Source organism: Sus scrofa, chromosome 7 (assembly GCF_000003025.6).
Source record: "Sus scrofa isolate TJ Tabasco breed Duroc chromosome 7, Sscrofa11.1, whole genome shotgun sequence".
NCBI lineage: Eukaryota > Metazoa > Chordata > Mammalia > Artiodactyla > Suidae > Sus > Sus scrofa.
The window spans coordinates 105159021-105303199 of record NC_010449.5 but is presented as its reverse complement, the minus strand read 5'-3'; positions in this window follow the sequence as shown (position 1 = coordinate 105303199).

Sequence of the window (144179 nt, the reverse complement as noted above, 5' to 3'; positions counted from 1 at the left end):
ACTCTATTGAGAAAATTCTAGGAAAATGAGGCATTTGTATAGTAATAAATTTGTGGTAAAACAGAATCTAAGCAAAATAAAAATTTGAGAAAAATAAAGTAATTAAAGCATTATGTATGGCTTAGTTATACATGCTATTTACTTATCCAAAATCTTATAAATGCTGAATATTGATATAAACCAAAATGTATACTCTCATATGTACCCATGTGTATGAAATACTGCACACAAGAATGTTTGTGTTATGGAGGAAGTATGAAAATTAAAGAGCTACACCTCATCTGATGTAGTAGCCACTTAATTGATAATTTTAAAAGTTGAAAAAAATTTAATAAGCATCCTTATAAGAAATGTATTTAGATATATAATGTTGAAGATAGAAGGGTGGGGGAAGTAAAAGAAGCAAGAGAGACTGCTTTTTCTCAATAAATCTCGGAGGACTGGTAGACCTTGGAAACGGTGCCCCTAAGACTAATTGCTCTTTCATCAGAAATACTGCCAAGGCTTAAAATTTGTTTGTTATCTCATTTTATATTACACTTTTCATCATTCTACTATTATATTTCATTAGAGGAGCAATTTCTACAGTGTTCTTTTTAACAGGAACTTGTGAAACTTCTCACCTACTTTGAGTTATTTAAAGAAGTTTGACATGTGATCCTGGATTGAATCATGGATCCTCCCTCCTTGTTTCTGTGTTTTTGACATATTCACTAATTTAATCATGAAAAAAAGGACAGAATCAGTGAAGAGAAGCAAATAGATTACATTTTTTGATAGTTTCAGCTAATTCATTTGTTCTGGAAGAGTATCATATCATCCAAAATCTCCAAATGGATGCTAAGGGGTTGGTAGTTTTGTTGTTTGCTGGTTGGTTGGTTGTTTAATGACCCATAAATGTAAAAGGAACACAAACTGAAGTACAGAGGTCATAAAATAGATATATGATGGTTTATTTATGGACAATCCAGACCTTCCAGAAAAAAGTCCATGCTTTTCCCACAAAGAGTAGAGATTTGAAATTAAATATGAACTAAGAAATTCTGGCTATGATTGGTAAGAGCTATAAGACTTGAATCAGTGTATCCTGTTTAATAAACTCCACAAACTACTTCAATTTTTTATAAGGTAGTAACAATAATAGCTACTTTAGGGGGTTATTGGGAGGATTAAAGTAAATAGAGAGATCCAAAAATATCTAAAAAATACCTGGAATATTATAAGTGCTAAAATATTTTAGTTTCAAAAGGCCCCAATGAATAGTCTTATACATAGGATTTTGTAGAAAAATGAAGTTCTGAAATATTGGTGACCTACCTTCTCCCTTGTGGCTTTCTCAGTATTAAAAGGAGTAATTAAGATTATCTTCAATTATTAGACAGTTCCAAACCTCAAAAGAAGAAATGGATCATATTAGTGGCCAGCTCACTGTAGAGATTTAGGAAGATAGACCAGAACTGGCTGATTTGAAGGATAATGAATTTTTAGGTAATCTACCCAGAATGACACAAAACCCTATTTAAACTTATCAAAGGTACTTACTGCTTACTTGCCACTATTGAGCTTCATGTTGATTCTTCCAGAGCTATGAGTTGTACTTAGGAACTATGAAGTCTAAACTGGGAAACTGAAGTAAAGCATTTCTTTATTGGATTATTAGTATTTGTGAAGATATATCAAGAGATGGATGCATAGATATCTCAAAACAAAGGAGAATTTATTCTGGAATATGGCCAAGACAAGATTTTCATTTAAGTGCTTCAGACTATCTATGCTGAGAATAGTGTCAGCATATCAAAATATCAAAAAAGCCATAACACAACCAAACAAACAAAATCAGTGAAAGGTAATCTAATTCTTTATTGAATGACTAAAAGAATTAGAGCAATTGGATTAAAAAATATCTTTTTTTAAAAAAAGAAGACTTTAAAACTCCTCTTTTGATTCCTTTTTCTCTTCCTCAAATTCTGCCCCTTCAAGGACGTTGATCTACCTGATGCTCATTGTTTTAAATCAACTCACTCCCCAGCATTCCTCAATCAGACCCTACTAATATTCACAAACCTTCCAAAAAGCGTGTTTAGTCACTTTTGACTTCTAATTTCTTACTCAAGATGGTAAATTTCTTAAGAACAGGTGTGGCATCCTGTGTTATAAAATCATCAGTTTATACCTACTTCATATATTAGGTAATGAAAAAACTACCTACTAAGAATAAATGGTAATCTAAATTTCTGATTGGCATGGCACTTATATTCTAGGAATTGAGAAAACTTGGAAATAAGAATAAGTCATATCAGGTTCATTTCACTTATTTTTTTCTGATAACTTGGTATAGATTTTAAATGTTTATAAATTAGATAATACAACAATTTAAGTGTTCTACATAGAAAACATCATTGAGGGTCCACTTTATATGGGAAATTTATTTTATTCAGCAAATAAAACACTAGGAAGAAGACAGCACCTGTGAAGAGGGAGGAAGCCTTCTTCTTAGTAACCAGTTCCATTAAGGGTACACCAGTCATCAGTGACGTGTTGTATTTCTGAGACTTCCTCAGAGCTGCCTAACATTTTAAGAAATTCTGTTACCAATGCAGATAAGATAGAGAGCTAGTGCTATCTGGGTGGATTTATAACTGAATAAAGGGTTTTGTTGAAAGAATATAGTGGATCAAATTGTACATAATTCTATTTAAAACTGTGCTCTCTTGAAAACATTTTTAATTGAAAATGAAGATAAGGGTACTCTTAAGATACTGAACAAAATTTTGAATGCTATAAAACTGGAAGGACTTATCAGAGTTCAAGTATGTTCTTAACAAAGTAAAGAAATTGTTGAAATTAAAAGATAAACAATATTGGAATTCCCTTGTGGCTCAGTGGGTTAATGATCTAACACTGCCACTGCTCCTGGCCCAGGAGCTTCCACATGCCATGGGTATGGCCAAAACCAGATAAATAGTATTAAATATAATATTTATTTTAGCCCATTTCTATCCATCCTCTACTGCCATCGATGAGTGTTGCCCTTGACATCCCACAATCAAATTTCACAAATGGTAGAAATATGGCTCAATGACAATATATAAGACAGTCTTAGAGTTTTTAATAATAAGCTTCATATGAATGAACAATATTTTATCCATATATATACATATATACACACTTGCTAAAATTATAAAGGCAAACATAGATTGATGCTTCAAAGAATGTCTAGTGTCAGGAATGAAAGCATCCTGTTCTTCTGCACAGTTCAAAAGTACACTGGCAATACTTTATATCTGCCACAAACTAGAATGTGTAGGAAAACTGTGAGGGCAATTGGGAAGAAAATCAAAACCCAATGTATGAGAAAAATGTGAAGGAACAGGGAGTTTAAACCAGGAAGTCTAGCTGCAGGAAAGGCTGGAGAGTGGCCCTAACTTTTTGCAGTTGTTACTGAAAGAAAGTTTAGATCTGTGCTGTTTGAGCCTAAAGGCACACCTACGACCAGGACAATCACTTACTGAAGTATTTTACTTCAACATAGAGAGCTTTTGCCAAGCACTCTGCAAGAGTTCAATTCTTAACTGAAATTAGGACATTCAAGCAATGAAATGGTTGTTTACTTTAGGTGACATCTACATGTTTATTCTATCTTGAGAATCTATTGTTCTATATATTTATTTTCTACTTCCAAAGCTCTGAAATAGAGAGATCTTTGTGATCATAGATCAATAAATTATTGTTTGGGATGGCTCCAGGTTTATATGCTTATAATTTAGAACTTCTTACTTTTGGCAGAGGGCTAGGAGAGAGAACATCTTGAATTAATATCCTAGACTGAAAATGACTGCAAGTAAAAATAATCTCAAACCCATGTAAAGAGTTTAGGTTAAATTATTTTTAGAATTATATAGTGGAAGAAGGAATATGTGCGCTTATAACTCTTCCATATTTCTACACATATATGTGATGATTTGTAACCATCCATAAACTGAGCTACAAAATATATATCAAGGGAAATATGCAGGTCTACATTTTATGATAGGTTTCAGAGAGCTGTAAAAACCTCAAGTGGCTCCAGAGATCTACATTTGACTATATTTTGTTTACAATACCGTATTAAAAAGTCAGCCACTAGCAAGACAGCCTAGGCTGATATCAAGCAAATATTACCTTTTTGTACTTAACAACTGACATCTTTCTCTGTTCAAATATACTTGATCTTACAAATGTTTCTGCTTGCCATTGTATGGGAAGTTAAACAGGTTCAGCGTGCAGCATAGAATATTTCTTCTTCCAATAACATACCCCGATGCCTTATCTGTCTCTGAAAAGAGCAACTCACTTTAACGGGATCTGAAATGAATTAAAAACATAAGACATGTTACCTTTACTCTTAGCATTGAATGAAAAAAGAACAGGGAAATTTTCTGGTCATTTGACAGAAATACAGAACAGAAAATGTGTTAGAGGAAACAAGTTTGCCAGGGTAAAAAGCTTGCTGGAAATCTGAATTACATATTACTCTAAGAAACATGAATGTTTTACAAGAGTTAAGTAGAGTGAGTAGTGTGTGGCTCTATCCATTGTGGATATGGGCAGTGCTTGGGTTATAGAATTATAGCCTCATGAAAGGGAATTGAAAACATCACTTCATCATGGGAAGAATCTAGCCTGCAGTTCTTTTTGAATCCTGACTAGGCAAGCTGACATTGTTCCCATGTACCGGTCCTTGGCCTGAGTCAAAAATAAACTAGGTAGTTCCATGTGGCTCAGCGGGTTAAGAACCTGACTAGTATCCAAGAGGATGTGCGTTCTATCCCTGGCCTCACTCAGTGGGTTAAGGATCTGGTGTTGCCGCAAGCTATGATATATGTCCCAGGCATGGCTCTGATTTGGCATTGCTGTGGCTGTGATGTAGGCCTGCAGTTGCAGCTCTGATTTGACTCCTAACCTGGGAACTTCCATGTCATGGGTGCAGCCATTAAAAACAAACAAACATTTCACTCAGTGAAATGAGCCAGAAAGACAAAGGCAAATACCATATGATATCACTTATAACTGGAATCTAATATCCAGCACAAATGAACATCTCCTCAGAAAAGAAAATCATGGACTTGGAGAAGAGACTTGTGGCTGCCTGATGGGAGGGGGAGGGAGTGGGAGGGATGGGAGCTTGGGCTTATCAGACACAATTTAGAATAGATTTACAAGGAGATCCTGCTGAATAGCATTGAGAACTTTGTCTAGATACTCATGTTGCAACAGAAGAAAGGCTGGGGGAAAACTGTAATTGTAATGTATACATGTAAGGATAACCTGACCCCCTTGCTGTACAGTGGGAAAAAAAAAAAAAAAGAAAACAAATAAACAAACAAACTAGATATAGACTGTTTCCTGTGTCCTTAAGACTGAGGAGTACAAACAGGCATGGAAATAAGTAGGCAGGAAACTTTCAGATAGTTTTGCTGAGTCATGTGATCTGTTTAAGAGAACACTTCCTCTTTCACTTCCTCTTGGATTACTGCCACTCAGGAAATTGGAAATTAAAGGGCTGAGTCCTAATATGTGGACAACTAATAATGAAAAATCCATTAAAGAGGCTCAATGGAAGAAATTATATAAAATACACAGTATTAACTAGAACTTTAGGAAAAGAGAGAAATTAAAATTGAATTACAAGTAATAAGAATATTTAGCAGTTAAATTGTCTTTTTTTTTTTTTTTTTTCTGGTGGAAATTCCTGGGCCAGAGATTGAACCCACACACAGCAATGACCCAAGTCACTCTAGTGACAACACTGGATCCCCAACCTTCTGTGCCACAAGAGAACTCCCTTAAATTGTCACTTTTGTACACTGCTGGTAAAAATGAAATTGGTAAATAACTTTAGAAAACTGTTTGGCAGTATCTTCTGAAGTTGAACATGTCCATTCTCAATGATCCAGAAATTTCACTCCAGAACTGATAGTAATGAGTGCATATGTATTCCATGAAACATGTACAAAATGTTCATGTTAGCTTTACTCCTAATAGCGAAAAGCTTGAGGCCACATAGATGTCCATTGACCTTAAAATAAATAGATGTTTTACTGGTGTATGATTTATTTACACATGGCATGATATATAGCTGTGGTAAATTACTGTACAGAACAACATGAATGAATCTTGCAAACATAATGCTGTAAGCCAGACACAAAAAAAGTACTTTCTATATGATTCCATTTATAAGAAATTCAAAACAAAGCAAAACCATTCAATAATGGCTGAAGTCAGAATGGTAGGTTCGGAGGGTGGGTGTTGACTGTGTGAGGGTGTAAAGGAAGCTTCTGGAATGATGGTTTTATACATTAATCCGTGTATTACTTAGAATTTGTGTATGTGTATATATATAATTAATTTTGTGCTTCACATAAGATTATACAATTTATATATGCTATACTCCAATAGTAAGTTAAGAAGAAAAACTGATGACTACAGATTTTGTATTATAGGTGCAAATAGAGCCCTCTCTTTCCCCCCAAAAATGCCTCTTCTAGAGTTTAAAACATTGCCATTAAAGCCCTCAGTGTGCAGACAAAGGAAAATGTGATCAACTTAAAAGTAAAGAGATAAAAATCTTGAAGAAAGCAATTTATCTTAGCTCTACCTAGGAAACTTGATATCTTGAATAGGCACTCCACAAGGTAAAAGGAAGCATAAGGAAGAGATAATACACAAATAATAGAAAAATATATTCTGTGAACTAACTGAAGAAAGTACTGTGTCTGAAGATGAAAAGGACTGTTGAGTTCCAGAGTCCTGGCAATATTTTACCTCTAAGGATAAAAAGAAACACCTCCAAACAGAAATAGCAATTTGCCTACAATGATAAAGTGAACTAGATCACAGTTTTAAAAACAAGAAGATAAGATTTGTACCTACAAATTATTTACGGCAAAAAAATCTACCTCTAGGATATTTCCAACCAATTTATTATTCATTTTGGGGGTAAAAAGAAACATTTGAAGTCATTCTGGCTATTTAATTGAATAGCAGTCAGGTGCTTGTAACAGCCTCCCAGGAAAGATGCATTGGGAACTTGACACTCAATTTACTGAGCACCAACCATCTTCCAGGACATACCTAGGCATTTTTCCTTGCATTGCATATTCATTACAGCAAGGCACACTGAGGCACTGAGTTAAAATAACTTCCTACATTACTTGAATATCAAGTTCTGAGGCAGGAATCCAGTCCAGATCTGTATAACTCAACTTTCCCCCAAAATCTTACCCTGAGGGGATCTCAGTTCATGCCCTTTCCCACCAAATGCCATACCCCACTGCTGATATTTTATTTCCCTGATAATTTTAATATAGGTTGCATCTCGTGGTAAAATAGTAATATGCAACTATTTCTGGAAATGACAATCATGTAAAGCTATCTGCCATTTTACATGAGAAAGAGAGAGAAAGCTAAGATAGCAATAGATTTTGATAGAAAAATATCAAATCCTACCTTATGCTTTCAGCTGAGTAAGATTCCCAAAGATGGAGAAACACAATATATCCTGTATCTTACTTTTTTTTTTTTTTTTTTGGCCTTGCCTGTGTCACGTGGAAGTTCTGGGGCCAGGGATTGAACTCATGTCATAGAAATAACCGGAACCAAAGCAGTGACAACTCCAGATCTCTAATTTGCTGAGCCATTAAGGAATTCCCATTCTATATCTCCTTAATGCCTTATTTACTATGCGTTTCCTTTCGCATTCCATCCAAATTCTTGATGTGACTCTCTGATAATGTTGTTTCTCCAAGTGCAAAGGTAGCTGCAACACAGACCCTAATGCTGAACAATGCTTACAAATGCATTGCTGACCTGGAAATAAAAGAACTAATGTGGGGTGGAGAAGGGTTGGCATCCTCTTCCTAAAGAATGAGATATTAAAAAAATTGTTCTGCTTATATAAAAAATATATTTAAGGTAAGACACAGGAAGATTTCAATTATGAGTCTGCAGATGAAGCACTTTCAAAAAAACAGTATGAAATTAGTCAACAAGGACATAATTTTTTGGTGGAGAAAAGTTGTGAAATTTTAAAAAAATGATGAGGTGAAAAGATTTACTATGGGCTGATACACATAAGAACAGGACTATATTCCTTTTTTTTTTTTTGTCTTTTTGCTATTTCTTGGGCCGCTCCCGTGGCATATAGAGGTTCCCAGGCTAGGGGTCCAATCGGAGCTGTAGTCACTGGCCTACGCCAGAGCCACAGCAATGCTGGATCCGAGCCATGTCTGCGACCTACACCACAGCCCACGGCAACGCCGGATTGTTAACCCACTGAGCAAGGGCAGGGACCAAACCCGCGACCTCATGGTTCCTAGTCGGATTCGTTAACCACTGCGCCACGACGGGAACTCCCAGGACTATATTCTTATCATCATCACTACGCTTCTCCTCTTCCTCCTCCTCCTCCTCCTCCTCATTATTGTTAGGAAACTCATGGGGAAAAAAAGTCTCCAAAGAAAAGGTAACATGAGAAATGATTTTAATAAGGAATTTTCACAAGATTTCTCCAGTTGCCAGTATTTAATTTGAGTAGTGCTCTGTAATCTTGGACTATTTTTATAGACATTTTCCTATAAAAATTTCATCTCTAAGTTGGTAGGTTTCAAGTTTATTTGGCAAGGAATTATCTGTTGCTGTTGTTGTTTTTACTTCCTAAAATGAAATAATCCACGAACGCGCAACACTTAATGACCGAAATATGAGATGCTGTCTTGTTGCGTGGGTTTGGGGGTCTCCTCTCATTTTTTCCACTCTCCCAGCTCTCCCACTCCCTATCACCTCAGAGAACAACAGTCTTTCTAGAACTCTGTTTAAAAATTTCGTGTTTTCAAATTTAACCCAGGTTTCCTATAACCCTGGAATCTTTCCTTCCACAGGCTAATTTTAGAGATTTATTTTTTGCTTTTTAGGGCCACATCTGTGGCATATGAAGTTTCCCAGGCTAGGGGCTGAATCAGAGCTACAGCTTCTGGCCTACACCACAGCCAGAGCAATGTCAGATCCTTAACCCACTGAACGAGGCCAGGGTTGTAACCAGCCACCTTATGGTTCCTAGTCAGGTTCATTTCCGCTGTGCTAGGACGGGAACTCCACACGGGATAATTTTAATCATTAAATTCCAGGAATGAATTATAAAGAACATTAGTAGGAGACAAATCTCAATAGTATTGGAGTATGCTTCTGGAAAATGTCTTATTTTTTGTTAGATTTGGCATAAGACACTTGTTGAAAACACTTTGAATTTTATAGTTGCTGTCTCCAAAGTAATTTGTTCTAAGCACATTATCTTATTAATTTAAAAACTGAATATGTATTTCAAAGGAATTTTTACCTCCATGTCTGTGATTAATTCATACTGAAGTCATCAAAATAGAGTTAAGTGAGAGCTATTTGATGTCCAAGTGTCCTTTTATGAGGCATGTTAATATTTTCCCCTTTAATCAAGGAATTTTAAAAAATCTAGCCATAATTAGAACTCAGCCTCTAAAAAGGCCTTAGCTTTGCATTGAAATGTAAAGGCTAATGGAATCAGGAAGATTTCAAGTGTTTTCTTTTTTTGTCAAGATTTCTGATTATTCTCTGAAATATAACTCAGTGTTCTTGGTTTATTTATCTTGATGGTAAGAGAATTAATAAGATGATACCTGGCTAAGCAATTTCGATTCAGAGGCAGACTCTAAAATGTGATTCATATTTGTCGTTATTGCTGGTTGTTGTATTTACTTCTACAGGTGTGATGAATCTGGTTTTAATTTATTATAGTTGCATAGTTGGGAACTATATTGCCATTCTGAATCATTGGGACAGATATTGCCATATGATCTGCAAATCTCTGAAACTCTGCCTTTTTATTAACCACAGCATGGTAAATGCCTGGATTTATTTTTTAAACATGCATGAGAGATTACTCTGTAATTAATTTTTATTAGTTACAATTATCGAGAGCTAGGTATCAGCCACTTTGTTAACTGCATTAAAAACACACTTTCTTTTACTGTTAAAGCAGCCCCATGAGCTAGGTATTATACCCAGTAGACTATTAGTGGCAGCACTGAAATCTAAACCTGGAACTACTTTGATTTCCTTTCTACTATTTGTCATGAGCTATGCCAGGTAAGGTCTAAAGAAATTAAAAGGATAACCCCTCCATTCTTGAAAGCTACATAGTAAATTTCTTTTAAACTTATTTAATTTCTACATTAATTATTTTATCTTAGTGACCTACTTTGCCCTCTCTCCACACTTAATAAGGTATTTCTACTGATAACAGTATTTGAAAATTGAAAAGTTTTACATAGACATAAAATATTTTTCATCTATCTTTTTATTTGAAACTCTAAATAATTAGTTATGGAAGACCACAAAGGGTATTATGTATGCTATCTTTCTCAGAAAAGAAACTCATACTTACCAAAAGCAAAGCACACACCTACATTAAAAAAATCAACAAGTAGCAAAGCTAAAGTAGAAATCAAAACTTCAGATGAATGGCTAATGATCCTGTCATCATATTCCATATCCTAGAGAAACTGCCTTTTCTTTAACTATATTTAAAAGTAAAAGAGATCTCTTTAATAAATATGTAATAGTATACTATACACTATATCTATCTATCCATTTGTCAGTTTCTATCTCTACATTTTTTGTTGTCTTTTTGTCTTTTTAGGGCTGCTCCTGTGGCATATGGAAGTTCCCAGGCTAGGGGTCTAATTGGAGCTACAGCTTCTGGCCTACACCACAGCCATAGCAACACCAGATCCAAGCTGTGTCTGCAACCTATACCACAGCTCACGGCAACACCAGATCCTTATCCCAATGAGTGAGGCCAAGGATAAAACCCATAACCTCATGTTTCCTAGTCGGATTCGTGTCTGCTGTGCCACAACGGGAACTCCTCTCTACATATTTGTATATAATATCCTATAGTAATTCACTATTATTCTATATTTGAATTAACTGTTATCAAAAATCATTACAATAATACAAATTACAAAAATAAATACTCTTCTACTATATTATCTCCCCACTTCTCTCCTATATGACTTGTACAACATGTCTAATAAATATAATAAAGTATATTAAATAAATAAGGATACTAAGGACCAAATAATTTAAATCATTTGCCCAAAGTCACCCAGGAGAGTCAAAAAGTAACACAAGTATTTATTAATTCTAGAAATATTTAATATTTCATAAAAGCATGATTTATGTAATTTCTATATCTTTGTAGTAATTGTACTAAATGTTCCATTTTGGTTTGAAGCTTTACTAGAGATTGTAAAGGTGAATTATTTTAGTTAACAGTGGTTATCTGTCTGCCTAGAAACAACGGAAAAGTCAACATTCATTTTTTTCTCCCGTTTTCCAAGGGACATGTGATTTCATTACCTTTTATTTGTTAATCTTTTACTGTCCTCCACAACAATTAGAAGCAAAGAAGCTAAGCACAATGTCTTCTGTCCTGTATTTGAAATCCTTGGATGTCTAACAGATGGCAGCCTAGCAGTGATATCTGACTTCATTCTGGTCTGGACCCATCCCAGCTCACCACTGTCCTCAACACCACATACATACACTCATTCACTGCACCTCATGCCTCTCTCCACTTGATCTTAGCCAAAAGGTCGAGAAGCAATCCCTTCATGCCTCTCTCAGTTGAGGAAAGAGTGATCATTATCATATTGATTCTGGCCAGGTCAGCGCTATTGAGTGAATTGGCTATTGGATAACCTCAATTTTCAGCCTTTGTAAACTAATTATATCTATTAATCATGCAAGTTCCATAATTTGTCTTTTCCAGTAAAAAATGTTCCCAAAGAACAACTTAGAACTCCTTTTAAACTCAATTTACCTCCTCCTGTTTATGTTTATCCATCCCAAAACTTCATTTGTCTAGTCTTCCCAGGTTAAATATTTCAAAAACAGTTAGTCACGAAAGAACCAGAATGAACATTTAGTTTAATTAGGCACCTTAAAGAATTTTAGTTACCTTAATAACATCAGAAAAATATAAAGTTAACAGAAAAATAATAGAAGTTACCCAAATTAGAAGTATAGATTTGTGTGAAAATCAAATGATTAGAGCTAATGCATCTAAATGATATATTATCTTTAACCCAAGATATTAAAATTTGCATTAAAATGATCTCATAGGTGTCTCATCAAGGTGTCTCTGAAGTAGTACTGACAATAATACTTGTAACAGTAACAGATGACAGCCTCTACTGAGAGCTTGCCAAGCAATAGATATGTTTAATCCCTGCCCTGTGACATTGCAAAGCTTGTGATGTAGAGTCACACTAAGAGCCTCCAGAACCTTTGATCTTAATCTCTGAAGCAAATACAATCATGAAAATTTCTAGATTTGCCATCAAGAGTCATCAAGGATGTGATTATGCCTCTTACTCATGACCTAATGTCTAAAATGTTATTTGAGAGGTTTTCCCAAAGTCGTCTTCATCATGTAAAAATGTAAGTGCCCCTTAATGTTAAATGATGTAAAGATACAGGTTAGAAATGGTATCCACCAGACATATGTCTGTTAAGCACATAAACCGTGGCTTATATAATCAAGGAACTAAATTTTTAATGTTTTAACTTCATTTAATTCAAATTTTATTTAAAAAAGTAAAACATTGTAAAATATGTTTTATGTTGGACACAGCTTTATTATTTTGATGAGTTTACATTTCACTTTAACCATTGCATCACAAATGGTATCATTGTGGTAGTGTGTGTGAGTTACAGTGTTATGTATGTATACAGTCTTGAACATAAATACTTCACTGATCTAGTCAGTGTTAATGGATTGATTTCATTTAATAAGTTTTCTTGCACAATGATATAATATTATGAATTGTTTTACTTGAATCATTATACAGAAGGCCTGAGTTATAATTTTACTTATGTAAATTTAATTGGAAATTAAATTAAAACAATGGATTTTAATCATAATTACATTATTTTCTAATTTATAAAATAATTAAGGGATACTTTTAATAGTAGAACATCAGAGTATATGAAGCAAAAATTGACAGAATTGAAAGGAGAAATAGACAACTTTACAAATACAGATGAAGACTTCAATACTCCACCCTTAATAAAGAATAGAAAAATCAGACTGAAGATAAATAAGGAAATATAGGACTTGAACAACATGATAAACCAACTAGATTTAACAGACATAGAACACTCTACACAAAAAGAATTCATGGAACATTTCCCAGGATAGACCATATGTTAGGCCCCAAACTAAGTTTTGATATATTTTTTTAAAATAGATATTATACATGTTATCTTATTTGACCACAATGAATGAGATCAAGTAAATCAATGACAGGAGGAAACCCATAAATATTATGAAATTGTGGAAATTAAACAATGCATTTTTAGCCAATGAATCAAAGAACTGATCACAAGAAAAATTAAAAAATACTTAGAGGTGAATGAAAACAAAAACACAACATACAGAAACTCATGGGACACGGCAACATCAACACTAAAGAGTGAATTTTTAACTATAAATACTTAACAATAAAAAACAAAAAAGATCTCCAATCGGCAATATAAAATTTACAATTTAAAGCACTAGAGAAAGAAGAATAAATATAGCCTAAACATGACAGTAAGGAGGAGATAATATATATTATAGCAGTGGTAACAAAATAGAGAATAGAAAAAACAATGAAATAGAAAAGCAATGAAATTAAAAGTTGGTTCTTGAAACCAACAAATTGACAAACTTTTAGCTAGATGGACTAATAGAACAGATAAGACTCCAGTTACTAAAATCAGAAATGAAAGTGGGAATATTATCATTAATTCTGCAAAATAAAAAGTATTATGAGTACCATGAATAATTATTTGCTAATAAATTGGTTAACTCAGATGAAATGGAAAAATTATTAAAAACATGAAAACTTTCGAGACTAAATAAAAAAGAAAAAGAAAATCTAAGTGGACCTATAATTAGTTAAGGACATTAAATCCATAATACAAATCTACCAACAAAGAAAAGCTATGGACCTGACTGCTTTACTGATAAATTCTATCAAACTGTTAAAAAAGAATTAATGCCAATATTTCTCAAGGTTTTCCAAAATGTTCAAGAGAGCACTGAACTTTCTTTGAAGTTGGTATTACCCTGATAGGAAACCCAGACAAAGACGTCATAAGAAAATTACAGACCAATATCCTTTAAAAAATTGAAGGAAAAAACTAAATAAATCATTAGCAAACCAAACTCAACAGCATATACACCAAGACCAAGTGGGATTTATTCCTGGAATGCAGGGGTGTTTCAACATTTAATAATATACTAATGAAGTACACTGCATTAACAGAATAAATTAACACACACACGGTCACCTCAACTGATTCAGAAAAAGCATTTGACAAAATTCAACAAGTTTTCACGATTAAAAACCCTCAACAAACTAGGAATAAAAAGAAACTCTTTCAATAAAAGCTATATATGAAAAATCCACTGCAAACATACTCAAAAAAAGTATTCAAGTGATGGTGAATTTGTTAAAATATAAACTTGTGAAAAACTTTGGGTCCCAGTTGTATGATTCTAACATAATCTGTTAAATTATGCAAACCTTTCATTTACCCTCTGCCCAGACCATGGATTGATCCACATTTTGACTAAATAATCCCTATGCTCTATAGACTGGTTGTGAACACCAAACAGAATCACATAAATAAAAATTACACCATGAGCAGAAAGCAAAACAAGATTCCATTTTACTGTGTCAATGGGTTCCTAAAAATGTTATGGATAATATTAATGGTTTCTTTCTAGTGGACGTCATACCATTAAAATAATTATAGAAAAGAGTCATCACGGTTTTTCCCAAGGTGAATACATTCTAACCATAAGATATTTCTTTGTTTTTCTACATAGTGTTAAAGAAAAAGAAAAGAAGGAAGTTTAAAAAGAAAGCACTTAGTGAAACTAATGATGTTTAAGGCAAGTTGAATAAATTAAAAAACAATACGCAATGAAGTTTCTCCTAAGAGAGAACCTGGCATATAAAGTCCAGTTGGTACCTTTTTGTGGAATGAATCAATGTTTTAGACAAATACTTGAAGCAGAAATTCTCCTGATAATGTCTTGGATATTCTTGGTCCTTAGGATTTAATAGGCATTTCTAGCTGATTTGTCCAGAGTTTAATGTAGTCTGAAATCCAATCTTAATTGCAGTCATGACCAATTAAAAATAAATTATAAATACCAAAGATTAACCCTGAGCTGTTTACTGTTGTTAGGTAATTTGTCAAGAGTGGAGTAAAGTGTAATTATATCTGGTTTCCTCAAATGTAAAATGGGAAAAATAGTAGTACCCGTTTTATAGGGTTGTTCTCACAGGGATTAAGTTAAAATGGATAAAAATGAATGAATGAGTTCTCGCTGTGCTGCAGTGGATTAAGAATCTGACTGCCGAGGCTTGGGTGACTGTAGAAGCAAAGGTTTCACCAGCCCAGTGCAGTTGGTTAAAATATCCAGTGTTGGTCAGTTGCAGCATAGGTCAAACCTGAGGCTGGGATTCAATCCCTGGCCAGGTAATTTTCATATGCATGGTGTGGCCATTAAAAAAAAAAAAAAAAAAAAAAGTAAAGAATGAGTGAATGAGTGGGTAGATGTTATCTAGATCTTTAAGAAAATTTAACCAATCCTTCACGACCTGGCACTAGTTTTGCCTACTCCATGAGATTATCCCACATTCACTCACTGTCTTCTTATACAAATATTGATGTTTTTATTTTTTATATTTTCATTCCTAGATGTGTTCATGTACAAATAAGGTACATGAAGTTTTTCTTGAAAGCAGCCACATGCCTACTACTCTATAACATGTACAATAATAACCTTCTAAAATGCTCTTTTTCACAAGTCTTCAATTCATACTTGACTGTTTGCATTTTTGCTGTCCTTGTTCCATAGAATTTTTTTCTTCTTCCAGCGTTTCAAGTGGGATAGCATTCTTTTACCCAATGCGATATGTAAAAGAATATTTGCACAGAAATTCTGGTTGCAAACCTATGGAATTTCTGAGCTAATTAAAGTTTAGCATTTATGGCAGAGGAATAGAAAGGCAATAAACTACTTTTTGGATGACTAAATAGTAAGACAACTTAGACATCTGATTAGAATAGAAGCCATTTACTTTGAATAAATTTCAAGGCCACATGTATTTCTCTGATTATACTAGAAGAAACTAAAGAGAAAAGGAAGCTTTTTTATTTTTTTTTATTTTGTTAGCTTTTTTTTTTTAATAATTTTTTATATTTTCCCACTGTACAGCAAGGGGGTCAGGTTATCCTTACATGTATACATTACAATTACATTTTTTCCCCCACCCTTTCTTCTGTTGCAACATGAGTATCTAGACAAAGTTCTCAATGCTATTCAGCAGGATCTCCTTGTAAATCTATTCTAAGTTGTGTCCGATAACCCCAAGCTCCCCATCCCTCCCACTCCCTCCCGCTCCCATCAGGCAGCCACAAGTCTTTTCTCCAAGTCCATGATTTTCTTTTCTGAGGAGATGTTCATTTGTGCTGGATATTAGAGTCCAGTTATAAGTGATATCATATGGTCTTTGTCTTTGTCTTTCTGGCTCATTTCACTCAGGATGAGATTCTCTAGTTCCATCCATGTTGCTGCAAATGGCATGATGTCATCCTTTTTTATGGCTGAGTAGTATTCCATTGTGTATATATACCACCTCTTCCGAATCCAATCATCTGTCGATGGACATTTGGGTTGTTTCCATGTCCTGGCTATTGTAAATAGTGCTGCAATGAACATGCGGGTGCACGTGTCTCTTTTAAGTAGAGTTTTGTCCGGATAGATGCCCAAGAGTGGGATTGCGGGGTCATATGGAAGTTCTATGTATAGATTTCTAAGGTATCTCCAAACTGTTCTCCATAGTGGCTGTACCAGTTTACATTCCCACGAACAGTGCAGGAGGGTTCCCTTTTCTCCACAGCCCCTCCAGCACTTGTTATTTGTGGATTTATGAATGATGGCCATTCTGACTGGTGTGAGGTGGTATCTCATGGTAGTTTTGATTTGCATTTCTCTTATAATCAGCGATGTGGAGCATTTTTTCATGTGTTTGTTGGCCATCTGTATATCTTCTTTGGAGAAATGTCTATTCAGGTCTTTTGCCCATTTTTCCATTGATTGATTGGTTTTTTTGCTGTTGGGTTGTATAAGTTGTTTATATATTCTAGAGATTAAGCCCTTGTCAGTTGCATCATTTGAAACTGTTTTCTCCCATTTTGTAAGTTGTCTTTTTGTTTTCCTTTGCTGTGCAAAAGCTTGTCAGTTTGATGAGGTCCCATGGGTTTATTTTTGCTCTAATTTCTATTGCTTTGGGAGACTGACCTGAGAAAATACTCATGATGTTGATGTCAGAGAGTGTTTTGCCTATGTTTTCTTCTAGGAGTTTGATGGTGTCCTGTCTTCTATTTAAGTCTTTCAGCCATTTTGGGTTTATTTTTGTGCATGGTGTGAGGGTGTGTTCTAGTTTCATTGATTTGCATGCAGCTGTCCAGGTTTCCCAGCAATGCTTGCTGAATAGACTTTCTTTTTCCCATTTGATGTTCTTGCCTCCCTTGTCAAAGATTAATTGACCATAGGTGTCAGGGTTTATTTCCGGATTCTCTATTCTGTTCCATTGGTCTGTCTGTCTGTTTTGATACCAGTACCACACTGTTTTGATGACTGTGGCTTTGTAGTATTTCTTGAAATCTGGGAGAGTTATGCCTCCTGCTTGGTTTTTGTTTCTCAGGATTCCTTTGGCGATTCTGGGTCTTTTGTTGGTCCATATAAATGTTTGGATTGTTTATTCTAGTTCTGTGAAAAATGTCATGGGTAATTTGATAGGGATTGCATTGAATCTGTAGATTGCTTTGGGTAGTATGGCCATTTTTACAATATTGATTTTCCCAATCCAGGAACATGGAATATCTTTCCATTTCTTTCCATCTTCTTTGATTTCTTTGATTAAAGTTTTATAGTTCTCGGCATATAGGTCCTTTACCTCCTTGATCAGGTGTATTCCGAGGTATTTGATTTTGTGAGGTGCAATTTTAAAAGGTATCGTATTTTTGTATTCCAGAAAAGGAAGCTTTTTTAAATGAAGAAGTTATTTTTCTAACTCATGGAAAATAAAGAGTACTATGGAAATTCACAGGTACCATCAGAAGGCAACAATATTATCCATATTAGGAGAACTTAGTATTTAAGTAAAATGCATTTGTTGTCAAATTTATTTATCAGGACAGTTATTTCTTCCTACTCCACCATTAACACCAGTACATATACAGAAGAAATATAATTTGAATCTTTATAACTCTGATGTGGGCATTATAGAAACCTTTCTTATAAGTAGGTATCCTAAATGCTATTTTTTGAACATAGTGTTTCTTTTTATGCCTGTTTTGGAGACAAAGTATTGGTAAAATGGGCAGAATAGAATGCTACATATACTTAAATATTAAGTATGATTTAATTAATTGATGTATTCCTTCATTCTACATGGATATATTAGCTGAATATTACATCAAGCACTGTTCTACAGCTAGCTATTCAGAGGAATAAAATAATAAGCACCAGTTTATGTCTAAGAGAGAGTATACTTGTGTAAATAAATGGATACATGTTTTAACATCAAACTTTAATACATATCTCAAAACACATAAGACATGGTAAAATATTATAGTTTTCTCAAGTGAGGTGATACTTAAGAAAGGTGGAGTAGGGAGTTCCCGTTGTGGCTCAGCAGTAATAAACCTGATCAATATCCATGAGGACGTGGGTTCTATCCTTGGCCTCACTCAGTGGGTTAAGGATCCAGCATTGCCATGAGCTGCGGTGTAGGTCACAGACATGGCTCAGATCTGACGTTGCTGTGGCTGTTTTGTAGGCCAGCAGCTGCAGTTCCAATTTGACCCCTAGCCTGGGAAATTCCATATGCCATGTGTGCAGCTCTAAAAAGCCAAAAACAAAAGTAAAGTGGAGTAGATATTTGGGAGAAGCATGCATGAAATGATAAAATGAGCCTGGAAAATAACTCAGAGGAAAATATTTCAGCAAAGGAAGAGCAACTACAGAAGTCCTAAGTTGGAAATGAGCTTGGCTTGTTTGAAGACCAGGATGACAGTTGAAGTAAAGTAAAAATGGGAGATACAGGGAGATGAGGACTAGGAGGTAATCAGGACCAGTTCAGAGAGAGGGTTTTAATGTCATTCTAAGTGTGATGAAAATCTCATAATCTAGAGTGTATATATATATTACACCCTGGATTTATTTAAAATCATAGAATAGATTGTTAAGCTATTACCATTATACCTGAAACATGTTTGTGCATTACATCTCTTTTGGTCTTTGGAACCATGTTATCAGCAGTTCCAAGTGGTTCCTCTTATTATTTCTATTTTGTAGTTGAAGAAACTAAAGTTCAAAGAGGTTGGTCAAATTTCAGGTAGTCGTGGTGCCTCCATCACAAGCTGAGATCTTACGCCTACAATCCCTATGCCCCTTTTTTGTCTATTGCATATTGTCCTCCAAAATTTACATTATGTTCTCTGCATCGACTAGAATTTTTGAACATATCAAATCAAGTTAAAATGGAAAAGTACCTTTGTAAGGGAGCTAGTATTATGATTCATATTATGATGCAAGGGTTTCTATATCCATCTTTAATGTAATTCTTACTACGGTTCTGAGAGATGAGAGCATAATTATTTCTGTGTCATGGATAAGGGAAACCAAGGATTATAGATTGAGCATAACCTAACCAAGGGTCATATGCCCAGTAGAACTGACTCAGAAGATTCCTTAGTCTGACTAACTTTCATGGTAACATTGTCTTTACAGGAGCAAGAAATGTGCAAAATATTCAGTAATGATGGCGCTCTACCTCTTAGTTATGCTTCTAATGGTATTTAATGATATTTGTGCTAAGACAAATTGCTGTAATACAGAAAAAGTAAGTACTAACCTCACTAAAGTAGAATGTTGTCAGAGTTATATTAAACTCTTAAGCTACATTGAAGTGAAAAAGCATTCCGTGGTCTCTGAGTTCCCCCATCTCAGAATTTCCTCAAAGGTCTTGAAAATACTTTGTCACTTCTTAGAAATGAAGTTATGATGACTTGGAGACAAAAAATGAATAAAAAGGAAGGAAATGTAGAAGCTCTGTGGGAATATTAGCATCATAAATATTTGCCCCAAGTACTGGTTTGATCCTTGTAGAATTCAGACTGGACAAACCTCTTGCTAGGTAGATAACCAAGCAAGAATGATCTTACTTTGTCCCAGGTAAATCAGAGGTAATGCATTATTTTTATGAGATAATCTCTAGTTCTATGTGAAAAGTTTTGTTACATCTGAATAAAGCTTAAATTCTGAGTGATTTCTAATATTCCATATATTTTAGTAAGGAGTTCACATTTTACATGTAAGTGTGGGTGGAATTTTATTGCCACTATCAGCAGAATCAAAGATTACTTTCCTGCTTCAGATTTTGTTCTTGTTTATCATATGCTTCATTCTGTCTCTGATATTTATCACTTGCATTTCCCAGAAAGAACAAAGAAACACTATTGTCTGGCATTTTAACACTAAAAGCCCTTTCTTTTTTTTCTTTTATTTCAAAGTGTGATGAAGCATTCCTCAACTCTCATGTTTTCCTTCTAAAAATATTACAGCTAAAGTGATACATGAGACTTCATTGCAGAAGTCATTAAAATAGTCTCACAGAAAATTGGGGAATCACAAAGAGATAAATCCTGTTATTCTGAAACCATGAAGGAAGTGAAGGTCACTAAGAAGTCTGAATATTTTCCCTAGCCGCTTGGAATTAGACTCAAAGAACTGAGGTTAGAAATCTGAGATATGTTTTAGGATGAAACTGTAAATGTTCTTTTTGATGGCTCCTACTCCCTACGACAAGCACTGAAAAACAAATGAATTCTTAGAGAGGTAGTCATGTAAACAATGTATATAAGGATCATTTGCCTATGAATGAGCCAAGCTAATCAGTTTACAAAACTCAAATTCATTATAGTCATAGCCAAATATTTTAGCAAAAGGGTCAAAAATCAAAAGGGCAGGCAAACTAAGACATTTCCAGACAAATATTGATTTTTTTGGTAATGTGTCAATGATTTGTAATTCTTCAAAATATTCTTTTTTTGATAATGATTTTTATGTTTTTCATTATAGATGGTTTACAGTGTTCTGTCAATTTTCTTCTGTACAGCAAGGTAACCCAGTCACATAAAATATTCTTATAAACTAAAATGAAAAAAAGGCCTCCAAGTGTTGAAGGAAATGTGCATTTATCTTTGTATTATTGGATTTCCTAACTGTTCAAAATTAGGTGCCTAGTTAAAGATACACTGAGATTGTGTAAAAGGAGAACAATTATAAAAAATAATAAAATGTGGACGCAAAAGTCAAGAAGGGCTGTTCAGTGGGTAAAAGAAGTAGGAAACAAAGAAGAAATATGCAAAAATCAAAATATCAAAAGCCATAGGGTTCTATGGTCCAATAATTTCACTCCTAGATGTATACATATAAAAGAAACAGGAGTCCACCGAAGGACACATACTAGAAGGTTTATTCTTGGAGTTCCCATTGTGGCTCAGCAGGTTTAGGACCAGACTAGTATCCATGAAGATGTGGGTTTGATCCCTGGCCTCCCTCAGTGGGTTAAGAATCCAGAATTGCCCCAAGCTGTGGTGTAGGTCACAGAGGACACAGTTCAGATCCCTCACTGCTTGGCTTTGGCATAGGCCGGCAGCTGCAGCTCAGATTCCCTAGCCTGGAAATTTCCATATGCCATGGGTGCAGCCCTAAAAGGGAAAAAAAAAAAAAAAGAATGTTTTTTCTCTGTAGCCTCAGACGTGGAATATCTCAAATGTTCAGGAACACCTCAAAGGTTCAGTAAAAGGAGACTGGAAAACAGAAATTGTGACTTATACAATGGGATCTTATGGGGACAATAAAAACAAACAAAAAAACTGCTGACATAAAAAAACATCTGTGGAGTTCCTGTTGTGGTACAGCAGAAACGAATGCGACTAGGAACCATGAGGTTGTGTGTTCGATCTCTGGCCTCACTCAGTGAGTTAAGGATCCGGTGTTGCCATGAGCTGTGGTGTATGTAGGTTGCAAATGTGGCTTGGATCTGGCATTGCTGTGGCTTTGGCATAGACTGGCAGCTACAACTCTGATTAGATCCCCAGCCTTGGAACTTCCATATGCTGCGGGTGTGGCCCTAAAAAGCAAAAAACAAAACAAAACAAACAAACGAAAAAAACATCTTGGATATATCTCAGAGGTATTTTGTGGCACAAAGAAGCCAGATACATATAGTACATCTTCGAAACAATCAAAACTGACTAATGTTGGTAGAAGTCAGGACAGTAAGGTTACCTCTGGAGTGTGACTGGGTATTGACTGAGGAGTAGGAGTACAAGGAAATACTTTTGAATGCCAACCATATTTGTCTTAATCTGCATGTAATTATATGGGTGTAGCTAAAAGCCTACAAACTATTGACTTGAGTTCATTTTTTATACATTTTGTGTGTAATTATAGTTCAATTTTTTAATGTAGGAAAAATATCACGGAGGGTCTATTAGGAAGGAATTCCAAAGAGGTCTATAACTTCCCAAGGCATTGTATCTACAAGCAAATTAAAAAAAAAGAATTCCTGTGAGGAGAAGGGGCGCAGCTTTTAGATTCCTTAGTTTTCTCTTTCAATGATTTTTGGGATCCTTAGTCCTTAAAAGATGATAAAAATATTTCATTATTCTGCATCCAACACCTTTCAGTAAGGTGTCTTCCTCCTGTGATCCCGCCTAGGACAGAGGTTGGATCTTTGTCCTGGATACTAGTTCAGAAAGACCATCATTGTATAGTGGGGATCCTTGAACTGTGACTCCACGTGCAATCAAACTTTTGTTCCTCCATTCATTCACTGTTGTTTAGCACTTTCTGTAAGATAGAAGATGTGGGTACACTGACTCAAATGGTATTAGGGGGAAAAGCAGAGATTTAAGCATGTAGAGTGTTAAGTAAGCTGAAGGCAATAGGGCGTTATTGAAGAGTTTTGAGCAACCAAGTTAACTGATCAGACTTGCAGGTTAGAAAGACTAAACTGGCAAGATTGTGGAGAATATCTTAGATGAAGAGAAGCCACAGGGCAAGAAGAACATGTCACAGAAAGTTAAAGAATTATAACCAGTAAGTGATGAGGGCCTGGGTTATAGTACTGGCAGAGGAAATTTAGGAGAAGAAATAGTTATGAAATTCACAGTGTGGAAAAATATATCAGGATCTAGTAGTTTATGGTATGAGATGTGTGAAGTATAAAACTAGGTTCCTGTTTGGACTCTGGTTAATCAACAGCTGTCTTAGTGTTTTCCATAAATTAAATCATTTAACCTGAAAGCAGTTCTATGAAGACAGAATTATTCAAAACCTCATATCATGAATTAGGACACTGAGGTACAAGAGGCTTAAGAAACCTACCCAAAAGTTAGCTGAGAGTAGCAGAATGAGATTTTATTTTTTTTTACTTACACCAGCCACCCCAGGCCCCATGATCACTGTCTGAAAGAAACTGGAAATTGTCCAGGAAGAAAGGGGAGTGGTGTTAGATCAGAGAAGGGACAAGAAGGAGTTCCCCAGTGGAGTAGTGGGTTAGGGATCTGGCATTGTCACTGCTGTGGCTCTGGTTACAACTGTGGCATAGGTTTGATCCCTAGTCCAAGAACTCTTCCCCACGCCTTGGGTGAAGCCAAAAAAAAAAAAAAAAAAAAAAAGAAAAAGAAAAAAAGAAAAAAAACAAACAAAACAGGCATAACAAATGGCCTGCCAAATAGGACATATTATTTAAGAACTAAATGATGATTTGTTGTGTTTGGAAAAGATGGTGGAAAGATGAGGCCTGATGGAAAATAGAGCCAGTGAAAGAGATGTGCATTGGTGGTGGAAATGCCTTGCATGTCACACGAAAACTGCTGAACTTTTCTACCAGGACTGAAAGAAGCTGAGCTATTGAAATTATGCAAGTCCGTCAAAAAGACTTTAATTTCTTTTTCTTTCTTTCTTTCTTTCTCTTTTTTTCTTTTTCTTTTCTTTCTTTTTTTTTTTTTTTTTTTTTTTTTTGGTCTTTTTGCCTTTTCTAGGACTGTACCTGCGGCATATGGAGGTTCTCAGGCTAGGGGTCTAATCGGAGCTGTAGCCGCCAGCCTACGCCAGAGCCACAGCAACGTGGGATCCAAGCTGTGTCTGCGACCTACACCACAGCCACGGCAATGCCAGATTCTTAATCCACTGAGCAAGGCCAGGGATCGAACCCGTGACCTCATGGTTCCTAGTCGGATTCGTTAACCACTGAGCCACAATGGGAACTCCAAAAAGACTTTAATTTCTAGAAAATTTTAGTTCAATTTCTAAATTGCCAAAGATGATTGGGGATAAACTAGGTGGTCTCTGAATTTCATGAACTTTGCTTATAAGTAGCTATCATTGGAAAAATTAAATATAAAATTCTTTATAAACTCCAAACCTGTGAAGCTTTATTTATGTATTTATACTCTGTCTTATTCTAGAAAGGACCAGTTAAGACTGTTTATAGAGCACTTTTAGTGTGAGAAAAAAAAAGTGGTAAAAAAGCAAAAACTTGTTATATTTGCCTCTGATGTCAAGAAAAAAACACAAGCATTCCTTGAAACCAGGTACAAATTGTAGCTCTTCCTGTCTCTCTCCAACTTCAGACAGGCTTTATTCGGTGTTCCCTTCTGATTCTGGTGTTAGGGTGATCACAGAGGCAACACTTTTCTTTGAACAAGAAGCTGGAATTCACCCAGGTGGAGATGTAATAAGAGCAGATGCAGAAAGTATAAAGAAAAGAGGCTTGCAGAACAAAAGGCGGGAGGCAAGCAAGCTATACCAAAAAAAATGTACTTTTGATGAATTTCCTCTAGGAGGTTGAAAACTGAAATAACTGTTGAAATCTTGCAAATCCCATCTGATCCCACAGGGAGGATATGTTGATCTTAATCTCTCTCTACCTCCCTGTTCAGAATGCACTGACGCTATGATTTTAAGCTGCCTGGTGGTGATGCTCTCCTAGTGGAGCAGGTTTGAATAGTGAGGTTAAGAGGAAGCCAAGAGATACCATACATCACTTTTTAAATGTTGGTGAGTAACTTGCATCACTCCATTGGGTATCCACCATGTGAGGATTATAACATAAATTCAGTACAGCCTATATTGTGAAGTTGCAGTAAGTAGCAACTTATTTGTCACAAAAAGGTTTGCTGTTTCTGTGTTTGTTTTGATAGATTGAACCCTCTCCGTTTTAAATAGGCCCTGTTTATACACAGTAGGAGAGCATATAAATGGGGCCCTGCACAGCCAATCTGTTTTCTGATCAATACCAACTATGAAGACCGAATTGATTGCACAGCAATTCTTTAAAGAACCGAAATAAACAGACTACGTTTTTTTCAAATATATGCATAATGGCCACTTCTTGTGTTAAATCAATGCACAGACAATGCCTTTATCTTTGATGAGTAGACCACTTGACACACTTGTGTCCCTCCTTCCTTTCCTCTGCCCTCCCTCCTTGCTCAGTTTCCTCAGTTTTTTCTTCTTTTCTTATTCCTTACATTCCCTTGTGCATGTGTGATGGTCACACTTGGTGCATCTAAGCATTGCATTCGTTAGTCCACTGCTATGCTCTGCAATGGGCAGTTGGCAAATAATACATCAACAAAACAAATTATTTGCTTAAAGTGCATGGAAACAAAGGAGAGTGTTCCTTGAGCCAGTCTTGAGGTAGATCAGTGTTTGTACAAGGGAGTGTTGGGGGTGGGGGGTTAAGATGTAGCCTGTGTGGTTTCTTTGGTGAAATCCAAGTCCGTGCTGGATTTTTTTTTTTATGATATTTTGCCCAGTACAGACCTAAGCAATTTTTCAGTATTTCTTCTATGATCAATAATGCTATATCTTTAAATATAACCCTGATAGTAAAGACACTTGGCAAGACTAAATTTTTTTTACTAATGTATAACTATAAATTATATATTTCAAAGACGAAAAAGAACTCCCTTTGTGAAAGTGAAACACACACACAAAATCAAGTTTACGTATCTCTAGCCTCCTTATCTTTTTTTTTTTTTTTTTTTTGTCTTTTTGCCATTTCTTGGGCTGCTCCCACAGCATATGGAGGTTCCCAGGCTAGGGGTCGAATTGGAGCTGTAGCCGCCAGGCTACACCAGCGCCACAGCAACTAGGGATCCGAGCCGGGTCTGCAACCTATACCACAGCTCACGGCAACGCCAGATCCTTAACCCACTGAGCCAAGACCAGGGATCGAACTCGCAACCTCATGGTCCCTAGTCGGATTCGTTAACCACTGCGCCACAACAGGAAGTCCTCATTATTATTTTGACCCAAAATTCAGCTGCTGCTTTGACAGTGTGGGGCTATAGAGGAGGAACACTGCCTCGGCTGTCTGAATATTGGGTACTGGATGAATTCTACATCTCATCTCTCCAGCTGGAGTCCTGGATATTGGCAGGAGGGGGCATGGGAGAAATTTTCTTTGCTGCAGCTAATCTTACAGTTCATTAGCGCCTTAGTGACTAGTAATCTCACTTCATTAAATGTGTTTATTTGGTAGTGTCAGCTTTCCTTTTGAAATGCTCTTAAATAATAACATTGGCTCCTTTAAGGCGAGTGCTTGACAAAAGTGAAGAATGGAATTGTGCTACAACAGGCGATGGTACCATTAGAGCTTTCATCTAAAATGAGCAGCTCAGGGTCATTTGGATATTTTGAATTGAGAGAGTAAACTCTTATCTCATGCTGGGAAATGTAATACAAAACATGCCGTCCAGTTTTGAGAGATCATTTCTGATGAATTTTTACAACTTGCTAAACCTACAAAAAGGTCCCTTACTTTTCTTTTTCCTCTTAAGTTAGTAATAAGCTGATGATGTCAATGGTGAGTATAAAGTGAGAATAAAATACTTTAAAGGAAAAATAAAAGCAGTGACTAGGGATCTCTCCCTGGTATTATGTAAAGATTTATGTAAAAAAACATAGACATTACTCACAGGCATGCAAGTATGTACCTCACAGCAGCTCAGAATATGTGAAATGATCAAATCTTAACACTAAAGTATAAGTTTAAGGCTCATTGTGACATGATTTTGTGCCCACTAAGGTATTTTCTGTCTTGTAGTGGAAATTCACTGTTTCATGATAATTATTAATTCTTTAGCTATAATCTCAGTCAAATAAAAGGTAATATAACCAATTCAAAAGTGCTTGCTTACCCTGGGGACTCAAAATGAAGTTCAAATTCTTTGGATTTGCGTCAGGGCCTAGTAATAAACATTGCATAAGAATACCTTTTTATTCTTTTAGTGAATAATAATCCTAGTCAGCCTCTACCCTTGATTTCAGTCACCTCCAGGGGAATCAATTTAACTGATATTCTTCAAATAAAAGCATTTCAGGAGGCAATTATCTCTTGTTTCCTGCTGCTGTAGTTATTGAGAGAAACTCTATCAATATGTTCTAATAGCAATCAGAAACAACCAAACTCTTTATATTTATTATCATATATCATAATCTATTATCATATTATTATCTGAAAGAGCAAACTCACTGGTGTTCTGATTTTACCTTCTTATCTGTATTTACTGAAATATTTTTTAGAGATATCACCAGTCTAGAAAATTCCAGAAAATCTCCAGTAAGCACATCTATGTTTATAGCAGGCTTTATTCTTCATTTGTATTCTCTTTTTAAATCTTCATTAATGATAAAGTGAGATAGGATAGTGACAGAATATATTTCTATCACTATAACAAAAAAATCAAAATTATAAAGAAACTAAAACCATAATTACCAAAAAATATTCAGACACAATAGTGACATAAAATATCATTATCCAGAGTTAAATTGACATATTCAAAATAAAATGACTTATATTCTGATGGACTTGTCTGCTTTGCTCAAAATATGTTGGTTTATTTATTCACTTATCAGATATTCAGTGAGAGTCCACTGTGTTTGAGACACTGTTTTTGATCTGGGAATCAGAAAAAGCATGAAAGAAGCAAATAAAACATCTGATCACATGGTGAAAAACTGTATTGAAATCGAACGGAGGAGTTCCTTTGTGATGCAGCAGGTTAGGGATCCAGTGCTGTCACTGTAGCAGCTTGATTTGCTGATGGTGTGCAGGTTTGATCCCTGGCCTGGGAACTTCTACATGCCATGGGTGTGCCCCCCCACCCCCAAAAAGAAAGAAATTGAGGGGAAATGTCTTGTCAATGATATGTAGTGCTTAGTGTCACACCAATGCTCCAGTTGAAAGCAACACAATAAAATAGCACAAAATACTACATAGAATACAAAAATATATGCTTGAAGACGGCAGAAAATTACAGATATAATGAAAATGAAGAACTGGATAGGCCAAGATTCCAGAAAGGAAATAACTTCAAAAAGATTATATGCAGCCATTTCTGTCCTTAAAAAAACATTTTATGATTATGAATGGGGCAGAAAGCTGACAATTTTATCCACTGAGAATTTCTGCTGGTGTTCAGAATAAAATCGCAAAACTGTGGATAGAGATCTGGAAGATGGACACAACAACATAGCTAATTGCCCTATGGGTACATTTGTCATGGTGAACGAGCCCATGAAAATTTTTTCAACATCCTTAGCCTTTAGGGAAATGTGAATAAACCCACAATGTGACACCAATCCATACCTGTTAAAATGGCTGAAAACCAATAACAAAAGCAATATATACTGGCCATATGAATTGTGGACGAAGTTGCAAAACAAATGGAACTCACATATATTTCTGGAATTAATGCAAAATGGGTAAAACTACTTTGGAAAAACTTTTAATAATATCTTAATACAATTAAATGTATTCTTATCACATGAATAAGCAATCCCACTACTAGGTGTTTACTTCAGAAATGGGAATGTACATTTACACAAAAACGTAATATTCATGTTTATAGAGACTCTATTCATTATTAACAGAAATGGGTAGCAACCCACATATTCCTCAATGTTGGAAAGAACAACCTGTGATACATCAATATAATGAATTACTACTGGACTGTAATTGCTGGCACATGAACATCATTGATGTGTCTCACAGTCATCACACTAAGTGAGAGAAGTCAGACTCAAAAAACCGCATATTGTATGATATCCTTTACATCACATCGTAAAGACAAAAGGATCCAGACAGTGGATGGAGAGAGACATTGATTCTGATGATACATGAATAGGTTTTTTGATTTTAGATAAGTGTGCTATATCTTGATTGTGGTGCTGTGTACCTAATGATTCAATTTGAAAAAAAAAATGTGCAAAAGAAACGAATAGAGATGGAATCTAATGTATGTAAATTATATCTTAGTTTATAAAACCAAACGAACCAGTGCGCTTTGTTTACTATGTTTGTAGAAAAAAATGACAGTCTTAATAAATACAATAAAAGCATTTGACAAATTTCAAAATCTATGAAAGAATTTTTTAAAATCCTCTTAATATACTGTAATTAGAAAAAAATCCCTAATTTAATAAAGAATATCACACATGCTTTTTTTTTTAACTTTTAAAATTCTTTTTTTTTTTTAATTTTCCCACTGTACAGCAAGGGGGTCAAGTTATCTTTACATGTATACATTACAATTACATTTTTTTCCCCACCCTTTGTTCTGTTGCAACATGAGTATCTAGACAAAGTTCTCAATGCTATTCAGCAGGATCTCCTTGTAAATCTATTCTAAGTTGTGTCTGATAAGCCCAAGCTTCCGATCCCTCCCACTCCCATCAGGCAGCCACAAGTCTTTTCTCCAAGTCTATGATTTTCTTTTCTGAGGAGATGTTCATTTGTGCTGGATATTAGATTCCAGTTATAAGTGGTATCATATGGTATTTGTCTTTGCAAGATGAAGAAGCTGAGAAACCACCCCCAGTCAAACCAACAGGAGAACTCACCTAAAACACAGTCAACAATGAAACAGATCTCTGCAGTCTGACAGACCTGGAGTTCAAAAGAGAAATAGTGAAGATACTGAAGGAATTAAGAGAAGATATGAACAGTAATGCAGATACCCTCAGAAAGGAACTAGAAAATATAAGGAGGAGCCAAGAAAAACTAGAAAATTCACTTGCAGAGATGCAAACTGAACTTTGGGCACTTAAAACCAGAATGGATAATGCAGGAGAACGAATCAGTGATATGGAAGATAGAATAATGGAAGTCACCCAATCAGGTCAGCAGACAGAAAACCAAATCAAAAAACAGGAAAGCAATATAAGAGACCTATGGGATAATATAAAGCGGGCCAATCTACGCATAATAGGAATTCCAGAAGGAGTAGAAAAAGATAAGGGAATGGAAAATATATTTGAAAAAAGTATCGCTGGAAACTTCCCAAATCTAAAGGATACTGAGTTCAAGATACAGGAAGCACAGAGGGCCCCAAACAAACTGAACCCAAAGAGACCCACACCAAGACACATCATAATAAAAATGGCAAAAGTTAGTGATAAAGAGAGGATCCTAAAGGCAGCAAGAGAAAAGCAGAATGTTACCTACAAGGGAAGCCCCATAAGATTATCAGCTGATTTCTCTACAGAAACACTACAGGCCAGGAGGGAATGGCAAGAGATATTTAAAGTGCTAAAAGGAAAAAAATATGCAACCTAAAATGAGCCAGAAAGACAAAGACACACACGCTTTTAAGCATCTGACTTAATGGTGAGCTACTGTAGTCTGTAAGATGAAGATAAAGTTTAATTACTGGAAAAGTAGAAATAAATAGGTCACAATTTTCATTTAATGTGGTGTATAAATAGAAAACCTAAAGAAACTATAGGGTTTAATAAGTTTTCTAGGAAGATTTAAAGTTACAGTGTAAATATAGAGAATTCAATTTTATTTTTATATACCACTCACAGGTAGAAATGAAAAGTTTAAGAACTATATAGTTTACAACATCATCAAAAAACTTCAAATATCTTCCAGCAAATCTAATAAAAGACTATAAATCCTCTACTCTGAATAATCCAAAACACTATCCAAACATTAAAATATCTAACTAGGAGTTCCTGCTGTGGTACAGTGGGATGAAGGATCAATTCCCAGCCCATCACATCAGGTTAGAGGATCCAGTGATGATGCAGCTGCAGCGAAGTTTGCAACCACAGGTTGGATCTGATCCTTGGCCCGGGAACACCATATGTCTTGGGGCAGCCAAAAAAGAAAAAAATCAGAATAATTGGAGAAATATAGCATGTTCAGTTAATGGGACACTCAATATTGTGAAGAAGTCAAATCGCCATTCATTGATCTAGAATTAATACAGTCCCATAAAAAATAACAGCCTTTTTTTTAAAGTGTGAAAACCATACAGTCGTAAAATGTATATAGAAATCCAGATATCTAAAGTCCAGATATCCAAAATAATCTCAAAGAAGAATAAACCTTGAAGACTTACATACAAGACGTAATCTTTATTTTAAATGCCATCAATTAAAGCAGCAGAGATATAGTTAAGTAAACAATTTAATAGAATAGACTACAGAAACTGTTCCACACACACAGGATGGACTGATGTACAGCAAAGAATGAATGGTCTTTTTATAAAATGATGCTGGGAAAATTGAATTTCTACCCCAATCATACATCGTACATAAAAGTCTATTTCAGGTGGATTATAAACATAAATGTGCAAGGTAAAACAATAAAGCTTTTAGACTAAAACCTAAGAAAATGTTTTTATGAACTCAGGTTGTCAAACACTTCTTGCAAGGAACATGAAATGCTAACAGAAAAAAAAGTAAAGATCAATGGAAGCTTATTAAAACTGAGAATAACTTTTCATCAAAAGGAAACATTAAAATGTTAGAAAGTAAGTCATAGATTGGGAGACTCTATTTGTAAAACATATAGTTGACAAGAGAACTTGCATTTAGAATATAAAAATAAATTTTAAGCAAAAATATTTAAAAGAAGATGAATCAATAAGTAAATGGGGAGAAATTTAATTTAATAGGGAATTCATAAAATAGGATATATAAATGGTCAAGGGACACATTTAAAAAGAGATTTTCAACATAATTAATCATTTGGAAAATGGAAATTCAAACCAAAATAAAGTACTTCAAATTCTAGACAGGATGGAATAATTGAGATGGTTTTGTGGTCCTAGTATAACTAGCTAGAGATCTGGAAAAATTTATGAAATGACTAATTTCAGCCATTGACAGCACATAGCACAAGAATAGGATATTAAAAGAAACACTAAGATTTCCTTAGCTTTCTGTTGCAGGCCACATCACAGGTTAGGGAATACTCAAACAAGATACAACATAAAGAAATCAAAAAGAAGATGTAGTATCTGGTATTTATGGGCAGAGAATCAGAAACATACATAATTTTTTCAACATAATACCAATACAAATAATAGCAGGTGTTTTCATTTTGATTTGTTTTGTTTTGTTTTGTTGTTAAGCCTATTCTTAAATTTATATGGGATTGCAAAGGACTTATATTACCCACAATTTAAAACAAAATTGAAGTACATATACTATTTGATTGATGCAGTAACCAATGCAATTAACTAAGAATATAAAGATGTTTTTATCAGTACAAAAGAAAAGGAGCCCAGAAATAGATTCCCACATCTATATGTTCATTTAATATTTGATCAAGATGTCCAAACAGCTAATTAGGGAAGGATGACATTTCCACAAATGCTTCTGAAAGAGTAGAATATCTACATGAGAAAAAAAAAAAAAAAACTCAAAAAACCTCAACCTCTACCTAGCATCATATCCAAAAGAAAACAAATTAAAATACATCACAGATCTAAAAGTAAGTGCTAAAACTATAAAATTTCTAGGAGAAAATATGGAAGAAACATCTTCACAATTTGGAAGGAGGAGACAATTCCTTAAATAAATACAAGATGGATATTACATCAGATAAAAAATGAACAAAGTTTATTGAAATTTAAAAGTTCTTCTCTTTGAAAAGTACTATTAAGATAGTGAAAAGCCAAGGCAAAGACTGGAAGAAAGTATGTTTGGTTGGTTTATCTGACCAGGAACATGTGTCATAAAGAAAAATACAAGAATGTCAATAAGTATGTAATAAGATGCTCAATATTTTTTAGTTATCAGATAGTTTGATGAGGATATTTAATCATTACCCTAATCAAATAAAAATTAGACACCAAATGTATTTGATAGGTAGTTTTAAATACTGTAGCAAGTGTTGGCAAGTGTATGAAACAACTATAACTCTTACATATTGTTGTTGGTAATATAAAGTAGGAAAAGAGTTTGGGGTTGTGTTACAACACTGCATTAATATTTAACATATAACCCAAATATTCCACTCCTATTTACTCAGGAAAAGTAAAAATATGTAACAGAACAATTTGTACAGGAATGTTCATAGAAATTTTATTAACAACAGTTCCAAACTGTAAGCATCCCAAATGTTTATCAACAGTGGAGGAAATAAGCACATGGTAGCATATCCTCACAATGAAGTCCTTACTACTCAGGAATAAAAATACATTAACTGTTGATTCACACAACAAGAAGGATGGGTATCAGAAAGTTGCTGAATGAAAAAAATAGAAAAAGAATTATGCATTTTATTATATATAAAATATAGTAAAGACACAGCTCATCTACAGTCATAAAGAATGGAGTGTTGACCTTGGACTAAGGAGGAGGAGGTGGATGCAAAGGGCATCATAGAACTTGTTTAGAAATAGTCTAAACAAATGATCCTGATTTAAAAGTGGTTTGACTTTTTTTTTTTTTTTTTAACTAATGTGATACACCTTAGGAGAAGACATACTCCAGACTGAATTTTGATTTTTCCCAGACTAGAGGTATGTGACAGGGTACTATCTCCTGAGGCAACAGGCCACAGTTTCCAGGCAGCCACACGATCATGAGGGTCAGTCACCAAAACACTGACAAGCATTCTATCCACACAACCATTCTGTTTTTCATATTCAATACAGTAGTCAACTAATTACATGAGATATCCAACTCTTTATTAATGTAAAGTAATGTCAACAAATGAAGTGCTCTGACATGTTAAAATTAGGTTAGGCTAAGCTGATATTCAGTAGATTAAGTGTATTAAATGCATTTCTTTGGCCACACCCATAGCATGCAGAAGTTAGGCCAGAGATTTAACCCATGCCACAGCAGTGATCTGAGCCACAGCTGTGACGATGCTGGATTCTTAAATGCTAGGACACCAGGGAACTCCCTTAAATGCCTTTCTGACTTAGGATATTTTCAACACACAATGGATTTTAACTGGACGTGACCCCATCATAAGTTGAGGAAAATATGTGGTAATTACATGGATAAATGTCATTATCTAATCTAATCAAACCCTATGTGTAAAATGGATACAATTTGTTCCATGTTATTGATACTTTTAAGTTAATTAAAAATAGGTTATTATTAGTAACCCATCAGAAAGGCTAAATTTGTGGAAACCAGAATGCTCAAGCACTGCTAGTAGGAATATAAATTGATACTTTGCAAATATTTCATAGTACTTGCTCAAACTGAATGTACATATATTCCATCCTCCCATGTCTCTACATCTAGGTAGATACTCAAAAAAAAATCTTTTATGTTTGGGTCAGGTCATTTATAAAGAAAACTGATAGCAGCAACACTTTAAAGAATTCAAATATCCATCAAGAGTAGAATGAATATAAATTGTAACATATTCATAAAGTAATTTTGCACAACAGTTTTCTAGGGCTGCCATAACAAAGTGCCACAGACGGGATGGCTTAAACAACAAATTCATTTTCTCATAGTATGGAAGATAGCAGGGTTGATTTCTTCTGAGAAATCTTGGTTTATAAATGGTAGTCTTCTCCCTGTACCTTCATATGGTCTTCCTTCTGTGCATATTTATGCCTTAATCACTTCTTAAAAAGGTACCAATCATACTGAGTTGGGGCCCCTTTAATTACCTCATTTTAACTCAATTATCTCCTTAAAGACCCTATCTCCAAATACAGTCATATCCTGAGGTACTAGGGGTGAGGAGTTCAACATATGAAATGCGGGAGGGTGCAATCAAACCATAACAAGGATGTATATATCTTTTAGGAAGTGGAACATGTTTTAACCTACTACAGTATATGTCGTGTATAATAAATTAACCATTCTTCTACACTGTAGAATGGCAGGTGTTTTGTACCACCTTTGGTGGCATCAAGGACATAGGCATTCAAATTATAAGTGAATGTGGTCAAAAGGTATAAACTTCCAATTGTAAGATAAGTCCTCAGGATATAATGTACCTCATAATGACTATGGTTAATAATATTCTATTGCATATTTAAAAATTGCTAAGAGAGTAGATCTTAAAAGTTCTTATCACAAGTAAAACATCACAGAAGCTCCTGTTGTGGCTCAGCGTAACGAACCTGACTAGTATCCATGAGGATGTGGGTTTGGTTCCCTGGCCTCATTCAGTGGGTCAAGGATCCTGCATTGCTGTGGCTGGGGCATAGGTAGGCAGCTGCTGCTCTGACCCCTAGCCTGGGAACTTCCCTAGCCACAGGTGTGGCCCTAAAAAAAGCAAAAAGCAAAAGAAAAACATTGTAACTCTGTGCAGTGATGAATTAAAAAATCATTTTCTGTGTTCTGTGGTTCAGATAGGAACTCTGGTTTGATCTCAAGACTTTGGGGTGAATAAGAGAAAAGTGTTACAGATGTTTTGGCCAAAAGTCACACTTGTAAGAATGAACAGTTGGGGAATGCAAACTCTATGAGAGGCACACTTCTAAGTGCTTTATGAATGCTAACATAGTTGAACACCACAAGGACCCTAATATCATTACAACTTTTCACTTACGGAAACTGAGGCACAAAAAGATGAAACTACTTATTTGAGGAAATAGAACTAGTAAATGGCAGAGCCAGGCTTAAAACCAAGTAAGTGTGGCTCTTAACCACCATACTATTGACATCTTGAATATATCCGAAGTCCCAAGAGATTGACTTGCCTAATATAATTGAGGTCGCATTTAACCAAGACTATATTTCCCAAGCAATTTCTGTTTAAATTAACAGCTCTATCTGTGTTGGTTATATTTTCAAAACAAGATAAGGCTGCTACTTCTTCTGGGGTATCCTGAGAATACAACGCCATTTCAACAGTTTCCAAGCATCTGTCTAAATTATTTGAATGGGCTCATCCTTTATTAAATATGGCTTAAAGTAAGCCGACATTTGGTTGGGGTTTTGAATTACTTTTTTCTTTTTCAAAGAGAAAAAATCTTTTTTCAAATATTTAAATCTCAGTGTATAGAAAAGGGATTTTACTGTAATGATAGTTTATTATTTTTTTAATTTAAATTTCAGTTGAATTAAGTCATAAGAAATTTAATCTTTGCTCTAGATAGTATAATTGGTGAATAGTATTACTTCATACTGAAATTAGTATAATGGCATGGACATTAGCGGCATGGACATTAGCAGCATGGACAATGCCTATGGTTTGGATAAGAGAAACTAATAAGTATATTTATATAAAGGAATCTGATGTTTAAAGCAAAGGGTCATTTCTAAGAAATTAAAAATAAGCTCCATAGAAATTGATTCAGGACAATTCTGCTTCACCAAAACCAGAAACAAATAAAATTGCTATTGCTATTCAATGAAAAGTCTAGAATAGATCACAAACCAGATACAAATTTTGGTACTATGAATAATATTGTAATACATTTGAGAGGTATTATTTAAATAGCTAACTCTTAAATCCTTTGATTCACCCTTTACTTCTATATTAGCAATTTCAACTGTATGATAACCAAAAAGCTTCAAGATTTCTGTTGTCACTTTAATTCGGTTTTAGATATAGTTATTTGTTCCGATGTAATCCATAGTTTTTTGCAATTAGAATTTGAGTAGAGTTAATTTTTATTCTCTGCAGCTCTTCATTGCATTGTTATGTCTAGACATACCACATCTTCTGCCATAAACATCTGAATTGGCTTAATGCTATTGAGATGTTTACATCATTTACAATGCCTTAGTAATCCATCCATCATAATAACGTCAAGTAAAATTTATGATCCTGGTACTACTTCTAGTGACAACATCATGAAAAGAAGATTAACCATAAGAAATCCATTGGTGGCAAAGCAAATAAATGTGTTTTCTGTCCAGAAACGAGTCTGGCACATTTGCGACTGTATTGAGGTTTTTGGTGCAATTGCTGTCCTATAGAAATTTCTTGCCTTAAAGATAAACTAATACCAGAAAAGAATGAATTATTGATCTCTACTTTTCCAATAGGTTTGTTTACTTTAAAGGATAGAAGAAGAACATGAAAGACAGTTTATATTGAGTAATGAAAGTAACTCCTGGAGCTTTAAGGAAATTTTTAAATAAGTATTGGCATTTGTTATTTAAAAGTTGTAATAAACTTATGGTATTTTTATTATTCATAACAAAGATCTCAAATTACATGGCAAATTTTAAAGATTTTTTGAAGCCTTTGTTTTCAATCTAATGATAAATCTGTAACAATATATTCTGTTTAGGACATGGTCTGTATTTGTCCACTCTAGGACTAAATTTCATATAGAGAGATAAGTGAAAACCTACCTATGGTGCTTATGTAACAATAAGACTATCTCCTTTTATTCCTGCAACTTTGCTTAAAAAAAAAAGTCATAGAGAGTTATTGAAGCAATTTCCAAAGACTAGGTTTTTGATTTCCCTATAAATCTTACAATTCTATTTACAAAAGATATTCCATTATTTTAAATATCAATATTTGCATTTTAGAAGGATTGTTTATTGGTTTGACAATAGGAGAGGGTGACAGCATGAAATGGATTGGAAAGTCGACGGGAGAGGGGATACAATACAAAGTAGAAAGCCTCTGGGATGCTTGAATATGAAATATAGTTTCTGGTTTCATAAGTTCCTCATTAAAAGAAAAACATAACAGCAAGAATAAAATGGCCTGGATTGATTTTTTTTTCTGGAAATAGTGCTTACTCATAAATGATGGAAAGTTTTTGAAATAAAATGATACTAAGAAACTCTTTTCATGTGAGCTAGTTTTCTACCTGATCAATTTAGCCCACATCCAGGCATTGAAGATCATAGATTGAGCAGAAAAATATGTGGCTAGGGATGTTCCCTTATGGTGCAAAGGGTTAAGGATATGACATTGCCACAGTCGTGGCTCAGGCTGCAACTTTGGCATGGGTTTGATCACTGGACCAGGAACTTCCACCAAAAAAAAAAAAAAAAAAAAAAAGGTGGCTATGAACTGTATGATACAGTAGAATTTGTGACTTGAGCAGAAACAGATGTTGAAGTGATGATACAGGAGAACCTTAAAAATTACATTCATGTCCAGTACTTCACACAAATGACAGGTTTATTTTTGATATTTGTACATTGGTTTTTCATGAGAAACTTCTGAAAGTATTTTTTTTTTTTAAAGATTGAAAAGGTGGAACACATAAACTGCTAAATAAGTAGCTTGATTATTGAAAGACTTTGGCACTAGGTACTGCACGGAGTTACCAATAAATATGCCTCCACTTTTCTATGTGCAAACTTGTGCCAGGTCCTGTGGCACAAGAAATGACATTTGGCCTCTCTTCTTGCTGAACCTGCACTCTGTTTTGGGCCATGAGTCATATAAGAAGGACCATATCTCCAATGGAATGTCAGAAAAATGATTGATTGTGGTGACCTAAGCTGGTGAGGAAAGGTTTTATGGAGGAAATCAGATTGACCCAGATCATAAAAAATAGACAATAAACAACAACAATAATAATAACTCATAAGCTATACAATGTACTATCGGTTTGAAAGCACATTACTTAGGCATGACCTCATTTATCACTCACAGTTGAGGAAAGGTGAGCAAAATAATTTGTCATGGGTGGGATGCAATTGCTTTAGGAGAACGAGGAAGTGCTCTCATTAGAAGGGATACCTGGGGTCACATGGAAAAAGCCTTGAATCCCAGAAGCTATAAGTTTGGACTGTGTTTTTTAAGCCACAGAAGTTTTGTGTGTGCATGTGTGTATAGATGTTGATATATGTATAGTATAAATATTATATGGGTATATCTATATAGACATCACTATGTACACAAGGTTTGAAAATGGAGTTGAGTTCTTTACATTTGGGTTGATTGATTTATTCAGATTTCTCTTTAAAGCTCAAGGAATTACAGACTATTCAGTGTATCCTCATCCAATTGCCTGATACAGAAAGTCATGTAGGACTCTTTTCGTAACTGGCCACTTCAAGCTGGAAGCAGAACTTCATATAATTTACAGCTATTACAAATTCTCCCTCATATAGTAATCACATATGTATGAAGTGTTCTAACTATAGAAAATAAATTATCAAATATCTTCTTGGGTAAATCAGTCTGCACAATAAATACTCAAGTAAAAAAAAAAAGTCTAGAAATTTGAGGTTGCTCCATCATATGAGAAAATTGCACACATTAATTCACTTTCCTTCAGAACTTATTTCATTCCGAATACACAGTGAAAAAAATATGCAGGTGGAGCTAGCAGGGCCAACGAAAAATTAATGGCATGACCTTCACCTAGAATAAAATGAAGAAAAATAAGTGGCACCTGTTAAGAGCTACAGATAATTACCTGAACTTTTGAACACTTGACAAATGTATATGACCTATAATAACAAAGTCTAGTGAAGTGAGGGAAAGCTTTTGCCTTTCATGAAACACAAGGAGTCTGTGCCTTTCTTACACTAAAAATTTTAATTTTTTCCCTGTTTTGTATCACTTTACATCGAAGATATGATAAATATTATTTTGGATTTACATGATCTAATACTCCTTAGAGTCCATAAGATGTCAACTCTAATTTTCAACCATGTTGTAAATGCTAATTATATCTTCCAAATAATATCCATGTGATGTCAGTATAATTTATCATACATACATTTCTGAAAAATTAAAGTAAGTGAAATTTAGTTATAGGAAACATTGGCTATGAAGATTCATGTCAAAAAAGGTGACTTTCACATAATTGGAAACTTTTGGATGAGTTCCAAGTAAAATCATGCATAGAAAGTTACCCTTACACAAATGTATCCATAATTTTTATTGGAGAAAAGGTGATCAAAATGTATGATATACTGTATCCCAGCTTATAGAAAACATTTTAGTTTTAGTAAGCACTTTAGAAACTTCATTTCATTTAATGGTCAATTTTAGGGGGAAATATATGTTCATATCCCTATTTTAAATGTGGGTAATTTAAAACTTAGAGATTCAATGGCTTGCTCAAGTTGATGCATCCAGTCAGCAATACCAAAACCGATGTTCTCTTCAGGCATCACATTGCTCTCTTGACCTTACTCCGTAATCCTCCTGTGTCCTACCACCACCAGACACCCCGATCCTCATGCTATTCCCAGCAGTACCGACTTCCAAAACTTACCTGCAACAAAGTCTCTTAGGCTTCATTTCAGTCAGTTGTAAACACTCCTATCAGCTGCCCACTCCTCGCATATTTGCCTTTATAGGGAAACCCTTTGAACAGCTGATCCAAGGAAATAAATTGTTACTGGAGAGATAGACATCTTCTGGTTGAATTTGAGAGATAGTTAAAATGACTTTAAAGAAGTTATTCTGATTGTGGAGAAGATATTGCTGATGATTCCTCAAATTATTTGAGTAAACAGTTTTAATTATTGAGGAATACTCCTGTGAGTTTGCCTCTCCATGTGACCATGAAATTGAAGGGCTAGCTTTTGGAAGGAAAAAAAAAAAAAGAAAAGAAAATACATAGTGTTTTATAATTTACTGAAATATTTTGCTTATATTTTTAAAATTTATTTATTTCTTTCTTCATTCATTCATTCATTCATTCATTTATTGTCTTTTTTAGGGCTGCACCCACAGCATATGGAAATTCCCAGGCTAGGGGTCAAATCAGAGCTGTCACTACTGGCCTACACTACAACCACAACAATGCCAGATGCAAGCCATGTCTGTGACCTTACACCGCAGCTCATGGCAATGCCAGATCCTTAACCCAGGGACTAAACCCACGTCCTCATGCATACTAGTTGGGTTTGTTACCACTGGGACACAATGGGAACTCCTGCTTATACTTTTAGATTTGAAACTCAGTAGAAACATACACTTTTTTTTTTTTTTCTCTCTATTTAAGAGAAAACAAGAGCACAAACAACTGAAGCCCAGATGGCAACGGAACTGGCCCAGGCAACCAGGTAGTGAGCAATAAGCCAGGACTTACAAACCTACTTTCAGCTCCTTCTGATAGGGTCCTTTTTAACCCTTCTAGTCTTTTCCACACAAGTGAAATGAAAAATGCAGGAAATATCAACCTTGTTCCGGCCTTTGAAGTCATCAGTGAAATTCATGCTTTTTCATGGTTGTAAGGAATTGTTCTGTTTTAATTTCTAAGATGGCAAGGATCTCACTGTAAAATGCATTCGAGAGTGATTAGTGTGTCATTTCCTCTATTGAATGACCAATGAGTGAGAGGAGGATTGAATCTGAGTGAAATAATTTAGTTTAGGTATATATGAAAAATGCCAAACTGAAAATCTTAGAAGAGTTAAAAGTTAGGTTCTAAATAAAACTGTAATCATCTTTTCCAGATTTCAGATAGGGTTGTATATAAAATAAATGACCTTCCACGGTCATTTCACTACCTTTGATAATGGGATCAATGATAATTTATGATGTAGAATTTATAATTTTTTAAAAAAATTCTTACTTTTTGTGCCCACCACTTGGATCAATATCTTATTATCAATAGTTACGTGTTTCATTTTTAGAGAGAATTATTGGAAGACCTAGATATTCTTATTTCTTATTTAAGTAGGTAGAATAGAACCACTTATTTTATGAGGTATAATGAAATGCATATGAAATGATGACAGGCCAATGGCTTTTCTCTCAAACTATTTTAAATAATTTTAATTACTGCCATGACTGCAGAGTCATTAAAAGCAGTTAACTACATTGCCCATGGTAAGGTTTCTCCAACTCAGTAGCAGGGTATGTAGGCTTGATTTGTAAAAAACGTAAAGGTATTGAGATTAAAACGAAAAAAGGTTAATTTTGTATTAAAAAAAAAAAAACTTACTGACTCTAGGTAAGGAAAGAAACAAAAAGAAACTATGTACACCCATGTATAATTTGTTCTGAGTCTTTTTCACAATCTTTTCAACAGAAACTTTGTGGAGAAGTGACTGCACAATTTATTCCTTTGGAAGAGTAATGTGTGTTGAATGTTAAGTTCAATAAAGCAAAATAGCATTGTCAGTCATGCATAGCCGTAATTCTAGTAGATTCTTAGTTATTTGAGATTCAATTAGGTCTGCAGCATGCCATTAATAATTTTGCTTTTCTCTGATTATAAAAACAATACATAATAATTTTTTAAATTACAAAACAAAATAAAGGAAAACAAAACCAATCCACTATTCCATGATTAACATAGAATCATTTTAAACATTTAGGAGTTATACAACCATTCCTGGATTATACAGTCTATAAAGATTTTGTTATTTTATTATCTAACATTTTGTCATTAAGTATTTTAATAGAACATTTTTCAGAGTTTGAATCTTGTTTTCCTTTACTTCATCATAAATTAATTACCCATTACTATGTTTTTTTAAAATCGATTTTTACTTTATACCAAACTTAAAATAATAAAGCAATCTATAATCACTGTGAAAGTCATTTAAACATAGAAAATGAAACTCAAGATATATATATTTCAAACCAGTAAGTAAAACTGTGATCAATGTATATGCCTGCATATTTGTGTGTTATAGGATGTTAAGAGGAAAGTTTTATCTGAGGTTGTAAGACAGGCCAACATTTCAAAGGCGAGAGATCATGATTCTGGATTTACAAAGATGTTCTAAACCCAGTTATGTGTCCCTTAACCTCTCACTCAAAAAGTAAATTAACATCAGAGGCTGAACATTAGAGTAGGATTATTATATTTTGGGATCATTGGATTTTTAAATTATTAGAATTATTGAAGAAAATTGCTGTATGCTGTGAGTTCTGAGATGTCTGTTTTTCTTTCCCTTCCTTACTTCCTGACCTCAAGCCAAAAAGCAACAGTCTTTAAGAGTGCCCTTTAGAGAGGTTAATGTGTCCTTATAGTTTGTGTGGTATCTGATTCCTGTCCAGGAAACCTAATGCAAGAAGAAGCTGGTTGTGTTGCTTGTGAAGCAAAGAGGTATTTGTTTCAAGTCTATGCTGAAGTTTGTTAAAGATTGTATGACTGTATATCTTGGACTGAGGGTTGTCAGTCTTAGCAAATAAATTTATAGGTACCAGTAAAATTCAAATTTCAGATACACAAAGAATACCTGTTTAATATGTTGCATGTGATATTTGGGATTTCCTTTAAAATGATTTATTGGTAATAAGGAATTCAAATTTAACATATTGTCCTGTATTTTATTATTTTATCTGTCAATCCTACGTGGACTAGATGAGAGCCATGTGTGACAGAAATCCAACCAGAGGTGGTCTTGGAGGTTACTCAGGAGGGCTCTGAGAGGGGACTTCAGAAGGATGCTGAAAGCACTGCTGGGTACTGGGGACTGACCCAGAAGTAAGCAACTCATGAGAACTGACCTGCATTGGTTTTCAACCAAGTAGCAATCAGCTGGGGACATTGAATATAATGGATAGAAATGATTGGTTCTCTTAAAAACTCATGAAGATGCGCAGTGAAAAGTCAACTGTAAGCATCTGAAACACCTGCCACCATCAGAAAGCGCCAAAATTGGCTCTCCATGTGCAAGTAAGACAAATAAGGGTTTTCCTCTCCTTTAAACCCAGCATGAAAATCCTGAAAATATGGTTAATAAGATGGAGCTAGAGGAGTAGATGTGCTCAGGGCAGAGAGAAGAGTCTAGTTAATTATTGGCTTCAAGTCTGCAGGCTCCAACTTATGTCAAGTCTGAGCTTTGTAAGCGCATTTTAAACTAAATCAAAGTTCATGTTTGTATAGCTGCATGAAACAGGTAATGCTAAATTATTAAACCAAAACTACTTTAAAGTAACCTGATAAATATTTGTATTACATTGTAAGCTGGAACTATATACAAATGAAAAGTTAGAAAACAGTGAAAGAAAGAAAGAAAAAAAGGAAGAAAGAAAAAAAAAAGAAGAAAGAAAAGGGAGAGAGGGATGAAGGAAGGAAGGAAGGAAAAGATAAAGAGAGAGGAGTTCTCACTTTGGCGCATTGGGTTAAGAATCAGACTGCAGCAGCTCTGGTGCTAAGGAGCAGAAGGTGCAATACCCAACCAGGTGCAGTGGGTTAAAGGATCCAGCATTGCTGCAGCCATGGCTCAGCTGGTCAGATTCAATCGCTGGCCCAGAGTTCTGGGCATTTAAAAAAAAAGGGGAGAGGGAAGTGAGGAAGAAAGTTTGGGGACCATTGGTAACTTTACCCATGGGGCAGAGGAAAAAGTAGCTTACTCCAAGTAGATTTAAAAGGACCACTAGAGAAAAAAATATTACATCTCTTGAATTACATTTGTTCAACAAGATAGTTCATATAAACAGATACATATATAATTACACACAGAGATGACAGAATATATGAGTACATGTATTATGTTATAGTTTTCTTCTCTCTTTCTTTCTGCCCTGTCATTCATCCCTATGCCTCCACATTCTCTCACAGAATAGGGTAGAGGGAAGGAGGGAGGGGAGAACTACAAGGAAGAATGAAACAAAATATTGCATCACATATCCATTGATAAATAAATTTAGCTTCAAACCTCTATTGTTACCTAATCCATTTCAATACATTTGCTGATCAGTACATGGATTTTTTTCCCAAGTTGGTGTGTCTTAATATAATCAAGGTTCCAAGTTTTTCAGAAATAATTGATTTTCTAGTATATGCTATATGCTGTGATTTAGATTAGAGCAATGGCTATATTTGTACAGCAGGATTCTTCCAAACCATATTCAAAAGTCAGGAATTTATTCATACTCTATGAGGGAAAATTGTAGTGGAATTTTGTTCAACAAACTGATAAAAAAATAGAGGACAAAAGAAGAATCATGCTGTTTTTCACATTTTTGTCATTCTCAACACAAGCTGCACACAAAATTTTTAAAAATACACATAGTGGTCCTCAAGCCACCAAAGCAATAATATAGAGGTGTATGAATGAAGATTCTCATTGTTCTTGTGATGGATTAATCTACTGCCCTCTGGAAATTCCAGGGAAACAAAATGTTCGTTTTCAAAATAGATAAACTGAGGCACAAGACACAGGGTTGATTGGAAAACAATGATTTATTCTTCAAACACTTATTTGGGTAAAACTCCTTAGATAAGGCTGCTTCAAACTATTCTCCCTTTCAAGAACAGACTCAGAGTATTTATATTTGCCTAGCAATATTGTCTACAATTCTAGAATAATGCTCATCATGCTGATTTAGCATTAACTGCATACAATGTTCATAATATGACTTGGAAATGGATATAAAATTTGTGTGGTATGTGATTTGCATCCTAAAGGACGAATAGGCATTATCTGGGTGGGAATAAAGACATAGTATTTTAGGTAGAGGGAACAGAAATTGAAGAGTATTAAAGGAAAGAGTTAATGGGGAAAGTCAAATGCTCATTGTAGTTGGACCATAGGCTGTCTGGCTAGGAGTTAATTTAAGATCACATAGTGAAGGGTTTTGTATGGTGCAATTGCCCAGACATTTAATCTCAAATACAGTGGAGAGCCCAGTGAGGGTTTCAGAAGGAGTTTATGGCTAAATTTGTTTTAATACTACACCAATTGTTGCATAGAGAAAATGTCAGAAACTGATAACTAGGGAAGAGTTTGGTCAATAGTATATTTAAAAGACGATGTAACCAGGCAGTAACTAAGCTGGAGCACAACACAGTTTAGAATCCGCTTTCATCATGCACTTCTGTTTCCTGCTTGCTTCTGAGTTTGTAATCCTTAGTGAAGAACTGGAGTGAGGATAGTACATATCTCAGCTCCACTACTATTGTCAATGGGACTTTCATATTTTGTCATTTGTAAGTGGGTAAAATATTACCTACCTCATGGGGCTTCTCTGAGGGTTCAATGATGTAATGCATGTAAAATGACTTGACACAGAGCCTGGAAATAATAAGTACTTAGTAAATTCTATCTATTGTTATTAACATGAACAGATCAGTTAGGAAGTGGCTAAAAATAAGCCATTCCAGAGATGTTAAGTACTTAGGGAAAGGGAGCAGATTAATTGTGGGGATATTTCTAAAATCATACACATTAGAGTTCTATTTAGATGTGAAACTAAGAAAAAGTGAAAAAAAATCACATCGAAGTTTAGATTGTGTTTATGACCTGATGACTGCAATGGGTCTAGATAATCAGTCAAGTTCATATCTTCTAGAAGAGGATCTTCCTATGCTCTGTCAAACCATAGTATATAAATAGCCATTCTTATTTATTCACGAGGCTGTATGTTGTCTTTGTAATATGACCTCTCTGCCTGTGAGGACCATTGGATGTATTTGGGCTGAAATCTTATAGTAGAAACCCACATTGTAGATCCAAACCACTGATAGCTTGGCTAATTCTCATATTGGTGCTCAGGTACGATCAGCTGCATTCTAATTTTTCCCTCTTAAGATGTCATTAAGACCAAAAGAAGATGACATGAGGTTCTACAGTTTAGGAACTAGCAAAAGTTAGCATTTTCCACTCTGTAGAACTTCAATTAAGTTTGTTGTCCTTGGTCAGAGTTATCTTGGATAAGAACAAATCCCTAGTACAAACCATATCTCCCAATGCTACTGTGATGCCAATGATGCTGAGAATGGGGACTAAAAGGTGCTAAGAGATGGGGCTCTCTTGCCTACAGGTTCTATCAACTGCCTACAGGTTTCATCAATGGCCGTGTATGGATTGTAGCATAATTAATTTCCATTTTTAAAATTTTCTCTAGGAAATATAAGTATGTTAGAAAAATTCACAGCCCAGATACCTGTTAAATTAGCACCAAACCCCACTTTCAATTTCATGAATAGAAGGATAATAAAAAACATAAAGCTGGAGTTCCCATTGTGGAACAGCAGAAACGAATCTGACTAGGAACCATGAGGTTGCGGGTTTGATCCCTGGCCTTGCTCAGAGGGTTGAAGGTCCGGCATTGCCATGAGCTGTGGTGTAGTTCACAGATGTGGCTGGAATCTGGTGTTGCTGTGGCTGTGGCATAGGCTGGCAGCTATAGCTCTGATTAGAACCCTAGCCTGGGAACCTCCATATGCTGCAGGTGCGGCCCTAAAAAGACAAAAGACAAAAAACAAACAAACAAACAAAAACAAACCAAAAAAATCCCACAAAGCTGAACACGAGAATTTCTCCCTTAGTTACATGTTTTTATCTATCAAAATCCTTAATGTTAATGTCCATATTTTCGATTCTTTTTATGGATGGATAGTTATAGTTATTTCAAGGTAATCATCTACATAATTCTTATGGGTGTGAACATTTTCCTGTGTCATGACCACTGCAGACATTATTAATTAATCACTATATTCCTTCACACAGAGGCAGATTTTGACCTCAGAATCCTTCCTGCCAGAAAGTGACTAGCTACCAATGAAGCAGAACTGGCTCAACAGGTGAAACCAAGCTGCTATTCCATTGATTTAGCAAGTGTTATCAAGTCTAGAGGAAAATAGCAAAAGTGCTCTTCTTACAGAAGAGTTTCACAGAAGGCTTGCAATACTCCCTGTTCTAATACTTTGTGGCCCAAGGTAACATTTCTCATTGCTTAAGCATTGTGTAAAACCTCAGTAGCGAAGTTAACAGCCTTTTTTCTTTGAGAAAGTAGTGATCCCATGAGTCCTTTCTCAGAGGCACTACAGGCAGATACAATTTACATTCCCATTTGTCTGCACCTTATGGAAACACTGAATGGTTATTTCACATACAAGAAAGAGCGAAAGCAACTTGTAGGCATGGACCAGGAAGATCATTCAATCTAATGTACTGTGAAAGTAAAGCTATCCAATTACCAGTATTTACTGAAGAGCAAAGAATAACAGGAATACCTAGAGACAAGACTTAAGAGGAGGAAAACACTGTGGGAATGTGTAACAGGAAGATGATGCCCCATATCAATGGTGAAGTGATTGTTAGTCCAAGATACTTAGACATTCTTTAAAAAATTTCAGAAAATGTGTCCTTCAAAAGGTGACTTGTAAGAGTAAAACTGGGGGGGGGGAGAAAAAAACCTCAAAATCTCTATTTAGCCTAGTATTTGCTTAATTCTGTTTTTAAGCTCACTATTGAACTTTATAGTTATTTGGAAATGAAGTTACATTTGGCATGTATATTAATAACATAAGGAAAGAGGACTGCATTGTTTTTTATAACTGCCTAACAACCACAGACTTTAGCAGCTTAAAGAACACAAACTGATCAGCTCAAGTTTTCTTGAGCTGCATCAGGAGTCTGGGTATGAGTGAGCTGGATTGTCTGCTTAGGGGCTTGCTAGGCCATAAAAAAAGATACGAACTAGCACAAATGTGAGGCTTGGCGTCCTCTTCCAAGGCCCCTGCATTGCTGGAATTCATCTCCAGGCACGTGAATAACTGAGATCTCTTTTTTCCCTGTTAGCTGTCAGCGAGAGGCCACTTATAGCTCCTAAAGGCTGCCCACAGTTCCTTATCACATGTGCCCAGAGAAAATTCACAGCATAGATGTTTACTTCCTTCCAGGCATTAGGAATGTGTTTCTCTGACTTTGTCCTCTTCAATCAGCCGGAGAATGCTGTCTGCTTTGAGGGGTTTCACCTGATTAGGTCAGGCCACACCATACCTAATTAGGTGTGGCTAATTTTCCTTCTTTCATATAACACAACATCTTCATAACAGAGATAGCTCATCATATTCCCAGGTTCTGCCTTCACTCAAGAAGTTTACAGACTGTACAGATCAGGGGTCAGAAATCATGGGGGATATGTATGTAAGCGTTCTGCCTACCATAGTGAATAGGACAACTTAATGGATAATTAAAAGTATAATATTCTTAAAAGGGGCATCAATTTCTAGATATTAACTTGTATTTAAGGAAAGGGTTAATAAATGAAAGAGTAATTTTGAGTCTCTGGAAACACTGGGTTTTTCTATTTAGTAGATCAGGCTATCAGTCTCCTCCCTATGAACTTAGATGCCTTCATCTACATTAGTCTCAGTTTCCTCACTTAACAACTTGGGATTTAATAATGCCTATTTCATGGAGTTGTTCCCAGCATCAGACATGAGATTTTCTTTAAAGAATTTTGCAAACCATAAAGAACAAAACAAAGGTGAGCCATTTTTTTATTCATTTATTGCTTGAGCACCCACCTGCACTCATTGACAAGAAGTCCCCTTATTTCCTAAGCTCCCCACTCCAATCACTCCACTAGGGCAGAAACACTACAGACTTAATTCAAAAAAGCTTGGTCTTGCTACAAAAGGCCAGGAAGCAAAGAGAAAACAAGGAAGTGTGACCAGTCCGCTAACGCTGTGGTTTGGGTCTCTGCCACATGAGGTTACAGGTGGTCCTGTACATTCTAATGGCAGGAAACTTGCTCATGGTTGCTATGATACTCCTGTTGATGCATTTATTTTTTTTTTTCCCATAATCCCAGAAGCATCCCCCTGAGTGCTGAGGATACATCTCTTTTAGATCACACTCACATGCTCAGCCATTTCCCCCTAATGCTTAGCACAGTGCCAGGTAGGCCACGCTGGTGAAAAATCCAGCCCCAGCCCCCAGCTGAGATGCTGAAATAAGGCTTCTTCATGGAGCCTGGTTCACCCCCCTTCATGGGACCACCTGGGCACATTGTTGCCCATAAAGGGGAAAGGCAAATGCTACTAAGCAACAGGCACGCACTCATTTTAACTACCTACACCCAAGCACAAACTTTCAATAAGAAGGATTGCCTGTTTGCCTTAAATTTTCATAACTTAGAGAGTCTTTTAAATCCTTCTCTACAAGAAAGCCATATTCTCTAAGGGACTGTTCTTGGCTAGACAGTAGACGTGACATCTCATTCCAATACAAATTTTTCATAGAGAAAAGTCTGCTCCAAGATTATGGCTATTGAGTGAGGCCAGGTAATTATTATTCAGCCCTTGAATGCTAGTGGGGGTGGGAGGAGAGTTAGTCAGCTTCTTGCATCTCCCCCAGCATCTGGTGGTTTTACCCAGCATTAGCATTTTTAAAAATTTGTAACACATGTAACTGCAAAGGATTCATATCTAAAATATATAAAGGATGCCAATGGTAAGAAAGAAACAGTGTAGTAGAAAAATGGGCATTTCAAACAAGGAAAATCTAAATGACTAATAAGTCTTATTAGTAATCTCTGCAATTCACGTGAAAACTATGAGATCCATTTCACACCCGCTAAATGGATTACAAACAGAAATTCGACAAAGCCAAGTGCTGATGGGACATAGAGGAATGGAGAAGCTGGTAGGAGTACTAGCCATTTCTATTCCTTGGGAAGAAAGTTGCACTCATGGACCACAAACAGCCCGTGCATTGGAGGGTCTGTGAGTCCTGGTGTGTTCATCCAACTCCTGTCTGCAGCAGGGGAGCAGAGAGGCCGTTCCAGGAGTGGCCGGCGTGAGCAGCCCATTGCCTCGAAGGAGGTTCCCTATACCACCAACACCAAAGAATACTGAAAACCTTCCCAGCCCCCATGAAGGAGGGGGTATGAGCTTGGGGAGAAGTTAGTGCTTCTCCAACTGTAATGGGTATATTACAGCCTCACCTCAGCTCCAGTGAGCCTGCGCATGGGCAGTCCTTGCCCATTGTCCTTCTCAGTCTGAGGGGAGCCAATCTGTGTAATGACTCAAGTGACTTTGGAGGCACCAAGACTTTCTGCTGGCTCTCCTGGACCACTTGCTGTGGGTTCACAGCTGCCATGCTGTATGGATACTCAAGTTGTCCCATAAAGTGGAGAGGCTCCATGATGAGGAGCTGTCCTTTCTGGCCACACCAGCATTAACTGGCTAGGTAAGCTTTGGCCAAATCTTACTGCAGCCTTATAAATGACTGAGTGGGAGCCATGCAGTGAAGCTACTCCTGACCCTTAGAAAGGTGTGAGATAAATGTTTACTGTTTTTAGCATCTATGTTTGGGAGTGATTTGTTACACAGCTATAGAAAGTTGAGGAACTTTGTCAAACACAGGTTCTCTATTTGCTCCCAAAGGCCTGGGAGTCAATACTTTTAACAAGATGCAGGTGATGCCAATGTACCACACGTAGTCCTCAGTGAGGAGGAGGATTTGACTCCACCCAGCTTACAAAGAGAGGAAGTACCTTAAAGCATTGCTGACATCAGCGGCGTCAGCGTCAGCGCAGCAGGAGGGGCTCTGAGGACTAGGAGGACAACCCAGCACACTGCTGCAGTGAACAACTGCCAGTGCCAAGTCTGCTTGGGGGACTCCAGAAGGTTCTGCGAGCCCTAGTCTCCAGGTGAGTTCTGGTTCTGCTTAATTCAGAGTTTGCTACGTTACCTCTGGAAGGTTCTGTGAGTTCAGGTTCTGTTTAATTCAGTTTGCTCCCACTTGGGAGGGTTCTGTGCGTCCGGGTTCAGTTTAATTCACTTTATTCAGTGGACTCCAGAAGGTTCTGTTTGTTCTGGCTGTTTTATTCAGAGTTTGTATAGAAGACTCTAGAAGGTTCTGTGAGTTCTGGTTACGTTTATTCAGAGTTTGTTCCATAGACTCCCAAATGTTCTGTGAATTCCAGTTTTGTTTTAATTCAGAGTTTGCTTAGTGGAGTCTGGAAAGTTCCGTGAACTCAGCTTCCATTTAATGCATTTTACTCAGTGGGCTCCAGGAGGTTCTGTGTGTTCTGGTTCTGTTTAATTCAGAGTTTGCTCAGAAGACTCAGGAAGAGTGTGTGTCCTTGTTCCATTTAATTAATCTTGCTTAGTGGACTTCAGAAGGTTCTGTGTGTCTGGTTCCATTTAATTCTCAAGTCATTGTTATTATAGCTCTTATTTCTTGTTGAAGCCTAAAACAGCTGTATATTTTGGCTTGTTTTAGTCATTCTATTTAAGGAAATGCATAGCTTTAATTTTTAGCTTAAGGAATGTTATGACGTTTGATTTTGTGTAGGCTTTTTTTTGTTTTCTTCTTCCCTTTATTCAAAATTTAATCACAAATATGTTTCTGTGCTTCTGCCACCAGATTTGGCACACAAATTTCCAGGAGCAGCATTTGTAAATCAAAGGATGTTCCTCTTAAATAATTCATATAATTAAATTAAAACTGCTTCAGAGCACCTCTCAGAGTCTGGAACTTTTTTGATTTCATGTTAGTTTGTTATAATCGGGTCTCCAAAGGACTTCTCAAAAATTCATGGTGAATGGGTAAAATATGGGGTTAGAGTTTGTGTATTTTTTATGACATTAGGAAAATAAACAAGATGAGACTAGGCATAGGAATAAAGACTTTTTATAAACTCTACAGGAAAGTTCATTCTTTATTGCCAAAAAATGGATTATAAACTTGAAAAGTTAAAGCAAAACAAATGCCTAGAACCTTTTTTAGCTGCTCTCTATGTGTTGGAGGTAGGGCTGATATGCATGCATTGTCTCTTCATTGTCTCTCCAAAGATCTGATGAAAGAAGTAGGTCCAGAACATTACAGATCAAATAATAATCAGTGAGATGGAGTCTCCTGAACCATGTTCTCTGAGGATAGAACATAACCTTAGGAAAGTCCATAAATCCAATTCAGGGAAGAATTATTCATTAGAATTGCAAAAGTACGTAATTATTAGATTTTACTAAGTGACGATAGTCCTAAGTGGATTTTCTGAAACTTTGCTTTTAAAAAAAATGACTTCCATTAAATTACAATAGCAATATCTGAATTTAGATGTAATGCCCCACAAGGTTAGCAAATACTTGTCCTATTAGTTACCTAAGTTCTTTCTAAAAACCTAATCTGAAAAACTCTGGAATTAAATCGTTCCATGGGCTTTCAAAATCTACAATTGCAATTTCTTCTCACAAAAAATAATTAAAAAATATAATTATTTATTGTCTTGTAAACCACATCAATTTGATTGCATTGGTGCTCTATCAGAGCAGGTCAGGCAAAAAAACAAACAAAAAAACAAAAAACAACTAGCTTTCCTTTTTGACTAATTTATTTTAATTTTGTACATCTTTTTCTACAAAGAACAATACATTTCGTACATGATGGAGCAGGTGTAAATCTTGAAGCTTTTATTGTCTTTTAGTCTCCACTGAGTAATAACTTTCCTATTAAAATAATTTAAAACTTGCCAAAATAAAACAAAGAGCTGAATAATAAAAAAGTGGAGTTTTATATTTTTTTGTCAATTCGCCTTGAGTCTTGATAAACAAAGAGCCTAATTGGGCATGAGAGAAGAGTCTGGATAAATTAACATTGAAATTATGTTGTCTTAATTTTTAAAAGTCAAGCACTTACATAGTATTTATAAGTAAAAATGATATATGATAGGAGATGGTGTCCAGAAGTTGAGGAAATACAGAGAAAAGGATTAGCAAGACTGACAAAAGCCTCCATAAAAATTAGTGTAATTACTGTAAAAGGAATAACATTTTAAATATGGTACTGCTTACCAGGTTCTCTTACTTTTTTCAAGATTGTGATCAACGCAATATTTTCATAATGGTGTTTATAATTAAGGTCAGAATGACCTATCATTAATGTCATCAAACATACCTCTATAAGTCTTTGTATACTGGTTGATGTGCTCAATAAATGAGTTAGAAGTTGTAGATATTACTAGTAGTTATTGAGATTTCATACCCTAAAAACTTCACGAGCTAGTCAAAAACTGTTTACAGAAGTATCTGCATTTGAGGAATTTTCCGTAGTAGCTCACAAAATGCTCCTTTAATAGGAATTTGTTTATTTTGTTCAATGCAGTACGTATGATTCAGTATGATAGCCCATGATGAACATGCACAATCTGCTCATCTATTAAAGCGCTCAGCCTGTGTCAATAAATGTGTATAGGATAGAAAGCCACTAGTATTTCCATATTTGACTTTCCATTTATCACACAAGCCATACAACCATGTTGTTTGTTCATGCCCCTGATTTTTCTCTAGAGAAAAATGGAATTAGTCCATTAAGCCAGAGGAAGTAAAGGTGTTCTGACGATAATAACTAACCTCCATCTATAAAGTCTTCTATACAGACCAAAATAGGAAACCTTAAATTATGTCCTCCTATTTCATTCCTGTCCGTGAAATCTACGCACAGGTCTAGAGAAAGCATTTAACAATGCCAAGCAGTGGTAGAGACTTTATATTTGAGGAGATTTTTTAAATTAAATGGTTTCTAGGCTTTCTTCCAGCTCAGACATTCTCTTGATGCCCAGGAGGGGTAAGCTGAAACTAGTGAGAAACTAGAAAGGAAGTTTCCTTTGAAAGGTAGCTTCAGGCACCTTCTTTCAGAAATTTTCGTTCAAAATTTGCTGGGATGATTTGACGAGGTAAGGGGCTGGGGAAACAGCTAAATAAGCAATACTTTTTAAGACATGGAGGCAGCCAGCCTGCAAAGTGTTGGAGGACATGGATACTTTTTTAAACTGGATAAATAAACGACATTGTTCAGGCAGGTTTTACGACTGAACTGGAAGATAGGAGATTCTTGGATCATGTCCCTCGCCTGATCCCTGTAAAAATGGGGACAAAAAAATGTACCATCGGCAATCAATTGAGAGAAAGGGGACAACCTCTTGCAATAGACTTGAAGGTGATGGCCAGGAATATCAGAGTGCATACAGACATAGTAAAGAGTGATTCTACAGAAAACTTACTTGAGATTTGACAAAACTTTGACAGTTCTCATAATGCTCCTTGCTAACAAGACTAAGTGAAAACCAAACAGTAAAATAATGAATTGGAGAAATGGCCCATAACCTTAGCAGTCCTCCTGGAAAAATGATATATATCACTTCCAGATGGGATAGAAATAAAAAATATCTTTCAGAAGATACAGTATTATTTCAACTGAATTTTCCTGCTCACACCTGCATTTCTCTGATCATATAAAAATGAGTATAATACAAAAAATAGCAGACTCATTTTGCAGTTTTTGTTCAAGCCTCCTTTTCTGACAAATTTTGACTGATTAACTGGTTGATCATGACTCTATTTCCACTGGTCAGAGGCCAGTTTGTGTTTTCCTTGCAAACTATTCCTTGAGAGCCTGATAAACTGGAAGGACAGACAGAGGGAGAAGAGGAATGTAAGAAAGAAAGGAAACAAAAAGACACAAAGAACCACTGTAGAAAAAAATGTAACACAAAGAACAGAATGTAGACCCTTTTTATCATTTCATGCTTTATAACTAGCCAATAAAAATTAAAATATCATAAAACAAGAGCTCAAATTGATCATTAAATTAGATGAAAAGGAAGATTTGAGAACAAGGAAGTAATTGAAGGCAAATATTAGCATAATATACGTTAAAAATATTAAGAAATGTGATAAGTGGGTCTAAAAATCTATGTACTAGTAAATCTTAAAAGTAGTAATAAAGATGGAAATTAAAAGTAGATTAAAGTAAAAATAATTGGTTCCATGAAATGGAGAGCAAAACAAAACTGGAATAGAAGATAGATTAGCTATATTACATAATTTTAATAAAGGAAAATTTTAATCATAATACCAAAGAGAATATCATGCGTTATAAATTTGATGCAAATTTTTTGAACACCAATACCAAGGTTATACTAAGTAAGCTATTGATCTCAACAATGAAATATTTATGCATCCTAGCCAAAAGATAGAAGGAAAAAAATAAACAATTATTAAAGGAGGCAATCTGGGCTATCTTTGGATTCCACTATTGCAATATATTTTTTTTTCTTTTTAGGGCCGCACCTGTGGCATGTGGAGGTTCCCAGGCTAGGGGTCAAATCAGAGCTGTAGCTGCTGGCCTACACCCCAGCCACAGCAATGCAAGATCCGAGACGCATCTACGACTTACACCACAGCACACAGCAACATTGGATCCTTAACCTACTGAGCAAGGCCAGGGATTGAGCCTACATCCTCATGTATACTAGTCAGATTCATTAACTGCTGAGCCACAATGGGAACTTCTATTGCAATATTTATAGTTAGAAGAAACCAAAGCAAGATGTACAGAAATTAGAGGAAAGGAATTTGTTTTCCAAGAATAATATATCCTACTAATACCCTTTTAAAGTACAAGCAATAGGAAGTTATTTTCAATCATGAAAGAACTTGAGATACAATGCTTACCTCAAAGGTAACCTTAAAAGAAACCACAAAGTCATGACATACCGTGCAAGCACAAAGTAAGATTTATGGCAGGGGAGGGGGGCAATTGCTCAAGAGAACTGTATCCTATATATGCTCTCTCCAAATCTCATTATTTCAAGGTTTAGGATGGACAACATTCTAATAGAGCAGGCCAATGTCTGCAATTCTTTTTGTATTTATAAAGTCAAAGGGAAAGAGCATATATATGCAACTAGAAAGATGGAAGCTAGAGTTCCCTGGCAGCTCAGTGGGTTAAGGATCCAGTGTTGTCACTACTGTGGCTTGGGTGGCTTGGGTCACTGCTGTAGCTCAGGTTCAGTCCCTGGCCTTGGAACTTCCCTATGCCACAGGCATGGCCAAAAAACACATAAAAACGTAGAAGCACCTTTGTTCAAGAAATGACTGCATTAGAAGAGTGTCTTCCTTCTCCTCAGAATACAGACTTGCTGATCCTGCCCCAAGGAAGATCACGAGGAGGCAGAAGAGACACCTCAAGAGCCATGAAATTTGCCTGTTATCAAATTGAAGGAAATATCGACATTCAATAAGTGTTTTGATTTTTTCTCATAAATTTTTAGCCTAATTTTAATATATTAAAGGATTATTTGTAATATGGTCTCATTATATGCCCACCTAATATTTTTTGTTTGTCCTTCTAACTGTATATACATAATAAAATTATGTCTAGAAAAAGATAACATAACAATGACAATTTCCAGAATTAATGTTTTTATATTAACCTTTCTTTGGCATTCTATGTTTTCAAAATTGGCATGAGTTTGCATTTTACTAATGAATAAAGCATTTTTCAAGAAATATTGAGGCAAACATACATAGATAACATAAGTTAATCTTGTTAGTAGAACTATAGATAGCTATTGTTATTCATTTATGAAGGCATTCAAAAAAGAAGCAAGAAAGGAGGAAAGGAAGAAAGATAGGAAAAGCTGTCAAATAGAAACGAAAAAGAATACCAATGTGTCTGGAGAGTAGGAAATAGCAGAGCTTGGTCATTGAAAAGCCCTTTGTCTAAGTTGAGGTTGGTTCTAAATTAAACTTTTAATCTAGGTATCATGGAAAATCATTGGAAACATGAAAGTTACATTATCAAATTTATCCTATAGAAAGATCATTATGGCTGACATATGGATAATGACCTCTGGTGTTGGGGAGGACAAGGAGCAAATCAGAAGAGTTAGAGATTGCTGTGTGGGTAACATGCGCCTATCACCTGAAAGATGATTAAGATTTAAGATATTTTTAGAGCTAAAGCCAGGTGGCTATGGTGTGAGAAGTAAAAATAAAGAGTGAATAAGGAATGAATTATACAGTTTGAGGCAATAGATGGTGTCATTTATTTTGCTAGGAAAACTTTGTGGGGAGTATATTATATGTTAACATGTGTGAAATACGTTTTGGGTGTATTCAAAAGTTTTTAAGATTTTAAATGTGGGAAAATCTCACTTTAATTACACAAACCATGTCATATACCACAAAAATATCTGCATTGGATGCCCAGATTGTAAGGAAGAGGTAAAGTTTACAGAGAGACATTTAGAGATTCACCAACCCAGAGGTTGGTCTTTGAAATGATAGAACTAGATAAAAATTTGCTAGACAGAGGATGTAAAATTAGAAGTGTATTCAGGACAGGGTTAAGGATCACCACAAAAATTAGAGATTGACTATAGGAATAAGTGCCAGAAAAATCTCAAGATATTTCAGCAAGGTAGGTGGAAGACATGAGTGTGTAGAGGCAGGGAAACATGTTTCATGAATTAGAGATGTGGAGCGTTTACCAGTGTAAACATTTTTCTGTGAGTTCAATAAGATGAGGGAAAACTTGGTATTCACAAGCTTTTATTTCACAAGTGACACTGATCACTCTTCATGGTGCAGTGGGATAAAAGCCCAATTGGAGATGATTGACAGAGAATGGGAGGTGACAGAAACAGAGATAGCCAGCATAGACAATTCACTGAGAGAGTGTTTCTATGAATGTGAAGTAAACATTCACTCTGGATACTTGAAGGAAAATGTGGTCAGGATAATCTGACAAGGATAAACCCGACAGAGTTTTAAAGTCAATGTGAAGAACCCAGTAGAAAGGGAGACAATGTTGTTGCAAGAAGTATAGGAGCTAATTTCAGGAATAAGATTCTTGAAAATTTTCAAGAGATGACAAAACAGCAGCAGAAATGGAGGAATCCATTGAGAGAGCAAAAAGGACATATTCATGGTAACAAGAAAGAAGTCAAAATATAGTGGTACAGGTTCATGGATTTTCTTAATAAAAGATGTTGCAGTGCCATCAGCTCAAAGTTAGGACAGAGGGTTGAAAAAGAATGAGAGAGATTTGAGGAGAAAAGTTGTGAAAGGGTCATCTTTGAATGAATTTATCAGGCTGAAGTATTAAAGGATTGTCTGGCTATGTTGAATATCCATTTGAGATCTTTAGTTATAAATTTGAAATGAATCCCATCATCAGAGTATTTTCTCTTTTTTTTTTTGCCAGCAATGTTCTGATGCTGTATGTGATTGCAACATAGCTTTGTCAAGCAAGACCTACTTGAGAGAGGAGAGAGAATGATTAAATAAAATTTCAGTTTACTTTATTCAATTTAGATACATTTAAGTCCAATGTATCCAATATTAAAATATGGAATCTAATCTGAGTAATGATATGAAGACCCAGAGAGAAAAGGCATTATATAAAACAAGTCTTACAGTTAATGGATTGAGAGTGTCAAAGAGATTAAAATGCGAGTAGAAGTGAACCAAGAGGAAAACATATTTAAAGAATGGAATGGTTGAAACAGATTTTGTAGTTGAAGTTCTTGTGATGACTTAAGATAGAATCACTGTGAGTGGGTGATTGTAGTAGGTTGTAAAAATATTACGATGCAAGATAAAAATCAAAGAATGGAGAAGTATGCTGTAAGAAGCCACATAATAAGTGATAAAGTTATGTTTTAAAAAAAGTGCTTTTTTAAAATTTGGGGGTTTTATGGTTTTTTAATTATTTTTTTTAAATTTAATTGGAGTATAGCTGATACACAATGTTGTATTAGTTTTAGGTGTACAGCAAAATTAATCAGTTACATATGTAAAATATATCTTTCTTTTTTCCTATATAGATATATTACAAACAATTGAGTAGATTTTTTTTTTGTGCTATAGAGTAGGTTCTCATTTTGGTTCTCATTAATTATCAACTCTTATAGTAATGTGTATATTGTTATTCCTACCCCCCCAGTTCTTCCCTCCCTCCAGTGGTTTCACCCGTTGTAACCATTAGATTGTTCTGAAATCTGTGAATCTGTTTCTGATTTTTAAATAATTTCTTTTGTATATATTTTATTAGATTACAAATAGAAGTGATATCATATGATTTTTGCCTTTCTCTGACTTAACTTCACTCAGTATGATCGTCTCTAGGTCCATCCATGTTGCTGCAAATGGCATTATTTCATTCTTTTTTTACAGCTGAGTAATAGTCCATTGTACATATATGCACCACATTTTTATCCATTCCTCTGTTGACGGACATTTAGATTGCTTCAGTGTCTTGGCTATTGTAAGTAGTGCTGCATTGAACATTGGGGTGCATGTATCTTTTCAAATTAGAGTTTTCTTTGGATATATGCCCAGGAGTTGGATTGCGGGATCACAGCGTAGTTCTATATTTAGTTTTCTAAGACACCTCTATGCTGTCCTCCATTGTGGTTGTACCAAAATACATTCCCACCAGCAGTCTAGAAGGTTTCCCATTTCAGCACAACTTCTCGAGCATTTGTTGGTAGACTTCTTGATGGTGACTATTCTGCCTAGTGTACAGTGATACTTTATTGTATTTTGACATGAAATGCTGTAATAATTAGTGGTGTTGTACACCTATTGATGTTTTTTGGCCAAAAAAAGATGTTTTATAAATCAATGGATACTTAACTGTTTTCTACTCCAGCACAACTAAGGGATATAACACACCATCATAAATCGTAAAATATTATTCTAAGGGAAGCCATGCAGTGTGCCATGCCCCTTCAGAAAGTTAATTTTATATGTGAGAGGCATGTAAGACATTTCACATTTGGAGAAGTATTTTCCCCCACCAGTCCTTCCTCTAAACAATACCCAGGTAACAATTCCTAAACACTGCTTTTATTAGACTAAATTCCCTAACAGTAATCTAAATCAGATGATATAATAATTTTCTATTATGGAAAATTAAAATTATAAGTTCTCTGTACAGTTTAGCACAATACAGGATTTTCTATCTTCAAAATAGACAGTGATCAAGGTAAATATCACTTCAGTCATGGGCAATGATAGAGGTAAAGTTCCTGTTAAGATATACAATGTTTCCATGGCTGCTTTCCTAGTGAAAGTACCATACAGAAGAGCTATGTAAGAATGATCTACATACATAAGTATTTGAGCTTGAGTTCATTTGTCTGGAGTTTAGATTAGTTTTGATGCAGAGAGGAGAAAAATGATTTGCTTTTAACGAATGAATACCTTGGTTCTGATACCGAACTGCCATGTCATTTAACCCTGAGATCTTGTTTTCATATGTCATCATCACAATTTTAGAGCTGAAGAATCTGAGACTTAAAATAGCTGTATGATTGTTTGAGGTGACAGTGGAATTTGGGCTCATGTTTTCTCAAAGTCACTGAGCTAAACATTATATATAACAGATATCTTGCTGATCACAAAGGCTATTGTTTCACTCTTTCAGAGTTTGGTTTAGAAACTTGTAACACTAACTGAGAATATGTTATAAATGATAGAGTAGGAATTTCATTTTGTTTAACAGCAGAATTTTCTGATATCTTAATAAAGGCTACTTAAGAGTCGGTGAGCAGTAGAAAGATGGCAGCACCATAAATATGCCTTAATCTAATGCAATAGAAATACATATTTCTATTTCTTTTAGTTAACTCATAAAGAAAAGCTCCAGATGGCTTTTTTCTTTACTCATATAATACTATTTTATATCTCTTGTTTCTCATTCCTCATTCTGCAATCTATAATCCTCATTCCCCAGGACCTTTTCTTCTTTAAGAAAGATGTTATGTGTCAGGTATCATAACCTTATTATTTCAGTATTATGATGTGAATCAGTATGTTTAATCTGAAATAAATGTATAAAAATATGATCATATAGCCACAGAAATGCAAATCAAATCACACATTGTCTAGCCACCAGCATTGCTTATAGATATATTTCAATAAGTTAGACTTATATTTTTCTCATATCTGTGTTTAACTTGATGAATATTATATGCAAAAAATCACTGGTTTATAATTTTTGAATTAGCAAAAAGAAAAAAGAACCATTTAAAGAGCACCATTCCTAAAAAATAAGAAAAACTGGGAGTTCCCATCCTGGCTCAGTGGTTAACGAATCCGACTAGGAACCATGAGGTTGCTGATTCAATCCCTGGCCTTGATCAGTGGGTTAAAAATCCGGTGTTGCCGTGAGCTGTGGTGTAGGTTGCAGATGCGGCTCGGATCCCACATTGCTAAGGCTCTGGCGAAGGCCAGCGGCTACAGCTCTGATTAGACCCCCAGCCTGATGGAGGAGCGGCCCTAGAAAAGGCAAAAAGACCCCCCCCCAAAAAAAAAACTGAAGTATTATTTCTGTTTATTTTTGAAGGCCCCACAAGGTTAAATTTGAATATATTCATTTGGTTATGTTGTCCTATTTCTGTCATTAAATTTTTAATTTTAAAATAGCTGGGAAAATTTTCATATGCATGAGACCTCCTCAGATTTTGTTACTCTTTTTAATTGTGGCTTCATTAGCCACCTTGGTGTAACCCTCTTAGGGACAAATAACTTCTGGTGCTGAATTTGTTATTCACACCAAGGTAGGGATGGCAGAGGATTAACATACAAGCAATTACTGTATATCCCCGATATTTTGCATATATAAATTCATTTAATATTCATAGTGGTCCTGAAAAGGAAGTCACCAGAACTCCCATTTTACAGATAAAAAATAGAAAACTCTGGGATACACACAGTATTGGAGCCAGATTTCAGTAACTCCCCTCCCTGCCTCCTGATGACCCACCAGCACCACACATACTGTGACATCTCAAAACTCTTCACATCCATCTGGCAGTAGATAATTCATGTATCATGACTCCAACAATACCCAAATCTCTCCAATTTCCTCTGTGGTTTCTTATTTCCAGTGTTACATACTCATGTATTCTCTAAACTCCCAGATGTCAGAGGCTGTGTCTTCTGCTTCCTATAAAATCTGGACATCTTACAGTGGATCGATCAACCCATGCTGCTAATAGCCAGATAATATCATGAGTAGTAACATAAATGTTCTTTCTTTTGGCACATATGGATCAAACTTTCTGCAAGCTCATTTTCACATTCCATCTGAGCCCACATGTCATTAGAAACAAGCCTCTGACATAATGTGGAATGTCTGTTCATTTGTGTGGAAAGACAGAGAGCCCCATCCAGACAACTGTGCAAACATTAAACAGTAACATAAAATAAACTCTTAACATTATATATGAACACTGAAATCAGTATATTTTGTGAAGTGGTGAGTGAAAGGGAAGTTCAAGAACATGAATATTTAGGTATTTAAGCAGAGGAATAAAAGAGTGGTATAGAAATGGGACATTTCTGTATGTTTTAATCCATCATTGACTAGCTGGGGAATGGATGGGATTCTAGAAGCTGCCTGAGTGAGAGTGGATTGTGTGGTGACCTGGTCATGGTATGGTGTGATTTGGGAGAAGGCTAACAAAGGAAAAAAGGGAATGGAATGGTATCTTAACAAAACATAAAAAATATATAAAAGAATGGGAATTAAGGGAGGAGTGCTTCATTATCTCCTGTGGTCTACAACATGGAAGGTAGAATGTGTGAGGTTCTGAAGTAAAAAGAAAAGTAGCGAAATTGGAAATGTGTGGCATTCTCGTTGTGTCACAGCATAAACGAATCTGAGTCGTATCCATGAGGAGATGGGTTTGATCCCCGGTCTCGCTTGGTGGGGTTGGGGATCTGGTATTGCCATGAGGTGCACTGTAGTTTGCAGATGCAACTTGGATCCTGCGTGCCTGTGGCTATGGTATAGGCCAGCAGCTGTAGCTCCAATGATTTGACCCCTAGCCTGGGAACTTTCATATGCTGCAAGTGTGGCCCTAAAAAAAGTTTTTTTTTTTTTTTTTTTTAAAAAAGGAAATGCTGATGCAATTCCCTCATTCTGTCTCTAGGACAAGAACCATTTATTCATCCTTTAACCAACACCAGTCAGAACCTTAGTAAGATGAATGAAAACTGAATTGTAAGACATGAAAACAAAAATGTAAATGCATTTTATCTCCATGTTACATTGGCCTCCATAGAAGGTGTTCTCGACTTGATCAGTACGGAAAGTTCCAATAGTGTTTGTGAGGAGGAATTACTGTTCTTGAACTTGGACATTGACATAAATGGAGACATTTATGGAAATACCCATAATTAAATGTGGGCACAAATGTATACAGCTTTCACAAGTTGTAAGTGATACATTGCACATTGAATAAAATTCTCTCTTCTGTGGCCTCCAAGATGCTGCCAAGACACTAGTCTTTATTTACCTCTAGAGACATCTCAGACCACTTTTCTCTTATACCATCTCTTCTGTCATCTCTAAAAATAAATGAATTCATACAAAGGAGAGGCTTATTTAAAGTCAAGAAGGGTGGAAGTTAAAAAAAGACATGCCCATGATTCAGGTATCCTTGATATTATTCAATGCAGAGGCAGAGAGTACTCTGACAAATACCTGTTGAGATGCCACTTCTCAAACAGATGTAGTGGGCTGAATGGTAATCTCAAAAAGTAATGGTTTTGTCTTTGAAAACTGTGATTTTGCTTTAAAAAAGTCTTTATAGATGTAATTAAGAATCTTGAGAATATCCTGAATTACCCAGGCAGACCCTAAAGCCAATAAGAAGTATCCTTATAAGAGATAGCAGAGGAGCACAGAAACGCAGGAAAAAGGGATGTGACTACAGAGCGGGGATCAGAGGGATGTGGCCAAAAGCCAAGGAAGACATGGAATGCTGGAACCCTCAGAAGCTAAAAGAGGCAAGAAAGGATTCTCCCTAGAGCCCCCAAAGGGCGTGTAGCATTTCCAACACTTTAATTTCAGACTTCTGTCCTTCAGAGCAGTTAGATAATAAATCTCTTTTGTTTTAAGCTATGTAGTTCGTGGCATTTTTTTATAGGAGCCCTAAAAATGACTATAGTACCTAATGGTAGAGATGGTTGTCTCAGGCTTTTAGGATTTCAGTCACTAAAATTATTTAACTCTCTTTGATCTAAAATAATGAGCAATTATTTCAATATATGCTAATTAATTTTTTCAGAGGAAAGAAAGTATATTGGTTAGCCAGTAAAATATTACAGTGCTTTTGTCATAGTCCATATTAACATAATGAAATTCTAGTTTACTTAGTAATCCCTATGAGTTCAGTTAGCTTGGCTCAACCCAAAGATACTGATCAAATTCAAATTCTACAAAACAATTAAAATCCTGGACCTTAGTATGATTATAATAAGAGGGGCAACACCCTGTGATTCTATGCCAGAGATGTTTTCAGGAAAACCAGAAGGCATCATAATAATTATAATGGCCAAGATTTGACATAAAGTTTGTGCATCAATTTATTCTTGGCTTATCTCTAATAAACTTTAAACTGGTAGAAAGCATATGAAGTTACAAGTCTTAGAAGATGGTACAGTTGAAGACAAATATATAAAAAGGGATTTATAGGCACATTAACTGCAGATTTTAATGAATATGATAATCCACACATAATATAGAAGGAGCGTATATCAAATTGCATTTACATGGCTCACAGAAATGTCAGAACAAACATAAATGTGTTCAATTTACCAAAAAAAAATCATAGCTATAATCTATCCTAGGTTAATCTAATCATAGATTACTTTGAATAGTAAGTGATAAATATGTTATACATATATATAGGTCTGTAACATTTGAATAAGTATATATCTTTCTTTAAATTCCTAGCTACTGTTTATACATATAGAGTTTTAATAAAAATATAGTTTTTACACCTAGCAGTTGCTGCATCCCATAAGATAACCTTTGTATTGGCTATAGTAGTATTGTAGAATGGATATTAAACTAGAACTTGGCAGTGTTGTGATTAAAGAACCTCATTCCAATAACCACATCATAGGAAACTGTGTCCTTTATACTTAACCAAAGTAACATCTTTGGTTCAGTTATGATTTGGCTCAGGTCACTGCTCTGTGTAGGGGGATACTGTGGATCAATGTGTTGCAGAGGAGGAAGTCCTGTATAAAAAAAAAATAAGAATGCCACAGCATTGTTCATTTATAGAAATATAATACTATAAAGGCATAGGAGAAACAGAAGAGTAGAAAGAGGATGATAAAAAAAAGAATAAAAGATTAATTCTAAGATGTGCATTGAAATCAGAGGGTCTGTGGTAGGTACTTTTTATCTATTTATGTCCGATTCCTCAAAGTCCCGTGTATATCTTGTTACCCCTTGCTTAGGAGTGAAGAAATTGAGGCTTAGAAAGATTAATCATTGTACTTCAAATCAAAAGTAGTCTAGTTGGATCATGGTATGAGGTCTACGAGTCTCCAATATTGATTGGATTTTGCTCCCCCTTTAAGATGGGAAGAAAACAACCAGTTTAGCAATCCATAAATTAAAATTAGGTGGTTGCTTCTGTGATGGAATTATTAGTTTGTTCCGAGTTGCAATTTTTGCAATCCATGAGCCCCAAATATTAATTCCTAGGTATATTCTCTGAGCTGCAGAACAATTTTTTTGGACTCCCCTAAAAAATAATTTTTTCTAAATAGTTAATTTTAACTCATGTATTCCAATCATAATGTTTAAGATGAAAAAAAAAATGCAAGGCAGTTTAATTGATAGTATGGAGACCAGTGGGAACCTATGAAAGCTTTAGCAAATCAGGTTCACACTCTAGCAAATGAACTATTTTGTAGCCCTGAAATAAAATGAAATCTCATTGATACAAAACTATTTTTTCCTAGTAGTTTGTCATTAGAAATATTCCAGGAGTTCCCGTCGTGGCGCAGTGGTTAACGAATCCGACTAGGAACCATGAGGTTGCGGGTTCGGTCCCTGCCCTTGCTCAGTGGGTTAAGGATCCGGCATTGCCGAGCTGTGGTGTAGGTTGCAGACGCGGCTCGGATCCCGCGTTGCTGTGGCTCTGGTGTAGGCCGGTAGCTACAGCTCCGATTCAACCCCTAGCCTGGGAACCTCCATATGCCGCGGGAGCGGCCCAAGAAATAGCAACAACAACAAGAAAAAGACAAAAGACAAAAGACAAAAAAAAAAAAAAAAAAATATTCCAGCTTTCCTTAAAGGATTAAAAAAGACTGATTCAGTGAAACAACAGTGAAATATAAGTATACTCTGTAGGAAAAGACAATGAAAGGAACCCTGTCTTTATTGTGAAAAACCTACCTCTAATGTCAATAGACTGAAGATGTTACTTAAAATATCTTCCTGAGGAACTCTAAGAGATTTACTTCAGCCAATAGAACTTTCTTTTCTGAGAGTATAAAACTTAAAGAGAGCAAACAGATGAACTTGCTACCTGACACACTCTGGCTATAAAATATAATGCCTAAGGGGCATTATAGCTAAAACGTTGAGATCCTGGTGTTTGGAATCAAATAATTGTGTTAGCCTCCCAATTCTAACTCTTTATAACCATGCCATTGTGATGACTTACATTTTGTGACAAGCATTTTCTTCACCTATTAAATGAAGACATGAATAGCATTTTTGTAAGGTCTAATTCAGCAGTATGTATAAATAACTTATCAAAAAATTAGGTACATAAATGTCTCATTAAATAATGGGTTTTATTACCATCTGCGTCATAATCCCCACAATCCATTTTTTTCCCTATGAGATTTGCATCAATATGGAAATATTTGAGGTTGACTATCTTTAGTGGAAGACTCTAGGGATTAACTATGTGAGATACATGCTGAAGTTATGGATATTCACAGATTTCAAGGGAGGTGTTTCCTTCTCTCTTTCTCCACATCAACTGCACAGCATTTGATGAGTCTACACAACTCCGATTGGCCTTAATGGTACATATAGATGTTGTACATGTCATATTGATTGGAATTGGAAGCTCAATAAAGCACTCCAACTAGATATTTTGCATCAATGAAAATATATACACTACCTCAAGTTCAGGGCTCTGATCCTTGCTAACTTGCACTTTTAATATATTCTATGATTTCATCACTCTGGAGACAGAATATAATACATTTTGTTTCAAGTGAATGCATTTATCCCTTACCTGAGAGGCTAAGGGATAAATGTGATGATAAAATATTTCCTGTCTCTGTCTTGGCAAATTGGGGATGTGGCATTTTCAAACTTTTTTTTTTTTTTTTGCATGAGGATGATTAGCCTTTACTAATTGTCTGTTGACTACTACTATACTTTAAATCCGCAGTAAAAACTTTCCCAGAAAAACATAAAACTGTATATGTCTACACTTTATCCAACATTCTCTCCTTTAATTTCTGGTAATCAAACCCCAGTGCCTAGAAGTATGACAACTCTATAGCTACTACTCTGTGTTCCTGCAGTATCTCTATTCTGGACTTTGTGTGTGTGTGTGTGTGTGTTTGTAGATCATGATCATTTATTTGAATGATCATTTATTTTTATCTCTTCCTTCTCTTTTAGAGAAGCAAGGCTTTTTCAGCTTATGGCTACCACATTTTTCTCATTTTTAATCACCAGCTATTTAATTTGCCCAGTGGCTCAGGGTTTGAGCTTTTGTGTCAATAAGACATGGAAGGAGAAGCATGTTTATAACTCCTTTTTCTCTAGCAAAAATTTTTTCTGAGTTACGTCCATGGCAGACAGATCATATTTATAGGTAGTGGGCATTGCTCAAAAATTCTAGAATCCATTTGAATAGCAAGGATTGTTTTCAGTTTTTATATGTATTTTAGTAAGAAACTAAAGTATTCAGTGTAAAGTGTTTAGCCAAACACTTTTTTGAACCAGAAAACTGATAGGGTTTCAGTATTGACCTTGACACTAGATAAAAATAAATTTAAGTAATAACCATTATATTAACAGATATCATTTCTGACAGGAAAAGAAAAATAAAAGGAAGGTGTTGGTTATATTTATCAAGGTTATAGGATGGAAAGAAGCAGAAACAAGGAAGGTATACAATATTAAGACAAAAATGGCAAATTCAAGAGCAAATATATTAAAGCAATAAATGTGAATGGATTAAATTTTATGATTAGAAGACAGATTGGATGGGAAACCATGTATAAACTTTGTACCATAAATATATGATACTTTCAAGAGGTGGTCTAAAACAGAAGACACAGAAACTAAAATGAGATGATGATCACAGATATGCCAAGAAAGCATGTAAATCAGGAAAACAGTATTAAAATTATGCAAAATGAAAAACACAAATGGGACATAATTTCCACTCTGATATTCCAATATAAACCAAAAAATATTTTAATATGACAAATTAACTATTTTTTATAGTTTCAATATTCTATAGATGAAATGTCTAAAATAAGAATTTTAAAAAGATATAACTAGGAAATTTTTAAAAGTGAAAAATATAAATTTATCAATAAAACAATTACTATTTGATTTTTTTCTACCAATAAATGCATTCTATTTAATTGTGGGACTTCTTAATTCTTATCAAGCACTCTTTTCCAAGCTGACAGATGGGAGATAATTTTTATAACTTTTCTGGAAGGCAATTTTGCATTGTATATCAAAATCATAAATCATTTGGCTGTGATATTCTTAGATTTATATTTATATTTGTTAAACATATCATTATACAGAAGTCCATAAATTTGGAAACAATCCAAATATCTCACAATATGGGATTTTAAAAACAAATGATAATGTCAAGAATTTATATAGTATGTAACATGTTCCAGGCACTCTTTAAATCACACATATAAAATCATTTAATTAGAAAAACAACCCTTTGAAGTAGGTGTTGTTTTTATTTCTAGTTTTCATATGTGAAAATTAAGAGGTTAGTGAATTTTCTCAAGTTTACTTATCAGTAGTGATAAAGCAGTGATTAAAACTCAGGCCTCTGGCCCTAAGTCTCAGTTCATAACCTTTATGCTATAAAGTTTTTCAAGTGAGAGCATTCATTATTAAAAAAATACTTCATATCCATAAAAGGTATGCTTTTAAGAGTTTTTTGTTAATATGAGAAAATATTTATGATATTAGTGAGTGAAATAAAATTTTACTTTGCAAGACATATGAATACATAAAACCAAAACAGGGATGATTTATACAAAAAGTGTCAGAGAGGAAGGAATAGATTAATCATAATGGTTTTATATCTTACGAATCGCCCAATATTTCTGAAATAAACTTACTTAAATAAAAATACAGAATAATTATACCAGTAAATTATCAGTATTTTTTAGCATATCCTGTCTACTATGTGGTATCTTTATCATCTAGTAATACTGATAGGTTGAACAAATAAATTGCTCCAGAAGTTCCTGGAACAGTGACTATAAAGTATATTATTTATTTATTCTTATTGATTGCATTCTTGTTCTAAACTAAAAAAATTGTGTGGCAGACTGGTAAAAACAAATCATGGTGTAATCTGAATAATGAGTTAGCTAAAGCTGAGTGTGGGGGTGGACACAAGTAAAAATGTTAGGCATTCTTTCTAAAAATAGAAAACAAAATCTTGCTAAATTTATATGTAACAAAAAATTTCTAGGACTTTTAAGCATACCACAAAATTAACCTGCATTTTTTAAAAAAAGTCTGTTTTTCTAAATCAATACATTTTTTCTGATTTCACAGATTTAGGATACTCTTGTAGAGTGCTGGGCCATTTTTTTCTTTGTTCTTCCTCTCCTTTTTCCCTGTTTACTTTTTAATGCAAAGTGCAGAAAATAGAGGAAGAATAAAACTATGTTTCAGAGAGTCATAGGCTTTTATCTTTTTCTTTGCCATCCCCAGGGTAAAACATTTTTTTTTTTTTTTACAAACACAAGAACCTAATTCTCATTTGAACCTTTTCAACACCAATACAAAATTACCAAATAAACCAGTGGTAACCAAAACCACCCCTGTAATAGAATAGATGAGCAGGGAAATAAACTTCATATTGAATAGTGTGGTTTGGTAAATATTTAGAATTTGGAATATGTCTGAGACATGAATATATTTCAGAACACATATTTTTAAAAGGAATGTGTTAATGAGTACCTGAAGCAAGTGAAGGAATAATAGGAGTGTATTCTTTCTCTCTAGAGATGAACTGTACTTATTTGGCCCACTTCCCGTATTTATACTAATTTATACACCCTAATTCTCAGCCTGGAAAAGATTCATTGCCAGAGTTATGCTCAAAATGCAGAATGGATCCAATAACTCTCAGCATAAAACCTGAGCTATTTCTTCCGTTTTCTTCTAATGAACTTGAGGGCCATGATTAAGGCATCCAAAGCCATTTATAACCCAATCTCAACTGCATTAACTACATCCTTGACTCCTAAGTGCCAATCCTTCCTACACAAAACAATTCTCAACATTCCATAGATTAGCCAAACTCTTTCAAACTATTGTTTTTGTACATGTTCTATCTGCTTAGTCTTTTCACTTCACCTGGTATTGAGATTCCTGTTTTGTTTTGTTTTCTCCTTTACTTGGCAGTTTTGTCTCTAATCAGTGTGCATGAAAAATATTTATATCTGTGAGCTCAAGGAAAGAAGCCACAACTTTTTCATAGCCATATTCTCAGCACCCAACACAAACAATTAATAGATTTTTTTTTTTGTCTTTTCAGGGCCACACCTGTGGCATATGGAGGTTCCCCAGGCTAGGGGTCTAATTGGAGCTATAGCTGCCGGCCTATGCCAGAGCCACAGCAACACGGGATCTGAGCTGCATCTACACCTACACCACAGCTCACCGCAATGCTGGATTCTTAACCCACTGAGCTAGACCAGGGATGGAACCCACAACCTCATGGTTCCTAGTCGGATTCGTTCCCGTTGCACCATGATGGGAACTAACAATTTATAGATATTAATAGAATTAAAAACTAATTGGGGCATGAGATTATTATCAGCCAATATTGAAATGAGGCAGGTACAATTGTTTAAAAATCTGCATTTCATTCCTAAATAGCTCATAAGTGAATATATTATTTTTCCTAAATTCTGGAAAGGAAAAAATTGAAAACTCCACATACAAATTTCTTTCTGAAAAGATCTAAGGACCATTTTGATAATCTAGCTGTGGGTGAGCTTAACCAAGTGGATTCACAACCTGAAACAATCTCATAGTGAACATCCAAACAGCTTAGAACCCCCTTGTCATCTATTCATAGGTTATCTGTTTGGACGATGGCTGAAGCTAACCAGGAAGATGATCTGTGACTGATTTTTACTCTTTTGTCTTTCTGAAAAAAAGTGCCTTCTCATCACATTCCCACTGCATTATGTGTGCAGTTGTAACTCTCTACCTTTCTCTTGTATACAATCTGCATTCCTGTGAAGTGTTTAGGCTTCCTGATATGCTATTGCTGGCTCCTATGTTCTGACCACACTCCTTTTTATGAGCAATTTTAATCTAAAACAATGCAGAATAAATCCTTTTTTTAAATTGGTCCTCAAGTGCATAAGTCTGAGTTACTATAAAGCCTTGGTTAATAAAACACTCATCACTGGCTTGCATTAGGTCCCTCTCAGTTTTTTCACTTCTTTTATATCAATAGGGATATGCTTTTCCCATATGCAACCATTCTTACATGTTTAGTATGCATGATTTTATTCATATGTGTTCTTATGCACACTATATCGTGGTGTGTTTTTATACATTAATTCTATTTCAATCAGCACTATGCTTCTTCTATATTGTAGTGTGCACATTTAGTATATTCTTTTTACTGCTATTTCTACTTTGTTTTATTTTATAATTCCCTGAGTAATGGCTATCTAAATTATCTCTAGCTCTTGTCTATGTAAACAACTCTGTGATGAATGTCCTTGTATGACTATGCTCTTTTTTAAACATTTCTCTGGGATATATTTCCAGAAAGGAGATTGGTGCAGAGGGGATGTATGCATATATATAGATTCTAACTGAGCACTGCCAAATTGCTCTTCAGAACCTCTGCAACAGTCTACACTCACCTCAGTAGTACATGAGGGTGTCTATAAGCCCATCAAAATTTGGCGATATACTCTATAACCATTTCCAACTTGCTAGGTGAGATAGATATCTTGCCGTTTTACTTTTTATTTTAAAGAAATTTATCTATTAACATGCTCCCTGGCTTTGGGCTTTTCTCTTCTGTGAATTGCCTCTTCATGTTATTTGCTCATTTTCCTGTTTGGATCCTTATTTTCTTTTTGATAACCTGGCAAATTTATATTTTATTCATTACTGTTTTTTAAATTAGAAATTGCAAGTAATTAATCTTCTTTTAATCTTACATCTATTTATGAAAAACTCTTTTTTTCCCTTCACTCAGAATTTTGGTGCTATCTTTATAATTTGTACTCTTATAGTTTTATATGAAGCATACATTTTCATGTGTGATTGTTTAAGTTTTTAGATTTATATTTCTATGCTTACAGATAATGTTCAGTTTTATGTTCTCCCTAGTGAGGCTATTTTCCAAATGCCATCTGCTAAATAGTATTTCCTTTACAAATTGTTTGTAATGCCATTTTATCATAAAGCATTAAGTTCCCAGATACGTATGAAACTTTTAGAAATAACTATTCTATCACATATATTTATATGTTTCATTGTTTCATTAGCAAATTGATTTTATTAATATGACTCTGAGTGTGTATTTTACCATTGATCTTTCCTTTAATTCTTCCTTTTCAAAGTTAAAGGAGGTCTCTACAGGCCTTAACTCTTCACACAAATTTTTCAATGAATTTATTAAGCTTTCCTCCAAAATCTATCAGAATCACTGATTTTGATTGTGAAAGACTGAATATAAAAATATCTAGATAATATGTAAAAATAGAATTCTAGTTCTGCAAAAAATGCCATTGGTAATTTGATAGGGTTGCACTGAATCTGTAGATTGCCTTGGGGAGTATAATCATTTTGACAGAATTGATTCTTCCAATCCAAGAGCATAGTATATCTTTCCATATGTTTGTGTCATCTTGTATTTCTTTCATCAGCATCTTATTGTTTTCAGAGTACAGGTGTTTTGCCTCCTTAGGTAAGTTTATTACTAGGTATTTTATTCTTAAGTGGGATTGTTTTCTTAATTTCTCTTATATTTCAATTGTTAATGAATAGAAATGAAATAGATTTCTGTTATTTTGTATCTTACAACTTCACCAGATTGATTGATGAGCTCTAATAGTTTTCTGGTAGCATCTGTATAGTATCATGTAGTCTGCAAACAGTGACAATTTTACTTCTTTTCCAAACTGGATTCCTTTTCTTTCTTTCTTTTTTGTCCCTCTGATTGCCATGGCTATGGATTCCAAAACTGCATTGAATAAAAGTGGTAAGAGTGGGAATCCTTGTTTTTTTCCTGATCTTAGCAGAAATTGTTTCTTTTCATCAGTGAGAATGATGTTAGCTATGTCATATATGGCCTTTATTATGTTGAAGTAGATTCCTTCTTTGCCCACTTTCTGGAGAGTTTTTAATCATAAATGGGTGTTGAATTTTGTAAAAAGCTTCCTCAAATATTGAGATGACAATATAGTTTTTATTCAGTTTGTTGATTTGGAGTATCACATGGTTTTTCAGACATTGAAAAATCCTTGCATCCCTAGGATAAGTCCCGCTGGATTATAGCGTATGATCATTTTAATGTATTATTGGATTAAGTTTTCTAGTTCTTTGAGGATTTTTGTGTATATTTTCATCAGTGATATTGGCCTGTAATTATCTTTTTGTGGTATCTTTGGTTTTGATATCTTTGGTGGCCTCATAAAATGAGTTTGGGTGTGTTCCTTCCTTTGCAATTTTTTTTTTGAATAGTTTCAGAAGAATAGGTAGTAACTCTTCTCTAAATGTTTGATAGAATTTGCCTGTGAAGACATCTGGTCCTGGACCTTTTTGGAAGTTTTTTAATCACAGTTCATTTCAGTATTTGTGATTGATCGGTTCATATTTTCTATTTCTTCCTGGTTCAGAATTGGAAAATTGTACCAAAGAATTTGTCCATTTCTTCTAAGTTGTCCATTTTATTGGCATATAGTTGCCTGTAGTAGTCTGTTATGATCCTTGGCATTTCTGTGGTGTCAGAAATTTACATTTCTAATTTTATTGATTAGAGCCCTCTTTCTTTATTTTTCCTTGATGAGTCTGATTAAAGGTTTATCAATTTTGTTGATCTTTTCAAAGAACCAGCTTTTAGTTTCATTGATCTTTTCTATTGGTTTTCTTTGTTTCTATTTCATTTATTTCTGTTCTGATCTTTATGATTTTCCTTCTACTAAATTTGAGTTTGATTTTTCTTTCTCTAGATGCTTTAGGTGTAAGGTTATGTTGTTTGAGATTTCTCTTGATTCCTGAAGTAAGATTGTATTGATATAAACTTCCTCTTAGACTGTTTTTGCTATATTCTGTAGGCTTTGGTTTGTCATGTTTTTGTTTCCCTTTGTCTCGAGGTATGTTTTGATTTCCTCTTTGATTTCTTCATTTATCCATTGGTTGTTCAGTAGCATATTGCTTAGCCTCCAGGTTGTTTTTATAGTTTTTTTTTTTTTTTTGTAGTTGATTTTTAATCTCATATTCTTGTGGTCAGAAAGGATTTAACTTGAGTTTTCTTAAATTTACCAAGGCTTGATCTGTGGCCCAAGATGTGATCTATCCTGGAGAATGTTCCATATGCACTTGAGAAGAATGTGTATTTTGTTGCTTTCAAATGGAATGTTCTATATATTTTATATATATCAGTTAAGTTCTTCTGATCTAATGTGTCATTTAAGACCTGTGTGTGTGTGTGTGTGTGTATAATTTTTTTTTTGTCTTTTTGCCATTTCTTGGACTGCTCCTGCAGCATATGGAGTTTCCCAGGCTAGGGGACTAATCGGAGCTGTAGCCTCCAGCCTATGCCAGAGCCACAGCAACGCAGGATCCGAGCTGCGTCTGCAACCCACACCATAGCTCACGGCAATGCCGGATTGTTAACCCACTGAGCAAGGGCAGGGATCGAACCCGACACCTCATGGTTCCTAGTCGGATTCGTTAACTCTGCACCATGATGGGAACTCCTAAGACCTGCATTTTTGTGTTATTTTTCTGTCTGGATAATCTGTCAATTGATTTAAGTTGGGTGTTAAAGGCCCCCACTACTATTGTGTTAACTGTCATTTTCTCCTTTTATGACTGTTAGTATTCACCTTGTATATTGAGGTGCTCCTATTTGGGGTGCATATATATTTAAAATTACTATCTTTTTGGATTGATCCTTGGATCATTATGTAGGGTCATTCTTTATCTCTTGTAACAGTTTATATTTTAAGGTCATACTCTGATATGAGTAGTGCTACTCCAGATTTCTTTTGAAATCTTGAAAAAGAAAAATGGAACTGGAGGAATGAGGCCTCCTGACTTCAGATTATACTACAAAGATACAGTAATCAAAATAGTATGGTACCAGCACAAAAAAAGAAATATAGATCAATGGAACAGGATAAAAAGCCCAGAAATAAACTCACACACCTCTGGACAATTAATCTCTGACAAAGGAGGCCAGAAATACAGTGGTGAAAAGACAGTTTCCTCAATAAGTGGTACTGTAAAAATTGGACAGCTACATGTCAAAGAATGTAATGAGAACATTCTCTAATGCCATACACAGAAATATACTCACAATGGATTAAAGACCTAAATGTAAGGCCAGAAACAATAAAACTCTTGGAGGAAAACAGGCAGAACACTCTTTGATATAAATCACAGCAATATCTTTTTAACCCACTTCCTAGAGTTATGAAAATACAAAAAAACCAACCAAACAAACTGGGACTTAATTAAACCTTAAATCTTCCACACAACAAAGGAAACCATAAATAAATGAAAAGCCCACATAATGGGAGAAAATACTTGAAAAATGAAGAGCCCAACAAGGGATTGAATTTTAAAATATACAGACAGCTCATGCAACTCTATACCAAAATATATAAGTGAATGGGGATAAGATTTAAATAGACATTTCCCTAAAAGCATACAGATGGCCAAAAATTCTCCACAATCAGGGATGTTTGCAGAGATTCTAAGTTTATTTTTCCACAGAATCTATCACTTTATTAGTGGAAAATTGTACAATTTCTAGATCCAGCTATTGAGTATTTCTCTTCAGTACCGGCTGCTAGCCTTTGGATGCTATTTTGGTTTTATATATTGCCTGGAGGGTTGTATGATCTTGCTGTATTTTCTATTTAACAGTATATTGCCATCTCTGTTGTCTCTCATGTTGTTTTTTTGCCTTGCATTCTATTTTCTGATATTAAAACAATACTAAAATTTCCTTCTTGCTCACTTTCATCCTTTCTTGCTCTTTTCCTTCCCTTTTTCTTTCTGACTTCTTCCTTTCTTTATCCGGTTGCCTAATATAATTTTTTCTTTTCTTTATAAATTCCATCTGATAGAATTTATTTTTGTTAATAGTATTTCTTCAATTTTAGTTTAAATAAATTGAGATTCTCTGAAGTTTATTAATGTGAACTTTATATTTACTGAAATTACTGACATAATAGAAATCCTTTGCCATCTTATGTAATAAGTTCAGTTTCCTATACTTTTATTGCTTAAATGTTTCTTTTCTCCTTTCCTCCATTTGCCTCCATTTGCTTATATTTTTGGCTAATATAAAAATGACATTTTCTATTAAGTGCTGTTTATTTATTACCCTTAATGATAACTTATTAAGCCATCTTGATTTTATACATTCTACAGTGTATAACTATGTCCTCCCCTAAGTGTGGTACCTTAGTCTGATACCCCTTTTCCTCCACCCTCTTACCTTGGCTTGATTTTACCTAAAGTTAGTTCTGGGCATTGAGATGGTGATACTTTTTATTTTACTTTACCCTTGACTTTTCAAACAATAGTATACTTACAAGTTATTTTATTTTCCTTATTTCTATATATCATGTTGTTTTCTCCTGAACTTAATTTTCTTAATTGAATCATCTTCTAGAAAAAATTTTTAAAAGAGGCTTCATTTATAAAATTTCAGAGAATATTTTATCATGCTCTTATTTATTAATTTATTTATTATAAAAATTCATTATCCAAGGCTTCATGTGTTAATTTGGTTTTTTGGCTTTTGTCTAACATTCCTTTAGGGTACACATTAGTTTCCCACTGTTGTGTTGAGTTTGTTTGTGTCTGGAGGTGGCTTCTGTGCTAGTTTGCCTAGCTCTGTATTGCCCTTGTTTAAAGATTTGGGGTCTGAGTAGTTATACCCAGTGGTGGGCTTATGGCCCAGGATGTGTCAGGTTATTTCTCTCATGTTTATTTTTCATCTTTATACCAGCTTTATTGAAATATTATTGACATATATATATATGTTAAGGTGAGCAATGTGATGATTTGATACATTTTTATGTTGTGAAATTATTACCACAATTGAATCTGAATCCCTCTATAACCAAGTTTTTCTGGTGAGTTTATGATTAATGTCTTCATCTAAAATGTTCCCTTTCCTCTGCTGAACCTGCTCCCATCAAGATTGAGGAGTATAAAAGAAAACAGGGATTGAAACTATTTTCAAGCTCCAGTGTCCCAGGGTTTTGAAGCAAAAAGCTCTAGCTTTCATCTCTCAGGCTTCCTCTGAGTCAAAAATTGGCTGAAGAGTTAATGATTAAGGAAAGGCATAAATGGGAAGATAGAGAATCAAAGATGTTGGGCTGAAAAAACTGGTAGTAATTTAGACTATAAATCCACTACATTGCAGAATCACTAAATTCCCAGTTCCTTGAGTGATCTAAAAGGATGACACACATCCCAAAGTTGTTTTTTATAGAAAGCAGACCCCCACCAGATTAAAACTGTTTACTGTAAACATGTAGACCCAGACCCAGACCATTTGAAACCAGAAGGTTGATGTTGCTCAGAACTTCACCTTGATGACAACCCGTCTGAGAACTGAGCACAAGATCAGGCACGTGCCACCCCTTCCCTCCCACTGCCTTTAAAACCTCTTCCCTGAAAGTCCTTGAGGAGTTCGTATCTTTTGAGCATGAGTGGCCTGTTGCCCTTGCTTTGACATCCTGATATAAACACTTTATTTCCTTCATCACAGCTTGGTGTCAATAGATTGGCTTTGCTGCAAGTGGTCTCATCTCCAGGAATGGTAAAACAATAAGGTTAATGTGTAGAAGTTGAAAATTTTAATGACTAGTATGCATAATAAATCTAAAACTTCTTTCTTATGGATATTCTGCCAATAAATATATAATTATAAATCTAACTTTGGTATTATATGCTTTGTTAAATAAGCCCAAAACATTTGAGCATTAAAATCCATAAAAAGCCTGTATTTATAACTGTTGTGCAGAATGTTGGATTAACTGGATCACGTCATTCCTGATATCCATACCATTTTCTAGTGTGTGATCTTAACAATGGTCCTTATTTTTTCTAAATATCTATGTCATCCTCTGTGATATGGGGTTATCATTGTACTTCTATTAGGGATATTAATAGTATTTATGTAGAACAGGGTTAAGCACATAGTAAGACCTCAAATGGGTTACTTGATGATTTTATTAGGAATAGTAGCTTCCTTCTAGTTTTAATCACAACTGTAACATCATTCTGCCTGGTTGAGTAACAGAGAAGTTAAATCTGGGCTTTCATAATTCAGATGGGAATCATTTGTGAACTGTTAAACAAAAACACTGAGTGTATTTTCATTAAAATAAACTAGATAAAATAATCTCATTAGAATCATGTTATTGAGTAATGCTATATTTTATTTCTGAACACATCAATTTGGAATGTGTTATTCAAGTAAGATATTTTCCAGTAGGAGTCCATTTATTTCACATGGATGAAACATGGTAACAAGCTACCATGTAAGGCAGATTTTTTGGAACTTGAGAGTTTTACATGTACATTTAAATGTAAAGGTAAGATGAGTCATTTGTTTGCACCAATCATGGGACTAATGATAAACAGTGTACTTTAGAGACAATTTACCTTTCATCGCCAGCATATATAACAGCAAGAAGAGTTAAAACTGAAAATTGGAAGTCACTTATTTAAAAGCCACATCACCGTTTATCACAAAGCATAACACCTTTTGCCTGCAGCTTTTTTAGATGGATATAATATCTCACTTGTTTTAAAGTTTTTCTTTCCTAAAAATATCCAGAGGCAACAATTCACATTGTGAACTAATGGCAACAATTTTGTTCTAAATCCCTGTGGAAAAACAATGTCAGAATATTGGCCAGGATTCACTTTTTGAAAAAATTGTCTACCTAGGAACCATTTGAAAAATGGTGCTTCTAATGAAATAGATTCGAGTCTTGTAACATTAAGTTAAATTTGCTGTCCTTTCAAAGGCAAAGCTTTATTTATGCCCTAAAAAATCAAAGACATTTGGAAATTTCTTGATTGACTTGGGCATTTATTTGACTCTGCATCAAACAAATAACCAATCTAAAACAACCAGGCATTCTGGGCTGCCAGTCTTCACCTCGGAGGTGAAATCTCTGTCAATAAAAGGCTCATGTTGGAAACTATGAGTGACATTTAACTAAAGGGTGCAACGCATATGGCTGTATTTTTGACACCATTCCTTCCACACAACTGTCAGCAAGTCTAGATTAACGCTGGAATTTCTATAGGTTTTCAATGATGGATGAACATATTTAAGCCACATCAAAGGACCACAAAATTAATGAGCTTTGCAGTGTGTTCAGACACCTGTTTGTGTTATCTCATTTGATTTTGCTTAACCATCTTCCTATGTCAGTCACTCTTGACACTGTTAGAAAATTCATACACATTTATCAGATGCAATATGCTGCATATTCCCCTAAGAAAGTATATCAAGTTGTTGCTTTCATAAAACAAACATCTTTTGTACCAAATCAGAATATTTTTGTAAACTAAGCAAATATAACAAAAAATAAAAATCATTAAAGAAACTGGTAATACGAGGGAAAATTAAATGAAAATATGCATACGAAAGGAAAAATAGAGACCAAACTTGAATAGAAAAATGATAGGGGGAAAAAAAGAATGACTAAATATGTGCAAAATTCTAATAAGGACTTATCTAATAACTCATGGTAGAAGGTTAATCTGTTTTTGTTTTGGCCAGTGGATGAGTGGAATTCATTTTGTTATGAAAATGTTCTGTATCTTGACTGCAATTTTAGGTATGTGGGCAAATTAATTATAAAAAGTTATGACAATTAAAAAAACATAACCACCTAAAATGTGTTCAGTTTCTTATATTATTAGATAATATGATTGTATTTCCGTATATCATGTCAGATGTAATTTACAAGACTATTTGCTTTCATGTCTTCTTCATCATTTAATGTTCCTCAGGCATTCAGAAGTTGAGGCTGTGAGGAACTAATTATCAGGTTGGTGTTATTGAGACTCATCAAGGAAAGATTCTATAAAATGCAAACAGTCATGCCATTGTACTGGTTTTAAAGCACATATTTCCATGTAACCTACTGGAATCCTCATTTTATGAATGAAAAAGATGAAAAGTTTTATGCATTTTGACAAACTATGATGTGGCTTTTCAATAAGCTTTTATTTCTTTTTTCTTTTTTTAAATTTTATTTTCCCACTGTACAGCAAGGGGATCAAGTTATCCTTACATGTATACATTACAATTACATTTTTTTCCTCCACCCTTTGTTCTGTTGCAACATGAGTATCTAGACAAAGTTCTCAATGCTACTTAGCAGGATCTCCTTGTAAATCTATTCTAAGTTGTATCTGATAAGCCCAAGCTCCCGATCCCTCCTGCTCCCTCCCCCTCCCATCAGGCAGCCACAAGTCTTTTCTCCAGGTCCATGATTTTCTTTTCTGAGGAGATGTTCATTTGTGCTGGATATTAGATTCCAGTTGTAAGTGATATCATATGGTATTTGTCTTTCTGACTCATTTCACTCAGTATGAGAGTCTCTAGTTCCATCCATGTTGCTGCAAATGGCATTATGTCATTCTTGTTTATGGCTGAGTAGTATTCCATTGTGTCTATATACAACATCTTCCGAATCCAGTCATCTGTCGATGGACATTTGGGTTGTTTCCATGTCCTGGCTATTGTGAATAGTGCTGCAATGAACATGCGGGTGCATGTGTCTCTTTTAAGTAGAGTTTTGTCTGGATAGATGCCCAAGAGTGGGATTGCAGGGTCATATGGAAATTCTATGTATAGATTTCTAAGGTATCTCCAAACTGTTCTCCATAGTGGCTGTGTCAGTTTACATTCCCACCAGCAGTGCAGGAGGGTTCCCTTTTCTCCACAGCCCCTCCAGCACTTGTTATTTGTGGACTTATGAATGATGGCCTTTCTGACTGGTGTGAGTTGGTATCTAATGGTAGTTTTGATTTGCATTTCTCTTATAATCAGCGATGTTGAGCATTTTTTCATGTGTTTGCTGGCCATCTGTATATCTTCTTTGGAGAAATGTCTATTCAGGTCTTTGCCCATTTTTCCATTGATTGATTGGCTTTTTTGCTGTTAGGTTGTATAAGTTGTTTATATGTTCTAGAGATTAAGCCCTTGTCAGTTGCATCATTTGAAACTATTTTCTCCCATTCTGAAATTTGTCTTTTTGTTTTGTTTTGGGTTTCCTTTGCTGTGCAAAAGCTTTTCAGTTTGATGAGGTCCCATGGGTTTATTTTTGCTCTAATTTCTATTGCTTTGGGAGTCTGACCTGAGAAAATACTCATGATGTTGATGTCAGAGAGTGCTTTGCCTATGTTTTCTTCTAGGAGTTTGATGGTGTCCTGTCTTCTATTTAAGTCTTTCAGCCATTTTGAGTTTATTTTTGTGCATGGTGTGAGGGTGTGTTCTAGTTTCATTGCTTTGCATGCAGCTGTCCAGGTTTCCCAGCAATGCTTGCTGAATAGACTTTCTTTTTCTCATTTTATGTTCTTGCCTCCCTTGTCAAAGATTAATTGACCATAGGTGTCAGGGTTTATTTCCGGATTCTCTATTCTGTTCCATTGGTCTGTCTGTCTGTTTTGATACCAGTACCACACTGTTTTGTAGTATTTCTTGAAGTCTGGGAGGGTTATGCCTCCTGCTTGGTTTTTGTTTCTCAGGATTCCTTTGGCGATTCTGGGTCTTTTGTTTTTCCATATAAATGTTTGGATTGTTTGTTCTAGTTCTGTGAAAAATGTCCTGGGTAATTTGATAGGGATTGCATTGAATCAGTAGATTGCTTTGGGTAGTATGGCCATTTTTACAATATTGATTTTCCCAATCTAGGAGCATGGAATATCTTTCCATTTCTTTCCATCTTCTTTGATTTCTTTGATGAAAGTTTTATAGTTCTCGGCATATAGGTCCTTTACATCCTTGGTCAGGTGTATTCTGAGGTATTTGATTTTGTGAGGTTCAATTTTAAAAGGTATTTTTGTATTCTTTTCTAATGTTTCATTGCTGGTATACAGAAATGCAACTGACTTCTGAATGTTAATCTTATATCCTGCTACCTTGCTGAATTTATTAATCAGTTCAAGGAGTTTTGGGGTTGAGTCCTTAGGGTTTTCTAGGTATAGAATCATGTCATCTGCATACAGTGAGAGTTTGATCTCTTCTCTTCCTATATGGATGCCTTTTATTTCTTTTGTTTGTCTAATTGCTGTGGCTAAGACTTCCAAAACGATGTTGAAGAGCAGTGGTGAGAGTGGGCATCCCTGTCTTGTTCCAGATTTGAGTGAGAAGGCTTTCAGTTTTTCTCCATTGAGTATTATATGTGCTGTGGGTTTATCATAAATGGCTTTGATTATATTCAGGAATGTTCTCTCTATACCCACTTTGGCGAGGGTCTTGATCATGAATGGATGTTGGACTTTGTCAAATGCTTTTTCTGTGTCTATTGAGATGATCATATGATTTTTGACTTTTTTTTGTTAATGTGGTGTATGAGGTTGATTGATTTGCATACGTTGAACCATCCTTGTGAACCTAGGATGAACCCTACCTGGTCATGGTGTATGATTTTTTTGATATGTTGTTGGATTCGGTTGGCTAAGATTTTGTTGTGAATTTTTGCATCTATATTCATCAATGATATTGGGCGATAGTTTTCTTTTTTGTTGTTATGTCTCTCTGGTTTTGGAATGAGGGTGATGGTGGCATCATAGAATGTCTTTGGGAGTATTCCCTCTTCAACCTTTTGAAAGAGTTTAAGGAGGATGGGCACCAGTTCCTCTTTATATGTTTGATAGAATTCACCTGTGAAGCCATCTGGTCCTGGACTTTTATTTGTAGGGAGTGTTTTTATGACCTCTTCAATTTCATTTCTAGTGATGGGTCTGTTCAGTTGGTCTGTTTCCTCTTGATTCAGTTTTGGCAGGCTGTAAGATTCTAGAAAATTGTCCATTTCTTCCAGATTGTCAAATTTGTTGCCATATAGTTGTTCATAGTATTCTCTTATTTTTTTTTTTTGTATTTCTGCTGTATCCATTGTGATTTCTCCTTTTTGATTTATAATTTTGTTTATTTGGATTCTTTCTCTCCTCTTTTTAGTGAGTCTGGCCATGGGGTTGTCAATTTTGTTAACCTTTACAAAGAACCAGCTCTTGGTTTTATTAATTTTCTCTATTGTTTTTTGAATCTCTTATTTTATTGATTTCATCTTTGATCTTTATAATTTCCTTCCTTCTGCTGATTTTAGGACTTTTTTGTTCTTCTTTTTCTAATTTGTTTAGGTGGAGTGTTAAGTTGTCAATTTGGGATCTTTCTTCTTTTTTGAGAAAGGTATGTATTGCTATAAATTTCCCTCTGAGCACCGCTTTCGCAGCATCCCATAGATTTTGAGGAGTTGTGTCTTCATTAGCATTTGTTTCAAGGTATTTTTAAATTTCTTTCTTGATTTCCTCATTGACCCATTGGTTTTTTAGTAGCATGTTGTTTAGTCTCCATGTAGTAGGTTTTTTCTCATTTCTTTTCCCATGGTTGATTTCTAACTTCATGGCATTGTGGTCAGAGAAGATACTTGAGATAATTTCTATGCTCCTAAATTTGTTGAGGTTAGCTTTGTGTCCCAATATGTGGTCGATTCTTGAGAATGTTCCATGAGCATTTGAGAAGAATGTGTATTCTGATTTTTTTGGATGTAGTGTCCTGAAGATATCAATTAAGTCTAACTTTTCTATTGTTTCCTTTAGGATCTCTGTTGCTTTATTGGTTTTCTGTCTAGAGGATCTGTCCATTGGTGTGACAGGGGTATTAAGATTTCCTACTATGATTGTATTCTCATCAGTATCTCCCTTTATGTCTGTTAAAATTTGTTGTATGTATCTGGGTGCTCCTATATTTAGGGCATATATGTTGACGATAGTAACATCGTCTCCTTGGATGGATCCCTTAATCATTAAGCAGTGTCTTTCTTTATGTATTTCGTTTTAAAGTCTATTTTGTCTGATATGAGTGTTGCAACTCCTGCTTTTCTGTCCTGTCTATTGGCATGAAATATTTTTCCCCACCATTTCACTTTCAATCTATATGTATCCTTTGTCATAAGGTGAGTTTCTTGTAGGCAGCATATTGAAGGTTTTTGCCTTTTTATGCACTCAGCCATTCTGTTTCTTTTGATTGGGGCATTCAGTCCATTGACATTTAAGGTTATAATTGATAGATGATTATTTGTTGCCATTTTGAACCTCGTGTTCCAGTTGATTCTATGGTTCTCCATTCTTCCTTTCTTTTTTTTGGTTGGATAGTCTCCTGTTATTATCTGCTTGAGTGGTCTTTTTTTTTTTTTCCATTTTTTGCAAATGCAATATTTGGTTTTGGCTTGTGGTTGCCCTGTTTTTTAAGTATGCTAACCCCTTCCCATAATTGTGTGTTTTAGCCTAATGGTCCTGTAGGTTTGAACACTTCATTACTATATTAAAATTAAGAAGAGAAACATACAAACAAAAAAAGGGTCTATTTATTTCCTAACATCCCTTGCACACATTTTATGATTTTGATGACTTTTTTTTTTCTTTTTAATTTTCTTTTGTTTGAAGCATGTTCATGATTAAATCTGTATGCTGGCTTATTTGAGTGACTGCTCTCTGATTGCAGTTTCCTCAGTCCTAGTTCTTCCTCTTCTTTTTTTTTCTTTTTTTCCTTTTCTTCTTTCTTCCCTTCCTTCCATTCTTTTTGGTTTAGAGAAGTCCTTTCAGTATTTCTTTTAGCCTGGGTTTTGTGTTGCTGTATTCTTTTAGTTTTTGTTTGTTGGAAAAAATTTTTATTTCCCCTTCTATTTTAAATGATAGTCTTGCTGGATAGAGTATTCTAGGTTGCATATTTTTTTCTTTTATACTTTAAATATCTCTTGCCATTCCCTCCTGGCCTGTAGTGTTTCTGTAGAGAAATCAGCTGATAATCTTATGGGGGTTCCCTTGTAGGTAACATTCTGCTTTTCTCTTGCTGCCTTTAGGATCCTCTCTTTATCACTAACTCTTGCCATTTTTATTATAATGTGTCTTGGTGTGGGTCTGTTTGGGTTCAATTTGTTTGGGGCCCTCTGTGCTTCCTGTATCTTGAACTCAGTATCCTTTAGATTTGGGACATTTCCATCGATAATTTCAAATATATTTTCCACCCCCTTATCTTTTTCTACTCCTTCTGGAATTCCTATTATGCGTAGATTGGCCCACTTTATGTTATCCCATAGGTCTCTTATATTACTTTCCTGTTTTTTGATTTGGTTTTCTGTCTGCTGACCTGATTGGGTGATTTCCATTATTCTATCTTCCATATCACTGATTCGTTCTCTTCATTATTCATTCTGGTTTTTACTGCCCTTAGTTCAGTTTGTATCTCTGCAAATGAATGTTCTAGTTTTTCTTGGCTCCTCCTCATATTTTCTAGTTCCTTTCTGAGGGTGTCTGCATTACTGTTCATATCTTCTCTTAATTCCTTCAGTATCTTCACTATTTCTCTTTTGAACTCCATGTCTGTCAGACTGCAGAGATCTGTTTCATTGTTGACTGTGTTTTAGGTGAGTTCTCCTGTTGGTTTGACTGGGGGTGGTTTCTCAGCTTCTTCATCTTGCTTGTTGTTTTCTTTTTCCTGAGGGAGTTGTACTCTCCGCGACCGGGCAGTGTTTGCCTTGTCACTGCCGTGGAATGTTTCCTGAGGGCTGGCATTGTTGGTCAGTCTTTTTTGAGGCAGTGTGGCTTTTCTGGAATGTTGATGGGGCTAACATGGTCTCTTTGAAGCAAAGGAGGACTTCCTGAGAGCAGACAGGACTGGGGATCCACACCACGATGATAGCAGATTTCACTTGGTCATGCAGAGCTTGCTTTGGTGTTTTTGGGCTGTGGGGTTCTTGCAGGGGGTTGGCGATGTTGGGCAGCTGTTCCTCAGGAGTGCATCACCCCCTGAGGGCTGGAGCAGCTATCTGGGCCACTGTGAACCCAAGAGGCTCTTCCCTAGGGCAGCCCAACTCAGAAGGACGGTCTGAGCATTAGGCAGATCTTTTCACGGCTTGGCCAAGCTTATTCTAGCTTTTCTGGGCTGCAGGACTTTTCTTGGGGGCTGGTGGTGTTTGGTGCTGCTCCTCGGGGGTGTAGCCCTTCAAAGGGCAGGCAGGCCTGTGCAGGGACAGCCCCTGCAGTGGTAGGCTTCAGGCAATTGTTGAGGCCAGCCCTCCTGGATGGCAGGCAGCCCCAGGTCTGGCGAGTGTGTAGAGGGTGTCGGGGGTGGGGGAGAGGATGCACTGGGAAGCACAGCTGTCTGCTAGCTAGCAGGCCAGTAAGCTCTCTGTGACGTGGGGAGTATTCTATGGGGACCCACCCCTTCGTCTCTCCCCTCCCCAGCACGGGCGCAGACCAGGCTCTTCTCCCAGGTTCCCTCTGATGTGGCTTTCCACTTCCCTGCCCCTAGAGTATTGCTCCCTTCCTCTGGTCCAGCTATGTTTTCTAGTCTCCCTGGCAGTCTCTGCCCTGTCAAACTTGACAGACTGGTTTGTAGACCTCCCAAGCAGTCTCTGCTCCACCCTGCCCCCGATCCCTTTCCCGGGGACTAACCTCCGGAGCCAAGGTCTCGGTGCCCAGCCCCCCCCCCACCCACCCAGGCGTCTCAATTTTTGGTAACTGTGCCCGTAGTTCAGATGGTCCATTCGGTTCTTGATCTGCTTTTCAGAACTCCAACTTACTGCTACACTCTTCTCTGCATCTGGAGATTCCTCTGGTTCGTTTGATCTTTCCCCCGAGTAGGTGACTTTCCAGGGTGCAGGATCCCTTTCTTCTCTGCAGTTCCCTTTCGGGAGCACCCGTCCAGCTCAGATTCACCTTCTCTCACTCTCCTCTTTTCTCTTATTTTACTTAGTAATGTCACGAACTTCTTGCCATTATCGGAGTTTAGGTTCTTCTGCCAGCGATTGGTTGCTGTTCTGTGTGAGTCATTTATCCTGTAGATTCATTTTTTTTGTTGTTGTGTTTGTGGGAGAGGGCGAGCGTGTCCCCCTACTCTTCCGCCATCTTGTCTCCTCCCCTCAATAAGCTTTTAAATGGCTCCAGTTTGCTTTAGATGAGAAGTCAGATTTTTTTTTAGAAAGGATAGAATAGTAAATATTTTCTGGGCCATATAGTTTCTGTCACAACTCAGCTCTTTTGTCATTTGTGAGCAAAATTAATAATAGATGATACATAAATGAATTAATATGGTTATGTTTTGATAAGCCTTAATGGTCAGTGGAACTTCAGCTTCATGTAATCCTTATGTCTCATGAAATATTCTTACTTTGATGTCATAAAATAATCAAAATGTAAAAACCCCTCTTAGCTCATGGGATGCAAAAAAGCAGGTAGATGGCTATATTTGGCCCATGGACCATGGTTTGCAGACATCTATTTTAGATAGTTATAAAAACTCAGTTAAATGTACATATCAGTCATCCCTTTATTACTTGTTAGGCAGTGCAAAACAGCGATGAAAAGATTCTATAATTTTATTAATGTTAGACTAAAATTCATATTATATGGACCCATTAGCTTTCTAACTTAATTTCTACAAGTATAGAAGGAAAAAATAATGCCAGTAAATTTCCTGCATTTTTGTGAAGTCTGAGAAAATGAGAAAGGCAAAAATGACCTTAATTTTAGTCCTTTGAAAAGTCCCCTTTCAGCTGTCAATAATAGCTGTGCTTAGTCTGCTCTGAAAGGGCTCGTGTTCTATTATGAAAAAAAAAAAATCTGTTCATGATGAAGCAATGTCTGCTGCTTTAGGATAAAGTAAACCAAGTAAATTTTTCACACATGTTCAGCTGTGTGATAACTGATATTCGTGTAGTTGTTGTAACTTGCCTATTGTATTTTTTACTCTTCCAAGCAGATCTTCAGGGTTTAGATATGAAGACTTAAACATTGTCTTTTCATATTTCACTCCCATTGAAGTGGCCTTTGAAATGAGTATTTGTACCATGTGGACCACGCAAGCTGATGTAGGGCAACTCTTACCAGAAAATTTATTTAAGATTAGAAAATTGTAAAAATAATTATATATTTGCTTTCTAAGGATTAGCAAATTAAAAGCAATAGGAAGTTTAGTTTCTTTATGGTTGATTCGCTATTGTCTTCTACTCAGAAAGTATGGCTATAAGATGAAACCCACTCAATTTTGGGGTTAACCAGGCAGATCTTTGGTTAAATCATATTCACCCCAGTCACTTACTACTAGAAAAAAGTTAAACCCTCAGATGTCGTAGAAGCTTACTTCAGGAATTTCAAATCAAATTCCGTTAAGAACTTGGATTTAATGCCAAATCCATTTTCAAATCCTAAGCCCAAATCATGAATCTGAATGCTAGAATACTTGTTGATCAGTGTTTTTCTTTTATGAGCATAAGTGAAAATTTAATTTGTCAAAAAAAATTAAGTCATTATGTTTCTGTTATATGGAAAATATGCAGTATATCTTTGAATTTGTATTGTATCCAGTAAAATCAAGAATTGCATTAGATCGATTATTTTTATATCTGATATATCTCCCCTATAACAAAAATGAATGTTTGTATTACAAGTGAGAAAAGAAATACATTTAATGAGGCTGAGCTATTGGTCTTTTCATTGAAAAGGATTTGACCAAGTTTTGTTTTGTTTTCGTCTTTTTTAAATAATGATACTCTTTTCATGAGGAGTATGAAAAAGACAGCAATTAAGGTATTTTATTCAACATATTCATTTTAGTAAGCTGTCAAAATAAGTTAGGATGATTAACTTTTTGAAATACTCCACACAAATTAAATTCTTAGACTGAGGGTTGGGGATAGAAATAGATCAATTTCCTAGATCTATTTACAAGCTTTCTAATAGATGTAATTGACAATTACAACTAATAGGTAAACTTGGAAATAATGCAAGTCATTATTGCATCCTTAAAGGACATTAATGGTAAGCAGCAGCTCCATATTATTAATGAGACTCTTCCCCCACAAAATAAAGCAGTCATGGAAACTTTTTTGTAATTTGTCTTTTGCTTTTTTTTTTTTTTCTTTTTATGGCTGCACCTGCGGCATAGGGAAGTTTCTAGGTTAGGGGTAGAATTGGAGCTGCAGCTACTGGCCTACACCACAGCTCATGGAAATGCTAGATCCTAACCCACTGAATGAGGTCAGGGATAGAACCCTCATCCTCATGAATACAGGTGTGGTTCATTACCATTGGGCCATGATGGGAACTCCAAGTCATGGAAACTCTTTTAAGGACTCCAATTCTGGTGCAGTCCTATAGACCTAGCCTTGTACCATGATATATTGGAATTATATATTAACGTAATTGACAGTTTATTGGGAAAGTTAGTAATTTACAAGAGGATATTATAACTGAATTTGAGTGAAGAGTTCACAATTATTTATGATAGAAACTACTTAATTGTTCTTGGTTTTTAAAAAACTTTTTATTAGAGTTGATTTACAATGTTCTGTCAATGTCTGCTGTATAGCAAAATGACCCACTTATACATTTATATACATTTTATTCTTCATATTATCCTTCATCATGTTCTATCACAAGTGATTAGATATATTTCCCTGGATCTTGTTGCCTATCTATTCCAAACGCAGTAGTGTGCATCTACGAACCCCAAAATTTCACTCCATCCCACTCACTCCCCTTCCCCCTTGGCAACCACAAATCTATTCTCCAAGTCCATGAGTTTCTTTTCTAGATAGGTCCATTTGTGCTGTATATTAGATTCCAGAGATAAGTGATATTATGTGGTATTTATCTTTCTGACTTACTTCACTCAGTATGAGAGTCTCTGTTTTCATCAGTATTGCTGAAAATGGCATTGCTTTGTTCTTTTTTTTGTGGCTGAATAGTATTCCATTGTGTACATATAGCACATCTTCTTAATCCATTCATCTGTCTTTGGAAATTTAGGTTGTTTCCATGTCTTGAATAGTGCTGCCATGAACATAGGGGTTCATGTACCTTTTTCAATGAAAGCTTTATCTGGATATATGTCCAAGAGTGGGATTGCTGTGTCATAGGTAGTTCTTTATTTAGTTTTCTGAGGTACCTCCAAACTGTTTTCCATAGTGGTTGCACCAATTTACTTTCCAGCAAGAGTGTAGCTGTGTTCCCTTTCCTCCACACACTCTCCAGCATTTGTTATATGTAGACTTATTAATGATGGCCATTCTGACTGGTGTGAGGTACTACCTCATTAGTTTTCATTTGCATTTCTCTAATAATTTGTGATGTTTAGCATTTTATCATGCACCTGTTGGCCATCTGAATATCTTCTTTGGAGAAATGTCTATTCAGGTCTTCTGTCCATTTATCAACTGTTTTTGTTTTTTTTTTTTTGCTATTGAGTTTTATGTGTGGTTTGTATATTTTGGAGATTAAGCACTTCTCAGTTACATTGTTTGCAATGTTTTCTCCCATTCTGGAGGTTGTCTCTTTTTTTTTCTTTATGGTTTACTTTGCTGTGCAAAAGCTTTTAAGTATGATTCAGTTCCATTGGTTTATTTTTGTTTTTAGTTCTATTGCCTTGGGAGACTGACCTAAGAAAACATTTGTATGGTTGATGTCAGAGAATGTTTTGCCTATGTTCTCTTCTAGGAGTTCTATGGTGTACTGTCTTATGTTTAAGTCTTTAAGACATTTTGAGTTTATTTTTTGTGTATGGTGTGAGGGTATGTTTTAGTTTCATCTATTTGCATGCACTGTCAATTATTACTAGCACCACTTATTGAAGAGACTGTCTTTTCCCATTTTATATTATTGCCTTCTTTGTTGAAGATTAATTTACATAAGTGTTTGGGTTTCTTCTGGGTTTTGTATTCCATTACATTGGTTCTCTCTGTCTGGTTTTGTACCAGTTCCACACTGTCCTGATCACTGTAGCTTTGAAATATTTTCTGATCTCTGGGAGAGTTATGCCTCTAATCTGCTTTTTTTCCCTCAGGATTGCTTTGACAATTCTGGGTCTCTTATGGCTCCATATAAATTTTTGGATTGTTTTTTCTAGTTCCGTGAAAAAAAAAGTCATGGGTAATTTGATAGGCATTGCATTGAATCTGTAGATTACTTAAGGTAATATGGACTTTTTTTGTTGTTGTTGTTTTGTCTTTTTGCCTTTTCTTGAGCTGTTCCCAGGGCACATGGAGGTTCCCAGGCTAGGGGTCCAATCGAGCTGTAGTCACTGGCCTACACCAGGGCCAAAGCAACGTGTGATCCGATCAGCGTCTGCAATCTACACCACAGCTCACAGCAATGCCGGATCATTAACCCACTGAGCAAGGCCAGAGATTGAATCCGCAACCTCATGGTTCCTAGTCAGATTTGTTAACCACTGCGCCACGACGGGAACTCCTAACATTAATTTTTCTAATCCAGGAGCACGGAATATCCTTCCATTTCCTTGAATCCTATTTAATTTCCTTGATTAATGTTTTATGGATCTCAGCATATAAGCCTTTCACCTCCTTGGTCAGGTTTATTCCTAAGTATTTAATTTTTTGGGGTCAATTTTAAAAGGTATTATATTTTTGTATTCCTTTTCTAAATACTTCATTTTTAGTATACATAAATGCAACCAATTACTGAATGTTAATTGTGTATCCTGCTACTTGGCTCAATTCATTGATCAGTTCTAGTAGTTTTTGTGTGTGGAGTCCTTAGGGTTTTACATATGTAGTATTGTGTCATATGCATAAAGTGACAATTCTTCTCTTCCAATTTGGATAACTTTTATTTCTTTTGTCTAATTGCTGTGGCTAAGATTTCCAATACTATGTTGAATAAAAGTGGTGAGAGTGGACATCTTGTCTTATTCCATTTTTTGGTGGGAAGGCTTTCAGCTTTTCTCCATTGAGTATTTTATTGGCTGTGGGTTTGTCATAGATGGCTTTGATTATGTTATGTTTCCTCTATATCCACTTTCTTAAGAATTTTTAACTTGAGTGGATATTGGATGTTTGTCAAATGCTTTTTCTGCATCTATTGAGGTAACCTGTGGTTTCTGACTCTTCTTTTTTAACGTGGTATAGGATGTTTGATTAGCATATGTTGAACCATCCTTGTGAAGTTGGGATGAATCCCACTTGGTTGTGGTGTATGATCTTTTTTATATGTTGCTGGATTTGGTTGGCTAAAATTTTGTTGAGAATTTTTGCATCTATATATATTCTCAAATGTATTGGCCTATAGTTTTCTTTTTGGTAGCGTCTTTGCTTGGTTTTGGTATTAGGGTGAAGGTGGCTTCATAGAATGTCTTTGGGAGTGTTCTTTCTTAAATCTTTTGGAAAAGTATAATAAGGATGGGTATAAATTATTTTTGTGTTTCATAGAATTTGCCTGTGAATACATCTGGTCCTGGACTTTCGTTAGCAAGGAGTGTTTTTATTAGATAATCAATTTCATTTCTAGTGTCAGTCTTTTCAATTGATCTGTTTCTTCTTGATTCTTTCTTGGTGGGCTCTGTGTCTCTAGGAAGTTGTCCATACTAGGTTGTCAAATTTGTTGTCATATAGTTGTTCATAGTATTCTTTTTTCTTTTTTTTTTTGGTATTTCTGCAGTTATCCATTAGATTTGTTTTCATTTCTTAATTTGTTTGAGTCCTTTCTCTCCTCTTGGTGAGTCTGGCTAGAGGTTTGTCAATTTTGCTTACCCTTTCCAAGAACCAGCTCTTGGATTTATTGATTTTTCTTTTTTTGATATTGTTTTTTGAATCTCTTTTTTATTGATTTCCTTTGTGATCTTCATGATTTCCTTCCTTTTGCAGACTTTAGGTTTTGTTTGTTCTTCTTTTTCTAATTCTTTTAGGTTAAGTTGTCAATTTGAGATTTTTCTTTTTTTCTGAGGAAGGCTTTATCACTATTAACTTCCTTCTAAGCTTTTGTGGCATCGCATACATTTTGAATGGTTGTGTATTCATTATCATTTGTCTCAGGAGATATTTTTTAATTTCCCTTTTGATTTCCTCTTTGACCCACAGCTTTTTTAGTAGCATGTTGTTTAGTCTCTATGTTGTCAGTTTTTTCTCATTTCTTTTCCTGTGGTTTATTTGCAGTTTCATGCCACTGTGGTGAGAGAAGATGCTTGTAATATCTTCTATACTCTTAAAAATTTGTTGAGATTAGTTTTGTGCCCCAGTATGTAGTTGATCCTTGAGAATGTTCCAGTGCATTTGAAAAGAATGTGTATTCTGATATTTTGGGATGTAGGGTCCTGAAAATATCAATGCAGTCTAACTTTTCTATTTTGTCACTTAGCATCTCTGTTGCCTTACTTTTATATCTCTAGGATATGTCCATTGATGTGAGGTGGTGTGTTAAATTCTCCTACTATTTTTGTATTCCCATCAATTTCTCCTTTCATGTCTTTTAGTATTTTTGGATGTATTTGGATGCTCCTATATTAGGGGCATATTTATGATGAGTATAATTTCTTCTAGAGAAGATCCTTTATCATTAAATAGTGTCCTTCTTTGTCTTTCATTATCATCTTTATTTTAAAATATATTTTCTCTGATATGAGTACTGCAACTCCTGTTTTCCTGTCTTTTCCATTCACATGAAATATCTCTTTCCATCCCCTCACTTGAAATTTATATGTTACCTTTGCTTTAAGGTGAGTCTCCTGTAGGCAATATATTGTAGGCTTTTTTTTTTTAATCCAGTCTGCCACTCTATATCTTTTGATTGGAGCATTCAACTTTTTTTAATTAACATTTGATCAATAAGTATTTATTTCCATTTTAAACTTTGTTTTCCAGTTGATTTTATGTTTCTCTTTTGTTCCTTTTTTTTTTTTTTTTTGGTTGGATGATTGACTTTTATTTTATGCTTGTGTCCTCTTCTTTTTAGTGCTCATGACTGTGTTTTTTGGTTTTGATTTGTGGTTGCCCTGTTTTTCAGATATGTTAACTCCTTCCTATATATCTGCTTGCTTTTAGCCTGATAGTCCTATAGGCTCAAACACACTCTAAAAAAAAAAGTCTAGATTATCTCACTTTCCTTCCCCATATTTTATTATTTTATGTCCTTTTTTTAACATCTTCATGTTTGTCCTTTTGCTGTTCCTTGTGTTTATCATCAGTTTTACAATAGCTTTTTCTTTTTCCTTTTAGTTCTGTGTACTGGCTTATTTAAGTGATACTTTCCAACTTTGATTTCATCCATCCTATTTCTTCTTACTTCTATTTTATATAGAGGAGCCCTTTCAATATTTATTTCAGAATGTGTTTAGTATTGCTGTACTCTTTCAGTTTTTGTTGGTTGGAAAAAATACATATTTCTCCTTTTTTAAAAAGACATCCTCAGTGAAGAGAGTATTCTTGCTGCACATTTTTCCCTTTTAGAACTTTGAATATATCTTGACACTCTCTTCTGGCCTGTAGTGTCTCCATAGAGAAATCAGCTCATAGCCTTCTGGGGGTTCCCTTAAAATTAACTCTTTGTGTTTCTATTGCTGCTTTTAGAATCCTTTCTTAATCTTTAATTTTTGTTCTTTTTATTATAATATGTCTTGGTATGGGCCCTTAGATTCAACTTGTTTGGGGCCCTATGTGCTTCCTGTATCTTAATATCTGTTTCCTTTATATTTGGAAAGATATCAGTCATAATTTCTTCAAATATATTTTCAGTCCCCCTTTGTTTTTCTTTTGCTTCTGGAATCCCTATTATACATAGATTGCCCTGCCTTATATTATCCCATAAATCTCTTACATTGCTTTCATGTTTTTTCTTTTGGTTTTCAGACTATTGTCCTGATTGGGTGATGGACATCATTCTATCTTCCAAGTCACTAATTTTTTCCTCAGCATAATTCATTCTACTCTTCTGTCACTTTAATTCAGTTTGTGTCTCTGCAAATGAATTTTCTAATTTTTCTTGGCTCCTCCTTATATTTTCTAGTTCCTTTCTAAATTAATCTGTATTACTTTCACATTCACTCCTAATTCCTTCAGTATTTTCACTATCTCATTTTTGAACTCAGGATCACTTAGAGTGCCAATGTCTGTTTCAGTGTTTGCTGCTTCAGGTGAATTCTCCTGTTCTTTTAACTGGGAATGGTTCTTGATCTTCATTTTGTTTATATTTGTCTTATTCTGTGAATTTAGGGGAAAACAAACTAGTTTTTGAGGGCTGTTTATATGCATGAGTGTCCTGGGTATTTTGTGAAGGCTTACTAGTTATTTTTTGGTGTGAGAGTTTGGATGCTCGTTATCTCTTTCCTCAGTGTTAGAAGATTGTTATCCCCCTGATAGAGTGCTGCATGTGCCTCCAGGGACATGGAGTCATGAGCAGGGCTAGTAGCCAGTGTCTGGTTGCTGGGCTGTTAACAGTAGCAAAGGACTCGCAGGAAGGTTGGCACAGGCTGCTCCTAGTTGCAGGTCCCTTGGAAGTGGCAATGAGCCTCAGGCAGTTTTAGGCAGCCTTTGGCATTGGCAGTAGTAGGGCATGTGCATTCCCTGAGGAGTGAGAGCAACAACAGTTGATATTTGGTTGCAGTGCCCCTCCTCTGAGGTGACTGGGGCTACCGTTGGTGTGTTTTCACAGACTGCTAGTTGTGGTGGGCCACTTATACCTCTGGAGTCAGAGATACCTGTGGTGGTTTACCCCTGCTGCCTGTAGACCTTGCAAGAAGCACCCTGTCCCACTTTGCCCACACAGGAGGTGCTGCCACCCATAGCTGTTGCAAGAAGCACCAGGTCACCCATGGCCCACATATAGTTAATTGTCCTGGCATCCATTTCCTTTTTACATTGGGCCTACATCTAGATTCATTTTTTTTCAGGCCTTCTTTTTTTTTAAGGTATCACTGTATTTTCTAGCTAAGCAAATGTATGTGGTTTTGACATGCACTACTGCCAAGCCTGGCCAATAAAACCTCTCATGTAAACCTTTTCTCTATCCTTCTATCTCTGTCTCATAACTTTTTGCCAAGTGATATTGATGTCTTAAGTGAACTTGTAGCTACATGCTAAACATAGAAGGGCCCCCATTTTGGAATCTTAGATGACTGCATGATATAGACAGGGGCTTGCTTTTTTCTTACCCCACCCTTATTGTACATACAGTATGGAGAATACAAAATGTGTGTGTGTGTGTATGTGTACAAATATACATATAGCCAAACTGCCAGGATTGGACAACCACATACAGAAGAATGAAAACTGGACCACTATCTCTTGCACCATCACAGGAATCAGCTCAAAATGGATTAAAGACTTTAACATAAAGCCTGAACCCTTAAAACTTCTAGATTAAAACATAGGTAAAGAGCTCCTTGACATCAATCTTGGCAATCATTATTTTTGAATTTTATACCAAAGACAACAAAAGCAATAATAAACAAGTGGAACTACCTCAATCTAAAGATGTTCTGCTCAGCAAAGGAAACTCCTAACAAAAATAAGGCAACTTAGGGAGTAGGAGAAACTCCTTGCAAATCCTATATCTGATAAGGAGTTAATATCCAAAATATATACAGAATCCATCCAACTCAATAGCAAAAAAATCAAATAAAATGGGCAGAGCATCTAAATAGACATCTTTCCAAAGGAGACATACAGGTGGCCAAAATGTACATAACGAGTACTCAACATCACTAATTATCAGGGAAATGTAAACACAAACCACAATGAGGTATCACCCCACACTTGCTGGACTGGTTCTTATTAAAAAAAAAAAAAAACCATTAGTGTTGGTAAGAATATGGAGAAAAGAGAACCCATGTGCACTGCTGGTAGGAATGTAAATTGGTGCAGCCACTATGTAAAACAATATAGGACTTCCTCAAAAAATTAAAAATAAACCTATCATATGATCCATCAATTCCACTCTTGTATATTTATCCAAAGAACATGAAAATACCCCAAAAGATAATGCTTCTCCATGTTTATTGCAGCATTATTTACAGTAGCCAAGATATGGAAAAAGTGAATTTTCCATTGATGGATGAATGGATAAAACTATGAATATAATAGAATATTATTCAGCCATAAAAAGAAGGAAATCCTGCCATTTGTGACAGCGTGGATGGATATTGAGAACATTATATTAGTGAAAAAAGAAATAAAAATACACGGTGATTTCACTTACATGTACAATCTATCAAAAACCAAACTTACAGATAAAGGAAAAAGATTTACGGTTGCCAGAGGTGGAAGGTAGGGTTGGGGAAAACGGATGAAGGTAGGCCAAAGTAAAAATTTCTAGTTATGAATATGCTCCTGGAATGTAATGTACAAAATGATGACTAAAGTTGCTAATCAAGTAAATCTTAAAAGTTCTCATCACAAGAAAAATAATTTATAACTCTGAGGTGATGGATATTAACTGAACTATGGTAATCATTTTGCAATAAATATATGAAATACATATATGCCCACTATGGCTATTAAAAATCTCTGGGCCATCATTTCTTCAACAATCAAAGAAAAGTAGTAATATTTTCTCAGAAAATGCCATGGAAATTAAATGAAATACATGGAAAAACTAAACAATATATAGTATAATGTGCTAAACCGATATTAACTTTATTTTATTAAAGAAACAAATCTAATTACTTTTTATTATGTAGAATATATTGTCTTTTATTCTATTTTTGTTAACCTAAAATGTTATCATTTTAGCATTATTTTTCTATATTTAAAATTTATCAAATATGTTGTAAAATCAAACAGTTATTCTCACCTGGAACTGACAGGAAAAATTAAAGCTCTTTGTTTAAAATTGATTGTATAATTATAGTTTGACTAGTAATCAATAGATATGAAAAATTTCCTTCTCCATTTGTACATCAATAATTCTCCTCAGATATTAACAGATCACTAGTTCTTATGAATTTTCTCACAGAAAGTTACTGAGGGTATACTCGCAATTACTTTATTTTTAACAAGAACTATTATGAAAAACATATTAGTTAAGTAATTTAACATACCTTAGTAATTACTATGAATGTGAAACTCAACAAACATCAGTTTAGAATGGGACTGAGTATGAGTCAGGTTGTGGGCAAAAAATAGATGAATCCATCAAAATGGGTAATTTCAGGAGAGTTTAATAAAGGTACTATTAACAAAAAATTGAGAAGGCTTTAGGAAAATCACAATGACTTGCATATAGTAGATAATAAATTTTAGTTCCTTTCTGTAAATTATGGCTCTTATTCCATCAGTTTCAATTTTTCCACCTGATGTTTGCATAAAGTGCTCTCCCTATTTTCTTTCAGCTCAGAACTATTACTAGTCATCCCCTAAGTGATAGTCTAGTAAAGAAACAGACATGCAGAGAGTTACCTCACTGTGTTGTAAGTATGGTAATAAAAGCCCATCTGGGAATATGAGAATAGCTGGTCTGACTAATGTCTTCTCAAAGGACAGAACACCTTTGCTTACATTAAGGGTTGGAGTAGTATTTTCTAGGATAAAAGTTGGGAGGGGGTAATTTACCAGAGAGAAGAGCGTCTAAAGGCATAGAGGCATGAAATAACATGTCACAAGGAGAATAAGAGTAGTTCAGTGTTTGTAGGAGTGCTCATAGTCAAGGCTGCACAGTTGGGAAGCACATCAAATGTGGAATGCCACACGGGCCAGATGCAGCAGGTGGGACTTTATCTCATAGGTAGTGGGAAATACTGTAAACTCTGGGATTATATGACAGTTGAACTTCAGAAATCCCCCTCCAGCTGTAAAATCTGTAGTGTGAAGAAGAGAGGAAATATTCTCTCACAATAGCTCAAGTCAGTTAAATCAATGTCGGTAACATTAGAGATAAAATTAAAGGGATCAGATCTTGACTTGTGTTTTCAATGGATGTTCGTACCATTAAGGGAAATAAAGTTTAGAAGATGAAGAGGAGATATTAGAGGTGAGGTGACTATGGATCCAGATTTTGAATGTGAGAGAGCTATGAGACATTTGGGTAGAGGTTCCAAAAGCATAGCTGAGAGGCATTTCTAGAACCCAAAAATATGGGCTAGAGGTATATAGTGAGAATCCTAAATTTCCTATGCAGTTTTTAAATGTGGATTAAGTCAACAATACTGAATATTTACTATGTTCCAGGCTGAGCTCCACATAATAGACTAGGTAAATGCTCTCTGAAATTTTCATTTTAAGTAATTATGTTTAAAATTAAAAAACAATACATAGGAGTTCCTGCTGTGGCATGATGGATTAAGGATCTGGTGTGTTGTACCTGCAGTATGGAATTTAATCCCTGACCCAGGAACTTCCATATGCTGCATGTGCAGCCAAAAAAATTTTTTTAAAAATATAAAAAATATATATTTCACAAATCAATTGTAAAAAGTGTATATAATCAAAAATTGTCTTTTTCTCATTCTATGTCCCCGTCTCCCCTGAAGAAAATGTTTGCAAATAAACCTCCAGTTATTTCTTTTCAATATAATTTGTCTACAAATACAAATTTCTTGTAATTACTATATGACAAATGTTATGGAACACTGTATATCTTTCATTTTTAACAAGTTACTTTGAAATCTTTCCATAGCAACACATACAATAACTTCTTAGGCATTTTAGAACATAAATTAACCTCTAAAATGTGTGTGTGTGTGTGTATATATATATATGCATATATATTGTGTATATGTAAATGTGTGTGCATATGTGTGTATATATATATTGTTTTTGAATGAATGCCTTACTGAGGTAAATACAGGTTGTATTTATTCTTTTCCTGCTACAAATAATGCTACAAAAATTATGTAGACATAAATTTATCAGTAACATGTGTTCCTGGAAATTAAATTACTGGGTCAAAAATACATTTATTTTAAATTTGATACATATTTCCAAATAATTCTCCAATAAGATCACACTAATTTTCACTTTGATGAACTGTGAACATGAACAAATGGACCTTCGCTGGCAAAATATATCTAAGTTTTTCCTTTTTTAGATTTTTACTTTTTGAAAAGTGAAAAATTATATTTTATCCTTAATGTTTGAATTATAATGAACAGTTGCCATATGTTTATATATCATTTATGGTTTATTTTCTTGGAACTGTATTTGTAATTTTCTCAAACTTTAATTGGGTTCTTGGCTTGTCCTCAGTATTTTATATTCACTTTTTTTTGTTTTTGTTTTTTTTATTTTGATTTTTTCCATCACAGCTGGTTTACAATGTTCTGTCAGTTTTTCACTATATATCAAGTTGACTCAGCTACACATACTTGTGTATATTCTTTTCTCTCATATTATCATGCTCCATCACAAGTGACCAGACATATTTCCCAGTGCTATACAGCAGTATCCCATTGCTTATCCATTACAGACAATAGTTTGCAGCTATCAACCCAAAATTCCCAGCACATCCCTCTCCCTCCCCCTCCCCCTTGGAAACCACAAGTCTGTTCTCCATGTCAATGATTTTCTTCTCAGTGGAAAGGTTCATTTGTGCCATATATTAGATTCCAGATATAAGTCATATCATATGGTATTTGTCTTTCTCTTTCTGACTTCACTCAGTATGAGAGTCTCTAGTTCCATCCATGTGGCTGCAAATGGCATTATTTTGTTCTTTTTTATGGCTGAGTAGTAAGTATTCCATTGTGTATATATCCACGTCTTCCTAATCCAATCATCTGTCGATGAACATTTAGATTGTTTCCATGTCATGGCTATTATGAATAGTGCTGCAGTGAACATATGGGTGCATGTGACCTTTTCAAGGAAAGTTTTGTCTGGGCATATACCCAGGAGTAGGATTGCTGGCTCATATGGTTGTTCTATATTTAGTTTTCTGAGTTAGAACCATTACTGATTTCCATAGTAGTTGTACCAGTTTACATAACCATCAGCAGTGTAGGAGGGTTTTCTTTTCTCCACACCTTCTCCAGTATTGTTATTTGTACACTTATTAATGATCACCATTCTGACCAGTAGGAGGTACTACCTCACCATTATATTTTTGACTTGAAGTTCTCTAGTAATTTGCGATGTTGAGCATTTTTTCATATGCCTGTTGGCCAGCTGTTTTTTGTTTTTTGGTTTTTTTTGCTGTCATGTGTAGTTTGTAAATTTTGGAGACTAAGCACTTCTCAGTTGCATCATTTGAAACTATTTTGTCCCATTCTGTAAATTGTCTTTTTTTAATGGTTTCCTTCCTTCACTGTGCAAAAGCTTTTAAGCATGATTAGGTTCCATTGGTTTATTTTGTTTTTATTTCTATTGCCTTGGGAGACTGATCTAAGAAAACATTTATATGGTTGATGTCAGAGAATATTTTGCCTACGTTCTCTTATAGGAGTTCTATGGTGTCTTGTCTTAGGTTTAAGTGTTTAAGCCATTTTGAGTTTGTTTTTGTGCATGGTGTGAGCGTGTGTTTTAGTCTCGTCAATTTACACATACTGTCCAGTATTACCAGCACCACCTGTTGAAGAGACTGTCTTTTCCCATTTTATGTTCTTGCCTTCTTTGTTGAAGATTAATTGACCATAGGTGTCTCGGTTTCTTTCTGGGTTCTCTATTCTGTTCCATTAGTGTGTATCTGTTTTTATACCAGTACCACCTGTCTTGATTACTGTAGCTTTGTAATATTTTCTGAAGTAGGAAAGTTATGCCTCCAGGATGTTTTTATGGTTCCATATATATTTTTGTGTTGTTGGTTCTGGTTATGTGGAAAATATCATGAGCAACTTGATGGGGATTGCACTGAATCTGTAGATTCCTTTGGGTAGTATGGCCATTTCAATGATATTAATTCTTCTAATTCAGGAGCATGGATTATCTTTCCATTTCCTTGAATCCTTTTTAATTTCCTTGATTAATGGGTTCAGCATATAAGTCTTTGACCTCCTTAGATTTGTCCCCAGGTATTTAACTTTGGGGGATGTGATTTTAAAAGGTATTTTTATATTCCTTTTCTAAATAATTCATTTTTAGCATACATAAATGCAACCAATTACTGAATGTTAATTGTGCATCCTGCTACTTGGCTCAATTCATTGATCAGTTCGAGTAGTTTTTGTGTGGGATGGTCCTTATGGTTTTATATATGTAGTGTCATGTCATCTGCATAGAGTGACAATTTTACCTCTTCTCTTCCAATTTGGATACTTTTTGTTTGTCTGATTGCTGTGGCTAGGACTTCGAATACTAGTTGAATAAAAGTGGTGAGAGTGGCCATATGATTAAATTCAAGATAGTAAAAAAAAAAAAAAAAAAAAAAAGTGAGAGTGGGCATCCTTGTCTTGTTCCAGATTTTAGTGGGAAGGCTTTCAGCTTTTCTCTGTTGAGTATTATATTGGCTGTGGGTTTGTCACAGATGGCTTTAATGATGTTAATGTATGTTGCCCTTATAGCCACTTTGGTAAGAATCTTAATCTTGAGTGGATGTTGGATTTTGTCAAATGCTTTTTCTGCATCTATTTAGATGATCATGTGGTTTCTGACTTTTCTTTTGTTAATGTGGTATATGACATTGATTAGCATGTTGAACTATCCTTGTCAACTTGGGATCAATCCCACTTGGCCGTGGTGTATAATATTTTTCATATGTTGTTGGATTCGGTTGGCTAAAATTTTGTTGAGAATTTTTGCATCTATATTCATCAAAGATATTGGCCTATAATTTTCTTTTTTGGTAGTATCTTTGTCTGGTTTTGGTGTTAGGGTGATGGTAGCTTCATAAAAAGTCTCTGGGAGTGTTCCTTCTTCTTCAACCTTTTGGAAAAGTTTAAGAAGGATGGGTATAAATTCTTTTTGGTAGAATTCTATTATGAAGCTATCTGGTGCTGGATTTTTTTTTCAGGGAGTGTTTTTATCACAAATTCAATTTAATTTCTAGTGATTGGTAATTTCAATTGATCCCTTCTTGATTCTTTCTTGGTGGGCTCTATGTCTCTAGGAAGTTTGCCATTCTAGGTTGTCAAATTTGTTGTCATATAGTTATTCATAGATTCTCTTATGATTTTTTGCATTTATGCAGTTATCCATCGAGGTTTTTTTTTAAATCTTATTTTAATTTTTTCTCTCCTCTTCTTGGTGAGTCTGGCAAAAGGTATGTCAATTTAGTTTACCTTCTTAAAGAGCCAGCTCTTGGATTTATTGATTTTTTTTCCTGTTTTTTGTTTTGAATCTCTACTTGATTGATTTCCTCCCTGATCTTTATGATTTTTGTCCTTTTGTTGACTTCAGGTTTTGTTTGTTCTCTTTCTAATTCTTTTAGGTGGTAGGTTAAGTTGTCAATTTGAGCTTTTTCTTCTTTTCTGAGCAAGGTCTTTATCACTATGAACTTCCCTCTAAGCACTGCTTTTGTGGCATCCCATAAATTTTGAGTGGTTGTTTTCATTATCATTTGTCTCAGGAGATATTTTTTAATTTCCCTTTTTGATTTCCTCTTTGATCCACGGGGTTTTTAGTAGCATGTTGTTTAGTCTCTATGTTGTCATTTATTTCTTGCTTCTTTTCCTGCAGTTGATTTCATGCCATTGAGGTCAGAGAAGAAATAATTGAAATAATTTATGTACTCATAAATCTGTTGAGGTTAGTTTTGTGCCCCAGTATGTTGTCAATCCTTGAGAATGTTCCATATGCACTTGAGAATAATGTGTATTTTGATATTTTCGGATGTAGTGTCCTGAAAATGTCAACGAAGTCTAACTTTTCTATTGTGTCCTTCAGGATTTCTGTTGCCTTACTGATTTTTCTGTTTCAAGGATATGTCCATTGATGAGAGTGGGGTGTTAAGTCTCCTGATATTATTTTGTTCCCATCAATTTCTCTTTTTATATCTGTTAGTACTTTTGGATGTTTTTGGCTGATCCTACATTAGGGCATATATATTAATGAGTGTAACATCCTCTTTCTGAATGGATCCTTTATTATTAAATAGTGCCCCTTTTTTGTCTTTCTTTATGGTCTTCATTTTAAAGTCTATTCTCTCTGATACCAGTATTGCAACTTCTATTTTCCTGTCTTTTCCATTCACATGAATTATCTCTTTGCATTCCCTCACTTCCAGTTTATATGTGCACTTTGCCCTAGGGTGAGTCTCCAGTAGGCAACATATTCTGTGCTCTTCTTTTATTTCCAGTCTGCCACCATAAACCTTTTGATTGGAGCATTCAGTCCACTGATATTTAAGGTAATTATTGATAAATATTTTTTCCATTTTAAACCTTGTTTTCCTATTTTATGTTTCTCCTTTTTTCCTTTCTTTTTTCTTTTTTTGGTTGGATGATTTCATTTATTTTATGCTCGCATCCTTCTCTTTTTAGTTTTTGTGAGTGTGTTGTTGTTTGGTTTTCACTTGCAGTTGCCCTGTTTTTCAAGTATATTAACCCATTCCTATATCTGTTGCTTTAACCTGATAGTCATATAGGCTCAAACACTTTCTAAAAAAAAGAATCCACATTTTCTTACTTTCCTTCTCCACATTTTAGGAATTTGATGTCCTTTTTAACATCCTCGTGTTTGTCCTTTTGCCATTCCTTGTGTTTCTTGTTGCTTTTACAAACTTTTTTTTCTTTTAGGTCTGTATACTGGCTTATTTAAGTGATTGCTTTCCAATTGTGATTTCCTCCATCCTATTTCTTCTTACTTTTTTATTTAGAGAAGCCCTTTCAGTGTTTCTTTTAGAATGGGTTCAGTATTGCTGTACTCTTTCAGTTCTTGGTTTTGGTGAAATTCTTTATTTTTCCTTCTATTTTAAATGATATTCTTGCTGGATAGAGTATTCTAGGCAGCAAAATTTTCCTTTTAGACCTTTGAATATATCTCACCACTCTCTTCTGGCCTGTAGTGTTTCTGGAAATCAGCTGATAGCCTTATGGGGGGTTCCCTTATAGTTAACTCTTTATGTTTCTCTTGCTGCCTTTAGAGTCCTCTTTATCTTTAACTTTTCTCCTTTTCATTATAATATGTCTTGGTATGGGCTTGTTTGGGTTCAACTTGTTGGGGCCCTCTTGCTTCCTGTATTCTTGATATCTCTTTCCTTTAGATTTGGAAAGATATCAGCCATACTTTCTTCAAATGTATTTTCAATTCCCTTTTCTTTTTCTTCTCCTTCTGGCATCCTATTATGCATGGATTGTCCCATTTATATTATTCAATAGATCTATTATATTGATATCATGTTTTTCAGTTGGTTTTCTGTCTGCTATCCTGACTGGATGATTTCCATTATTCTATCTTCCAAGTCACTAATTTGTTCTTCTGCATAATTCATTCTGCTCTTTAGCACCTTTATCTCAGTTTGTATATCTGCAAATGAATTTTCTAATTTTTCTTGGCTCCTCGTATTTTCTAGTTCCTTTCTAAATCATTCTACATTACTGTTCATATTCACTCTAATTCCTTTGGTATTTTCACTCTTTTTTTTTTTTTTTTTGTCTTTTTGCCTTTTCTAGGGCCACTCCCATGGCACATGGGGGTTCCCAGGCTAGGGGTCCAATCGAAGCTGTAGCTGCCAGCCCATGCCAGAGCCACAGTAATGGGCGTCCAAGCCGTGTCCATGACCTACACCACCATTCATGGCAATGCTGGATCCTTAACCCACTGAGCAGGCCAGGGATTGAACCCACAACCTCATGGTTCCTAGTTGGATTCATTAACCACTGAGCCATGACGGGAAATCTAACTATCTTCTTTTCGAACTTGGCATCTGTTAGACTGCCAAGGTCTGTTTCATTGTTTCAGGTGCACTCTCCTGTTCTTCTAACTGGAACAGCTTCCTGAGCTTCTTCATTTTGCTTGTATTTTTATTCTGTGGGTTTAGGGACTCAACTCCTATGGTCTTGTAGAGTTTTTTTATGTGCAAGATGCTTTTGTGGATGCTTACTACTTATTTTTGTGTGAGTTTGGATGCTTGCTGTCTCTTTCCTTGATAGGGTGTTGTGTGTGCTTCTAGGGACATGGAGGCAATGGGAAGGGCTAGTGGCTAGTGCCTGTTTGTTGGGCCCTTGACTGTGTTAAGGACCTATGAGAAAGTTGCACAGGCTGCTCCTAGTTTCAGGGCCCTGGGAAGTAATAGGGATCCTCAGGCAGGTGTACATGGCACTCAGAGCATTTGGTAGTGGCAGCAGCAGGGCATGTGTATTTCCAGGGGAGTGAGAGAAACAATGGATGATGCTCATTGCCCTCTTCTTTGCCACCCTCTGAGATGATCAGCTGCAGCAGGTTCTTGTTAATGGACCTCTCGTAGCAGGCCATGCCCACCTCTGGTGTCTGAGATGAACACTGCGGCTTTCCCTCCCCACCCCTTACCTGTAGACCATGCCAGAGGTGTCATATCACACTTTCTAACCCCCTTGGCCTTAGCCCATGCAAGAGGTGTCCAGCCACCCATAGCCTGAACAGGAGGCTCCCCACCATGTGAGAGTCCACATGTGCACAGGAAATGATATTCCTATGGTGATTTGCCCTTGACCTTTCACCCTTCCCAACAATGGTGCCTTGCTTCTCCTACAGGCCCAGATTTCCTCCCAGTTTCCCTTGACTGTGGTGCTCTGCTCACCAGCCTGAGGTGCATTGCTCCCTAGCCTCTCAAGCTGTTCTAATACCACCAACCCTAGTCCTCTCCCAGGAAATGACCTCCAGAGCTGAGTCTCATCACTTAGCTCTTGCTCAAGTGTGTCAGGCTGTAGTTCTGGGGGCAGTGTACCTATGATCTGTGTGGCTCTCATTCTGCTTTGCCCTACTTGGTTCAGCTGCTTCACTTTTCTCCAAGACTTTGAGGTTCCTCCATCTTGGCTAAAATCTCCCAGTCAGTTATGTGGCCTCCCAGGGTGGGTGTTCCTTTCCTCTTTAACAGCTCCCTCTCAGGAAAGCTAGTCCCATCCAGATTCCTTTTCTCTCTCTCTTTTATTCTTTTGTTCTACCCAGTTATATGGAGGATTTCTTGCCCTTTTTGGAGGTTTAAATTCTTCTGCTAGTGTTCAGTAGATCTTCTGTGCGAATCATTCTACATGGAGTTTTTTTTATGTGTTTGTGGGAAAAGGTGAGTGCCACATCTTGCTCCTCCACCATCCTGATCTTTCTGTGTCTTCAGTATTTCATAAAATGCTTTGATGTATTTAAAATGCTAGCCTTCTCTTAAATATTATAACTATTTTCTTGTTTTATAAATTAAAGCTCTCTACAAAGTTAGTTTTTCCTTATGATTTCTAGGTTCTGTGATTTGTAGAGAAAATTCACACTTCATTATAATTATTAACAAAATTTCCAAGTATTCTTTTAGCTTTGCAAATGGCTTTAAATAAAGTTCACAACAAGCCTGTAAGGTTTGTACTAACATTCCACCTTTGTATTGAGGAAACTGAGACAGAGGATGAGAAACTTGCTTTTGGTCTCAGAGCTGTATGTTATTGAGCCACAGTGTGAAACCATACTCTGATGCAGAGCACTGGGGAAGGTAACATGAGCCTAAAGAAAACCCATAATCATACTTTTAGACGATTCTTTCTTTTCTGAGAAGGGTACTGAAACAGCTCAATTGGCTTGGGTTGTTTCTAGTGGGAAAAAAAGCTGTTCATTACAGAAAGGGAGGCTAAAAATTTCCAGCCAAACAAGCAAAAAATAATTCCTTTCTATTGTTTTAATGGAAAATTATTTTTGTTGATTTTAGAAAAGCCTCAGAATAATTAATGTATTTATTATGTCAAACACTAAGATTTGAACACTTGTATATATCAGGCTATTTTCAAGCACTCTTAAGTCGTAAACTAGAGTCCTTTATCTCAAGGAGCTTACATTGAGGCAACTATGCTGTGCATTTTCTTTTCTTTCCTATTATTTTTTTTGAAGTGGCAGCATGTCTTTTTTTATATCATTTGTGTGAGTGTGTGTGCACGCTAAAGCTTCTTGAGTAAAATTGAAAGACAGATTTTGTAAATATTACCATTTTCAGTAATACTCTCTGGCTATGCTGTGTGGCCTAGATTGTGTGCCAGAACTGATTGTTTATTCCCTGAGCTGGTGGTGGTATGGGCTGATGGTTGTGGGAGCTGAGTCCCTCTTCAGGGCTTATCTTCAGTTGGACCCACTATGACCCCCCCCCCCCCAACAAAGGCAGTCCTAGCCTCATGACTGCTCCATGAGGCAGTGTAAGGGACTGGCCCTTGACCTCAAACTGGGACAACTTTTGAAGGATGGTGCCAGGTCTGGAACTCCCCATGGAATTGTCTGAGGACTCTTTTTCAACAGTCTTCAACTTGCCCTACCCAGTTCTGCTTTCTTTAAGCCTTTCTTTAGAGTTTCCTGAGCCTCTCCCCAGTAAACCCCACTGCACTCAAATCTTAGATGCATGGACCATTTCCCTGGACCTAACCTGTGACACTTTCATTGCGAATTCCACTAGAGAAATGTTTCTATTTCAGCCAATTTCCTTTATCTTCTGTTTTCAGTCTTTGCCTGAATAGCCTTATATCTACTATTTTTAATGTTTGTTTTTGAAAACAAAGTCATATGTATTGACTTTTAGAAGTTTTATTGGTAGGAGGAAATTCAGTTTTCCTTTAAAATATCATTTTATTTTTTCACTGATGTTGTGTTAGAAAAGCCTGGTTCAACCTGTCTACAAGTCTTAAATCTCACAAATTGAATAATCCTTAAAATATTAGGCCCTGCTATAAAATTTCAGTTGTAAATTTTGAGGTTTTTGTCCAGAGCCTAAAATTGGATATGAAAGAGAGAAAAAAATCAAAGCAACAGTAACTTAAAGTATTTAAGTCACTCAAAAGTTTTTTAAGCAGGCAGTTTTTTTTAAACCTGAAAGTAATTTGTCTCAAGGTCAATGATTAAAAGTCAGGCCAACCCTAACTAATTAGGCTTACTACCTCAAAAATTCCATGATGTTCTTAAGATCTATCTTAAAAATTCTGTTTTATATAATAATGCTGTTTTAAAAAGAAACAGTTAAATCATATAGTTTTGTGGTGTAGAGATATATAATTTATTGGGCTCTTTTTCCCTAAACTACTAGGAGGTTTGTTCTTAAGGCTGAATTTACCACAGTATACAGTCTGACTAACTAGTATTTTAATTTGACTGAAATCAAGCCCTTCAATGTGTCAGATAATTTTTTAAAGACTTTTGAAACAGTGGTGAAGGAGATTGGTTAAAGTCTTTTCATATAAGGATATATCCTAGATAAGACTGTATAAGTTCTCTGCATTAGAGAAGGTGTTTTAATAAATCTTGCAGTACTAAATTCTGAATTTTAAGGGTAGGATTTTTTTAAGGCCAGACCAGTCGAACAAGTAGTATAACCAATTGGAGATTGTAAGCACTCTGCGACTTTTGGAATTAGAAGTGTTAAAGCCACTTATGCACTTAATGAGCCCCTACCTTGGGTCAGGCTTGATTTTTCAATTTCCTTTTTCTAATACTATTCCATCTCTTTGTGTCTGTTACTATCATTCATACTCTTTGTTTTTCAAAACAGATTTTACCTTTATCCTCTATGTTTTTCTGTATTGTTTTCATGGTAAAGAACCATCAAGAAGTTGTTACTACTGATTCAATTATTTTCCCACATTCTTTCTAAAAGAAGGGATCAAGAAAATATATTAACTCAGAAAATATTAAAATGCTTACAAAGCATCTGACACTATTCTAGATCCAAAGTCTCTGTTTTCATAGAGTTTTATTTTACTCTGAAAGAAAAAAAATAAATGATACAACTTCACAGTGATACTGTTATGAAGAAATATCTCAGGGAGATATGCTAGAGAGGGTTATGGATTTGATCCTGGGGGGTGATTAAGAGTTAAAACCTTATAATGAGAATCAGGAAAATCGTCCTAAAGGCCTAAATGATGTGAAATAAGGGGTGAGGGAGCTACTCCCTAGATTTACCCTGTTAATAATCGCCAATATTAAACACAAAGTGCACACTCACATATGTATATTTTTCATGTGCCTTTTGAATCTAGGTTGTTTCTTCTCCTGGTGCACATATATCTAATCTTGTGTTTGTGTGCTTATATTTAATCTCTTGTATTATCTATCCTTGTAACCTGGTTCCTTTTCAATTTCTTTAGCAGCACTCAATACAATAGCTTCTAATACTGAAATCATCTTCACAAGAAAAAAACTGAAACCCAGAAAAATTTTTTAAAAATCTGTAGAATTTGTCAGAAGACCTACCAGGCCTTAGCAGAGTTTGAAGTTCAGAGCAACAAATTTAGCATATTCCAATGGACTATTTACTATATTTCAAGCATAAAGTTTTGGTTATTCCTGGTCCTATTTCATCCATCAAGTCATGAATATCTACCTCTATTCAATAATTAACCAAGTACACATTCACCTAATAAATGAAATTGGATGCTTCTGTAGCCATTTTTATCAACTATTTAAAGCCCAATTTTTTTCTCTTCCTTCCATAATGCAGACAAGGCTTCAGGATTTAAATCTAGACCTGAGAAAGTAAAAATTGCTCTGCCAAGTTGTAACCATTATTAGGATTCCACGCTCCTTTTGTGTCCTCATTCTGCCCTCCTCTCTATTCATTTCCAATACATGCAAAATATTGTCCCTGCCGAAAAAACCCTACTTGTGTAGCAAGGCCTGGTTAACTGTTACTTTTCCAAGTAAATATACATTCTTTTTCTCACATTATACTCCATTATGTTCCATTACAAGTGATGAGATATATAGTTCCCTGTGCTATACAGCAGGATATCATTGCCTATCCACTCCAAATGGAAGGGTTTTCATTTACTAATCCCAGATTCCTAATCCATCTCAATCCCTTCTCCTCCCCCCAGCAAACACAATCTGTCCTACATGTCCATGATCTGTTTCTGTTTTGTTGATAGATCATTTGTGCCATATTTTAGACTCCACATATAAGTGATATCATATGGTGACTGCCTTTCTCTTTCTGACTTCACTCAGTATGAGAGTCTCTAGAGAAACACAGTTCCTTCCATGATTCTGCAAATGCATTATTTTGCCTTTTTGTGGCTGAGTAGTATTCCATTGTAGATATGCACCCCAACTTTCTAATCCATTCATTCCTCGATGGGCATTTAGGTTATTTCCATGTCTTGGCTATTGTGAATAGTGCTGTGATGAACATACAGGTGCATGTATCTTTTTTCAATGAAATTTTTTTCTAGATATATGCCCAGGAGTGGGATTTCTGGGTCATATGGTAGCTCTATATTTAGTTTTCTGAGGTATCACCTTATTGTTTTCCGTAATGGTGTGCCAATTTATATTCCCACCAACAGTTTGGGAGGGTTCTCTTTTCTCCACACCCTCTCATTTGTTATTTGCTGACTTGTAAATGATGCCCACTCTAATTGGTGTGAGATGGTACCTCAATATAGTTTTGATTTGCACTTCTGTAATAATTAGTGATGTTGAGCATTTTTTCGTGTGCCTGCTTGCCATCTGTATGTCTTCTTTGGTGAAATATCTCTTTACATCTTTTGCCCATTTTTCAGTTGGGTTGTTGGTTTTTTTTGCTGTTGAACTATATAAGTTGTTTGTATATTTTGGAAATTAAAACTTTGTCAGTTGAGTCATTTGCAAAAATTGTCTCCCATTCTGTGGGTTGTCTTTCATTTTTTAAAAAAGGGTTTCCTTTGCTATGCAGACGCTTTTGAGTTTAATTAGGTCTCATTGTTTATTTTTGTCTTTATTGTCTTTATTCTAGGAGGTGGATCAAAAATATATTGCTATGATTTATGTCAAAGAGTGTTCTGCCTATGTTTTCCTCTAGGAGTTTTATAGTGTCTCACTTTACATTTAGGTCTTTAATCCATTTCGAGTTTATTTTTTCATATGGTGTTAGATAATATTCTGATTACATGCTCTCTTACATGAAGTTGTCCAGTTTTCCCAGCACCATTTATTGAAGAGACAATCTTTTCTTCACTGTATGTTCTTGCCTCCTTTGTCATAGATTAATTGATCTTAGGTGTTCGGGTTTATTTCTGGGCTTTCTATCCTGTTCCACTGATCCATATTCTATTTTTGTGCCAGTACCATACCACCTTGATGACTGTAGCTTTGTAGTAGGATCTGAAGTCAGGGAGCCTGATTACTCCAGTTGCTTTTTTTTTTTTAAATATTGCTTTGGCTATTTGAGGTCTTTTGTGTTTCCATACAAATTTTAAATTATTTTGTTCTAGTTCTGTAAAGAATGTCATTGGTAATTTGATAGGGATTACATTAATCTGTAGATTACTTTAGGTAGTATTGTCATTTTGACTATATTAATTCTTCCAGAGCATGGCATATTTTTCCATCAATTTGTGCCTTCTTTGATTTATTTCACCAGTGTCTTAATAGTTTTCAGAGTGCAGGTCTTTTGTCTCTTTACATATGTTTATTCCTAGGTATTTTATTCTTTTCGAAGCAATGGTAAATGGGATTGTTTCATTAATTTCACTTTCTGATTTTCATTGTTAGTATGGAGAAATGCAATTGATTTTTGTGTATTAATTTTGTATCCTGCTACTTTACCAAATTCATTGATGAGCTCTAATAGTTTTCTGTTAGTGTCTTTAGGATTTTCTAGTGTAGAGTCATGTCATCTGCAAACAGTGATAGTTTTACTTTCCAATTTAGATTCCTTTTATTTGTTTTTCTCTCTGCTGTGGCTAGGACTTCCAAGAGTATGTTGAATAATATTAGTGTAAGAGGACATCCTTGTCTTGTTCCTGATCTTAGCGGAAATACTTTTAGTTTTTCATCATGGAGAATGATGTTAGCTGTGGGTTTGTCATAAACGGCTTTAATATATTGAGGTAGTTCCCCTCCATGCCCACTCTCTGGAGGGTTTTTATTAGGGATGGGTGTTGAATATTGTCAAAAGCTTTCTCTGCATCTCTTGAGATGATCAAATGGTTTTTATTTGTTGGTTTGTTGATGCGGTTTATCACATTGATAGATTTGTGGATATTGAAGAATCCTTGCATCCCTTGGATAAATTCTACTTGATCATGGTGTATCATCTTTTTAATATATATTTGTATGCATTTTGCTAATATTTTGTTGAGGATTTTTGCATCTATGTTCATCAGTGATATTGGCCTGTAATTTTCTTATTTTGTGATATCTTTGTCGGGTTTTGGTATCAGGGTAATTGTGGCTTCATAGAATGAGCTTAGAAATGTTCCTCTGAAATTTTCTGGAAAATTTCAGAAGAAGAGGTGTTAAATCTTCTCTGAATATTTGGTAGAACTCAGCTGTGAAGCCATTAGGCCCTGGATTTTCATTTTTTGGAAGTTTTTAAATCACATTTTCAGTTTCAGTACTTGTGATTGGTCTATTCATATTTCTATTTCATCCTGGTTCAGTCTTGGTAGGTTGTACCTTTATAAGAATCTGTCCATTTCTTCTAGGTCGTCCATTTTATTAGCATACAGTTGCTCATAGTAGTCTCTCATCATTCTTTGTATTTCTACAATGTCAGTTGTAACTTCTTTTTCTAATTTTATTGATTTGAATCCTCTCCCTTTTTTTTTTTTGATGAGTCTGACTAACAGTTTATCAATTTTGTTGACCTTTTCAAAGAACCAACTTTTGGTTTCATTGATTTTCTCAATTGTTTTATTTGTCTCTATTTTATTAATTTCTGCTCTATCTTTGATTTCTTCCCTTCTACTAATTTTGGGCTTTGTCTGTTCTTTCTTCTCTAATTGTTTAAGGTGTAAGTTAGGTTGTTTATTTGCAGTTTTTCTTCTTTCTGAGACAAGATTGTATTGCTATAAACTTCACTCTCAGAACTGCTTTTGTTGTGTCCCATAGGTTTTTGATTATCGTATCTTCATTGTCATTTGTCTCCATGTATCTTTTAATTTCCTCTTTGATTTTTTTCAATGATCCATTGGTTGTTTCGTAGCATATTGTTTAGCTTTGAAGAGTTTCTGGGTTTTTTTTTTTTTGCCATTTTTTCTTGTAGTTTATATCTAGTATCATAGCATTGTGATCAGAGAAAATACTTGAAATAATTGCAATTTTTAAACTGTTTCATGCCTTGATCTGTGGCCCAGGATGTGATCTATCTAGGAGAATGTTCTGTGTGCACTTGAAAGTATATTTACTGCTTTGGGGTGAAAAGTTCTATAGATATCAGTTACGTCTAGAGTATCATTCAAAGCCTATGTTTTCTTGCTGATTTTCTGTCTGGATGATCCGTCCATTTGCTGTAAGTGGGGTATTAAAGTCCCCATTGGGTAACATACCCATTTATGTTACTGTAAATTTCCCATTTTATGGGTGTTAGCAGTTGCCTTATATATTGTGCTGCTCTTTGTTGGGTGCATATATGTTTAAAATTATTTCTTCTTCTTGTATTGATCCTTTGATTATTATGTCATGTTATTGCTCTCTTTTGATGTACCTTATTTTAAAATCTACTGTCTCTAACATGAGTATTTCTACTGCTTTTCTATAATTTCCATTTGCATGTAATATTTTATTACATCCACTCACTTTAAGTCTGTATGTGTCCTTAGATCTGAGGTGGGTCTCCTGTAGACAGCATATATATGGGTCTTGCTTTTGAATCCATACAGCTAGTCTTTTTCTTTTAGTTGGAGCATTTAATCCATTTACATTCGATGTAATTGTGGATAAGTATGTATTTATTGTCATTTACTTAAAAACATTTTTGGGGAGATTGCTATTTTGGGTCTTTTTGTCTTTTTGTTGTCTTGTGATTTGCTGACCATATTTAGTGTCATGTTTGGCTTGGTTTTTCTTCGCTTGCTAGTTTAGACATTATATTTGTCAATGGGTAATTTCTTACCTTTAAATTATCTTTGCCTTTACCAGTGAGCTTATTCATTTTTTATATTCTTATTTATAATTGTGGCTTTTCCTTTTCTGCTTAGAGAAATTCTTTTAGTAGTTGAGGTAGAGCTGGTTTGGAGGTGCTGAATTCTCTGAGCTTTTGTGTGTCTGTGAAATTCTACTGTAGAAATACTGTAGCTTGCTATATTTCTTGGGTTTATTTTGTATGGAATTCTCCATGCTTCTTCCACTTTGGTGTTTCCTTTCCCATATTTGGAAAATTTTCAGTTATAATCTCTTCAAATATTTTCTCTGGGTCTTTTACTCTCTCTTCCCCTTCTGGAACCCCTATTATGTGAATGTTGGTGTCGCAGACTCTCCTCAATTTTTTCATTCTTTTTTCTTTATTCTTTTCTGTAACAGTGATTTCCCCCACTCTGTCTTCCATCTCACTTATTTGTTCTGCTTCGATTAAGCTGTTACTGATTCCTTCTAGATTATTTTTATTTTTTTAATTATTATTATTATTATTTTTTTTGCCATTTTTAGGGCCACTCCTGCAGCATATGGAGGTTCCCAGGGTAGGGGTCGAATTGGAGCTGTAGCCACCCACCTACACCACAGCCACAGCAATGCAGGATCCGAGCCGCATCTGTGACCTACACCACAGCTCACGGTAACGCCGGATCCTTGACCCACTGAGCAAGGCCAGGGATTGAACCCGCAACCTAATGTTTCCTAGTCAGATTCGTTAACCACTGAGCCACGATGGGAACTCCCTAGATTATTTTTCATTTCAGCTATTGCACTATTCATTTTGGTCCTTAGATCCTCTAGCTCTCTGTTAAGCATTTCTTTTAAGTTCTTGATCTGTCTCCATTTTTTTCCCTGAGACCTTGGATCATTTTTACTATCATCACTCTGAATTCTTTTTCTGGTAAATTGCCTATCTCCTCATCATTTACTGATTTTTGTGTGTTTTTGTCTTGTTCCTTTGTTTGAAAGCTGCTTCTTTGATATCTCATAGTGTCTACTTTTCTGTTTATTGTCTCCTTGACAATTGGAATGTTGGTGTTGAAGCAGGTGCCTAGTCCTAGAGTTCTCAGGGGTCGTATTGGTTCACATGTACTTTGCTGGGTAGACTCTAGGAACTGTCCTCTGACAGATTCCACTATTCTACCAGCACTCTCCCTGCTTGGTCACTCTAGGGATCTCTCTGTAAAGCCTCAGGGGTGGGGGCTTCACCCTAATCGTTGCTCACAGGCTCTCTCTGTAGCTGCAGAATGTGTGTTTCTGGTGGTTCCCCCCCCCCCCACTGCTCTTCTGGTGGTAGAAGTGTTCTCTCCAGCCCTCCAGACTGGAATGTGGGTTAATGGGCCTCCCCTGGCTCCCTTGGTGTGTAAAGAGTGCCACTGATATGAGCCTTCACAGGGCCACTGTCAGGGGTCTTGTATCTTATGCTTTTCTCCAGTTGGGAAGCCCACAGCTCCATTAGAAAGCAGGCACTGGCAGCCTACTTGTGAAAATGGGCACTGCCACCAGCAGCTTTTCTGGCACTGCTTTGCTGACACAAGCCTCTGTAGAGTCTCTGGGTGGAGGCAAGACACCTGCATTCCCCCTGATCAACAGGGAACAGGCACCAGCGGCTCTCTCATGGAAATAGGCACTGCCTCTCTGGGCAGAGCTGAGACTCCTGTGTTTTCCCTGCTAAAGCAGGTCACTGCTTTTGCAGGAAATGGGTGCTGCACTGGTGGTCAAAGACCCTGCAGATTATCTGGGTGGAGCTAAAGCACTTGTGCTTTACCTGATCTCTTGGGGTGTGAGCCCCACCACAACCGGCAGCTCTTCTGGCACAGATTGGACTCATCTAGCACAGGGCCCCCACTGGCAGGAACCAGGAACTTGTGTTACTCCCTTGGGCAGTTACTCCACTTGCTCCAAGAAGTCTGTAGCTTTAAGGGTGGGGCTGCTTACCAGCTGTTACTAGGCAGCTATTACAGCCAAGTGGTTTCTGAGCTGAGGCAGGCAGTGTCCTGCAGCTTGAGAAAGTGGGCTCAGTGAACAAGGCTATAATGGTGTATCCTGCCCCTTCTTTCCAGCACCTCCAAACAAGCCTGACTAGATTGCCTCTATTAGATGTTCTCCATTGCAGTTGCCCTATACTCTAGTCCCTCCAGGCTGTTTCCATATCACAACCCCAGATTTTTCTCCACATAGCCGGTCCCAGCTCCATCTTTGGGTCTGATTTCTAAGGCCAAAGTTTTAGTTCCCAGCACATTCTGGCACCTGCCTACAGTTGCCCATTGCCTGTAGCTCTGACCATTTGTGGAGGACTGTTTCTTTAACTGCTTCAGACCATTGGTTTAGAGTTCCTCCTCCATTTTTGGCTGGTCTCCTTGCTGGTGGGGTAACGTCTCAGGGTAGAGGAGCTATTCCTTTTCCATCTACCCCCAGGAGAGCAGGTTCTATCTTGTTTCCTTTTACTCCTTTTTCTCTTGTTCTTCTTCTTTCTTATGTCCTGTCTGGTTTGGTAATGTTTTTCTTGTTCTATCATAATCGGAGGTCTTTTAGTCAGTTTTTCGCAAATTTGTATGATTAGTTCCACATATAGTTGTATTTTTAGTGTATTTGTGGGAGTAGATGAGCCTTACATTCTGCTACTCACCATCTTAGCCTTCTCCCCTGAGTCACTCTCTTTTGATATAGCCCATCACATTTTACCTATGCATTTTCTTAGCTAATATGTATTTTTGTAGATAAAGCAGGCCCTTTCTGCATGCAGTAGCATACCTTACCACATAGAACTCAATAAATACCTATTACTTGAGGGATTGTTGATTCAACAAAACTGATCTAAGACAAATTGTAAAATGGATAAGGTAGTACTTCAGATTTCCTATGGTCCTGTTCTTCCTTTTTCAGAGTAACACATTGGTGAAACTTGACCTAGCCCCCCACATCAAGTACTCTCCCAGTCTGTCAAAAGGTCAAGGTGTGTAAACTTTCACTGAGATGTTAAAGAGGCAATGATGGAAACATAGGAGTTTCCTGGCATAGTGGATTTTCCTGGCAAACCCATTAATTGTTTTATCAAAATGTTAATGAAACAATAAAAGAAGAAACCAACAACATGAAAGTTAACTCAAAGAAGTGAGTTTACTGCCTACATTCTGGTATAAGGGAGTGTATTATTGAGTTTAGTCTTTACAAAATTTTTAAATTATATTTGATTTACAATGTTATGTCACCTTCTGCTGCACAGGAAATACATACATACATATACATTCTTTTTTTCACATTATCTTCAATCATGTTCCATCACAAGTGATCAGATAGTTCTCTGTGCTATGCAGCAGAATCCCACTACCTATTCATTTCAAATGCAATAGCTTGTATCCATCAACCCCAAACTCCCAGTCCCTCCCATTCTCTCCCTCTCCCTCCTAGTAGCCACAAGTCTGTTTTCCATGTCCATGAGTTTCTTTTCTGCAGATAAGTTCATCTGTTCTATTTGATTCCAAATATTAGTGATATTATATATTTGTCCCTCTCCTTCTAACCCACTCCACTTAGCATGAGAGTCTCCAGTCCCATCCATGTTGCTGCAAATGGCACCACCCTGCCCACCTTTATGTCTGAGTAGCTTTCCACCACATAAATGTACTATATCTTCTCAATCCATTCATCTGTCATTGGACATTTAAGTTGTTTCTATGTGTTGGCTATTGTGAATAGTGTGGATATTGGAGTGTGATTGCTGGATCATATAGTAGTTCTATATTTAGCTTTATGAGGTACCTCCATACTGTTTTCCATAGCAGTTATACCAATTTACATTCCTACCAACAGTAAAAGAGGGTTCCCTTTTCTCCACACCCTCTCCAGCATTTATTTGTTGACTTACTAACGGTGATCATTCTGACCAGTGTGAGGAGGTACCTCAATATAATTTTGATTTGCATTTCTATAATAATTAGTGATATTGAGAATTTTTCATGTGTCTATTGGCCATCTTTTTGTCTTCTTTGGAGAAATGTCTATTTAGGTCTTCTGCTCATTTTTTCAATGGGTTTTTTTTTTTTCTTTTTCTTTTTTTTGCCGTTGAGTTGTATGAGTTGGTTGTATATTTTGGAGATTAAGCCCATGACAGTTGCAGCATTTGCAACTATTTTTCCCATGCCATAGGTTGTCTTTTGTTTTGTTTTTATGGTTTCCTTGCTGCATAAAACATTTTAGGTTTAATTAGGTCCCTTTGGATTATTATCGTTTTTATTTCTATTGCCTTGGATGACTGATCTAAAAATATTTGTACAATTAATGGGAGTAGATGAGCCTTACATCTTAGCCTTCTCCCCTAAGTCACTATCTTTTGATAAAGCCCATCACATTTTACCTAAGCATTTTCAAATGTTTTCAGAGAATGTTTTGCCTTAGTTTTCTTCTAGGAGTTCTATGGTGTCTTGTCTTCTGTTTAAGTCTTTAAACCATTTTGAATTTATTTTTGTGCATGGTGTGAGGGGGTGTTCTAGTTTCATTGATTTATACGTCGCTATCCAGTTTTCCCTGAATGGACATTTGAAGAGAATCTTTTTCCCATTTTATAATCTTGCCTCCTTTGTTGAAGATTAGTTGACCATTGGTGTCTGGATTTATTTCTGGGTTGTCTATTCTGTTCCATTGGTCTGTATGTCTGTTTTGGTAACAGTGTCACACTGACTTGATTACTGTAGCTTTGTAATATTGTCTGAAGTCTGGGAGAGTTGTGCCCAGCCTGGTTTTTGTTCCTCAGGATTGCTTTGGCAATTCTGGGTCTTTTATGTTTCCATATAAATGTTTAGATTGTTATAGTTCTGTGAAAAATGTCATGGGTAATTTGAAAGGGATTGCATGGAATCTGTAGATTGCTATGGGTAGTATGGCCATTTTAATGATATTAAGTCTTCTAATCCAAGAGCGTGTGTTATTTTTCCATTTCTTTGAATCCTTTTTAATTTCCTTGATTATTATTTTATGGATCTCAGCATATAAGCCTTTCACCTCCTTAGTCAGGTTTATTCCTAGGTATTTTATTATTTGGGGCATGATTTTAAAAGGTATTGTACTTTTATGTTTCTTTTCTAATATTTTCATTGTCAGTATATAGAAATGCAGCCAATTTCTGAATCTTCTATCCTGCTACTAGGCTTGATTCATTAATCAGTAGTTTTTGTGTAGAGTCCTCAAGGTTTTCTATATACAGTATAATGTCATCTGCATAGAGTGAAAATTTTACCTCTTCTCTTCCAATTTGGATAAATTTTGTCTTTTGTTTGTCTGATTGCTGTGGCTAGGACTTCCAATACTATGTTGAATAAAAGTGGTGAGAGTGCATACTTGTCTTATCCTAGATTTTAGTGGGAAGGCTTTCAGCTTTTCTCCATTGAGTATTAAATTGGCTATAGGTTTGTCATAAACGGCTTTGATTGTCTTAGGGTATGTTGCTCTGTATGTGCTATGGTAAGAGTTTTTGTCTTGAATGGATGTTGGATTTTGTCAAATGCTTTTGCTGCATCATTTGAGATGATCATGTGGTTTCTGACATTTCTTTTGTTAATGTGGTATATGAAGTGGACTGATTTGTGTATGTTGAAATATCCTTGGGAAGTTGGGATGAATTCCACTTGGTCATGGTGTATGGTCTTTTTTATATGTTGCCAGATTCAGTAGGCTAAAGTTTTGAGAATTTCTTCATTTATATTCATCAAATATATTTGCCTTCAGTAGTATCTTTGGTTTTGGCGTTAGGGTGATAGTTGGCTTCATAGAATGTTTTGGGGGAGTGTTCCTTCTTCTTCAACCTTTTGGAACATTTTAAGAAGTATGGGCATAAGTTCTTCATATGTTTGGTAGAATTCACATATGTAGCCATCAGGTCCTGGACTTTTGTTTTTAGGGAGTGTTTTTATTACATATTCAATTTCTGTTCTTGTGATCAGTTAGTTCAATTGATCTCTTTCTTCTTGATTCAGTTTTGGCAGGACTTTTTTCTCTAGAAAGTTGTCCATTTCTTCTAGGTTGTCAAATTTGTTGGCATACAATTGTTCATAGTGTTCTCTTAGGTTTTTTTTTCTAGGTTTTTTTTTTCTTTTCTCGTGTTTCTGCAGTATCTGTTAATATTTCTCTATTTTTTTAATTTTATTTTTTAAATTATTTCCCCAATATATTTTTTCTACTGTACAGGATGGTGACCCAGTTACATACATGTACACATTCTATTTTCTCACATTATCATGCTCCATCATAAGTGACTAGACATAGTTCCCAGTGCTACACAGCAGGATCTCATTGCTAATCCATTCTTAAGACAATAGTCTGTACCCATTAACCCAAGCTCCCAATCCATCCCACTCCCTCCCCCTCCCCTTGGCAAGCACAGGTCTATTGTCCAAGTCCATAATTTTCTTTTCTGTGGAAAGGTTCATTTGTGCCCTATATTAGATTCCAGTTATAAGTGATGTCATATGGTGTTTGTCTTTATCTTTCTGACTTACTTCACTGAGAGTCTCTAATTCCATCCATGTTGCTGCAAATAGCATTATTTTGTTCTTTTTTATGGCTGCGTAGTATTCATTGTGTATAAATATCTCATCTTCCTAGTCCAATCATCTCTCGATGGACATTTGGGTTGTTTCCATATCTTGGCTATTGTGAATAGTGTTGCAGTGAACATAGGTGCATGTGTTTTTTTTAAGGAAAGTTTTGTCTGGATATATGCCCAAGAGTGGGATTGCTGGGTCATGTGGTAGTTCTATGTATGATTTCTAAGGTACCTCCATACCATTCTCCATAGTGGTTGTACCAGCTTACATTCCCACCAACAGTGCAGGAGGGTTCCCTTTTCTCCACACTCCTCCAGCATTTGTGGACTTTAATGATGGCCATTCTGACTGGTGTGAGTGGTATTTCGTGGTAGTTTTGATTTGTATTTCTCTGATAATCAGTGATGTTGAGCCTTTTTTCATGTGCTTGTTGGCCATCTGTACATATTTCTTATTTTGTTTATTTGAATTCTTTATCTCCTCTTCTTGGTGAGTCTGGCCAGAGTTTATCCATTTTGGGTACCCTTTCAATTATCCAGCTCTTGAATTTATTGGTTTTTTTTTCTATTATTTTTTGGTCTCTATTTTATTGATTTCCTTTCTGATCTTTCTGATTTCCTTCTTCTGCTAATTTTAGGTTTTATTTTTCTTCTAAGTCATTAATTTGAGATTTTTCCTCTTTTCTGAGGAATGCCTGTGTCCCTGTGAACTTCCCTCTAAACACTGCTTTTGCAGCATTTCATAGATTTTGAATGCTTGTGTTTCCTTATCATTTGCCTCAGGAGGTATTTTTTAATTTCCCTTTTGATTTCCTCATTGATGCATTGGTTTGTTAATAGCACGTTGTTTAGCATTTGTGTGGTCTGTTTTTTCTCATTTCTTTTCCTGTGGTTGATTTCTAATTTCATGTCATCAAGGTCATAGTGTTTGTAAGATTTTCTGCACTCTTAAATTTGTTGAAGTTAGTTTTGTACCCCAGCATGTGGTCAATCCTTGAGAATGTTCCATGTGCAGTTGAATAGAATGTGTACTCTTTTTTTTGGATATAATGTCCTGGAAATGTCAAAGAAGTCTAACTTTTCTATTTTGTCATTTATGATCTCTGTTGTCTTATTGATTTTTCGTGTAGAGGATCTATCCATTGATGTGAGTGGGGTTTTAAAGTCTTCTACAGTTATTGTATTCCCATCAATTTCTCCTTTTACATCTGTTAGTATTTGTTATATGTATTTGGGTGCTCCTATATTAGGGGCATATTTATTGATGAGTGTAATATCCCCTTTTTTAATGGATCCTTTTATCAATAAAGAGTGTCCTTCTTTGTCTTCATTATGGCCTTAATTTTAAAGTATATTTTGTCTGATATAAATATAGCATCTTCTACTTTCCTGTCTTTTCCATTGGTATGAAATATCTCTTTCCATCCCTTCACTTTCAATTTATATGTATGCTTTGCCCTAAAGTAGGCAACATTTTGTAGGCTCTTTTTTTTAAAATCCAATCCACCACTCTGAGTCTTTTGAGTAGAGCATTCAGTCCATTAACATTTAAACTATTTTTTTTTGTCTTTTTGCCATTTCTTGGGCTGCTCCCACAGCATATGGAGTTCCCAGGGTAGGGGTTAATTGGAGCTGTAGCCGCTGGCCTACGCCAGAGCCACAGCAACGCAAGATCTGAGCTGCATCTGCAACCTACACTGCAGCTCATGGCAACACCAGATCCTTAACCCACTGAGCAAGGGCAGGGATTGAACCCACAACCTCTTGGTTCCTAGTCAGATTCATTAACCGCTGCACCACGATGGGAACTCCTAAAGCAATTATTGATAAAAATGTATTTATTACCATTTTAAACTTTGTTTTCCTGTTGATTCTGTTTCTCCTTTGTTTCTTTCTTTTTCTGTTGGATGCTTTCCTTTTATTTTATGCTTGTGTCCTCTTTTTAGTTGTTGTGAATGGATTGTTTGGTTTTCATTTGTGGTTGCCATGTTTTTAAAGTATGTTAACCCTTCCTATATCTGCTTACATTTAGCCTGATGGTCATATATTTTAGAAAATAAAAAGAGTCTAGATTTTCTTACTTTCCTTCCCCACATTTTATGAATTTCATATCCTTTTTTAATCTTCATGTTTGTCCTTTTGCCATTCCTTGTGTTTCTTATTGCTTTTACAAAACTTTTTTTTTTTCTTTTTAGATCTGTATACTGGCTTATTTAAGTGATTGCTTTCCAATTGTGATTTCCTCATCCTATTTCCTGTTACTTCTTTTTGTATTTAGAGAAGCCCTTTGAGTATTTATTTTATAATCGGTTTAGTATTGCTGTACTCTTTCAGTTTTTGTTGGTTGGAGAAATTCTTTATTTTTCCTTCTATTTTAAATGATATTCTTGATGGAGAGAGTATTATAGACTGCAAAATTTTCCCTTTTACAAATTTGAATATATCTCACCACTCTATTCTGGCCTGTAGTGTTTCTGTGCAAAAATCAGCTGACAGCCTTATGGGGGTTCCCTTATAATTAATTTTTCAATTTTCTCTTGCTGCCTTTAGAATCCTCTCTTTAAATTTTGCCCTTTTTATTATAATGTCTTGGTGTGGGCCTGTTTGGGTTCAACTTGTTTGAAGCCCTCTGTGCTTCCTGTATCTTAATATCTGTTTTCTTTAGATTTGAAAATATATCAGCCACAATTTCTTCAAATATATTTTCAATCCCCTTTTCTTTTTCTTATCCTTCTGGAATCCCTCTTATTCATGGATTGGCTTGCTTTATATTATCCAATAGATGTCTTACTTGCTTTTATGGTTTTTTTTTTTTTTTTTTTTTTTTTTTTTTTTTGGTTTTCTGTTGCTGTCCTGATGATTGGGTAATTTCCATTATTCTATCTTCCAAGTCATTGATTCATTCCTCTGTATTCATTCTGCTCTTCTGTGCCTGTAACTCAGTTTATATCACTGAAAATGAATTGTCTAATTTTTCTTGGCTCTTCCTTATATTTTTTAGTTTTTTTCTAAAGTAATATGGATTACTGTTCATATGTGCCATTAAATCCTTCATATTCACTCTTAATTCCTTCATTATTTTCATTTTCTCCTTTTTTAACTAGATGCCTGTTAGACTGTCAATGTCTGTTTCCTTGTTTGCTGCTTCAGGTGAATTCTCCTGTTCTTTTAACTGGGAATAGTTCCTGAGCTTCTTCATTTTGCTTATATTTGACTTATTCTGTGAGTTAAAGGAAACCAACTCCTGTAGTCTTTGAGAGCTATTTATATGCAAGAGCTCCACTTTGCATTTTGTGGATGCTTACTATTTATTTTTGGGTATAAGGGTTTGGATACTTGTTGTCTCTTTGTCTCTTTGTTCAGTGTGAGGAGGCTGCTATCTGCTTGCTAGGGTGTTGCATGTGCTTCCAGGGAGATGAAGGCAATGGGCAGGGCTAGTAGCCATTGCCTGCTTTCTGAGCCCTTGAAAGTAGCAATGACCCATGGGAAAGTGCTGCAGGCTGCTCCTAATTGTAGGGCCCTGGGAAGTGGTGATGAGCCTCAAGCATGTTTAGGCAGTGTCTGAAGCTTTGTCAGTGGTGAAGTGTGTGCATTCTCTGGGGAGTGAGAGCAAAACAGGTCTTGCTTGGTTGCTATGACCTCCTCTCTGCTGCCCTCTGTGGTGACTGGGACTTCAAGTGGTGCCTCTTCTCAGACTCCTATTACTGGCAGACCACACACTCCTCTGTAGTCAGAGATAATTTTGGTGGCTTGCCCCTGGCACCTGTAGGCCACACAAGAGACACCCTGTCTCTCTTAGCCCACATAGGTGGTGCTACCACCTGCAGCTGGTGCAGGAGGGGCCATCTCCAGCACAAGTGGCACTTTGGTGCTCATTGCCCCACCCTCTGAGATTCAAAGAGCACAGGGAAAGAAATTCCTATGGCAGTCCACCTTCCTCCTCTTGCCTTCCCCTACAATGGTGCCTTGCTTTTCCTATGTGCCCATATCTCCTCCTGGGTTCCTTGGCTGTGGTACTTCACTCCCCAGCCCTTGGCACAATACTTCCTAGCTCCCTCAGCTGTCTCCACACCACCAACCCTAGTTCTCTCCCAGGAACTGACCTCCAGATCCTGAGTATCAGCACACAGCCCCCAAACCATGCATCTCAGGCTGTGGTGTCTGGGGGTGTGTTACTGATGGTCTTTGTGGCTCTCTCTCTGCTTTGCTCTTCTCAGTCCAACTGCTGCATCTTTCTCTGTGGTTTTGAGGTCCTTCCGTCTCTGCTGATCTCCCAGTCAGGTGGCTTCCCAGGGTGTGGGTTCCTTTCCTTCTTCTCAGCTCCCTCTCAGGAGTGCTGGTCACATTCCGATTCCTTTTCTGTCTCTCCTTTATTTTTTCTTTTTGTTCTGTGCAGTTAAGTGGAAGATTTCTTGCTCTTTTTGGAAATTTAATGTCTTCTGTCATCATTTAGTAAGTGTTCTGTGTGAATCGTTTTACATGTAGATTTTTTTTAATGTGTTTGTGGAGAAGGTGAGCACCATGTCTTACTCCCCTGCCATCTTGGTCCTTTTTATTTAGTCTTTCAGTTTGTTTATTCAGTGCTTTCTGTATGCCAGACACTGTGCTAGGTACCACGCTTTCATTGTCTTACAGACCAGCATTCTTCCAGAAGACACTCAGTTATGACAGCTTCTTTCCAGTTGTCTTCACTCTGCTTTCTTGGTGACTGTATACTGGATCCATCTTTCTCCAACAGCTAAGCTGTGGTGATCCACTCCTGCCTTAGGAAAAATGTCAAGCTCCTGCTTGAGTTTGCTCTTTTAAAAGATTTTGTTTATCCTTTTAAGCCATTAACCTTCTTAGAGGAGCTCTATTTAGGGACACACCCAAAGCATATGGAGGTTCCCAGACTAGGGGTCTAATCAGAGCTGTAGCCTCAGGCCAATGTCATAGCCACAGCAATGTCAGATCTTTGTTGCCTTTATGACCTATGCCATAGTTCATGGCAAAGCTGAGTCCTGAACCCACTGAGTGAGGCCAGGGATTGAACCTGCTTCCTCATGGTTTCTAGTCAGATTAGTTGCTGCTGAGCCACAACGAGAACTCTGATAATCTTTTTTGCTTGATATTCTAATGCCTACTACAATGCCAATTGTTTATTTTTTTTTAATTTTGAGCTTGACTCTGCATTAATGAACATTCCAGTTTACTGAATGTGCATCCCAGTTTATTAAATGCATTGAGTAATCAATAGAAATGTAATTAAGTAAATCTGCAAGGGACTGAGGATAGGTGGAAAAGATTCTTTTGAAGGATTTAAGGAGTCTGATACTAGTTGGTTTCCAATTTTCCCTTCTGCTCAGTAAACCCCTTATGCTTCTTGAATAATGGGAGGTTAGAGGAATAAAAATATCCTCACAAGTAGCAGTCTAAAGGCAGAACAATAGGAAATGTCATCATCTTCCCTGGCAATATTCTGGGTGGGAAACTTCATCACCTAATGAAAAAAGCACTTTGATAGATTAATGTAGTGAGGTTTAAGAGAAATATTCTGATCATTGCAAAATCAGTGAGGATGAAAAATGTGAGCAGGTAATTGAATAGGAAACATTTATATGGCATTGAAGCTGTGCTGGCAAAAAATTATTATTAAAGTAACCTTTTATTTAATATATCATCACCTATAAGATGTGCTTTGTAAAACTTGAGTTTGGAAGGACTTCCTTTTGAATAGTGTAAAATTTTGGCAACTCATTTTATTAAAGGATTTTGTAACTGAAACTGAGCATGTTTAGGGTATATAAATTAAAATGAACTTCAGAGACCACATAGGCAAGCATTTTGTAGTATAAAGACTTTCAATTAATCACAGAAATGGTCAGTACATAACCTTCCTTATGGCCAGGACTTATCTTAATAATTTTTATATTGTGTGTTTTTATGAAGAATCATTGAAAAAAAATGCTGAAAGCTTACTAGAGCATCCTATATAAAATGTACATAGTTATAAACTAGGAATCATTTATCTCTTAAAGTAGAACAGTTTTTTAAATACTTATTTGTTCATTTCTACTCATACATGGAAGTAAGGAGAATCATCTCCTCACTATGGCTTCTGTGGACCAGGGTTAGGGTAAGAAGCTAAGCTCTTCTGCCTCTTTCTACCCTGTTCCAGGACCTCCTGCAAACCTCCTGCCCCTGTCATTAATTTGGGAAGTTGATTGTATTCTCATGTTCCTTTCTTTATTTCATTGTTAATGATTATTATATTTAATGTTTATTGCTGATTTTTAAAATTGTGTTAGGAATTTAAGTGTAGCAAAATTATTCACTGCAGCCTCAATTTGTCACCTTCTTCTCAGATTTTGGTTATCTTTGAGTCGTTTGGATTGTAGAAGGAAGAAAACTCAGTTTATTGTCATAGGTTCAGTAACATCCCTCCATCTTCTACTAGTCTCTACTGTTATCAAACAAAGAACAATCCTCAGACCTGCAACAATGCCTGAAGAGACTTTAACCACATAATTTTTGTCTTCATTGAAATTCAGTATTTTTTTAAGATGAGGAATAATTATTTCCCATGTAGCAGAGGGATATGAGGTTTGCTTTTCAAACAAATTAGAGTTTTTAAAAAGCTAGTAAAAATGTGATTCATTTAATTTAAAAATATTGTACCATGTAAATAACAATATAAGTGAAACTTGAATGGTAAAAATCATGATAGTGGCACTAAAATTAAAGTTTGTGAATCATTGCCATGCTTGATATAACTTAAAATAAGGGACTCAGATGCAGAGAAAATAATAGAGAAACTGATTCAACTGGGCAGGACCCAGAATCAGATCAGAAATAAGGTGTCAAATAGGCAGGACCATACTAGTAGCATTATTGAAGAAATGCAAGCCCAAGGAAGTTGGGCTTCTCTTGTTAATCCCTTCAACTCAAGGTCAATATTAGAAAGGGAAGCTCTGAGTCTGCCAGTGAGGTCAAGTGAGGAGAGAACTGCAGAGGTTGATGATGAAGCCCAGAGGATTCTGTGCCCTATAATTAAACAGTGAACTCGAAGAGAATGAAGTCCAAAGGTTAAAGCCAAGTACATGAGAGGAAGTAGAATCAGCTACCAAACCAAACCAAACAAGCCAGATAACAGGGGAAAATGTCACCTATTTTCTTTTTCTTTTTTAAAAAATCAAAGTGATGGCTATTTTTAAATATGTTGCAATTAATTCTTTCTTTGTAATTCTCATGGTTTTGTAGAAAGTGCTTTAAGAATTGTTTTGAAATACCAATTTAGAACTAGTAAGTACAGGTCAAAATTTATCTAAATTTAACATAAATGATGAATTATGTGAAGTGTTTCTTGAGGACAATGATATTTATATTAATATCTGCATAAAATACCTTTAATTTCAATAATCATTCATGGAAGTTACTTAGATTTCTCTGCAAACCTTCTTAAAATAATCATTTGAAGACTCTGAAGAGATAATACAGATATTTGTATTTCGTCAGATGCTTAGTATTCTTTGTTAATGATGCTGTAATATCTAGTAAATGGTCCTCAGTTTCTAATATATCACCAAACACATTATAGCTACCTTAACTCATATTTAATCATTCATCAATCCTTACTAATACTGAAATGATAAAACTATTTAAAAATCTCTTAAGAATCCTAGTTACCTGTGTAGGCTATAAATGTGTCTAGCAAACTAAAGATATACTGCATGCAACCTGGCATATATCACCACCTATATTATTAAATCCTCCCTGAAACGTAGTTGGGAAGTGCCAAGTATCATTCCCTGTAGATGTGTGTCTTTATGGCAAACACCATGGAGATGAGTATTCTCAAAACTGACCTGTGTATCATTCAAAATGTTCTCCTTGGCATGGATTTCTGCCATGTACTTGGAAGGCAAACAGATGGAGGCTCTTGCCCATATAAGAACCTCATACAAACACATTTTTAGTTAGTCCTTACCAGTATATTAATAATGCATGTATGTGTGTGTATCATCATAATATGGACATTATTCTGAAGAGCTTGTCTGTTGATTTATTCAATCTTTCCATTATTCTGAAGAGCTTGTCTGTTGATTTATTCAATCTTTCCATAAGTATAAATACTGTATTACCATTAAACCATCAAACTTCATTAATGAAAGTTACTTTATTTGTCCTTGTACCATCTATTTATAGCACAGGTTTTGGCATAGGGTGGTAATAATGAATGAATGTATAATCAATGAAGCAATGCTTTGTATTTTAAAGATAGCTTAACTGAAAGGCAGATACTCTGAGTAACTCACTGAGAACATGCTATCTAGTTAGGACCAGACAAAAAGTCAGGTCTTTGCTTTTGAAGTATCACCATTGGTTAAGAGTTTGGGCTTTGGCATCTAATGAACTTGTATTCAAATTCTGACAGCTCTATTTTCTATCCTATATGCCAAAACATTTTATAGAATATTTCAGTGTACTTATTTGTATTTAAATGTCTCAATTTTATAACCTCTAAAATGTAAACCAAAGCAAATCTGAACTTTATGAAGTATTGTGAGAATTAAACAGATCAATCACTTATTCTAGTGCCAGTACAAGCTAAAAAAAAACCGCCTCTTCATATGATGTGAGGGAAACTGAATTTTGACGTCAAGAAAGAAAACAAGGAATGTTTGGAGTAAATTATAAGAAGCAAATGCCAACAATAATTTTTAGAGTGACAAGCATGTTAACACTCAAAAAAACTCATATATTCCTATAGAAGATGTTTGGGGAAAAAGAAAAAGAAAATGCAGAGATATGTCCAGTATTTGTCAGTGGTACTCTGTACTATAGAGGTATGAGTATATTTAGTCAAATAAGAGAGATTGAGATTCCCAATGACATTGAACAAATTTTTACCTTTCTGAAACCAACAGTTTTAGTTCACACTGGAATCAAGAATAGCATTGCCTGGACAAGTTTAATGGTTCAGATCCCAACTTTTGAATCAGATTCCCTGGATTTTGAATTGTGACCCCACCACTTACTAGCTGTGTGACTTTTTTTGCAAGTTACTTAATTTTTCTGTGTTTCAGTTTCCCATCTGTAAAATAGGGGTAAAAATAATACCTACCTAATATGTTTGCTATGAAAACAGAAAACACTTAACATTTATAAAGTGAGAAATTGTTATTGCCATTTTGTAGCAGCGTAAGCAATAATGAGTATTTATCAAATAAGAGCATTCATTCCATTTCCTTAAATAAAAAGCCTCAGTGAAGATTCTCTGACAATTAGAATAGAAAATGTACAATGCATACATTAGTGGAAATTAAAGTATCATATTCAACTGGGACAGCACTTAGAAAACCTTTTGAAGTAGAACGCAAATGCTGTGAGAATAGGCGTTAATGTGCAATATGTATGGTTTTACCCCAGATGTTTTGCATATTTGGGTAGCACACAACCATCTCTCAACAGTTATGTACTAGATAAATGACTAAAGCAAAAAGGGTTTGCTTAACCATGTGCCAAATCATCCTGTGGACATAGTTTCAAGATCCTTCTCTCCTTTAATAACATTTGTTCTTAGCTCATTCTTCTATCTGAAATTAAGAAAATTATCTTAAAAGACATGCATAACTGATAACTAAAGTTTTGTAGATTCAGTTGTATCTATCTACATGTTAGATTTCCTTTAACCAAAGCAACTTTATTGTGTAAACAACTGCTCAGTGAAAAAGACATTGGAGTTCCCACTGTGGCTCAGCAGGTTAAGAACCCAATGTACTATCTGTGTAGATGAGGGTTTGATCCCTTCCCTTAATCATTGGGTTAAGGATTTGGTGTTGCTGTGGCATAGGCTGGCAGCTGCAGCTCCAATTCAAACTCTAGCCTGGGAACTTCCATATGCCACAGGTGTGGCACTAAAAAGAAAAAAAAGAAAAAGACATATTTATCAGTGACATTTTCTTGTCTCCCTCAAATAACCTTACGTACATTTAGGAAAACCAAACCAAAAATAACTAGCCATGTTCTAATAACACTGGCTAAATCTGTATAGCACTGTTTTGCATTAGGCACTATGCTCTATTCGGTTCCTTCATTATCTCATCCTACAAAAATCATATGTTTGACACAAATCAGGGGATTTAAGTTATTTGCGCAAGGCCAGATAGCTTGTATGTGGCTATACATAGATCCTAATCCCCAGAAATCTGACAGCAGAGCTGTGGATGACTTGTGATGGGACAATATCAAGGGCTTGTCCAGTAAGACATAATATTAGAAAGTTCATTCTTTATATTAAGATGGTGTCTTGAAACATGCTAAAAATGAATCAGTCCTAACTTTCAGAAGATGTGATAGAAATGTCAGCAGACCTAAACTCCCAATATACTCAAATAATTCGCACCAAATATATAGTACAATTATTATTACTTTCCCTTTGAATTAAATATTTTAGTTATGGTTGCAGGATAACAGGTGTTGGGTGTCCTATTATAGATCTACTCCCAGTGAGACTTGTCATTACTGAACAATCTAGACATAGGCTTACTGGATCATTGCAACTGGTCTCATAGATTCGTGATTCAGTTTCTGTGCCTTAGGCCATTTATACGCAGATAGACTTTTGATGCCTCTGGGATATATGTCAAATGCCAATAACTGTCACTACTACTGTGACCTGTTTAAATATTTTAAAAGCAAAGCTATGATGATTTTCAATCTTGGTCATACTACTAACCTGGGATAAAAGGCCTGTAGATATAGGATGGCTGTGACTTTGCCTCACTTTTAGGGCAAGAACCTAACTTGGAATTAGATTCAAATAAAGAGTATGAAGATTCAGAAAGTAAAATGTATGTAATTAAAAGGTCTGAATTATAAATTATGTGCTACTTCCTGAGATTTTTTTGTCCAATAAAAGCTTCACAGTTGCCAACAGTGTTTTCCTTCCCATGTACTGGCCCGCCTAGAGTATGGAGCATACAATCACATATAATATTGTAAAGGGAAAATAACTTTCTTGGCAATGTCATACCTAAAATGGGTGAGTTTTAATCAGAAAGCACAAAGATTTTCAGTTCATTTTTATAAGTAACTATCTCTTTATTTCCTGAAGCATTATATAATACTGATTATTTGTTTTATTTATGGCATATTTTCTGCAGAGAATAAAGATTGGACTGAAAATAAGCACCGATATCTGTTTTGTATTATTGTTATGAGTTCTTGAGTCATTGTAGTGTTAGCTGGTATTGATGATTGAGATGAGATACCCTCTCTATCACCGTATCCTGATTTGACAGAAAAATACAGAGGAAAACCACTCTGATTCAGAGAACGGTAGGAATGACAGTGTAGTCTCCTGAATGGGAACGTGACATGATTCACAAAGGTGTAAATACTCTTGCAGCCTAAAACCTTAGAAAACCTATCTAGCATCTTACCTGAAGGGCATCTGCTTTTGCAGACTTGAGATAGGTCTCTAAATGTTGCTTTCCCACACCCTGAACTAGGGAGTTTTGTTCTATTAGCCAACAAGTAAAATGGCCAAATACAGGAGTGAAACTATTGTGCTGTGGTTTCAGTGGTCAGAGGAGAGTCTCTTCCATTTTCTGATGTCTAGAATCCTCTGTTAAACTATGAAGATTAATAGTCCTACTTGACAAGTGAATCATTTAAAGTGTTAAGCATCAGTGATAAGCTAACCATCTAATGATTGATACAACCTAGTAGGGAAAAAAGCAGTCTCTGTCACGGACCAGTGATCCAGTAGATATGTAGATCATTTGGTTTCAGCAGCATTAGTTCCTCCACATGTTTGCTAGAGCTGCTTCAGGGAAGAAAAAACAAAAGGAAGCAGTCAGAATGCATATTTGAAGTATTTGTCCATATTTAGGGATATAAATACAAGTTAAATAGCTTGAATAGTCAGTGGAGAAAAGGCTGACTTTTCTAAAATTCCTTTCAAACTTAGAGAAATTTAGGAAGGTTTTCTTTGTCTCCTCTCTGCCATTTTTACAGAATCGAGTTGTGTTTCCTCAAGAACAGAGTTTCTTGAGATGCAATCTCAGGACCGGCAACATCAGCATCACCTGAGAACATATAAAAATACATGCTATCAGGAGTTCCTGCTGTGGCACAACAGGATCCGAAGCATCTTGGGAATGCTGGAATGCAGTTTAAATCCCCTGCCAGCACAGTGGGTTAAAGGATACTGTGTTGCTGCGGCCGTGGCTTGGGTCACAACTACAGCTTGGATTTGATCCCTGGCCCAGGAACTCCATATGCCGTGGGGCAGCCAAAAAGAAAAAAAAAAAAAAATACTAATCAAACCCACCCTGTATCTACTGAATCAGAGATTCTGGGGGTGCACTTAGCAATCTGTGCTTTAACATCCCTCCAGGGGTGTTCCTGTCATGGCTCAGTGATTAATGAATACAACTAGGAACCATGAGGTTGTGGTTTCGATCCCTGGCCATGCTCAGTGGGTTAAGGATCTGGCATTGCCGTGAGCTGTGGTGTAGGTCGCAGATGCAGCTCTGATCTGGCATTGCCATGGATCTGGTAAAGACCAGCAGCAACAGATCAGATTAGACCCCTAGCCTGGGAACCTCCATATGCTGCAGGTACAGCCCTAGAAAAAGACAAAATTTTTTGATAAATAGAAAATAAATTAAAAATAAAAAATCCCTTCAGGTGATTCTGACACAAACTAAAATTTAAGAGCCATTGTTCTAGTATTCCTCAGCCATCAAGGCAAGTAGTCAGTCACATTCCCATTCTGCAGACTTCCAGGTGAAAATTGATACCTGGCTTATGTTCATTTAGTGGTAAACGTTAACCTGAAACAGCACAGAAATGACTCTTGGAAACATAATTTCTTCCTTTAGACAGGAATACTTGTGAGTCAGGATCACAACAGATGAGCCAGCTATTAGTACAAGCTGAAAGCTATTTTGTGATGGGGTGTATGATGGTATTAGTTACTAGGAATAACTCGCTTCTCTTACAAGAGACTCAATGATAATGTTTGTTCAAGAACAAAGAGTTCCTTGTTTATCATCATCAGAGATAAGTGGAAATTTAGACACCCTAATTGTTTCTCTCTCATGTATAAAGTCTTGTTCTGAAGGAAGCACAGAACACTTTCACTCGTATTTTGTTGGCCAGAACTTAGTTACATGGATCCACCTTGCTGCAAGGGAGAAATTGGAAATCACACTTCCTGAATGATCAACTAATTGATTACAGCTCAATTAAATGGAAATAAAATGGGGCTGAATAATGGATTTAGGTGGATAAAAAGTAGTTTCCATCTATAGTTTCTGAAAACTAAATGATTTATACTAGCAAACATAACCCATCTAAATGATTAAAATGAGGGTATTATCATATGATATTTGACGTATCCATATGAAGGAACTGTATGGTATATAATATGATATGAGAGATAGTATGTTGAGCAAAAGATTTGGATGAACGTAAGTTCTTAATACAGAGTAATGCCAACTCTAAGCTAAAATTTTCAGAAAGATTGGGGAATGAATTCCATTATTTTCTACCCAAAATACATTTTTGATCTCTTACTATACACCTGAAACTGTGGTAGTGTTTGGAGACATAATAATCAACATGATATAAACTCTGGATGCACAAGGAATAAGACATGTCAGCTGATAATAATAGGGAATAAACAAAACTGTTTGAGGCTGTCATACCCAGGTGTACAGGTTAGATGTGATTATTTTTTATACCCTTGTATTTTCCACATTTTCTATTCTAGTCATGCTTTACTTTCATAGTGAACAATACAGTATTTTTTATTACAAAAGAAAAATGCAAATAGAGTCCCATAAATTAAACTCCTGCACTAAAGAACAGAAGAGAAAAAAGAGACTATATGGGGGAATCTTTTAAATAAACACCTAAATTTACTTCCAAGGTGTGGCCACAAGCCAGTGTAGATTTACTAAAGGTTTTTTTTTTTTTCCCCCCACTGTACAGCATGGGGACCAAGTTACACATACATGTATACATAATTTTTCCTCCCATTGTGTTGTGATGTAAGTATCTAGATATAGTTCTCAGTGCTACACAGCAGGATCTCATTGTAAATCCATTCCATAAGCAATAGTTTGGATCCATTAACCCAAGCTCCCAATCCCTCCCTCTCCCTCCCTCTCCCCCTGGGCAGCCACAGTCTATTCTCCAAGTCCATGATATTCTTTTATGTGGAAAGGTTCATTTGTGCTGTATATTAGATTCCAGTTATAAGTAATATATGGTATCTGTCTTTCTCTTTCTGACTTCACTCAGGATGAGAGTCTCTAGTTTTATCCATGTTGCTTCAAAGGCATTATTTCGTTCTTTTTTATGGCTGAGTAGTATGCCATTATGTATGCATCTTCCTAATCCACTCATTTCCTAATCCAATCATCTGTTGATGGACATTTGGGTTGTTTCCGTGTCATGGCTATTGTGAATAGTGCTGCAATTAACATGTGAGTGCATGTGAATTTTTAAGGAAAGTTTTGTCTGGATATATGCCCAAGAGTGGAATTGCTGGGTCATATGGAAGTTCTATGTATAGATTTCTAAGGTACCTCCATACTGTTCTCATAGTGGTTGTACCAGCTTACATTCCCACCAACAGTGCAGGAGGGTTCCCTTTTCTCCACACCCCTCCAGCACTTATTATTTATGAACTTATTAATGATGGCCATTCTGACTGGTGTGAGGTGGTATCGCATGGTAGTTCGATTTGCATTTCCCTTATAATCAAGGATGTTGAGCATTTTTTCATGTGCTTGTTGGCCATCTGTATATCTTCCTTGGAGCACAGTCTATTCGGGTCTTTTGCCCATTTTTCCATTGGGTGGTCGGCTTTTTTGCTGTTGCTAGAACACACCATCACACCATGCACAAAAATAAACTAAAAATGGCTGAAAGACTTAAATATAAGACAAGACACCATCAAACTCCTGGAAGAGAACATAGGCAAAACATTCTCTGACATCAACCTCACGAATATTTTCTCAGGTCAGTCTCCCAAAGCAACAGAAGTAAAAGCAAAACAAAAACAAAAACAAAAAACATGGGACCTAATCAAACTGACAGGTTTTTTGCACAGCAAAGGAAACCAAAGAAAACAAAAAGACAATTTATAGAATGGGAGAAAATACTTTCAAATGATGCAACGGACAAGGGCTTAATCTCTAGAATGTACAGGCAACTTATACAACTCTACTAAAGGTGTTTTTTTTTCCCAACTTGTGTACCTGTAATTTTATTATTTATCATTTTTTTTTGTATTTTTTAAGGGTTCACCTCAGCATGTGGAAGATCCAGGCTAGAGGGTGAATCAGAGCTGTAACTGCTGGCCTATACCACAGCAACACGGGATCTGAGCCACGTCTGAGAACTACACCACAGCTCATTGCAATGCCAGATCCTTAATCAGGCCAGGGATCGAACCCATGTCCTCATGGATACTAGGCAGGTTCGTTACCACTGAGCCATAATGGGTACTCCCTATCTGTAATTTCAAATCACAGTAACTGAGTCTTTTGTCAGGCCTTAGAAATTAATTGTGAAAGTCAAAGATATGCTTATTTTCCTAATATTGTTATTTATTCAGGGAGAGACAAATAGATGACTTCTTTAAGAGATATCTTTAAAAATAAGTAAGCTTAACATAGCAAGACCCTTAGATGGAAGTGAGATTACTTGGATTACTTTGTTTCCTAGTTAATTAGTTGTTTTCTCCATCATTGTTGTTGCTACTTTGTGTGACCCTTAACAGTTTTGAGCTCAAATATTCCTATCTAAAAAATGAAAAGAATAAAATAGAAATTTTTAGATGTGTTAATGCTTTGAAATCAACCAAGATTGTATATAAAGATTTAAATCAGTTACTCAGAAAATGTTTGAATTACCTTTTGCCCCCAAATTTAATAATGCTTAAACTTAATTGTTTTAATGTTTTCATTAATATAATGAATATTGAGAAGAGACGGCATGTTTTATTAACTTAAAATGTTATATAGTACTCAGTTCTCACTTTTCTTAAGTTTAGAGAGTCTCTTACCCTAACTTTTGAAAATATCAAATTATTACTAAAAGATATTTCTGTTGCTCAAATAAGAAACCAAGGACTGCATATAAATTAAAAGTCTACACAGTCAAATCGGAAAACAATGTTAAAAAAGGAAGTGATATGACTATTTTATGTAGAATAAAAACATGAGTTTTTCCCTACTGAGAAATCTTTAGTGGGTCCATTTGGCTTCTGTGATTGAATACTTAGCTTTTGCAGGGCCTTCAACTTTATTGTAGTGGACCAACCAACCACTTAAATGATTCTTCACAGTTTTCTTTTTATCCCTTTCTTGAAATATGGTAGGTACTGGAAAGAGTCTAAGTTTCTAGTACAATGTTTGAGCCATGATTTAACTCCTTTTTTTTTTTGGCTAGATGGTTATGATAAAGAGAAGTAACTTTTGTAACAATTTAATCAGGCTAATATTACTCACCTTTTGGCCACCATCGATTTCTTTTCTCAAGATGTTTTCTCTTTGTAGAATTGTCTAACAGTTTCTACCTGATCAAACAGCAATTAGAAAATGTCCAAACCTAATACAAATTCTAACCCAAATGGTACTTTTCTAAAGAAATCATTCCTATTCTCTCCACATGCAATCATACCTCTCATATATTACTCATCACAACTTCCTTAGATTCACATTTTAATGAATTCCTTAAATTCCTACATTAGCCTGTGGTTTCCCAGGTGTAGAAAATATACCTAAATGATTTAAGTTGCTCAGGCTTAACCTTCAGATTATCTATTCCTGCCCAACAAACCAGCCAAAAATCTAATAGTTAAATCAATAGACTATTACTTTGCCTCATGATTCTGTAGGTTGACTGGTTTCATCTGTGCATTTTCTCACTTGGGCTTTCACTCAGTTCACTTGGATGCTTTTGTTGTAATCAGGTAAAGGGCTAACACGGGGATGACCCGCCCATCTGGCTGACCACTGGTGCTGGATATCAGTTGGAATCTCATTGGTGGCTCTCTTTCAAAGAGTCTACACTTGGTTATTTCATTTGGCTTGAGCTTCTAACAGAATCATAGCTGGGTACCAAAATGATATATCAGAGTGGAATGCAGTGAGATTTCAAGTGGAGGGAGCAGAAACTGCCAAAGTATATAGAGCGACAACCAGAATTTGCAAAGCATCAATATTCTACTGGTTAAAGATGCCAGAAGGACCACCGAGTTTCAAGGGGGTAGAGAGATAAACTCCAGGTGTGTTCAAGACCATGCAAGATGAGAATCATAGTTGCAGCTGCATTTAGGAAATACAATCTGCTGTAACATACATGGAACCAGTCTCATAAGTTCTTTCTCAGTTTTCATAAGATGAATATATGTTTGTATGTTTCTTCAGATTAGTTTTCTTGAGCTCAGTTAATCATTTTCATAATACCTAGAGCATCAAGTTCAGTGATGAATATGTATGATGTTCATTTATGGTACTGAAAAGAATTCTCCCACCCCATTGACTAGAATGATGTTCTGATTGGTGAAACCAAATCATTTGGTATTATGTTCATAGGGACTCCAAGAGGTGCCTAGAAACAAAATTGAAGTTTCCCTTGTCTGTAAAATATTATATACTTGGTTGAGTATGGCATTTTTTATCAAAGAAACACTGGTTGTCCTTTGGAAAATCATAGAATTTACCTAATACCAGAATATAAGTGAGTAAAATAGATTAACCTCAGGTAAATATTGCTCAAATACTAAATGAATTTAGAAAGTAAATGTGTTCTTATCATGGACCATCTTAAACTTGTTTTAGCTAGATGATGCATGTCTGATGTTTCTAGAGGAGTCTAAGCACATGCAATTGCCAGTGACATGAGCAAGATGTAGATAATTGGTAACTTTGACAGGAACTGTTTTATTGGAATGATTTGCATGAAATCCTGATTGAAGGGTGATCAAGATGGGAGGTATAAGCATGGAAACAATAATGTACTAGAATGTTTACCAATTTTCCATGAAGGTTAGTAGAAAAATGAGGCAATGAATGGAGAGGGATGTGGGGTAAAGGATATTTTTTTCTTACTTGTGTGAATCTAAATGATATTGGGCATGTTTGCATACTACTGTTATTAAATGAACAGAATAAATTGATGAGGTTAGAAAAAGGGTGACTGCAGAGGTAAAGTCCTTGAGAAATACAGAAGAAATTCTACCCAGGGAACAAAAAGAGGCCTTTCTTTAGATCATGCAGGGATATTTACTCTGTTATGAGGGAAGGGAAAATCAAGTTTGTAGGCTCATAGGAAGCTCAGAAGATGGGAAGAAAATGGGCATTCTTACCTGAATGTATCTGCCCACTCAGTTAAGCCAGGTCATTTTAGAAGGTTTATCAGTTGAAAAAAGAAAATGAGTAGTTTTCTAAAATAATAGAAAAATGTAATTTCAGATAATTAGAGTAAAATATGTGATGGAGATTGTCAGCTTTTCATCAATATACTTTTAATTTTTTCTTCTTCCTGGTCTCAGAACTAGACTACATTTTTCAGATGGTTGCCATAAAATGAACTCAGCCTATAAGCATGTGCTGCTTTTAGATAAGACCTCTAAGAAGCAGAGAAACCCTCTCTACGCCTTCTCTTGTCTTTTTGCCAGATGGACACAGGCAATAACTAAGTCTCTGGTAAGGATCACCAGTAGAGGAGAGTCTCATGACCTGCAGAAGAGTCCATTTGGACTGTTATTCAATGACAATAAATTTCTATTGAACCATTGTATATATTTTTCACACAGCCTAACCTATCTTAACACCTCAGAACAGCTCTCAGGTGTTGAGGGCACATTGGTATTTGTAATCAAAACTCTGGAGAGAGTCAAGTTGTGAATTCCGGGGTGGCGTGATCCTCCCAGGAATCTTCAAGTAGAGGATAATAGGATATTGCATTCAGCAATAATGAATTCCATATGGTTGGAAAATTATTACAAGGGTGTACCGGAGTGAGTGAAAGGGATAAGTGAACTATAGGTATAAGAGGTAATGGTCAGGAAATGAGATTTTACTGATTACAAGGTCTATAGTAAGATTATAGGACTAGGCTTCCAGATGAGGTGGAGGAAATGATTGTCAAAGTCCAGGTGGTGGAACTGAAATCTCTTCATTTCAGTAAAAGAAAGAACAAATGGAAATATTGCAAAGGTGAATGGAGGTACTCTTACTTCATTGTGCCCAGTTGGAATTAAAGTGTAATCAGACACAAACATTTATCTTCATTCTGCTTGTCAGTCCACCATCCCTCAGCCATTTAAATTGTAGGACATTTTCAATTTGGTGATTCAGAAGGAGAAGTCATTGAATCACTCTTCAGAGCTGCTCAATTTGCATTTTGTGCCCATTGTTCTTAATGATTTTTCGAAAAAGATCTAAACTGTCAGATCATAACAGAAATGCACAACAATGTAGTCAGAAGATGCTGTTTTCCTTTGGCTGGAAAATAAAACCTTTATTTCACATTTGCATTTTTCCCAAGTCTGTTTGCTGTAAAATCTGAAGCTAAACACAAACCCAGCCTGTTGCTTCTTTCTGAGAACATTAATTGTCTCCAATCATTGTTAGAGCATCTGTTTCACATTTTGACAAGTGCACTTATCTTCTTTTTTCCCCTTCATATTCCTCTGGTAAAAATAATGAATAAATTACAGGGGGATGACAAATGTGTTGATAATCAAGACGAAACACAAATGAAGTGGAAGAGGCTGTATTTCTCTGCAGAGTTGTAAATTGCTTTTTTTTCCCTTGTGCATCGACATGCCTGACTTAGAAACTAAAAATACCAGCACATAGGGAAATTAATAGAATTGCTCAAACAGAAATTATTTTTCTCCAATGGAAATATATAAACAGAATTTCTTTCCGACATCATGTATCATATTTGCCTCACAATCTGGATACCCCAGGAAAGAATATCTAACTTCTTGTAGATCTAAGGGGCTTAGATGGTAGTAAATACAATGCAATCTAATACATCACACTTGCATTTGAAAATAATCATTAAATCTTGGAGTTCTCACTGTGGTGCAGTGGAAACGGATCCGACTTGTATTCATGATGATGTGGGTTCCATCCTGGCCTTGCTCAGTGGGTTAAGAATCCATTGTTGCTGTGAGCTGTGGTTTAGGTTGCAGATGTGGCTAGGATCCTGGATTTCTGTGGCTGTGGTGTAGGCCAGCAGTTACAGCTCTGATTGAACCCCTAGCCTGGGAACTTCCACATGCCCCACGTGTGGCCCTAAAATGACAAAGAAAGAAACAAAGAAATAAGGAAAGAAACAGAGAAAGAAACAAAGAAAATAGTTGTTAAATCCTAAATGGAATTTGAGAATGTCCAGTTGAAGAGAACAAACTTTGTTCAATCACAAAGACATTAACCTCTGAAAGAAACAACTCCAAATTAGGTGTCAGGAAATGAATCTCCAGACCATTCCCTTCAAATTCCTTAGGAAAAAAATTTTCAATATTATAGCCTCTGCAATCACTGTACTCAGAAATCTTAACAGTAAAAAAATCTCATCAGTAATAAAATTGGGTTTGGGTAGATTAGTAGGGGTCCTCAGCGTTGCCTCACTGAGAAAGACTTGCAGAAGCATTACTCTTTTTTTTTTTTTTTTAAATTGTATCTGATTGCCTTTAGGGAGAAATGGACTCTTTTCAGCTTGCTACAGTGCCCAACCATACTTTATTTTCCAACACCTGGATACTGTCATTTAACTGAAATTAGAGGTAAATACCTCTAACTTATAGAGACCCAGGCTGTGTGCAATCTTTGTGCCCCAAGAACTCAAATATTTCATGTCTATTCTTTTGGTCTGTATTCAGATTGTTCATATCCTGACCTTTTCTTTTTCTTTTACCACTACACACTTCTGAATATGAAACCAAAGAAATGAATTCAGGACCTATAGAGTCTGCATGATCCAAGCAAGTTCAAACTCGCTGAGAATTTATTTCTTAGTTGTGGAGAAAATCAAATAATACTTATGATAAATCCTGAGAGGGACAGTTCTGTTTATACATTGAAGCATAATAAAGCTCTGGCATCTGCCTTGTTTTGTTTGTATGGACTCTTTCTACATAGTAACCTTTACTAAGAATCTCATAAATCTTTGCAGATACTCTAAAGAAAAAAGTACTCTGTCCATATACCTGTGATTTCTATAAATGTACATGAAAAGTTGCTTTATGATGGATTTGCATGAGATTCCTAATTGTAAAAAGCATGGAGTGCAAACATGAGTTCTACTTTACATATGCAAATATGTATTGAAGCTTAGAGTTACTGCCTTGCACAGAAAAACTATGTCCCAGTAGATTTAAATTGAGAAGGAAATTTCCAAAGTAGCAAATAGGAGCAACCATAGTAATTAAAGAAAGTTATCTGTTCTTAGAAAATTAACACATCTCATGTGAAAAATTGCCACTTGATAAATATATTGTGCAGTTAACACCATATGGGCTGTTATGCTATAAATATTAAGATGCAATTAAGTAAAGATTTGACAT